Source organism: Pogoniulus pusillus, chromosome 4 (genome assembly GCF_015220805.1).
Source record: "Pogoniulus pusillus isolate bPogPus1 chromosome 4, bPogPus1.pri, whole genome shotgun sequence".
Lineage (NCBI taxonomy): Eukaryota > Metazoa > Chordata > Aves > Piciformes > Lybiidae > Pogoniulus > Pogoniulus pusillus.
This window is the reverse complement of record NC_087267.1, coordinates 47,224,828-47,325,891: the sequence shown is the minus strand read 5'-3', so window position 1 is coordinate 47,325,891 and position 101,064 is coordinate 47,224,828. Positions and strand designations below refer to the sequence as shown.

Genomic DNA, 101,064 nt, shown 5'->3' with positions numbered 1-101,064 from the left:
CCGCCGCGCCGCCTCTCCTCAGCCCGCCTCGGCGGGGGGCGCGGGGCCGCGGCGGGCCGGGCCGGGCCGCGCTGAGGAGGGAGGAGGAGGAGGAGGAGGAGGAGCGGCCCCGCTCCGCTCCCGGCGAGCTCAACAAAGGGCGTCGGGGCATGGCGGGGGCCGGGGCCGGGCCGCCCGCTTAGCGCCGGTGTGGGCCCGGGATGGCGGCTCAGGGCGGCGGGTGGCGGTGGGCGCTGGGGCTGGGGCTGGCGCTGGCTTTGGGGCTGGGCGGCCGCCGCTGTTGCTGTCCCGCCGCCGCCCTGCCGTTCCTCAACGCGTCGGCCGTTCCCGAGCGCTGCCGCCGCCCCGCCACTTGCGAACGGCTCCGGTACGGTGCCTGCCTGGGTTCGGCGCTTCCTTACGCCGCTACCTCCACGGTGTTGGCAGCCGACTCCGAGTCGCAGGAGGAGGCTCATGGAAAGCTCCTGCTCTGGTCCGGTATGGACGGGGATGAGGGGTGGGGGGGGTGCTCCGGCCCAGTGCGGGATGGAGGGGATAGGCGAGACGGGGAGGTGTGGGGGACGGGACGGGCACAGGCAGGCGGCTGGGAAAGGCCTGGAAAGGGCACTGGAGGGGGGGTGGTGGTGGGCACTGGGCCTGAGGAGCGCTATAGACGGACACAGAGTGGTAGGGTGTAGAAGGGTGCAGTATAGTAAGGGACAGGATGGGGACAGGATGGGAGAGAGTAGTTTAGTGAGGAACGGGATGGGTACGGGATGGAGGGGAGCAGTATAGTGAGGGACGGGATGAGTACGGGATGGAGAGGAGCAGTACAATGAGGGATGGGATGGGTACGGGATGGAGGGGAGCAGTACAATGAGGGATGGGATGGGTACCGGATGGAGTGGAGCAGTATGGTGAGGGACGAGATGGCTATGCAGGATGGAGTGGAGCAGTATGGTGAGGGACAGGATGGGTATGAAGGATGGAGTGGAGCAGTATAGTGAGGGACGGGATGGGTGTACAGGATGGAGTGGAGCAGTATAGTGAGGGACAGGATGGGTATGCAGGATGGAGTGGAGCAGTATGGTGAGGGACAGGATGGGTATGCAGGATGGAGGGGAGCAGTATGGTGAGGGACGAGATGGGTATGCAGGATGGAGTGGAGCAGTATGGTGAGGGACAGGATGGGTGTACAGGATGGAGTGGAGCAGTATAGTGAGGGACGGGATGGGTGTACAGGATGGAGTGGAGCAGTATAGTGAGGGACAGGATGGGTATGCAGGATGGAGGGGAGCAGTATGGTGAGGGACGAGATGGGTATGCAGGATGGAGTGGAGCAGTATGGTGAGGGACGAGATGGGTATGCAGGATGGAGGGGAGCAGTATGGTGAGGGACGGGATGGGTGTACAGGATGGAGTGGAGCAGTATGGTGAGGGACGGGATGGGTGTACAGGATGGAGTGGAGCAGTATAGTGAGGGACGGGATGGGTATGCAGGATGGAGGGGAGCAGTATAGTGAGGGATGAGATGGGTGTACAGGATGGAGTGGAGCAGTATGGTGAGGGATGGAATGGGTGTACAGGATGGAGGGGAGCAGTATAGTGAGGGATGAGATGGGTGTACAGGATGGAGAGCAGCAGTATAGCGAAGTACAGGGGACAAGCATGGCACTCCAGAGGCTTTGCAGAAGGATCCAGCTGCCTCGTGTGCCAGGCTGATGGGTGGGGCAGTGCAGGGTGAGTTCTGCCCCATCCCAACCCCATACACAGCTGCCATGGGGGCACGAGGACATAGTGCTGTGGTAGGGATAGGGCGACATGGGGTGGGGGACACAGGGTGACATGGGTTGGCAGGGAGAGGATGACACGGGCTGGGTACATGGGGTGATGTGGGGTGGTAGGGACAGTCTAACATGGAGTGGGGGACACAGGGTTGATGCCACTGTCCCCACAGGCCTGCGCAATGCCCCACGCTGCTGGGATGTCATCCAGCCCCTGCTCTGTGCTGTCTACATGCCCAAGTGTGAGGATGGCCAGGTGGAGCTGCCCAGCCAGACCCTCTGCCAGGCCACCCGTGCACCCTGCACCATTGTGGAGCGCGAGCGTGGTTGGCCTGACTTCCTCAAGTGCACACCTGACCGCTTCCCTGAGGGATGCCCGGTACGAGGGGGGACATGGGGAGGGCATCCTGCAGGACTCAGTGGGTGAAAAGCTGGAGCTGAGCCACCAGTGTTCTCTCAGCCCCAGAACCAACCTGTCTTGGGCTGATCCCCAGCAGTGTGGGCAGCAGGTGCAGGGAGGGGATTCTGCCCCTCTGCTGTGCTCTGCTGAGACCCCACCTGCAGTGCTGGGGCCAGCTCTGGAGTCCCCTGCACAGGACAGACGTGGCCCTATTGGAGCAGGGCCAGAGGATGACACAGCAATGATGGAAGGGCTGGAAGCCTTCTGTTGTGAGGCTAGGCTGAAAGAGTTGGGGATGTTCAGCCTGGAGAAGAGAAGGCTCCAGGGAGACCTTCTGGTGGCCTTTCAGTACTTAAAGAGTGTGAAAAGAAAGACGGAGAGGCACTTTTGATCAGGGCATCTTGTGGCTGGACAAGGGGTGATGGTCTGAAACTAAAAGGGGGAGAGTTAGATGGGATGTATGGAAGATGTTCTTTGTGATGAGGGTGGTGAGACCCTGTCCCAGATTACTCAGAGAGGTGGTAGAAACCCCATCCCTGCAACTATTCCAGGTCAGGTTGGTTGAGGCTCTGAGTGACTTTCTCTAGGTGTTGCTGATTACAGAGAGATTGGACTAGATGGCCCTTGAAGGTCCTTTCTAACCCAACCTGTTCTATCACTATGAAATTCCCATGTGGCAACAGAAGCAGGGAAACATCTCCAGCCCTTTGCATGGGACCCATATCCACTCCTTCACCATGGAGGTGCTTCCTCCTCCTCACAGCCTCTCTTCTCCTCGGGCAGAATGAGGTGCAGAACATCAAGTTCAACAACTCGGGGCAGTGTGAGGCACCGCTGGTGAGGACGGACAACCCCAAGAGCTGGTACGAGGACGTGGAGGGTTGTGGCATCCAGTGCCAGAACCCACTCTTCACCGAGAAGGAGCACCGCGAGATGCACGTCTACATCGCTGCCTTCAGCTCCGTCACCATCTTCTGCACCTTCTTCACCCTGGTGAGACAGGCCAGGGACACGATGAGGTGTCTGCACAAGGGGACCAGGTGCTAAGCTGTCCCTTTGCTCCCCCTCTGCCAGGCCACGTTCGTTGCTGACTGGAGGAACTCCAACCGCTACCCTGCTGTCATCCTCTTCTACGTCAACGCCTGCTTCTTCGTGGGCAGCATCGGCTGGTTGGCGCAGTTCATGGACGGTGCCCGCAACGAGATCGTCTGCCGAGCTGACGGCACCATGCGGCTGGGAGAACCCACGTACGTGTCACCTTCATCCCCATCCCACCACGGCCACGTGTCCAGAGGCAGCCCCAAGGCCTGAGAAGGCTCTTGGGGTTTCTTGGCCTCTTGGGTGCGTGGAGGATGCTCTGCTCTTGGGGCAGGAGAGACCTTCTTCATCCCTTTGTCCTCTCACGGAGGTTGGTGATGTTCCTGTCTCGCCTCCTCTTGTAGCTCCAACGAGACGCTCTCCTGCGTCATCATCTTTGTCATCGTCTACTACTCGCTGATGTCTGGTGTCATCTGGTTTGTCATGCTGACCTATGCCTGGCACACCTCCTTCAAGGCTCTGGGCACCACCTACCAGCCACTCCTGGGCAAGACCTCCTATTTCCACCTCATCACCTGGTCCATCCCCTTTGTCCTCACCGTGGCCATCCTGGCTGTGGCACAGGTAACAGGACCAGCACCTTGAGTCCTTGTGGTTCCCTCCCATGGTGATGTTGTGGATACCTTCTTCCTCCAGGCCTTCAAGGCCAGGTTGGAGGAGGCCTTGGGCAACCTGGTCTAGTGGGAGGTGTCCCTGCCCATGGCAGGGGGGTTGGAACTGGATGATCTTTAAGGTCCCTTTCAGCCCAAACCATTCTATTAATGAATGTGTGTGGTGAGGGGTAGCCGCAGCCAACTGTCCAGCACCGTGTCCCTGTCTTTGGCAGGTTGATGGTGACTCTGTCAGTGGCATCTGCTTTGTGGGCTACAAGAACTACCGCTACCGGGCTGGCTTCGTCCTGGCACCCATTGGCCTTGTCCTCATCGTTGGTGGCTATTTCCTTATCCGGGGTAGGTGTGGACTCACCTCAGCGTGGGAACAGGGTCACTGTAGGTGTCCCTGCCACCCTGACCACCTCATCCTTCCACCACAGGGGTCATGACTCTCTTCTCCATCAAGAGCAACCACCCCGGGCTGCTGAGTGAGAAGGCAGCCAGCAAGATTAATGAGACCATGCTGCGCCTGGGTGAGCATCCAGGCCCAAATCTGGGTGGGACTGGGGACATTCTGTCTCCTGGACCTGGACAACTCCATGCCACTTTCTTGGGTGTGGCTGCAGCAGGGGACAAAGCTGTAGCCATGGTGCGATGGCTTTGGCGGCACATCTGTCTCCTGGTGTCACTGAGGTCTGTCTGAACCAGGGATGTCCCACTTCTCCTCCAGGCATCTTTGGCTTCTTGGCCTTTGGCTTTGTCTTCATCACATTTGGCTGCCACTTCTACGACTTCTTCAACCAGGCGGAGTGGGAGCGCAGCTTCCGGGAATACGTCCTGTGAGTGGGACGCTGCTGGCAGCCCAGAACCTCCCAGCACATTCCAGAGTGGAGGACCCCCCATGTCCCCAGCTGGTGGGTGGTGTTGGGTGTCTCCCTCTTCACAGCCACCATCCTATGTCTGTCCCCACAGGTGTGAGGCCAACGTGACCATTGCCACACAGACCAACAAGCCCATCCCAGACTGTGAGATCAAGAACCGCCCGAGCTTGCTGGTGGAGAAGATCAACCTCTTTGCTATGTTTGGCACTGGAGTCTCCATGAGCACCTGGGTCTGGACCAAGGCTACCCTGCTCATTTGGAAGCGCACCTGGTGCAGGTGGGACCTTGAGAATGTCACTTGAGCTCCGTGTGGCCCTTCCTTGCCCCATCCAATGTCCTGAGATGTTGGATGTAGTCACTGAGCTCTTGTCCATCAGTTTAATGAGTTGTGGCCTCACAGCAGACAAGGAGGTGGCCTCTTCCACTTTGCAGGTGCCTCATGTACTGTTTGTGAGACATCTCCATCCAAGGCCCCTGGTGGGAGATGGGGATCACAGCCCCCTGCTGTGATGCCTGAGGTTGTGTGTCCCCAGTGCCTGGGCCACCACATGTCCCTGCTCTGACCCACTGTGTCCCTAGGCTGACGGGGCAGAGCGATGACCAGCCCAAGAGGATCAAGAAGAGCAAGATGATTGCGAAGGCCTTCTCCAAGCGCAAGGAGCTGCTGCGTGACCCGGGCCAGGAGCTGTCCTTCAGCATGCACACTGTGTCACATGATGGCCCTGTGGGTATGTACCTTTGGGACTTGGCTTGTCTTGGGGGTCCTCACAGTCACCACATCGTTTTGGTTGGAAGAGACCTCAAATATCAAGTCCAACCCTTAACCCAGCACTGCCAGGCTGCCACTGAAACATGTCCCTCAGCATCACATCTACACAGCTTTGAAACCCCTTCAGTGGTGGAGACTCCACCACTGCCCTGGAAAGCCTGGGCCAGGCCTTGACAACTCTCAAGGGGCAGAAATTGTTCCTCATGTCCAATTTGAGCCTCCCCCGTGGCAACTTGAAGCCATTTCTTCTTGTGCTGCCTCTTGTTTCTTTGGAAAAGAGACCAATCCCCACCTGGCTCCAACCTTCTTTCAGAGACTTGTAGAGAGCCAGAAGGTCTCTCCTCAGCCTCCTTTCCTCAAGGCTGAGCTCCACCAGGTCCCTCAGCTGCTCCTCAGAAGTTCTTCAGACCCTTCTCCTTGTTGTCCAAACCCTTTAGCAGCTTCACTGTCCTTCTCTGGACTTGCTGCAGCCCCTCAATATCTCTCCTGGAGTGAGGGGCCTAAAACTAACCCAAGGATTAGAGGTGTGACCTTACCTGTGCCAAGTCCAGGGGGACAATCGCTGTGCTGGTACCGTCCATCCAGTTCTTGAGCTGACCTGTGTCTCCTCTCCTGTCTTTGCAGCTGGTTTAGCATTTGACATCAATGAGCCATCAGCTGATGTCTCCTCAGCGTGGGCCCAGCATGTCACCAAGATGGTGGCCAGAAGAGGAGCTATTCTGCCCCAGGACATCTCTGTGACACCTGTGGCAACCCCTGGCAAGTGCTTAGGAACCATCTGGGGCACTTCTGATGGGAGAAGATGAGATGAAGGGTGTTGAGCATGCACGGGGAGGCAGAGCTGGAGCGTGTCCAGAGAAGGGCCAATGGGATGCTCAGAGGGCTGGAGCACCTCTCCTATGAGGACAGACTGAAAGAGTTGGGGCTGTTCAGTCTGGAGAAGAGGAGGCTCCCAGGTGACCTCATTATGGCCTTTCAGTATCTGAAAGAGGCCTACAAAAAAGCTGGGGAGGGACTTTTCAGGCTCTCAGGGAGTGCCAGGCCTGGGGGGAATGGAGCAAAGCTGGAGATGGGTAGGTTCAGACTGGAGGTGAGGAGGAAGTTCTTCACCATGAGAGTGGTGAGACTCTCGAGTGGGTGGCACAGGGAGGTGGTTGAGGCCCTGTCCCTGGAGGTGTTTTAGGCCAGCCTGATCTAGGGTAGGGTGCAGGGTGCTGGAACTGGCTGATCCTTGTGGTCCCTTCCAACCCTGACTGATTCTGTGATTCTATGACTGAGGCTGGTGGGAGGGACACAGGGCAGGATGTGTCCACTCTCTCACACACCCCATGTCCCACAGTGCCACCAGAGGAGAGGACCAACCTCTGGGTGGTGGAGGCTGATGTCTCTCCTGAGCTGCAGAAGCACAGCGGCCGCAAGAAGAAGCGGAGGAAGAAGAAGAAGGAGGAGGTGTGCCCAGATCCCGAGCGCTGCCTGGGGCGTTCTGCAGCAGCACCAGCCCCAAGTGCTGTCCCTCGCCTGCCCCGGTTGCCTCCCCAGCCCTGCCTGGTTGCCTTTGCCCCTGATGCCATCCCAGGACTCCCACCTGAAGCCGCCTTCTCTGGAGGACCATGGGGTGGCCACCGCAGAGCCAACGTCTTCCACCTCGTCAGCAACCCCTTCTGCCCTGAGAATGGCTCCCCTGAGGAGGAGAGCCCTGGCCCCAGCAACAGGCCCCAGCAGTGCAACGGGGGGCTGCTCTGGCCCCCCAACCATGGCCCCCTGCCCTATGGTGGTGGTGGTGGGTCCAGGACTCAGGCCCGACGAGCTGGCTTGGCCCCCATCCACTCTCGGACCAACCTGATGGACACTGAGCTGCTGGATGCCGATTCAGACTTCTAAGCCTCGATGGGACACTGTGAGGTGTTCGGGACAGGCGAGATGAGCCCCAGTGCCTCATCCAGCGTGGGCAGCACTGCGAGGGGACACCAAAGCCACCTTGTCCCACTGTGAAGGGCCCCAACATCTGATGTCTCCAAGCAGTCTCTCCTCAGAGGATGGTGTTTCTTGCCGGGCAAGAAGAGCTTTGGAGTGGCCTCCCGGCAGCGCTGTGAGAAGAGAAACAAGGTGCTGGTGGAACAAACCTCGCCCAGGTCCTGCAGGGATTTAAGGATAAGGGAGGTGGACAAGGACAGGAGCTGGTTGCCCTCACCCAGGGCTAGAAGGTCCGTAGAGCTTCCAAACACTTGTGCCAATAGTTGTATTTTTTTCCCTTATTTTCATTTTTTTGAGTCTTTTTTTTTGTGACACCTTGAGACGTAGTGGCCAGGCTGAACCCTCCCCCCCAGCACTTCATGGGGCAGCAGAAGCGTGCCTGAGGTCACCCCAGTTATGTGGTCATGGAGGTGTTGGGGAAAAGGTTGGACTTGATGATCTTAGAGGTCTTTTCCAACCTTAATGATTCTATGATTCTTCCTTTTTTACTTTGAGGGGGGGGGGGATGTGCTCCCCTATTCCTTCAGTGGTCCCAAAGTGCCTTCAGGCACTTCCAAGAACTGAACTGGACCTGAACTGGAGAGTCGGTGGCATGGTGGTCCTTGGGGAGGAGCTGAACCAGACCCACACTGGAGGGTTGGTGGGATGGCAGTCCTTGGGGAAATGCTGAAGCAGACCCAAACTGAAGGGTTGATGGGATGGCAGCTCCTAATGAGGAGCCTTACTAGACCCAAACTGGAGAGTTGGTGGGATGGCAACCCCCAGATACAGAAGATGGGTCTGGTGGAGTGATGGTAGGGTGCTCCCGAAGCCACAATGAGATACAACCCCACAATTTAAGCCCCTCTATGGGGTTGCCTTTGCTTTCTGAGTGCTCCAGCCCTTCTGAGCAATGCTGCTTGTTGCTTTTTAAGGAAAAAAAAAACCAACAAACAAACCAGTTTAGAGTACACTTTGAGGTGGGAGACCTTCAGCCCCTGCTGGTGTCCCTCTCTGTTATCCCCACACACGTCTGTGTTCCATCCTGGCAGTCTCCTGGTTGTTTTCTTTATCCCAGTGACCTCCATGGGTGGGTTTCTTGGTTTTGTTTTGGGTTTGGTTTTTTTTTCTGTATAAAGGAAAACCCCTGTATCAGTATTAAATTTGCCAAATTTTCATTGCCAGAATATGCCCTGGATTTTTTGGGGACATCCCAAGAACAAAGCTTGGTCTGAAAGGCTCCAAATATTTTCACACGTCCTTTAAACACCTTTAAAATCTTCTTTAAATTGCTTAGATTGCTTTAAATCACCTTAAAACTAGTGTTAGCCTACCCTGTCCCAGCCATTTCACCTGTGGAAGGAGCTGGTGAGGTCTCTGGGGGCTTTGGCAGCAAATTTTAGGGGGGAGTTCTTTGCCAGCAGATGGCACCATGGGATTAAAGATCCCCACACCAGCAGTTGAGGTGGTCCCAGTTCGGGGGTGTTGCTGGTTGACATAGTGGAACATGTTTGGGCACAGAGTGGCTGAGAGCAGCCAGGCAGAAAAGGACCTGGGGATGCTGGTAGAGAGTAGCTGAAAATGAGGCAGCATTGTGCCCAGGTGGACAGGAGAGCCAGTGGCATCCTGGCCTGGATCAGGAACATGTGGCCAGTAGGACGAGGGAGGTTCTTGTGCCCCTGTGCTCAGCATTGCTCAGGCCACCCCTGGAGTGCTGTGTCCAGTTCTGGGCTCCTCCACTGCAGAGAGATATTGAGGTGCTGGAAGCTGTCCACAGGAGGGCGCCAAAGCTGTGAGGGGCCTGGAGCAGAGCCCTATGAGGAGAGGCTGAGGGAGCTGGGGGTGTGCAGCCTGCAGCAGAGGAGGCTCAGGGCAGACCTCATTGCTGTCTACAGCTCCCTGGCTGTAGCCAGGTGGGGTTGGGCTCTGCTGCCATGCAAGCAGCAGCAGAAAAATGGGACACAGTCTCAAGTTGTGGCAGGGGAGGTTCAGGCTGGATGTTGTTAGGAAGTTGTTGTCATAGAGAGTGATTGGCATTGGAATGGGCTGCCCAGGGAGGTGGTGGAGTCTCTGTGGCTGGAGGTGTTGCAGCCAAATCTGGCTGGGGCACTGAGTGCCATGGGCTGGTTGACTGGACAGGGCTGGGTGCTAGGTTGGCCTGGCTGAGCTTGGAGCTCTCTTCCATCCTGCTCAGTTCTGTTCTATTCTCTAAGGTGTGCAGATGGTGGTTTTGGGTCAAACACTGCTTTTGGAGTGTCCTTCTTAATCTGAGTGCTTGGAAAGACTCAAATCCCTCTGAAATGTGGGTGGAATTTGCCAAGGAATTGCATTTTCCTGATGGATTTTGGGTGAGCAGGGTGGGTTGAGCCCACCAAAGGCTCTGCACTGGAGTGGGTGGGCAGCAGGAGACCAAAGTGAGGTGAAGGAAAATGTTTGTCTTTTTCCATCTCTATTTTTTTGGGTTTTTTTTGTCCCCTCCTCTTTCTTTCTCTAAATTTCTTTTTTGTGAGCTGCTTTTATTTAAAGAAAACAAAACAAAGAAGAAAATTGGAGATGCTACTCCTATATGAAGTGAGTTTAGAGAACAAAAAAGCTAAAATACTTAATTTTGGAAATGACAGGAGTCATCCTGACCCCACCACATACCCTCAGGCAGTAAAACTCCCTTGATCTGGCAAAAAGTGGACAAAAAAGTGAGGTTTGGGGGGGAAAAAACCCCACATTTGTCATGAAAAACACCATTTTTTTCCTCACAAGGAGCACAGGAGGTGAAACCAGCTCTGCTCTAGCAGAGAGAAATGGGAAGGAACTACCAAAATCCACCATTGAACCAGGTTGAAGATTAAAATATCCTAATTAAAAGGGATGGAAATCCCAGAATGGGCTAAATTCAGCCCAGTTTGTTACTTCTGCAGCATCCTGCCCTGGCAGTGGGCTGGGAGCTCTGGAAGTGTCTGCTGGCTCCCAGCACTGTGAGTGCTCTCAGTGTCGTATGCTGCTGGGGTAAAGTTCTGCAAGGAAAGTGTAATAATAGTTGCTTGGGAGTGATAATTAAAAACAACAATTAAGATTGGGAAGGCAGGGAGGTGCCTTTGCTTTGCTTCACCCACTGTTTTGGCTCCAGGGGATGATAAGGAGTGCAGCCACCACCCTGTGGTTTCCCTTACCAAAACCACAGCCAAGAAACCTCTTAACATGGTTGCCCGCAGCAGGCCTTGGGACTGAGGAAGAAGGAGAATATGCCACCACCTCCAGGGCAGGGACAAAGCTAGGACAGGGTCTCCTCCATCCTCAGCACCCTCATGCTGGAGTTTGGGATGCTCCTGCTCCCCACAGCTGTGTCCCCTGAACCCTTTGCCATCCAACTCCTTTGTTGGGGAAGGTTTTAAGGAGTTTGAAGGAACTGAGGGGACCTTCTGGTGGCCTTTCAGTATTTTGAGGGGTCGAGAAGAAAGCTGGGGACAGACTGGAGGTGTTTAAGGCCAGGCTGGATGAGGCTCTGGCCAGCCTGATCTAGGGTAGGGTAGGGTGTCCCTGCCCATGGCAGGGGGATTTTGAACTAGATGACCCTTGTGGTCCCTTCCAATCCTGACTGATTCTGTGATTCTGTGGTGACAGGGCAAGGGGTGATGGCTTGAAACTCTTAGTTTGAGCAGATCTAGACTAGTCTTGTCCTGCTCTGGCAGGGGAGGTTGGACTGGATGATCTCCTTGAGTCCCTTCCAACCCCTAACATCCTGTGATCCTCTGATCCTGTGAACCTCAAGAGGCTGCAGACTTGCAGGTTAAAATGTCAAAGTTAGCATGAAAATGGAGCAACTTGAGGCCATTTCTTCTTGTTTTATCACTTCTTCCTTAGGAGAGGAGACCAACCCCTACCTGGCTCCAGCCTCCTTTCAGAGAGGTGTAGAGAGCCAGGTCTCCCCTCAGCCTCCTTTTCTGCAGGACAAGCAACCTCAGGTTCCTCAGCCACTCCTCACAAGTTCTCCCTTATAGAATCACAGAATGGTTTAGCTTGGAAGGCACCTCAAGGATCATACAGTTCCAACCCCTTGCCATAGGCAGGGACACCTCTCAGGTAGCTCAAGAATGACTCTTCTCCTTCTCTAGAGCCTTCACCAGCTTTACTTGCCCTTTCTGGACCTACTCTAGCACCTCAATGTCCTTCCTGAAGTCAGGGGCCCAAAACTGAAGCCAGCCCTGAAGGTGTGGCCTCAGCAGTGCCCAATCCCTGTCCTGGTCCTGCAGGCCCCACTCTCACTGATCCAAGCCAGGCTGCTGGTGCCCTTCTTGGCCACTTGGGCACACTGCTCAATGCCCAACCTAAACATAGGCGTGATGTGAGTCTGGTCCTCCTTGCCTTGCTGAGAGCACAGCCAGTTCCTGGGCTGACAGACATCATGCTTTCTTTACCCTGACATCTCGGCTCCTCGTTTGATCAGAGGGCTGCAGCCTCTGTGAGCCTCTGCAAGGGCAGGACGAAAGAGTTTGTTCAGCCTGCAGAAAAAAAGGCTTCAGGGAGACCTTCAAGAAAAGCCTGGATGAAGCACTCGGTGCCATGGTCTGGTTGATTGGCCAGGGCTGGATGCTAGGTTGGACTGGATGAGCCTGGAGGTCTCTTCCAACCTGCTTGATTCTATGACCATGATTCTATGACCTTTTGGCAGCCTCTCAGTACAGCAAAGGGGCTGCAGAAGAGCTGGAGAGGGACTTTATAGGGGCCTGGGGTGACAGGCAATGGTTTGAAACCAGAGCAGAGTGGATTTAGGTTGGCTGTAAGGGTGGTCAGACACTGGAACAGGCTGCCCGGACAAGCTGTAGCTGCCTCACCCCACTAAGTGCTTCAGACGGGGCTGGAGGAGCCCTTGAGCAACCTGCTCTGGTAGGAGGTGTCCCTGCCCGTGGCACGGGGGTTGGAGCCAGATGACCTGGAGGGTCGCTTCCAGCCCAACCCGTCCCGTGGTTCCGTCTCTCGCAGCGCTGTCAGGGTCTGCAGAGGCGGCCTGGGCGCCATCCCGCGCCGCTCCCCGCAGAGGGGCCAAGGTCCCGCCCGCACCCCCGGACTACATTTCCCAGCAAGCCCCGCGGCACGGCGCCGGGCGGGTCGCTGCGGCTGCGGCGCGGTGCCTGCTGGGAGCTGTAGTTCTGGGCGGCGCAGCGGCGAGAGGACTGCAGGTCCCAGCGTGCCCCGCGGCGGGGCGGGGGCGGGCGGGCCCTGAAGGAGCCGGAGGCGGCGGCGGCGGCAGCGGTCGTGGCGGAGATGTCGGTGCAGGTGGCAGCCCCCGCCGTGGAGCTGAAGGAGCTAAGCGGTCCCATGGATAAAGCAGCTGGGCCGCCGTGTGAGCCGGTGACCGCTCACCCTCCCGGGCACGCCGTGGCAACCGCTCAGTGCTCGCTGCCGGCCGCCGAACGTGAGGCGGCCCCGGCGGCGGCGTCCTCCTCTGCCTGTGGTAGTGGCGGCGGCGGCGGCGAGGGGCCTGCGTTGAGTGGCTGCCCCGGGTTATCCGCCACTGGTTTGCCGCTTGGCGCTGCTAAGGTGCCGCAGGCTTCGGCCATGAAACGGAGCGACCCGCACCACCCCCAGCACCGGCACCGAGACAGCGGCGACAACGGCGGCGGCTCCGCGGCCGAGGCGCTCGTCAGCCCCGATGGCACCGTCACCGAGGCGCCGCGCACCGTCAAGAAGGTAACGGGGAGAAGGAGGAGGGGGACGGGGGGAGAGCACCTGCATGAGGGCGTGGAGGCACCGCACTCACAGCGGGGCTTCGTGACATCCGTCCCGCTGAGTGGGACCCCGCAGCCCACCGGGACGTGCCCGGGACACACATGCACACCTCCACCGGCGCATCTGTGAGGGACACAAACCTTCCCCCCCCAGCCCAGACCTCCCGGACATGCACAAAGTCCTACAAGACGTGCTTGGTGACCCTGCAACCCCACCGGGACACACCGAGACCCCAGTAGGAAGTGGGCTCCAATCCCGGTGCTTGTGGACGTGGGCAGGGACTGTGATGGTGTGGGGGTCCCTGCTGTGTGTGGGTGGAGTGTTGGTGTGGCCGTGGGGGCATCTCCTGTGGCCCTGGAGCTGCTCCTGTGGCCACGGCTGTGTTTTGAGGACACACTTCCCTGCAGTCGTGATGTCCCATCCCCTCCCTGCACCCCGAGGGCCAGGCATGAGGTGCAGACGCTGTCTGTGGACTTGCCCATGGGTGTTTGTGACCAGTGTGGTCCTGTCCTGTGCATCCTTGTCAGTTGTATATATGCCTGGAGTTGTGGCCTCATAGGATATGTACTTAGTTAAGTGCTTGTATCCACCTGCACCAAAGGGTGTAGGTCCACCCAGGGGTGTCTGCACGCCCAGCTGCCTGTGGATGATTGCAGGTACTCTGAGTGCCAGGTACGTGAGCACTTGGGCATGTGGAGGTTCACATCAGGTCCATGTCCCCAAGGTTATCTGCGCCCTTGGAGATAGGACTGCATACCAGATAAGAGCATAGGCATTGATACCAGTCCCATTTGCATGCCAGGTGTAGCCAGTATGGGTACTGGGTGGGTCTGTGTGAGGTGCTGCATCCTCAGGTGCCCCTGTCTTGCTCTGTGCCAGCTGTGCTGGATGGATGCTCACCAAAGAACATGCGTTGGGTGTGTGCTTGTGGCCGTGGTGTGTAGACACTGTCCTCTGGAGCCTTTCCTGTGCTGCCTGTGTCTGCTCCCTGGCACTGCCACACGACCTCTAGATGTGTAGACTGTTGGAGCAGATATAGCTCTGAAGTAGACATGGACATGGAGGAGAACCTGTAGGTGGTTCTGTGTTGTGTTTGCAACCTCTGCTGTACTTAGACACAAGGTCTCCATCTGCCAGAGTTGTCCATCTGGTTGTGTGTATATAGGAGCCCACAGATGTGGGTATAGACTGTCCTGGGACAAGTGTTGGCCTTTAAGGGTCCATACTGGGGCCAGTGCTGTTCAGTGTCTTTATCAGTGATGCTCACAGCAAGGTTGAGTGCACTCTCAGCAAGTTTGCTGGTGGTACCAGGCTGGGTAGTGTGATTGATAATGCTGAAGGATGGGATTCATCCAGAGGGACAAGGACAGAATAGAGAAGTAGGCTGAGGAGAACCTTATGAAATACAAGAAGCCAAAATGCAAAGTCCTGCACCTGGGTTGGCGCAATCCTTGATATCAGTCCAGGCTGGGAGATGATGAAATTGAGAGCAACCCTGTAGGAAAGGACTTGGTGGATGAGAAGCTGAACGTGAGCCGACAAGGGGGACTTGCAGCTCAGAAGGCAAATGGCAGCCTGGGCTGCATCAAAAGCAGCATGGCCAGCAGGTCAGGAGAAGTGATTCTACCACTCTGTTCTGCTATGACACTAAGTGCCTCATCCAGTCTTGTCTTGGACACCTCCAGGGATGGGGACTCCACCACCTCCCTGGGCAGCCCATTCTAATGCCAGTCACTCTCTCTGACAACAACTTCCTCCTCACATCCAGACTAGACCTCCCCTGGCACAACTTGAGACTGTGTCCCCTTCTTCTGTTGCTGCTTGCCTGGGAGAAGAACCCAGCCCCAGCTGGCTACAGCCTCCCTGCAGGCAGCTGCAGGCAGCAATGAGCTCTGCCCTGAGCCTTCTCTTCTCCAGGCTGCACACCCCCAGCTCCCTCAGCCTCTCCTCATAGGGTTTGTGTTCCAGGCCTCTCACCAGCTTTGTTGCCCTTCTCTAGACCCCTTCCAGCACCTCAACATCTCTCTTGAATTGAGGGGCCCAGAACTGGACACAGCACTCCAGGTGAGACCTCACCTGGAGTACTGCGTCCAGCTATGGGGCCTGCAACACTAGAAGGAGTGGCTCCAGGGAAGGGCCACAAAGATGATCAGAGGGCTGAAACACCTCCCCTGTAAGGACAGGCTGAGAGAGTTGAGGCTGTTCAGCCTGGAGAAGACTCCAGGGAGACCTTTTGGTGGCTTTTCAGGACTTAAAGGGGCTGTGAAGAAATCTGGGGACAGACTTTTGAGCAGGGCCTGTTGTGACAGGGCAAGGGATGATGATTTGAAACTACAAAAGGGAGAGACTGTGAGGATGGTGAGACCCTGTCACAGGCTGCCTCAAGAGGTGCCAAGTTCACCATTCATGGAACCAATCCAGGCCAGGTTGTTTGGGACTGTGAGGAACCTGCTTTAGCTGCAGATGCTCCTGCTGACTGCAGGGGGGTTGGACTAGGTGAACTTTAAGGTCTCTTCCAACCCAACCACTCTGATTCCACGATAAGGAGGTTTCTCCTCGCACTCCCCTCCCAAAGCCCAGCTCTGTCTGACAGAGGAGCTCGGTGTCAGACAACACATTTGCATCACTAAGTCTAGGAGAGAAGGGGCTAATGGATGGTGGGTGATGGGGTCATTATCTCGAACAGCTTGAAGGCATCTGAATCCTTCTCCCTGCAGGGAAAAGGAGGGAAGGATGCCAGGCTTTGGGGAGAAGCTTGCTGCCGGTGAAACCCCAGGGCTCTCCAGCTGGCTCTCTGCACTAGTTCTGATGAGATGACAATCTGGTTGCTAAAGGCAGCGAGATGCAGTGATGGAGGAGATCTGGGAGGACAGGCTGTTCTTTCTTCTTCTCTCCTTGTGCTGTTGCTTTCCAGTGACTCCAGCACATGTTCCCAGGACGTGACTGGTGTCTTTACTGGAGTTACAAACTCTAAGTCTTCTCCCTTCCGCTGTTGCTTTGGGAGTCGTGGTACTGAAGCAAAACACCAGATTTGGTGGCCATAAAATTGTTCCCACCCCTGTGACTGAAAATTTGGCACATGGAGCCAAAGCATCTGTTGAAAGGAGGCTTAGAACAAAAATAAGTCTCTAAGAAGCAGAGTTTTTTAGTCATATCCAACAGAAATTTGCTTTAGGACCTGGAATAAAGGTGAAGGTCTAGAGAAGATCATCAAGAAGGATGTGGAGATGCTGGAGAGTGTCCAGAGCAGGGCCAGGAGGATGCTCAGAGGCTGCAGCAGCTCTGCTGTGAGCACAGACTGAAAGAGTTGGAGCTGTGCAGGCTGGAGCAGAGGAGGCTCCCAGGTGACCCTCTTGTGGCCTTCCAGGATCTGAAGGGGGCTCCAAAAAAGCTGGGGAGGGACTTTTGAGGCTGTGAGGGAGTGGCAGGAGTGGGGGGAATGGAGCAGAGCTGGAGATGGGTAGGTTCAGGCTGGAGGTGAGGAGGCAGTTCTTCACCATGAGAGTGGTGAGACTCTGGAGTGGGTTGTGCAGGGAGGTGGTTGAGGTTGGTAGGAGAAGTGATGGTGCTGCTACTAACCCAGAGCTCAAAGCCAGGTGTGCTGGCCTTAATCTCCTGACATCCAGTGAAGTGGTTCCCATCAGATCTGGGTTGAAGGTCTAGAAAGGCTGGGCAAAGTACTCAAGCACAGCTCCAGGCTGAGTGGGGAATGACTCAGCAGCCCTGAGGAGAAGGACCTGGGGGTCTGGGGTGATGCAAAGGCTGCAGTGTGAGTGCAACCCAGTGCTGGGCTGCAGCCAGAGCAGTGTGGGCAGCAGGGCAAGGGAGGGGATTCTGCCCCTTGGCTCTGCTCTCCTCACACCCCACCTGCAGTCCTGGGGGCAGTTCTGCAGCCCCCAGCACAAGCAGGACATGGAAGTGTTGGAGCCAGTGCAGAGGAGGCCACCAAGATGCTGAGAGGGCTGCAGCAGCTGTGCTGTGAGGACAGGCTGAGAGAGTTGGGGCTGTGCAGCCTGGAGAAGAGAAGGCTTGGAGGAGATCTTAGAGTGGCCTCCCAGTATCTGAGGGAGGCTACAGGAAGGCTGGGGAGAGACTATGGACAAGGTCCTGTATTGACAGGAGGAGGAGGAATGGGTTTAAAAGTGGCAGAGGGGAGATTCAAAGTAGATGTTAGGAAGGGGTTCTTTGCAGTGAGGGTGGTGAGACACTGGCACAGGTTGCCCAGGGAGGCTGTGGCTGCTCCCTCCCTGGAGGTGTTCAAGGCCAGACTGGATGAGGCTTTGAGCAACCTGTTCTAGTGAGAGGTGAACCTGCCCATGGCTGATCCTTGAGGCTCCTTCCAACCTAAACCAGTCTGTGATCTTTGGGGTCTCTTCCACCCTGGCACTCTGATTCTGTGAAGGTCCCTGGGGGTCAGGCTTTTCTTCTGTTTGGATTCTCCATGTAGATCCTGAGAAGGCTGGAAGATCTTGGCTCTGAGATGACCTTGGACTTGGCTTTTGCAGTTAACTCTGACTAATGGATATGGCCTTGACCTTCATGTGTGTCTGCACAGTAGATTTAGCCCAGCCTTGGTTGTGCCAGACCTGGATGCCTCTGAGACTGGCTAGTGAGTGGGTCTTTGACCCATGTTCTGGTGGCCTGAGCTTCAGGGATGCCTCAGATCTTCTGCTGCCCCTCTCCTGACCCTCTTCTCTTCCCCTTGTGCCAGGTTCTGATGTGGCCTCAAAATGAGGCAGCTCAAAGAACTCAAACTGCCTAAAATCCCCCACCTTGGATTAGTTTTCTGTCATTCCCTTCAACATGGAGTGAAAGAGGAGCCAGGAATGGTGCAGAAATGTGAGAAGGATGTTAGTGGCAATGAGATGGATGGAAAAGCTCCTTCATCATCATCATCAGCTGCTGGATACTGGATCAGCTTGGTTGTGCTGTGAGTCTACATGTTGAGGTGCTTGCCAGCAGCTGTTAGGTGACTCAGGAGATGTGTGGTTGGTTCTGTTGTCCCTGCAGTGAGGTGAACCATGGTGCTGAGGTGTCCTGGGCTAAACTTAACCCGTGGTTGTGAGTCAAGGCTTTGAGTCATGGAGAACTGTTTATGGTTTTAGGTTCAGATGGAGATTTGGTGAGGAGATGATGGCTTGGTGGCTTTGGGGGGGTGGGTTTGTGTTAATTCTTCATGTGTTGCTAGCTCAAAGAAGCCCAAGCCTGCAGAACTTGTGGAGATGATGTGGTTAGGTTGGGAGCCAGCAATGAGCTGTAATTAAGACTCTCAGACTGATTATCTGGGTGATGCAATGATGACCATGCAGGGTCTGGTTGGAGGCCTGTAGCTTGTGTTCCCCAGAGGTCAGTACTCAGTCCAGTCTTCTTCAGTACTGTCAACAGCAGAGATGAAGGAGCAGAGTGTGCTCTGGGCCACTTTGCTGGTGGTACCAAACTGAGAGGAGTGGCTGACACTCCATCAGGCTGTGCTGCCATTCAGCCAGACCTGGGCAGGCTGGAGAGCTGGGGGAGAGGGACCTCATGATGTTCAACCAGGGTAAGTGTAGGGTCCTGCATCTGGGGAGGAACAACAGCCTGCAGCAGTACTGCTGGGAAGCAGCTCTATGGAGGAGGACCTGTTAGTGGTGGTGGTCAGCAAGCTGTCTGTGAGCCAGCAATGTGCCTTTGTGGCCAAGAAGGCCAAGGATCTCCTGGGAGGGCATCAAGAAGAACATGGCCAGCAGGTTGAGGGACGTTCTCCATCCCTTTTACTCTGCTCTAGGGATGCCACAGGTGGAGAGCTAGATCCAGTTCTGGGCTCCCCAGTTCAAGAGAGACAGAGAATTACTGGAGAGGGTCCAGGGGATGCTGGGAAGCTGCTGAGAGGTATAGAGCATATCTCTGTGAGAAGGAAAGGTTTAGAGCTCTGGGCTGTTGGGCCTGGAGAAGAGCAGCCTGAGATGGGATCTGCTCAATTCTTAGCAAGAGTTAAAGGAGCTCTGGGGGCCTAAAGGATGGGGCCAGACTCTTGTCAGTGGGGCCCAGTGACAGGGCAAGGGGCACAAACTGGAGCCTAAAAGATTCCATCAGGACCAAGTTGTTGACTCAGAGGGTGGTGGAGCCATGGAGCAGGCTGCCCAGAGAGATTGTGGAATCTCCTTGTCTGGAGAGCTTCCAACCCCACCTGGCCATTGTGATGCTGTGCAAGCTGCTGCAAGTGAAGCAGAAGGGTTGGACTGAATGATCTCCAGAGGTCACTTCCAAGCCCCATCATGGGGAGCTTTGGGGATTCTGTGCCCCTCTTTACCCCAGAGAAGAACTCACACCTGAACAGCTGCAGGTATTTGCTTAGTGATTGTTAACTAATTGGCAAAGGAGGCTTAGCAAAATGCTCCTGCACCAAGTTGAGAACTTCAAATGCCAGCAGTTGCAGGAGTCTGAAGGGGCACATGGAGCCCACACCAATTTCCCAGGCAAAGTGGTGTTTTTACTTTTGTCCCAGCCACTCAGCTCTGAAAGCTAAACTCAATCCTTAGATTCCCAGATGGGTTCTTCTGCTCCTCAGCATCATTTAAAGGCAGGTAGAAGGGGATTGGCTTGCTGGTGGTTGTGCTTTGTTTAGTTGGCTGGGCTAGAACATGTGGCCTGTAGGACAAGGGAGGTTCTTGTGCCCCTGTGCTCAGCACTGCTCAGGCCACCCCTGGAGTGCTGTGTCCACTTCTGGGCTCCTCCATTGCAGAGAGATGCTGAGGTGCTGGAAGGTGTTTGGAGCAGGGCAGCAAGGCTGGGGAGGGGCCTGGAGCAGAGCCCTGTGAGGAGAGGCTGAGGGAGCTGGGGGTGTGCAGCCTGCAGCAGAGGAGGCTCAGGGCAGACCTCATTGCTGTCTACAGCTCCCTGGCTGTAGCCAGGTGGGGTTGGGCTCTGCTGCCATGCAAGCAGCAGCAGAAAAATGGGACACAGTCTCAAGCTGTGCCAGGGCAGGTCTAGGCTGGATGTTGTTAGGAAGTTGTTGTCAGAGAGAGTGATTGGCATTGGAATGGGCTGCCCAGGGAGGTGGTGGAGTGGCTGTGGCTGGACGTGTTGCAGCCAAGGCTGGCTGGGGCACTTAGTGCCATGGTCTGGGTGCTTGGACAGGGCTGGGTGCTAGGTTGGACTGGCTGAGCTTGGAGCTCTCTTCCAACCTGCTTGATTCTATGATTCTATAAGTGGCCAGGGCTGGGTGCTGGGTTGGGCTGGATGATCTTGGAGGTCTCTTCCAACCTGGTTGGTTCTGTTGTTTCTGGCTCAGAGAAGCAGACTGTCTGTCTGATCTCTCTTTGTGTCCATGCTTTTATGCACCTCAGCAGCAGACCTATGAGTGAAGTAGACATCACCATTGTTTTCTTTTCACAGCCTATCTCTTTCTCCTCAAAGCACTACAGTCCTGCTGAGCTTGCTGTCTGCCAGCATTTCCAGGCCCTTCTCCTTGCAGCTGCTTCCCAGCAGGTCACCCCTCCTCTGTGCTGCTGCAGGAGATTGTTCCTCCCCAGGTGCAGGACGCTGTGCTTGCCCTGGCTGAACTTCATGAGGTTCCTCTCCCCCAGCTCTCCAGCCTGGCCAGGCCTGACTGGATGGCAGCACGGCCTTGCAGAGTGTCAGCCACTCCTCCCAGCTTGGTACCACCAGCAGAATGGCTGGGTGCTAGGTTGGGCTGGGTGAGCTTGGAGGTCTCTTCCAACCTGCTTGATTCTATGATCTGATTCTGTGGCCACCTCTGCAGTGCTAGTGGCCATGGAGAACTCTGGATTCTGGCCATGGAAAGAGTAGGATGGATGCAGAGATCCGTGGGGATGAGCTGTGTGTCCTTGTGTGGTGTCATTGTTGGGAGTGCAACCCCTGAAGCTCCTTGCCGTAATGTTTGCTCTCTACAGCTCCCTGAAAGGAGGTTTGAGCCAGGTGAGGGAAGGCAGGAGGCTTTCCTTTCCCTACTTCCCTCTTTCTCCAAGCCCAGCCATGGCAGAGCTGCAGAACCACAGTGATCCTGTGCTTCAGTGGATGATCAATCCGTGGAAGGTCTCCACTGACTCAGTTTCTATCTTTGGTGAGGTCACAGCTTCAATACTGAGTGGAGTTTTGGGGCACTCGCTCCAGGAAGGACACTGAGGTGCTGGAGCAGGTCCAGAGGAGGGCAACGATGCTGGTGAAGGGTCTGAAGAACTTGTGAGGAGCAACTGAGAGACCTGGGGTTGTTCTTCCTGGAGAAAGCAGGGCTGAGGGGAGTGCTGGAACATGTCCAGAGAAGGGCAACAAAGCTGGTGAGGGCCTGGAGCACAAATCCTATGAGGAGAGGCTGAGGGAGCTGGGCCTGTTTAGCCTGGAGAAGAGGAGGCTCAGGGGTGATCTTATTACTGTCTACAACTACCTGAAGGGAGATTGTAGCCAGGTGGGGGTGGCCTCTTCTCCCAGGCAAGCAGCAATAGAACAAGGGGACACAGTCTCAAGTTGTGCCAGGGTAGGTATAGGCTGGATGTTAGGAAGAAGTTCTTCACAGAGAGAGTGATTGGCATTGGAATGGGCTGCCCAGGGAGGTGGTGGAGGCACCGTCCCTGGGGGTCTTCAAGAAAAGCCTGGCTGAGGCACTCAGTGCCATGGTCTGGTTGACTGGATAGGGCTGGGTGCTAGGTTGGACTGGATGAGCTTGGAGGTCTCTTCCAACCTGGTTGATTCTATGATTCTACAGCTCCCTAAAAGGAGATTTGAGCCAGCTGAAGGTTGGTTTCTTCCCCTGAGGACATGAGGAAAAGGCCTCAAGTTGCCCCAGGGGAGCTTTAAGTTGGACATCATAAGAAACATCTTCACTGAAAGGGTTCTCAAACCCTGGAGGAGGCTGCCCGGGGAGGTGGTTGAGTTCCCATCCTTGGAGATGCTTAAAAGCTGCGGAGATGTGGTGCTGAGTGACATGGCTCCGCACCAGACTTGGTAGAGTTCCAGAGTGCTTGGAGTCGGTGATGTTAAAGGCCTTTTCCCAGGGAAAGGATGGGGTGAGTGGCTGGCGGGGGGCTGGTGCCGTCGGGCCGAATGCCTGGCGCTCAGCAGCCCGGCACATCACCTGACTGCCGAGCTGTGCTGGGAGCTTTTGTTCTGCCCTGCCTAGGAGCGGCTCTCCTGCGGCTTCTCTCCTTGCTGGCTCTGTCCTTCACCCTGAGCAGGTGCCATCAAACTGACCTTGCCCTCCCCCAGCAGATCCCACCACTTGCTTTTCAAGCCTGGCTTTTCCCTCCCCACCACTCCATAATCCCTCCCCCACTTTCCCACCTCGTTTGGTGGGGCAGAAGGATTTGGTTTGTTTGCTGCGTGTCTCTGTAGCTGTTCTCTGTGTCCTTCTCCTAACCCCTGGTGATGGCTGGTGCTGGGTAATAAATCCTTCCCCCTCAGGCTGAATTCCCAAGCACCAGCTCTGCTCTGTGAGGATCAAGGTTTGGATGCTGTGCTGGGAAATCTCATCATAGGAAGCCATCTTCTTTTATTCCTGTGTGATGCTCCTCATCTGTCTCCTTTCTGGCTTCGTTTTAGAGGGTGCCTGACGTGGAATTTTATACAGAGATCAGGATGTCAGCCTTTGGGGTGAAAGCTGGGGAGCAGAAGAGAGAGAAAAGAAGAAAGGAGGAAAATGCTGTTTGTAAAACAGGACTACTGTGGGAAGGAGGAGCTGGGATGTGGGTCAGGAGGGTTCAAACCTTCTTACTGGGAATGGCAAACTCAGGGCCTCTGGGACATCCTGGGTTGGTGAAGCACATCATGATCACAGAGTCGTTGGAAAACATCTTTAAGATCAAGTCCAGCCATTAACCCAACACTAAACCACCTCCCTCAGCACCACATCTCCACAGCTCTGAAACACCTCCAGGGATGGGGACTCCAGCACTGCCCTGGGTAGCCAGAGCCAGGCCTAGACAACCTCCAAGGAGAAGAAATTGTTCTTCATGTCCAACCTAAACCTCCGCTGGGACAGCTTGAGCCATTTCCTCTTGTCCTGTCACTTCTTCCCTGGGAGAAGAGACCAAACCCATCTGTCTCCAATCTCCTTTCAGGGAGTTGTGGAGAGCCAGAAGGCCTCTCCTCAGCCTCCTTTTTCTCCAGGCTGGGAGCAATCCCAGTCCCTTAGCCACTCCTCACTGGACCTGTTCTTTGTCCTTATTGCCCTCCACCCTTCACCATCTTTATTGCCCTCCTCTGGACATGCTCCAACATCTTAAGGACCTTCTTGGAGGGGCCCAAAACTGACCCTGGTATTAGACAAGTGCCCAGTGAAGGAGGACTGTCCTGGTCCTGTTCATCACACAGCCAAAGCAGGGTTTTGCCCTGCTTTTTCTGGAGGGACAAAACCCTAATGTTTGAATTTATGAACACTTGAAAATGAAGTTGTGACTTTGCTGCTTGAAGGGCATGGAAGATAAAGCAGTTATGACTTTTGAAAGACACCTGTGACCTTTAAGGTTTCCTCTGTAACTCTGTCTAAGGAATTGTAGGATAATGAGAGATTTGAACTCGGGGAAGGAAGAGATGGAGGTAAAACAAACTCACTTGCACACCCAGGGCTTTGGAGGCTTGACCTGGCCAGACTGGAGAGTCAGGGGAGAGGAACTCATGAAGTTCAACCAGGGCAAGTGTAGGGTCCTGCTCCTGGGGAGGAACAGCCTCCTGCAGCAGTACAGGTGAGGAGTGAGCTGCTGGGAAGCAGCTCCAAGGAGAAGTGGAAAGTGCCAGTGGACAACAAGTTGCCAGCAGTGTGCCCTTGTGGCCAAGAAGGCCAAGGGTGTCCTGGGGTGTCATCCTGTCAAAGGATGTTCTCCTCCTCCTCTACTCTGCCCTAGGGAGGCCATAGCTGGAGTCCTGAGTCCAGTTCTGGGCTCCCCAGTTCCAGAAAGACTGGGAACTAGTGGAAGGAATTCAGTGGAGGTTCCATAGATGCTGCAGGACCTGGAGCATCTCTGTGAGTAGGAAAGGCTGAGAGCCCTGAAGCTGTTGAGCCTGGAGAAGAACAGCCTGAGAGAGGATCTGCTCAATGCTCAGCAAGAGCTAAAGGAGCTGTGAGGAGCAAGAGGAAGGGGCCAGACTCTTCTCACTGATGCCCAGTGACAGGGCAAGGGGCACAAATAAGAAGCCAAAGCTTCTGCCTGCAAAAACTCCTTTGGTGTGAGAGAGATGGAGCCCTGGAGCAGGCTGCTCAGAGGTGGTGTGGATTGTCCTTGTCTGGAGAGCTTCCAAACCCAGCTGTCCATTGTGATCCTGCTGTGGGTGCCCCTGCTTTAGCAGAGGGCTTGCACTGGATGATCTCCAGAGGTCCCTTCCACTCTCTACCATGCTGGAATCCTGTGATGCAACCTTTCCCTCCACTCTCCTATTGAAGCACAGCTCCCAGTGACTTCATCTGGAGCTGTGGCTGCTCAGCTCTGGATGAGGAGCTGTGAGAAGGTGATGATCTTACAGCTCCTGGCCACATGTGGCGAGGTTCCTGCAGGGGCCTTGCCAGCTGTTGCTGAAGACAGGCCCTGACAGACATGGGCAGCCCCACGTTTGGCTCTGCACATGCTGCACTGGGCAGGTCTGAGTCACTTGACCTCTTGTTCACTTTGGGATGCATCAGCAGAGCTCCATGTATGAGCCAACACTGCTGTTGAGCAGCTTCTGGACCAGAGCTGGCTGCTCTCCATGCAGCTTCAGCTCCAGTCTGTCTGCCTCTGCCTGCACAGACTTGCCTGGAGCAACTCTGCCAGGGAAAGATGCAGAATTTAATTAGATGGGGCAGCATTTTGCAGCCTAACCCAAACCTCTTCTTGAGGTTTGAAGTCTATACACTTGGCAGCTTCCCTGTATTTGGAGGGGGCTGCAGGAGAGCTGGAGAAGGAGACAGCATGAGGGCTGATGGCTTCAAACTGGCAGCAGCTTGATTTAGATAAGACATTCATAGAATCATAGAATCAGGCAGGGTTGGAAGGGACCCCAAAGATCATCTACATCCAACCCTCCTGCCATGCCCAGGGACACCCTACCCTAGAGCAGGCTGCACGCAGCCTCAGCCAGCCTGGCCTCAAACACCTCCAGCCATGGGGCCTCAACCACCTCCCTGGGCAACCCATTCCAGCCTCTCACCACTCTCCTGCTCAGCTTCCAGCCTCACTCTCCCCACCTCCAGCTTTGCTCCATTCCCCCCAGGCCTGCCACTCCCTCACAGCCTCAAAAGTCCCTCCCCAGCTTTTTTGGAGGCTCTCTTCAGGTCCTAGAAGGCCACAAGAAGGTCACCTGGGAGCCTCCTCTGCTGCAGCCTGCACAGCCCCAACTCTTTCAGTCTGTGCTCACAGCAGAGCTGCTGCAGCCTCTGAGCATCCTCCTGGCCCTGCTCTGGACACTCTCCAGCATCTCCACAGCCCTCTTGTCCCAGGGGCTCCAGAGCTGGATGCAGGACTCCAGCTGGGGTCTCAGCAGAGCACAGCAGAGGGGGACAATCCCCTCCCTGGCCCTGCTGGCCACACTGCTGCTGCTGCAGCCCAGGCTCTGCTTGGCTTTCTGGGCTGCAAGTGCACACTGCTGGCTCCTGCTGAGCTTCTCCTCCAGCAGCACCCCCAAGTGCCTCTCCTCAGGGCTGCTCTCCAGCCTGGCACTGCCCAGCCTGCATTGGTGCTTGGCTTTGCCCTGACCCAGCTGCAGGACCTTGCCCTTGGCCTTGTTGAACCTCCTGAGCTTGGCTTGTGCCCACCTCTGCAGCCTGCCCAGGTGCCTCTGGCTGGATCCCTGCCCTCAGCCTGGCTGCTGCAGCACACAGCTTGGTGTGGGCAGCAACCTTGCTGAGGCTGCACTCAGCCTCTGTCCATGGCACCCACAGAAATGCTGAACAAGACTGGTCCCAGCACTGATCCCTGAGGGACTCTGCTTGTCCCTGGCTTCCACTTGGCCATGGAGCCATTGACAGCCACTCTTAGGTAACAACCATCAAGCCACTTCTTTATCCATCTGGTGCTCCACACCTCAAAGCCATGTAGCACCAACCTGGAGACCAGGCTGTGGTGTGGGACAGTGTCAGAGGCCTTGCTCAAAAGAGGCCTTTGATCACATTGGGTGATTCTGTGCTCTCCAACCTCCCTGGAGATGTTCAAGGCCAGGTTGGATGAGTCCTTGAGCAACCTGTTCTAGTGGGAAGTGTCCCTGCCTATGGCAGGAGGTTGGAACTGGCTGAGTTTTGAGGTCCCTTCTGACCTAAACCATTCTGTGATTCCATGAAACAGCATTTTTAGCACCTTGCTGATCATACTTTAGTCACCAGGGTGGCAGTGAGGGAACTGCAGGTGTTTCCCACTCCTGGATAGAGCCTTGAATAGGCAGCTGGTTGCATTTTTTGTTAGGAGTGTCAGAGAGAAAAGTCAGTTGAAAACTGAGTTGGTGACACAGAAATGCTGAACCACTTTGAGTTGTAGTCCAAAAAGCAAGGATTTAAAATCAGAAGCTGTCCTTGTTGCTTGCTTCTCAGAGGTAAAGTGAAGAGATCAACATTTAACCCTCGAGTTGGCTGAGAAAGCCCAGGGAATGGCCTGTTCTTGGTCAAATGACTCAAGGCCCAATTTAGGAGAACTTTCTGCTGTTCCTGCTGCTGTCTGTTCCCACCAAGCTCATCCTGCAGTTACCCAGCAGTTTGCTGACTCATATTTGGTGCTTTCTTCAGGACTTTTGTTTATGGAGGTGGAGAAATCTGCTTGGAGCCTTCTCAGTATCGACCAAAGGCAGGGTTGGAGTTGGCAGGATGACCAACCTCTGTTTGGGGTGGATTTCATGTTTGGAAATAACAACCTTAGCAGTGTGTCCCTGCCCAGGGCAGGGTGGCTTGGAGCTAGATGATCCTTGTGGTCCCTTGCAAGCCTGGCTGATTCTGTCACCCTTCTCAGGGAGGCTCAGGAGCAGTGTGGGCAGCAGGTCAGGGGAGGTTACTATTCCCTTGTGCTCAGCACTGCTCAGGCCACCCCTGGAGTGCTGTGTCCAGTTCTGGGCTCCTCCATTGCAGAGAGATGTTGAGGTGCTGGAAGGTGTGGGGAGAAGGGCAGCAAGGCTGGGGAGGGGCCTGGAGCAGAGCCCTGTGAGGAGAGGCTGAGGGAGCTGGGGGGGTGCAGCCTGCAGCAGAGGAGGCTCAGGGCAGAGTTCATTGCTGCCTGCAGGGAGGCTGTAGCCAGGTGGGGTTGGGCTCTGCTGCCAGGCAGCCAGGGGCAGAAGGGGCCAGAGGCTGAAGCTGTGCCAGGGCAGGTCTAGGCTGGATGTTGTTAGGAAGTTGTTGTCAGAGAGAGTGATTGGCATTGGAATGGGCTGCCCAGGGAGGTGGTGGAGTCTGTGTGCTTGGAGGTGTTGCAGCCAAGCCTGGCTGGGGCACTTAGTGCCATGGGCTGGGTGCTTGGGCAGGGCTGGGTGCTAGGTTGGGCTGGGTGAGCTTGGAGCTCTCTTCCAAACTGCTTGATTCTATGATTCTCCATGCAACAAGGTCACCATGAACCAGCAATGTGTCCCTGTGGTCAAGAATGCAAATGGTCTCCTGAAGTGCATAAAATGCCAATAGGTCAAGGAGGATCTACTCCCCCTCTGCTTTGCCTTAGGGAGGCCACAGCTGGAGGACTGGGTCCAGTTCTGGGCTCCCCAGTTCCAGAGAGATGGGGAACTACTGGAGGGAATCCAGAGGAGGTTCCATAGATGCTGAGGGGCCATCTCTGTGAGGAGCAAAGGCTGAGAGCCTTGAAACTCTTCAGCCTGGAGAAGAGCATCCTGAGAGGGGGATCTGCTCGATGCTCAGCAAGAGCTAAAGGAGCTTTGAGGGGCAAGAGGATGAGGCCACATTCCTGTCATTGGTGCCCAGTGAGAGGGCAAGGGGCAGAGAGCACAAACTGGAACCCAGGAGGTTCCTTGGGGAGCAGCTTGTTGACTTTGAAGGTGGTGGAGCCCTGGAGCAGGGTGCCCAGAGGGGTTGTGGGGTCTCTTTGGGGAGTTTCCAAACCCATATGGGAATTGTTGTGGTGGATAAGGTGCTGTGGGCATTCTCTTTTATCAGGGGTGTTGGACTGGATGATCTTTAGAGGTCACTTCCAACCCCCTCCATGCTGTGTGTCTCAAAACAGAGGTGTTTAGAGGTGTTTTAATCTCTGCTGTGGGGAGTTGCTGAAAATATCTGCAGCCTTAACATGGAAAATCTTATTTCAGGCTTAAAGGGCTCAAGAGGGTGGTTTGTAACCATCTCAGCTTGCCTGCTGTAATCACTGATTTCCTAACCTAAGCTTCAATTTTGGCTGGTGAAGGGGCCAAAAAAAATTCCAACTCCAGGGAGGAGAACAAACAAGCAACAAAATAAATAGAGGGGGAAAATGCTGATATCCCAAATTCCCCCTAATGTTCTGTTGGCTGACTTTGAAATGCATTTAAATAATGCAGAGATGAGCATAATTAGAACCAATTAAGCCTCAAGATGAGAAGCTTGGCGAGAGGAGCTCTATTAAACTACATCTCCTTGCCTTCAAGGAATATTCTGCCTTACTGGATGACCTCTCCCAGTGCTGCTGGTGTCCACAGCTCCCATCAAACTAGTGGTAGTAGGAAGAAGTTCTTTACAGTGAGGATGTTGAGACTCTTTGAAAGGGTTGCCCAGAGAGGTTGTGCATGCTCCTTCCCTAGAGGTGTTCAAGGCCAGGGTGGACAAGGCCTTGAGCAACATGGTGTAGTGGAAGATGGCCCTGCAGAGGGACCTGGCCAGGCTGGATGGGTGGGCAAAGGCCAAGGGGATGAGACTGAACAAGGCCAAGAGCAGGGATCTGCACTTCAGCCACAACAACCCCAAGCAGCACTGCAGGCTGGGGCTAGAGTGGCTGAGAGCTGCCAGGCAGAGAGGGCCCTGGGGGTGCTGGTGGATAGTAGGCTCAAGCTGAGGCAGCAGTGCCCAGGTGGGCAGCAGAGCCAATGGCATCCTGGGCTGGCTCAGGAGCAGTGTGGGCAGCAGGACAAGGGAGGTTCTTGTGCCCACCCCTGTGCTCAGCACTGCTCAGGCCACCCCTGGAGTGCTGTGTCCAGTTCTGGGCTCCTCCATTGCAGAGAGATGTTGAGGTGCTGGAAGGTGTTTGGAGCAGGGCAGCAAGGCTGGGGAGGGGCCTGGAGCAGAGCCCTGTGAGGAGAGGCTGAGGGAGCTGGGGGGGTGCAGCCTGCAGCAGAGGAGGCTCAGGGCAGAGCTCATTGCTGTCTGCAGCTGCCTGCAGGGAGGCTGTAGCCAGGTGGGGTTGGGCTCTGCTGCCAGGCAAGCAGCAACAGAAGCAGGGGCCAGAGGCTGAAGCTGTGCCAGGGCAGGTCTGGGCTGGATGTTGTTAGGAAGTTGTTGTCAGAGAGAGTGATTGGCACTGGAATGGGCTGCCCAGGGAGGTGGTGGAGTCTCTGTGCCTGGAGGTGCTGCAGCCAAGCCTGGCTGGGGCACTGAGTGCCATGGTCTGGGTGCTTGGGCAGGGCTGGGTGCTAGGTTGGACTGTCTGAGCTTGGAGGTCTCTTCCAACCTGCTTGATTGTATGATTCTATGATCTGCAGAGGTCCCTTTCAGCCCTTACCATGCTGGAATTCTGGGATAAGAGACAGAGACCTCCAGAAACATTTCCCTGAAGCGAGCAGGGTTTGGTGGCTTTTGAACATCTTTTTCTTCTTCCTTTTCCCCTTTTCTTGGGTGTCAGCATCCCCTGCACTAATGCAGGCTTTTCAGCCGGTGTAAATTGGGTTATTCAGCGCTAATGTTATGCAAGATTCCTGATTAGTGGTGTGGAATTGGGAGTTGTGAGACTACTCAGAGCTGGGATGGAATTAAAGTCACCCTGGCAACCATTATGATGAAAATAGGGCCTCCTCGGGAAGCTGGGGCTGTGCCTGTCCCCTCTGCACATTGCCTGCATTCATCCCTGCCCTCTGCTCCTCACCCTCTTATGTAAAACCTCAAGTGTCCCAGCACTTGGGGTGACCCTCCTGGGTTTTGAGTGCATCTTTTGTCAGCTCTCAGCCTCCCCCTCATGCTCTCCTCTGCTGCTTTTCTGCTCAGCAGCCAAAGCTGTCAGCTCCTCAGGTTCATTCCTGAGCTGTTACTTCTCAGATGAGTTTTTTAGACATTGCTTTCCCTAATGCTTTGCCCTTACTTGGAGAACGACACTGGGGAGCTGCAGGGGGTCCAGAGGAGGGTGGTAGCAAAGCTGGTGCATGGTCTGGAGAATCACAGAGTAGTTCTGGTTGGAAGAGATCTTCAAAAGGATGGAGTCCAGTCATGAACCCAGCACTGCCAAGTCACCACTCAGCCATGCCCACCACATCTACACAGCTTTGAAACCCCTCGAGGGATGGGGACTCTGCCACTGATCTGGGCAGCCTGTTTCAAGGCTTGATAACTCTTTTGGGGAAGAAAATAAAGAATCACAGAATCAACCAGGTTGGAAGAGACCTCCAAGATCATCCAGCCCAACCTAGCACTCAGCCCTATCCAGTCAACCATCCCATGGCACTAAGTGCCTCATCCAGGCTTGGCTTCAACACCTCCAGGCACAGCCACTCCACCACCTCCCTGGGCAGCCCATTCCAATGCCAATCACTCTCTGTGCCAAAAGCTTCCTCCTAACATCCAGCCTAGACCTCCCCTGGCACAACTTTAGGCTATGTCCCCTTGTTCTATTGCTGGTTGCCTGGGAGAAGGGTCTGGAGAACTTCTGAGGAGCAGCTGAGGGACCTGGGGTTATTCAGCCTGGAGAGAAGGAGGCTGTGGGGAGACCTTCTGGCTCTTTCTACTTCCCTGAAAGCAGGCTGGAGCCATGTTGAGGATTGGTCTCTTCTCCCAAGTAAGAAGTGATAGGCAAAAGGAAAGGAGCTCAAGTTGCTCCAGGGGAGGTTTAGGTTGGACATAAGGACTAATTTCTTCATAGAAAGGGTTGCTCAGGGCAGTGGTGGAGTTCTCCATGCTTGGAGGAGTCTGGAAACTGTGGAGATGTGTTTCAGTGGTGACTTGGCAGTGCTGGGTTAATGGGTGGACTGGATGATCTTCAAGGTCTCTCTCAACCAAAACCATTCTGTGATGTTTATGCTGGTTCTGGCTGTGAATTCAAGGGTGGGAACCCATCATGTGCTTCTGCTGGAAGCTCTGCTCCTGCTGGGTGTGAAGGCACCATAAGGACATAATAACAAAGCCACTGGCACCAGGAAATGCTTCTCGCACAACCTTTAGTTTGTAAACACCTTGCAGACAGCCTGCAGCCCATCCTGTGTGAGCTGAACATGCTCCAAATCCATCCACCAGTGGGAGTAAAAAGAAAAGGAGCTTCAGATCCTGGTTGAAATTGTTCTGTTGCTCAAGAAGTAGAGGAGAAGTCCAGAAAAGCCATCTGTGTGGTGAAGGCTGTTGGAAGAGACCTTGTGTGAAGAGACAAAGCAATGGGACTGGCAGGAAGGGGGAAGTTGGATGAGTTTCTGGGGAGCCTTCAGCAAGGAGAATTGTGTTGGAGAGCAAAGTAGTAATAGGAAGAGTGATGGTTTCATTGCTGTCTGCAACCACCTGCAGGGAGGCTGGAGCCAGGTGGGGTTGGGCTCTGCTGCCAGGTAAGCAGCAACAGAAGAAGGGGACACAGTCTCCAGTTGCACCAGGGGAGGTCTAGGCTGGATGTCAGGAGGAAGTTGTTGGCACAGAGAGTGATTGGCATTGGAATGGGCTGCCCAGGGAGGTGGTGGAGTTGCTGTGCCTGGAGGTGTTGAAGCCAAGCCTGGCTGAGGCACTTAGTGCCATGGTCTGGTTGACTGGCCAGGGCTGGGTGCTAGGTTGGGCTGGCTGAGCTTGGAGGTCTCTCCCAACCTGGTTGATTCTATGATTCTGTGGTGAGTAGATGAATGTTTTTGTGTGGCTATCACCCAGCTCCAGAGCAGCCTGGTGGGTGCTGGAAGAGCTTGGTGGTCTGGCAGCTGAGATTACAGCAGAGCAGGCTTTTATTTGTGGTGCTTCTTGGGTGATGTCCTGCAATCACCATCCTCCAGCTTCCATTTTCTGCCACCTGAATGACCACTGACAACCAAGCTCTGCTGTAAAACACCACCCAAAGCTGTGGTGTTTCCAAGTGGCACTGAAGATCTGCAGCAGCTCAAGAAGCCTTCAGAATTCTATTCAGTGTCTTCATTGGTGACCTGGATAAGGGGATCCAGTCTGCTGGAAGGTAGGAAGGCACTGGAGAGACCTGGCCAGGCCAGGTCCATGTGCTGAGGCCAACAGAGTGAGGTCTAAGAAGATCAAGTGCAGGCTCCTGTAATTTGGCCACAACGACCCCATGCAGTGCTACTGGCTGGGGATGAGTGGCTGGAGAGCAGTCTGGCAGAGAGGGACCTGGGAGTGCTGGGTCACAGCTGGCTGGGCATGAGCCAGCAGCGTGCCCAGCTGGCACAGAAAGCATCTTGGCCTGTATCAGGAGCAGTGTGGCCAGCAGGACTGAGGGTGTAGTTCTGCCCCTGTACTCAGCACTGGTGAGGCCTCATCTCCAGCACTGTGTGCAGCTCTGAGCTCCCCACTGCAAGAGAGTTGCTGAGGTGCTGGAGTGGGTCCAGAGGAGAGTGGTGAGACTGGGGAGGGGGCTGGAGGAGACTTGTGAGGAGAGACTGAGGGAAGTGGGGTTGATTAGCCTGGGGAGAGGAGGCTCAGGGGGGACCTTATCACACTCTACAACTACATGAAGGGAAGGTGTAGTAAGATGGGGATTAGGCTCTTCTTCCAGACAAGTTGTGCCAAGAGGAGAGGGCATGGCCTGAAGCTGTGCCAGGGCAGGCTTGGAGGCTTAGGTTGGATGTTGGGAAGCACTTCTCACAGAAAGGATTCTGGCATTCCAGTGCCAGATAAGGCATTGGAATGGGCTGCCCAGGGAGGTGGTGGAGTTGCTGTCCCTGGAGGTGTTTAAGGGAAGATTGGATGTGGCACTTAGTGCCATGCTCTAGTTGGTGTGGTGGTGTTGGGTCACAGACCTCTGAGATCAACAAGCCCAGCCTATTTCAGCCTCAATAATGACTTGAGCTGGAGAGCTGTCACACAGGAAATCAAGGAGCTGAACCTCTAATATTTAACCCCCAGTTACAAATGATGTTGTGCCCAGGAGGCCACCACCAACCTGACTTGGATTGACAGTAGCATGACCAGCAGGAGCAGGGAAGTGATTGTTCTCCTGGACTGGGCACTGGCAAGGCCACATTGTGAATCCTGGGGTCAGGTTAAGGCCCCTTTCTCCAAGAGGGACATTGAGGGGCTGGAGCAGATCCAGAGAAGGGCAGTGAAGCTGGTGAAGGGTTTGGAGAAGGAGGAGAAAGGTCTGGAGAAGTTGTGAGGAGCATCTGAGGGAATTGGTGGTGTTCATCCTGGAGCAAAGGAAGCTGAGGGGACACCATCTGGCTGTCTACACCTCCTTGAAAGGAGGCTGGAGCTGGGTGGGGGTTGATCTTTTCTCCCTAGTGATGGGACAAGAGGGAACAGCTTCAAGTTGCCCCACAGGAGGTTTAGGGTGGACATTAGAATAAACTTCCCTGAAACAGGCTGCACAGGGAGGTGGTTGAGGTTCCATCCCTGTTGGTGTTCAGAAGCTGTGGAGGTGTGGTGCTGAGGGACATGATTTAGCCCCAGACTCGAAAGAATTAGGCAATGGTTGAACTTGATGGTCTTGAAGGTCTTTTCCAGCAGAAGTGCACCTGTGATTCCATGAGGTTTTCCCTTCCAGCATCACTGCCCATGAGAGGTAAAGCCTGAGCCCTAACAAAGAGGGGAGCAGGTGAGTGGGTGCCAAAGGAGGGGTTGTGAAGAGAAGCAAAGACCCAGGCTCTGTTCTCTGCAGCTTGTGTGGCTGCTCCTCTCCTTTGCCAAACTGTTTCTGTGGTTACCAAACAAACAAACAGGAGCAGACAAAGGCAGCTCACGTAAGAGAGCCCCAAAGGCTGATTGGTGCTGAGTTTCTGCCTACACAGGCTGCAGAAAAGCTGCCTGGCTGCAGATCAGGGCTTCGAATCAGGTTGCAAAAGATCTTTCAGTTCATCGAGGCTGGCTGCAACAGTGGCTTCAGAGTAGCCTCTGAAGAAAAAGCCTTAGGGGTGTTGATTGTTGAGAAGCTCAACATGAGCCAGCAGCGTCCTGGTGCAGCCCAGAGGCCAGCTGTGACCTGGGCTGCACCAGGAGGAGTGTAGGCAGCAGGTCAAGAGAGGTGATTCTGCCTCTTTACTCTGCTCTTCTGAGACCCCATCTCAAATGCTGCATCCAGTTTTGGTGTCCCCATTATAAGAAGGACACAGAAGTGTGGGAGTGAGTCCAGAGGAGAGACACAAAGATGATCCAAGGGCTGCAGTGCCTCTGCTGTGAGGATAGGCTGAGGGAGCTGGGCTTGTTCAGCCTGGAGAGAAGGCTCTGGGGGAACCTTGGAGCTACCTTCCAGTAGCCGAAGGGATCCTACAGGAAGGGTGGAGAGGAACTTTTCATCAGGGTGTCTAATGATAGGATGAGTGGGATCAGTTTTAAGCTGAGAGAGAGTCAAGTTAGAAAGAAGCTGTTCAGTGTGAGGGTGGCAGAAGTCTGGAACAGGCTGCCCAGGTAGGTTGTGGATGCCTTCTCCCTGCAGGTGTTCAGGACCAGGTTAGATGATGCCTTGACCAACAAAGTCTAGCTGAGAAGTGTCCCTCCCCCTGGTGGAGAGCTTGGAGTAGATGATCTCTCAGGTCACTTCCAACCTAAGGTGTCAGGAGGAAGTTGTTGGCAGAGAGAGTGATTGGCATTGGAATGGGCTGCCCAGGGAGGTGGTGGAGTCACCATGCCTGGAGGTGTTCAAGACAAGACTGCATGAGGCACTCAGTGCCATGGTCTGACTGGCCAGGGCTGGGTGCTAGGTTGAGCTGGCTGAGCTTGGAGGTCTGATTCTGTGATCAAATTCACTAACCCAACACTTCTACACCCACATGGGTTTAGAGCCCTCCAGATCACCGAGAGCAGTAGTGCTGTAAAGCAGAAGGTGAGCTTTGGTTCCAGGAGGAGTGAAAAACACAACATGGAATGATCAGGAAAAGCCCTCTGAGATAGTCAAGTTGAAAGTTTAACCTAAGGGCATCATGACCTTGACTTCAGTAGGTAGCCTTGCAAAAAAACTACTGGGAGTGATGTTATTGGGGCTGGGCTCAGTTCAAGGTGTCCACAGAAGGATCTGTTGGGTGCAGAACCAAGTTCTACATGGTCAGAAGAAGAGGAGGAGGAGTAAGGGAGAAGGAGGAATTTTTCCCTTTCGGTGCTCTGAAGCTGCAGGTTAGGTCAAGCAGCCTCAGAACTTCATCATACTGATTTTTGTGGTGTCTCTGCAGACATTTGGCACCACCTTTGTGGTTTCCCTGCTGACTGCTCAGTAACTGGTGGTGAATTAAAGCAACTTTGCTCAGGATGGTGAAATCAGACACTTAGGCAAAAGCATGTTTGGGTTGTGCCAGAGTCAGAAGATATTGGAGGTGAAAGTCAGGTTTGAAATGCTGAGAATTCCTTCTCATGCAGCTTCCCTTGGCCTCAGCTTGTCTGAGAATCATAGAATCATAGAATTGTTTTAGCTGGAAAAGGCAGCTAAGATCACATGGAGTCCAAACATCAACCTGGCACCACCAAAGCCATTAAACCATGTCCCAAAGTGCCAAGCCTTCATGTCTCTTGAACACCTCCAGGGATGAGGACTCCACAATCAGAATCAGTCAGAGTGGGAAGGGACCACAAGGATCATCTACATCCAACCCCCCTGCCATGCCCAGGGACACCCTACCCTAGAGCAGGCTGCACGCAGCCTCAGCCAGCCTGGCCTCAAACACCTCCAGCCATGGGGCCTCAACCACCTCCCTGGGCAACCCATTCCAGCCTCTCACCACTCTCCTGCTCAACAACTTCCTCCTCACCTCCAGCCTCACTCTTCCTACCTCCACCTTTGCTCCATTCCCCCCACTCCTGGCACTCCCTGACAGCCTCAAAAGTCCCTCCCCAGCTTTTTTGTAGCCCCCTTCAGATCCTGGCAGGCCACAAGAAGGTCACCTGGGAGCCTCCTCTGCTGCAGCCTGCACAGCCCCAACTCTTTCAGGCTGTGCTCACAGCAGAGCTGCTGCAGCCTCTGAGTATCCTCCTGGCCCTGCTCTGGACACTCTCCAGCATCTCCACAGCCCTCTTGTCCCAGGGGCTCCAGAGCTGGATGCAGGACTCCAGGTGGGGTCTCAGCAGAGCAGAGGGACAGAATCCCCTCCCTGGCCCTGCTGGCCACACTGCTGCTGCTGCAGCCCAGGCTCTGCTTGGCTTTCTGGGCTGCAAGTGCACACTGCTGGCTCCTGCTGAGCTTCTCCTCCAGCAGCACCCCCAAGTCCCTCTCCTCAGGGCTGCTCTCCAGCCTGGCACTGCCCAGCCTCCAGGGGCTGCCCATTCCATTGCCTGAGAACACTTTCTGTGTAAAAGTGTCTTCTAATATCCTGCCTAAACCTCCCCTGGGGCAACTTGAGACCATTTCCTCTTGTGCTGTCCCTTGTTCCTTGGGTGAAGAGCCCAACTCCCACCTGGCTCCAGCCCTCTTTCAGGGACATGTAGATAGCCAGGTCTCCCCTCAGCCTCCTTTTCTCCAGGATGAGCTACCCCAGTTCCCTCAGCTGCTCCTCACAAGTTCTCCTTACCCTTCTCCTTGTTCTCCAGACCCATCACCAGCTTTTTGCCCATCTCTGGACATGCTGCAGCCCCTCCATGGGCTTCTTGAATTGAGGGCTCCAAAACTGAACCCAGTACTCAAAACGTGGCCTTACCAGAGGTGTAAATTCACTGAGGATGGAAACCTTCCTCTAATCTTTGAGGTGGGAAGAGGCTTTCAGAAAGGGGGAAGTAGGGAAGAGAAGAATCTTCACATGACTCTGAACTTTGCTGTCTGCTGGTTTTGTGATGACCTTGTGCTAACAGCTCCAGCTATCAGTTCCTTTCTCTTATTGCCAGGAGGAGACAATCTCTGTTATCTCCCAGGAGCACATCAGAGGGCAGGTCAATGCTGATCTCAAGCTCTGAGTTGGATTTGCACTGAGCTCTTTGAAGGCTGTTTGCAATTACAAGATAGACAAAGTGATAATTCACCTGAAGCTCCAAGAGAACTGCTTCTGCCTTCCCATCTACATTTCCTAGAGCTCTTCTGTGTCTCTGCTCAATTATCCAAGCTCCATGTTGCTCCCTGCCCTGTCTTTCTTCACCTGGCCACTAGGCAGTTCTCACACCCCTGCTCTTCCACCTTCTTCTAGAAAGCCTGCCCTAGTGTGCTCTCTGGGACTCATTTCTGGACATCCAAAAAGGTTCAGGGGATGAATCAACACATCCTGAGAGGATGGGAAGGAGCAGTGGGGACCTCATTGCTGTCTACAGCTACCTGAAGGGAGGCTGTAGCCAGGTGAGGTTGGGCTCTTCTCCCAGGCAGCATCAACAGAACAAGGGGACAGAGTCTCAAGCTGTGGCAGGGGAGGTCTAGGCTGGATGTGAGGAGGAAGTTGTTGTCAGAGAGAGTGATTGGCATTGGAATGGGCTGCCCAGGGAGGTGGTGGAGTGGCTGTGGCTGGAGGTGTTGCAGCCAAGTCTGGATGAGGCACTTAGTGCCATGGTCTGGTTGTTTGGGCAGAGCTGGGTGCTAGGTTTGGCTGGCTGAGCTTGGAGCTCTCTCCCAACCTGGTTGATTCTATAATTTGGGAGTGGAGACACTTTGCTCCCATCTGCACTGTGCTTATGCTTGGTTAGGCATTGGAGTAGGATGTTCAGGGGGGTGGTGGAGTCAGCATTCATGGAGGTGTCCAGGGAAAGTGTGGGCATGGCACTTTGGGACATAGACTGGATGAGGCACTTAGTGCCATGGTGTAGTTGATTGGATAGGGCTAGGTTGGACTGGCTGAGCTTGGAGGTCTCTTCCAACCTGCTTGATTCTCTGATTAAAGGAAGGTTCTGCCTTCCTTCAGGCCCTGTGCACAGGAGCCTTTTGACTTCAGAAGCTGATTAGTTGGTCACCACAGCAGAGATGCTGTTGGGCAGCTCTCACTGCCAAAAACTTTCTGTGCTTTGCTTTTTAGTTCCTTTTTTTTTTCTCTCTCTCCCCCCCTTCACTTTTTAATCTAAAGATCTGAGACATTTTCTGGTCTCCCTGCAGCAGAATGACCACTGTGAGTCATGGAGCTGCCTGAACACGTGAAGTGTTTTCAATCAACCTTCTTGATGATCCAACTTCTGTGTTTTCTGTTGTCTCATCTGACTGTTTCAGAGAACTTGGCTGCCACTACAGTGATTTTAACATGCAAAAGAAGCTGCTTCTCTGGTCAGTCACATGAAAAAGTCCAACCATGAGCCAGCAGTGCCCAGGTGGGCAAGAGAGCCAATGGCATACTGGCCTGGATCAGGAATAGTGTGGCTAGTAGGAGAGGGAGGTTATTCTGCCCCTGTGCTTAGCACTGCTCAGGCCACAGCTTGAGTGCTGTGTCCAGTTCTGGGCTCCTCAGTTAAAGAGAGATGTTGAGGTGCTGGAAGGTGCCCAGAGAAGGGCAGCAAGGCTGGTGAGGGGCCTGGAGCAGAGCCCTGTGAGGAGAGGCTGAGGGAGCTGGGGGGGTGCAGCCTGCAGCAGAGGAGGCTCAGGGCAGAGCTCATTGCTGCCTGCAGCTGCCTGCAGGGAGGCTGTAGCCAGGAGGGGTTGGGCTCTGCTGCCAGGCAGCCAGGGACAGAAGCAGGGGCCAGAGGCTGAAGCTGTGCCAGGGCAGGTCTAGGCTGGATGTGAGGAGGAAGTTGTTGTCAGAGAGAGTGATTGGCATTGGAATGGGCTGCCCAGGGAGGTGGTGGAGTGGCTGTGGCTGGAGGTGTTGCAGCCAATCCTGGCTGGGGCACTTAGTGCCATGGGCTGGGTGCTTGGGCAGGGCTGGGTGCTAGGCTGGGCTGGGTGAGCTTGGAGGTCTCTCCATACCTGCTTGATTCTATGATTGATCCAAAGGATGGATTAGGGATCTGCCTGGGGAACAGAAGCTGGGACAGCAGCATTCTGAGTTATCATTTTTGGATGCCATTTTTGGATCTTCTTCCTCAACCCAATTGATTCTATGATTCTATGACCTGCTTAAGCTTCCTGACCAAAACCGAGCCCAGACAATGGTCCTTTTATGCCTGAGGGCTTCTAAGCTGCTTTTGCTGTTGTTTGTTTTTCTTTGTTTCCTGCCCTTTGTTTTTTGTCTGAAGGGAGCAGTCTGCATTAGTTACTGCTGGTGGCCTGCATGAAAGAGATGCTTTGGTCTCATCTTTAGCCAGTGGAGGCAGCTTCGGGGTGGATTTACACAGGCAAGCAGTGCTCTGCGTGGAGAAGAACTTAGCTTCTCCCTAAACAAGTTCAGAATGTTGAAGGTTGGACAAGATAATCTTGAAGGTCTCTTCCACCCAAAGATATTCTCTGGTCTTGAAATTTGTCCCTCCTCTTCATCCAGTGGAGGAAGGTTGTTATGGATGGGACCAAGAGATGTCGTCTCTGAGCTCAGAGGGATTTTGCACTTCTAGCACAGCACAGACATGGACCTGTTGGAGCAGGGCCAGAGGAGGCCACAGCAGGGATGTGAGGCCAATGATGAGAGAGATGGGGTTGTTCAACTTGGAGAAGAGAAGGCTCCAGGGAGACCTTCTGGTGGCCTTTCAGTATTGAAAGGGACTGATCAGAAAGCTGGGCAAGGACTTTTGAGCAGGGCCTGTTGTGACAGGACAAGAGGGGGTGGCTGGAAACTAAAAGAGGGAATCATAGAATCAATGAGGTTGGGAGAGACCTCCAAGATCATCCAGGCCAATCTAGCACCCAGCCCTATCCAGTCATCATCTAGACAGCAACCCTGTGCTGGGTGCAGCAAGAGCAGTGTGGGCACAGGGCAAGGGAGGGGATTCTGCCCCTTGGCTCTGCTCTCCTCACACCCCACCTGCAGTCCTGGGGGCAGTTCTGCAGCCCCCAACACAAGCAGGACATGGAAGTGTTGGAGCCAGTGCAGAGGAGGCCACCAAGATGCTGAGAGGGCTGCAGCAGCTGTGCTGTGAGGACAGGCTGAGAGAGTTGGGGCTGTGCAGCCTGGAGAAGAGAAGGCTTGGAGGAGACCTTGCAGTGGCCTTCCAGTATCTGAAGGGGGCTCCAGGAAGGCTGGGAAGGGACTATTGACAAGGTCTTGTAATGGCAGGAGGAGGAGGAATGGGTTTAAAGTGGCAGAGGGGAGATTGGAACTGGATGTTAGGGGAGAGTCCTTTGCAGTGAGGGTGGTGAGACACTGGCACAGGTTGAGGGTGGTGAGACACTGGCACAGGTTTCCCAGGGAGGTTGGGGAGCACAGAATCACCCAACGTGATCAAAGATCACGTTGGGTGATTCTGTGCTCCCCAACCTCCCTGCAGGTGTTGAAAGCCAGGTTAGATGAGACCTTGAGTGACCTGTTCTAGTGGGAGGTGTCCCTGCCTATGGCAGAGGGGTTGGAACTGGCTGATCCTTGAGGTCCCTTCCAACCTAAACCATTCCATGGTCCTTTCAATAGATGCTCAACCACGTTTCTCAGTAAGGCTTTGCCTTGCTTCATTTAGCCCCATAACTGCCTGTAAATGTCCATCACTCTTCCCTAGCTGGAGGTACCATGGTAAGATGGATGTCTCCTAGCTACTGTGACTCAAGCCAACACATTAAGTTGACATCATCTCCACTTTACAAGAACTGAATGTGCTGCTGCAGCCTCCTGTGGGAATGGTGACCTCGGGCAGAAAGGCGAGGCAGAGATCTCTACATGACAACCTCAACCTGCTGTCAGTTAGAGCCTTCTTCCCTCTCTCACTTGGGCAAGGCTCACTGAGTCATCTCAACCACATAGCACTGCCTGGAGGAGATCTTCCTGATCCTCCTGTGGTTCCATGCCAATCCTCCTCCCTTTTGTCCCTCCTTGATTTTAGTAGGTAGCCTTGCAAAAAAAAACCCAACGGTGTTGGAGTGTTGCTGGGGGGGCTGGGCTGGGTTCAAGGTGCCCACAGAAGGATCTGTTGGGTACATAGCCAAGTTTGAGGCACTTGGTGCCATGGTCTAGTTGACTGGATAGAGCTGGGTGCTAGGTTGGACTGGGTGATATTGGAGGTCTCTTCCAACCTGGTTGATTCTGTGATTCTACATGGTCAGAAGAAGAGGAGGAGTAAGGGAGGAAGAAGAATCTTTCCCTTTCAGTGCTCCGAAGCTGCAGGTTAGGTCAAGCAGCCTCAGAACTTCATCATACTGATTTTTGTGGTGTCTCTGCAGACATTTGGCACCACCTTTGTGGTTTCCCTGCTGACTGCTCAGTAACTGGTGGTGAATTAAAGCAACTTTGCTCAGGATGGTGAAATCAGACACTTGGGCAAAAGCATGTTTGGGTTGTGTCAGAGTCAGAAAATATTGGAGGTGAAAGTCAGGTTTGAAATGCTGATGGGTGGGCAGAGGCCAAGGGGATGAGATTGAACAAGGCCAAGGGCAGGGTTCTGCACTTTGGCCACAACAACCCCAAGCAGCACTACAGGCTGGGGCTAGAGTGGCTGAGAGCAGCCAGGCAGAGAGGGCCCTGGGGGTGCTGGCAGAGAGCAGCTGCAGCTGAGGCAGCAGTGCCCAGGTGGGCAGCAGAGCCAATGGCATCCTGGGCTGGCTCAGGAGCAGTGTGGGCAGCAGGACAAGGGAGGTTCTTGTGCCCCTGTGCTCAGCACTGCTCAGGCCACCCCTGGAGTGCTGTGTCCAGGTCTGGGCTCCTCCGTTGCAGAGAGATGTTGCAGTACTGGAAGGTGTCCACAGGAGGGCGACAAAGCTGTGAGGGGCCTGGAGCAGAGCCCTGTGAGGAGAGGCTGAGGGAGCTGGGGGGGTGCAGCCTGCAGCAGAGGAGGCTCAGGGCAGAGCTCATTGCTGCCTGCAGCTGCCTGCAGGGAGGCTGTAGCCAGGTGGGGTTGGGCTCTGCTGCCAGGCAAGCAGCAACAGAACAAGGGGCCAGAGGCTGAAGCTGTGCCAGGGCAGGTCTAGGCTGGATGTTGTTAGGAAGCTGTTGGCAGAGAGAGTGATTGGCATTGGAATGGGCTGCCCAGGGAGGTGGTGGAGTGGCTGTGCCTGGAGGTGCTGAAACCAATCCTGGCTGAGGCACTTAGTGCCATGGGCTGGTTGACTTTAGAGGTGGGTGCTAGGTTGGGCTGGCTGAGCTTGGAGGTCTCTTCCAACCTGCTTGATTCTATGATTCAGGGACTTGGAGTGAGCCAGAAGATCTCCCTTCAGCCTCCTTTTCCTGCAGGCTGAACAACCCCATGTCCTTCAGCTGCTCCTCACAAGAGCTGGGCTCTATTTCCTTCCTTTCACCTGTAGATTTCTAAAGCTTATTGTTGCTTTCATTGATCACAGAACTGATTTCATCACATCACAGCACGATGTGGCTTGGAAGGGACCTTTCAGGGTCATCCAGTGCAGTCCCCCTGCAGTCAGCAGGGCCATCTGCAACTGGAGCAAGTTACTCAGAGCCCCAAACAACCTGACCTGGAGTGGTTCCAGGGATATGGCTTCTGCCACCTCTTTTGGCAACCAGGACCAGGGTCTCACCACCCTCAGTGTCAGCTATGGGTGATCACAATCCATCAGCTTGCTCAGCAGCTGTCAGAAGAACCTGCCTGCTGACAGCACCCAGAGCAGTTACCCAAGGCAGCCACTTCTTTGCTATTCCTGGGTGAAATTTCAGCCCTAAATAAATTTGCAGTTAGGAAGGGAGGCTGCCTACGTGTCACCTGGGCTTGGGTGGGTGAGAAATGCTCCTGCTTCTTGGCACTTGGCAGCCACTGGAGAAAACAAACCAGAAAAATGGCTCTGCCAGAATATTTTGCCCAGTAGAATCTTTTCAGACTTCCAGAACGTGGCTAGACAGCAGTCCTGGGGTTCTGTCATCTTTAGTATGAGGAATCCATCTTCTTATGCAGCCTTAACTGCCTCCAGGGTCATTAAAAATTGATTAAAGATGATAGGAGGAGGAAATAGAATCTTTAATTTGGACATGGGGCAGTGCCAAATCTTCAGGATGCTGTGGGTGAGGGTGAAGCTGATTGGACTCAGCCAAACTTCATCTCCTCCTTAGTTTATTGTTTGTTTGTTTTCTGCTTTGAAATGTTAAAAAGTTGGGGATGTGATTAAATGCCAAGCAAAGATGTGGAGAATAACCACATTGTGCTGTCCTGATGGAAGATTGGCCAGGCCCAAAGAGTGGTGAGGAATGGAGGTAACTCCAGTTGGTGGCCAGTCACAAGTGGTGATCCCCAGGGCTTAGTGCTGGAGTCAGTGCATAGAATCAGGCAGGTTGGAAGAGACCTCCAAGCTCAGCCAGCCCAACCTAGCACCCAGCCCTGCCCAGTCAACCAGCCCATGGCACTAAGTGCCCCAGCCAGGCTTGGCTGCAACACCTCCAGGCACAGCCACTCCACCACCTCCCTGGGCAGCCCATTCCAATGCCAATCACTCTCTCTGCCAACAACTTCCTCCTAACATCCAGCCTAGACCTCCCCTGGCACATCTTCAGGCTCTGTCCCCTTCTTCTGTCCCTGGCTGCCTGGCAGCAGAGCCCAACCCCACCTGGCTACAGCCTCCCTGCAGGCAGCTGCAGGCAGCAATGAGCTCTGCCCTGAGCCTCCTCTGCTGCAGGCTGCACCCCCCCAGCTCCCTCAGCCTCTCCTCACAGGGCTCTGCTCCAGGCACTCTGGGTGATTCTGTGCTCTCCAAGCTCCCTGGGCAACCTGTGCCAGTGTCTCACCACCCTCACTGTAAAAAGCCCTTTCCTAACATCTACTTTGAATCTCCTCATTGCCACTTTAAGCCCATTCCTCCTCCTTCTCCTGTCATTCCCAGACCTTGTCAATAGTCCCTCCCCAGCCTTCCTGGAGGCCCCTTCAGATACTAGAAGTCCACTGTAAGGTCTCCTGGAAACCCCACCTGGCTACAGCCTCTCTTCAGGTAGTTGTAGACAGCAATGAGCTCTGCCCTGAGCCTCCCCTTCTGCAGGCTGCACAGCCCCAGCTCTTGTAGCCTGTCCTCATAGCAGAGCTGCTGCAGCCCTCTCAGCATCTTGGTGGCCTTCTCTGTGCTCTAACAGTTCCATGTCCTTCTTGTGTTGGGGGCTCCAGAACTGCACCCTGGGCTCCATTCCTTCTCATCCTGTCACTACAAGCCCTTGTAAGAAGTCTCTCTCCAGCTTTCTAGTAGGTCCCCTTCATGTTGTGCTCCCAAACCACTACACAGGTACTGAAAGGCCACCAGGAGCTCTCCCTGGAACCTTCTCCAGGCTGAACAACTGCTGTTCTTGCAGCCTGTCCCCATGGGTGAGACTTCCTTGGGCATGGCTGTCAAAACTTCACTCCTTCATGTAGTGAGCAACACCAGAACTCCAAAGAGCACTTGTTAGAGCAAGAATGGTGCCAAGAGCAAGAGCCATCTCTTGGGAAGTAAAAAGAAGGCTGACAGACGTTGGGAGAGGGATGTGAGTGTGGTAGCTGGCACGCTCTGTCACTATGGCGATGAACATGCCAGGAGGTTCTCTGCACAGCCTCTTAGTTCCTCATTGAAAGCTCCATGGTTGGCAGCCCTTTGCTGCTCAGAGGAGCTGCTTGCTGATCTTCCCAGATTTCTAGGGATGGAAGGTGTGGATTTTCTGTAGAACAAGCCCTGGAGCCCTCACCACAGGAAGGACATGGACTTGATGGAGTGGATTCAGAGGAGGGTCACGACAATGGTGAGGGGGCTGGAGAACCTCTGCTGTGAGGACAGGCTGGGGGAGTTGAGGTTGTTCAGCTTGGAGAAGAGAAGGCTCTAGGGAGACCTAATAGTAGTGCCAGAAGGGGGCTTGTGTGAAGGATGGAGACTGATTCCAAAGGCCTGTGGTGACAGGACAAGGTGCAGTGATTTGGAACTAGGGAAAAGCAGATTTAGGGTAGATGTTAGGAGCAAGTTCTTCACCATGATGGTGGTGGAGCACAGGATCAGGGTTGCCCAGGGAGGTGGTTGAGGCTGCATCCCTGGAGATATTGAAGGTGAGGCTCAGCAGGGCTCTGGGCAGCTTGATCTAGTTGAGGATGCCTCTGCAGACTGCAGGGGGTTGGACCAGATCGCCTGTGGAGGGCTCTTCCAACCCAAACCATTCTGTGGTTCTATGCACATTGTCAGAGCAGGTCTTCAGGGTCTAACTGTGGGCTTCTCTGTGATGGTTTGCCTCAAACCAGCACATCCTCTCACTTGAGATTCTTAACTGTTGTCCCTTTGAGTGAAAACCTCTTTATAGCCTTGGGAGCATAAGGGCAGTTGTTTGAAGGTTTCTACAACACCTGCAGTACAGGGGCCAGCTCTAGAGACCTCAGCACTGGAGAGACATGGACCTGTTGGAGCAGGGCCAGAGGAGCCCATGGAATCACAGAATCAACCAGGCACCCACAGAGATGCTGAACAAGATCCCTGAGGGACTCTGCTTGTCACTGCCTGCACTTGGCCCTGGAGCCATTGACAGCCACTCTTTGGGTGCTGCCATCAAGCCAGTTCTTTATCGACCCCTCAAATCCATGTGTCCCCAGCTGGGAGACCAGGCTGTGGTGTGGGACAGTGTCAGAGGCCCTGCTCAGGCCCAGCTCAATGCCATCAGTTGCTCACCCCTCATCTGTTCATGTTGTGACTTGTTCATAGAAGGCCACCAGCTTTGTCAGGCAGGAGTTGCCCTTGGTCCCCAGAACTGGCCACCAGCTTTGTCAGGCAGGAGTTGCCCTTGGTCCCCAGAACTGGCCACCAGCTTTGTCAGGCAGGAGTTGCCCTTGGTCCCCAGAACTGGCCACCAGCTTTGTCAGGCAGGAGTTGCCCTTGGTCCCCAGAACAGGCCACCAGCTTTGTCAGGCAGGAGTTGCCCTTGGTCCCCAGAACTGGCCACCAGCTTTGTCAGGCAGGAGTTGCCCTTGGTCCCCAGAACTGGCCACCAGCTTTGTCAGGCAGGAGTTGCCCTTGGTCCCCAGAACTGGCCACCAGCTTTGTCAGGCAGGAGTTGCCCTTGGTCCCCAGAACTGGCCACAGTGGTGCTAGGTCCAAGTTTGGACGTGATGATCTTTGACTCTTTTCCATCCAAAGCATTCTGTGATTCTATCTCAAAGCATGCACAAGTCAAGCTCCTAAATGTCAGCTGCATTCTCTTCTCCCATGAACATCAGAGACACAAACTTGCTGAGCTCCCAAACCATTCAGCTCTTAACCTTCTTCTGCAGAGGCAGCTGATGGAGCTCTCACTTGCCTGCTTCCCACGTTCTCCATTAACTTCAACTTTTTTGCTAGGCTTTCCCTTTTTAGGGTTCCCCCCCCCCCCCCCACCACCCACACTTAATTCCTCCAGACTTTTTTTCCCCTCCCCCCCTCCCATTATCTCAGCAGGTTACATTGAAATGGGAGGACATTCTTTGGCAGAACCCACGTTGCTCAGAGTGGCTCACAAGTGCTACTCTCTTCCTGTGTTGTATTTGAAGTTTGCTTCTGCCTTGCACCTTCAATCCCATTTGCCAGGCTCTCAGGAATGCTGCTGAGCCTGGTAGCTGTGGTGGGATTAGTCACATTGCCTCTGAGGAGCTCTGCAAACTCCCCCCACACCCCCCTCAGAGACTTGAACTTGGCACTTTCTTGGCACTTGGGAAGCTATTTCCACTTTATGGGTGAAGAAACTGAAGTGTGCAGAACCAAGTGACTTGGCCACAGTCCTGGAGGAAGCTTTGTTGCCCATAAACCCAAGATTGTCAAGATGGATTTATTGATGTTGCATCATGGAAGCAGAACTCATGGCTCTGAAAGAGATTTTTCTTCTAAGGGATGTGAAAAATGGCCCAGGTTGTGTGGAAAGAAACAGGGAGAACCACAACTGCTGGGGAAATCTGCTATGGGTGTAAAAGGAGAGCTGAAATAAATACCTGCTGGAGGAACAAACCCACAGCCCACCTAAGCCTCAGAGATCTTAGAATCAAGCAGGTTGGAAGAGACCTCCAAGCTCAGCCAGTCCAACCTAGCACCCAGCCCTGGCCACTCACCCAGACCATGGCACTCAGTGCCCCAGCCAGGCTTGGCTGCAACACCTCCAGCCACAGAGACTCCACCACCTCCCTGGGCAGCCCATTCCAATGCCAATCACTCTCTCTGCCAACAACTGCCTCCTAACATCCAGCCCAGACCTGCCCTGGCACAGCTTCAGCCTCTGGCTCCTTCTTCTGTTGCTGCTTGCCTGGCAGCAGAGCCCAACCCCACCTGGCTACAGCCTCCCTGCAGGCAGCTGCAGGCAGCAATGAGCTCTGCCCTGAGCCTCCTCTGCTGCAGGCTGCACCCCCCCAGCTCCCTCAGCCTCTCCTCACAGGGCTCTGCTCCAGGCCCCTCCCCAGCCTTGCTGCCCTGCTCCAAACACCTTCCAGCACTGCAACATCTCTCTGCAATGGAGGAGCCCAGACCTGGACACAGCACTGCAGGGGTGGCCTGAGCAGTGCTGAGCACAGGGGCACAAGAACCTCCCTTGTCCTGCTGCCCACACTGCTCCTGTTATGATCTGTGGTCTAGTGGAAGTTGTCCTCCTAGTGCCAGAGGTTTGGAACTAGATGATCTTCAGGATCCCTTCCAACCCAAACCATTTCATTAGCCTATGATAAAAGCTCAGAGGTAAATCAATTTGTCCTGCTCAAGTTATTGATGGTGGAAAGTTTCTCACTGGATTCTGGGGTTTTCCTTTGACTTCTCCATCCACCCAGAGTGAATTCCCCACCTTCCAGTGCCTCTCACCTTCCTCCATCCCATTCCTAAGTGTGGGAATGAACACTGAGCCTATGTAGGAGATGAAGAAGGCTTTGCCTTCTAAATTGTCAGAGCTTTCTGCTTGGAGAGAAAGGAATCATCACTAAGCTCTCATTAGGCTAATTTGAAGTCTCTCACGTAGGTATCACCATTCTGGGTGATCTTTTCATGCAGAGAAAAGATGTTTAATTGATTTACCTGTGCTTCTCATTCCTCTTCTGCTCACTGAGCTGGCTTTAGTAATCCCATCAGAGCTGTCCCAAGCTTCCATCAAGCTGGTGTGAGTCAGAGGCTCCTATTTCTTCCTCCTGGGATCAGTGCTCTTGGTGGTGAACTTCTCAGAACTAGAATTGTTTTGGTTAGAAAAGAACTCTAAAATCATCAGACCTTGAGTCCTGGATTCAGTTTTGGACCCCTCGCTCTGTGAAGGATATTAAGGAGCTGCAGCAGGTCCAGAGAAGGGCAACAAAGCTGGAGAAGGATCTGGAGCACAAGGCTGGAGAGGATTGACTGAGGGAGCTGGAGATGTTCGTTTTGAACATCTGGGCAGTTGACACTGGCACAGGTTGCCCAGGGAGGTTGTGGCTGCTCCCTCCCTGGAGGTGTTCAAGGCCAGGTTGGATGAGGCCTTGAGTGACCTGTTCTAGTGGGTGGTGTCCACTGGTTGGAACTGGTTGAGCATTAAGGTCCCTTCCAACCTAAACTGTTCTATCATTCTATTCTATGTTGAGTCTGGAGAAAAGGAGGCTGAGGGGAGACTTCAGTGTCCTCTATGAAGAAGATTGGAGCCAGGTTGGGTTTGGTCTCTTCTTCTGAGGAACAAGCAATAGGACAAAGGAAATGGCCTTAACTTGCACCAGAGGGAGTTTTGATTGGACATGAGGAACAATTTCTTCACTGAAAGGGTTGTGAGGCATTGGAACAGGCTGCCCAGGGGGGTGATGAAATCCTCATCCCTGGAGATGTGTAAAAGAGCATAAAATCACAGAATGGTTTAGGTTGGAAGGCACCTCAAAGCTCAGCCAGTTCCAACCCCTGCCATAGGCAGGGACACCTCCCACTGGAACAGGTTGCTCAAGGCCTCATCCAACCTGGCCTTGAACACCTGCAGGGAGGTTGGCTGTGAAACCATGCCCTGAACTGCAGAAAATGGAGCTACTGAGAGGAAGCTGAGCTGAAAGGTTACATCACTGACCAGAATTAGTTCTGTTCTAACTCAAACCAGAAGAGATTCATCGAACATTTAGGGGTGGAAGTGACCTCTGAAGCTCATGCAGTGCTACCCCCTTGCAGTCAGCAGGACCATGTGTGACTACAGCAGGTTTCTCAAAGCCCTGGAATGGTTCCATGGATGGGCTACTGCACCCACCCTCATATCTGGACAGTGTGGCATCATGGCTGGGCATAGCCAGGCTCAAAACTGAGAGGAGGAGGCCAAACCAAACATCTCTGACCTTGGGAAGGCTGCAGATCCCCTGGCAGCCCTTGGAGGCAGGTGGTTGTTAGGAGAGACTGATGTTTAACAAGAGGGTGGAGCTCTGTGGTGGCTTTCTGTAGGCAGAGGCACCGTGGAGCAGAAACATTTGCCAGCAGCTATTGTTCCTCGGGGACCAACCGTGGCCAGCAGACGTCACTGGCTGATTAAACCCCATCAATTAACGGGTGTTAATTGCAGCTGGCAGGCCTGATTGAGCTGAGGCTTGATTAACCTGGAGGAAAGCACAAAGAGGTTTGGTTAATTCACTCCTTCCCTCCTCCTTGGAAAACATTTGTGCATGGAATCATAGAAGCAACCAGGTTGGATGAGACCTCCAAGATCATCCTGGCTGTCCCTGCCCGTGGCAGGGGGGTTGGAACTGGATGGTCCTTGTGGTCCCTTCCAACCCTGACTGGTTCTATGATCCAGGGTAGGGTGATACTTGTGGTCCCTTCCAACCCTGACTGGTTCTATGATCTAGAGAAGGGTGTCCCTGCCCATGGCAGGGGAGTTGGAACTGGCTGATCCTTGTCCCTTCCAACCCTGACTGGTTCTATGATCTAGGGTAGGGTGTCCCTGCCCATGGCAGGGGGGTTGGAACTGGCTGATCCTTGCCCTTCCAACCCTGACTGATTCTGTGATCTAGGTTAGGGTGTCCCTGCCCATGGCAGGGGGGTTGGAACTAGATGATCCTTGTGGTCCCTTCCAACCCTGACTGGTTCTAAGATCTAGGGTAGGGTGATCCTTGTGGTCCCTTCCAACCCTGACTGGTTCTATGATCTAGGGTAGGGTGTCCCTGCCCATGGCATTGGGGTTGGAACTGGATGATCTTTGTGGTCCCTTCCAATCCTGACTGATTCTATGATCTAGGGTAGGGTGATCCTTGTGGTCCCTTCCAACCCTGACTGATCCAGTCCAATCTGGCAGCCAGCCCTATCCATTAACCAGACCATGGCTGTCCTGGCTGTGGTTTGTTTAATAGTGTTTGTGTTTCTCCTTCCCACCAAAGAGCTTTAGGTTAATGAAGTGAGTTAATGATTCGCATCCAAGCTCTGCTCAGCTCCTTGCAGCTTCCTCCAGCTTGGTTGAACACTTGGTTAGAAGGTCATGGCAGCAGGATTGTTCTCCAGAAGGGTGAAATACAATTAGTGAGTGCTGTGGTTGACTCCCCTGATGGGCTGTTCTGTCCTCAGTGGTAAAAAGGCATTAGCAGTTTGAAGGACAAGTTCCTAAACTGGATTCCAGTTTGGTTGCAGTGCCAAAAACATTGAGACCTGTGAACTGGAGAGAGATGGATGTGATGAGTGGGCAGTTTCAGAGAATCATAGAAACAATCAGGTTGGAGGAGACCTCCAAGCTCAACCAGTCCAACCCAGCACCCAGCCCTGCCCAAGCACCCAGACCATGGCACTAAGTGCCCCAGCCAGGCTTGGCTTCAACACCTCCAGGCACAGCAACTCCACCACCTCCCTGGGCAGCCCATTCCAATGCCAATCACTCTCTCTGACAACAACTTCCTCCTAACATCCAGCCAAGACCTCACCTGGCACAGCTTCAGGCTGTGTCCCCTTCTTCTGTTGCTGCTTGCCTGGCAGCAGAGCCCAACCCCAGCTGGCTACAGCCTCCCTGCAGGCAGCTGCAGGCAGCAATGAGCTCTGCCCTGAGCCTCCTCTGCTGCAGGCTGCACCCCCCCAGCTCCCTCAGCCTCTCCTCACAGGGCTCACAGGTTTGAATGTCCATTAAACACTTCAAATGGTGGTGGGGTGTGGGCTTCTGGAGGCTAAATGGTTCATAGAATGATTTTGGCTGAAAGGGAGCTTTAAGATCATTAAGTCCTATCATTAATCCAGCACTGCCAAGTCCACCACTAAGCCACGTCCCTCAGCATCACATCTCTGTGGCTTTGACATCCCTCCAGGGATGGGGATTCCAGCAGACTCCTGGGCAGCCAGTCCCAGGCCTTGACAACCTTTTTGTGGAAGAAACTGTTCCTCATGTCCAACCTAAACCTCCCCTGGGGCAACTTGAGGCCTGCTCCTTGGCTGAGATTGTTCAAATTCCATCTGTGTGCTTTGGTCATGGGAAAGTGGAGACCTCACACCCATAGGCTGAGGATTGAGCTCTTGGCTGGCCACCATAATCTCCATGTGACTTTTAACTACTTGTTAATAAGGGTTAGAAAAGACTCCTAATCTGGGGTGAGCTTGAGGTTGAGATGTTCAGTGCAGTAAGATTCAAGAGCATCTCACCTGGAATGAGTGCCCATGGCTCTGCTCTGAGAAAGCACCAAGCTTCAGAGACAGAATGAGGACACAGAGTCACTGGCATCCTGGGCTGGCTCAGGAGCAGTGTGGGCAGCAGGACAAGGGAGGTTCTTGTGCCCCTGTGCTCAGCACTGCTCAGGCCACCCCTGGAGTGCTGTGTCCAGTTCTGGGCTCCTCCACTGCAGAGAGATGTTGCAGTACTGGAAGGTGTCCACAGGAGGGCGACAAAGCTGTGAGGGGCCTGGAGCAGAGCCCTGTGAGGAGAGGCTGAGGGAGCTGGGGGGGTGCAGCCTGCAGCAGAGGAGGCTCAGGGCAGAGCTCATTGCTGCCTGCAGCTGCCTGCAGGGAGGCTGTAGCCAGGTGGGGTTGGGCTCTGCTGCCAGGCAAGCAGCAACAGAAGCAGGGGCCAGAGGCTGAAGCTGTGGCAGGGCAGGTCTAGGCTGGATGTTGTTAGGAAGTTGTTGTCAGAGAGAGTGATTGGCACTGGAATGGGCTGCCCAGGGAGGTGGTGGAGTCTCTGTGCCTGGAGGTGTTGCAGCCAAGCCTGGCTGGGGCACTGAGTGCCATGGGCTGGGTGCTTGGGCAGGGCTGGGTGCTAGGTTGGGCTGGGTGAGCTTGGAGCTCTCTTCCAACCTGCTTGATTCTATGATTCTATGGTCTCAAATAATCCTAGAATGGCTTTGGGTTGGAAGGGACCTTAAAGATCATCCAGTTCTAACCCTCCTGCCACGGGCTGGATACCTTCCATCAGACCAAGTTGCTCAAGGCTTCATCCAACTTAGCCTTGAACACTTCCAGGGATGAGGCATCCACAACCTCTCTGGGCAGCCTGCTCTAGTGTCTCCCCACCCTCACTGATGGTTTTATTTGCCAAACACTCGATTTCAACTGCTCCTCCTTCAATGAGGCTGCCTCTGGGTGGATTCCTTTGCAGAAGAACAACCATGGTTCTTCTTACTCCATGTGCTGCTAGTGATGCTCTTCTTGGATCTCCTATGGACCAGTTATTTCCTGCCCTGGGAGGAGGTGCTGGACACAAACTGGTGCTTGGAGAAAAGCTCTGTGTATGTGCAGGAGACTCATAGAGACACAGAATGGTTTTGGTTGGAGAAGACCTCCAAGGTCATCAGGTCCAACTGTTCTCTGACTACCAAGGCTGGGGCTAAGACATGTTCCTCATCACCACATCTCTGCAGCTTTGAAGCACCTCCAGGGAGGGCCTTTACTCTTGTTCTGTTGCTTGTTCTGTGGCAGGAGAGACCAAGCCCCATCTGGCTCCAGCTTCCTTTCAGAGTTGCAGAGAGCCAGAAGGTCTCCCCCCAGCCTCCTTCTCTCCAGGCTCAACGACCCCAGGTCCCTCAGCTGCTCCTCACAAACCTGTTCCCCAAACCCTTCCCCAGCTTGGTTGCCCATCTCTGCACCAGCTCCAGCCCCTCAGTGTCCTACTTGCAGTAAGGGGCCCAAAGCTGAACCCAGGAGTCGAGCTGTACCCTCACCAGTGCCCAGTACAGGGAGACAGTTCCTACCCTGCTCCTGCTGGCCACCCTCCTGCTGATCCAAGCCAAGATGCTGGTTGCCTTCTTGGCCACCTGGGCACACTCTGGCTCATCTTTGGCTGCACCTCTGAAAAGGAAAGAAACAGAAGAGGCAGGAAAGGTGGGGAAATGGGGGGAGTCCTTCTCTCCTGGGCAGCTTTGACTTCTCCTTTAAGGTTTTTTCATCTAAGATGCCACAAGTTTCTTCCCATGGGAAAGCAGGAGGCTGGGGAGGGCTGTCCTGTCCTGACCTCTCGAAGGGGCTCTGCTTCTAATTACACCAAGCTCTGCTGATTAAAGCTTTGCTCATTAACTTCATTTTCCTCATTGGCTGACAGCTGAGTAGTGTTTCCAGCCCTCCCCCCTCCCCCCTCCCCCTTCCCCTCCTTGGCAGCTCCCAGTTGGTCGTGGGAGGTGGCATCTCGGGGCAGAGTGGGGGGTGGGTTGGTTCCTGGAAGCTGAGATGAGTCTGCAGGCAGAGAACCTCCTCAGGCTGCTGCTGTTAGCTCCCTGCTCTCAGGGGTGGGTTCCACTGGGTGACATTTCTCTCTGTGTCACATTGACCTGCTCTGATGGCAGTGGATGAGATGTGTTAACCCAGGAGCTCCTGGTCTACAAGCAGGGAAGCTTTTGCATCTCAGAAGATCAGGTTTTGGGTTCAGTGTTGGCTCAGATCTCTCAGCCTTTCCTGCTCACAGAGATGCTCCAGGCCTCTCAGCATCCTCCACTGGACACTCTCCAGTAGTTCTCTGGTTCACTGAAACTGAGGAGTCCAGAACTGGACTCAGGCCTCCAGAGCTGGCCTTGCCAGGGCAGAGCAGAGAGGGCTAAAAGGTAGTTCTCAACAGATTCCATCATCTCCTTACCCCACACACATGCTCCTTTCATTGTCCAGTGGTTGACAGTGGTGACTGTGGGGTTATCATCTGAGAAGATTGTCCCTTCAAGTCCTGAAGGGCCACCAGAAGGTCTTCCTGGAGCCTTCTCCAGGCTGAACAACCCCAGCTCCCTCAGCCTGGTCTCACAGCAGAGGCCTCTCAGCCCTCCCATCATTGCTGTGGCATCCTCTGGCCCCGCTCCAATAGGGCCATGTCTGTGCTGTGCTGGGGACTCCAGAGCTGGACCCAGCACTGCAGGTGGGGTCTCAGCAGAGGGGCAGAATCCCCTCCCTCCCTCTGCTGCCCACCCACACTGCTGGGAATCAGCCCAGGACAGGTTGGCTTCTGACCTTTCTTTTTGCTAGTGATCACAATCCATCATCTGACTATTTGAGGAGTGATTTGATCTGTGGTTTATTCCAAAGTTCAGGAGCTGTCTCTGCCACGATGATCCATCCTTCTTCTGTGGATGTCCTCTCCCTGGAGGTGTTTGAGGTCAGGTTGGACGAGGCCTTGAGCAGCCAGAGGTGTCATTGCCTATGTCACAGGATCTTGAAGGTCCCTTCCAACCCAAACCATTCTGTGAGTGCTCTCTATGCCACCTCTCCCAGGTGAGCAGCCACTGTTTGTCCTCACACAGTGTGAAGGGCATGGACCTCCTAGAGGGCAAGGATCCATCCAGAGGGACCTGGACAAGCTGCAGAGCTGTGCCCAGGCCAACCTCAGGACATTCAGCAAGGCCAAGTGTAAGGTCCTGCAGCTGGGTGGGTGCAATCCCAAGCACAGCTCCAGGCTGGGTGGGGAATGGCTGAGAGCAGCCCTGAGGAACAGGCCTTGGGGGTCTGGGCTGATGCAAAGCTCAACAGGAGCCTGCAGTGTGAGTGCAGCCCAGACACAACCCTGTGCTGGGTGCAGCAAGAGCAGTGTGGGCACAGGGCAAGGGAGGGGATTCTGCCCCTTGGCTCTGCTCTCCTCACACCCCACCTGCAGTTCTGGAGCCCCCAGCACAAGCAGGACATGGAAGTGTTTGAGCCAGTCCAGAGGAGGCCACCAAGATGCTGAGAGGGCTGCAGCAGCTCTGCTGTGAGCACAGGCTGAGAGAGTTGGGGCTGTGCAGCCTGGAGAAGAGAAGGCTTTGAGGAGACCTTGGAGTGGCCTTGCAGTGTCTGAAGGGGGCTACAGGAAGGCTGGGGAGGGACTAGTGACAAGGTCTTGTAATGACAGGAGGAGGAGGAATGGGTTTGAAGTGGCAGAGGGGAGACTGAAACTGGATGCTAGGGGAGGGTTCTTTGCAGTGAGGGTGGTGAGAGACTGGCACAGGTTGAGGGTGGTGAGATGCTGGCACAGGTTGCCCAGGGAGGTTGTGGAGCACAGAATCACCCAATGTGATCTTTGATCACATTGGGTGATTCTGTGCTCCCCAACCTCCCTGCAGGTGTTCAAGGCCAGGTTGGATGAGTCCTTGAGCAACCTGTCTAGTGGGAGGTGTCCCTGCCTATGGTGTGGGGTTGGAACTGGCTGAGTTTTGAGGTCCCTTCCAACCTAAACCATTCTCTGTGATTCTCCAGAGCAGGATGGGGTGGGATGCACCTACTGCTGAAGCTTTCCACACACAGAGACTCGGATTGCTTGGTGTCCTGGTGATGCCATGGCCTTCAGAAATGGCATTTCTCTTTCAAGCTCCTCATTAATCTTTGTTCTGCTGGTGCTAGAGCCACAACAAGGCCCTTTGTCATCCACAAACTGGGGGAAAGCTGCCTGTCAAAGCCCTCACTGGCCCAAGTGTCCTTTCACACAGTCATAGAATGCCAGTTTGGCAGGGACCCCAAAGATCATCTGATCCAACCTTGGTAGGTGATAGTCTCCTCTTGGTTCTTGTTCTTTGTGGCTTTGTGCTGTTGGCTGCTCTCCAGGCACAGAGCTCCTGTGCTGAGGATGATTCCCATCCTCCTGGTATGCAGCAGATGTTTACTCAGCGACAGAAGGCTCCAGATCCTTCAGCAAGCAACAGGTATTGCTGGGAATCTGTTGGCAGAGGAGAACCTTCCAACCTTCTCCTGCAGATGAGGTGTTTTGTACACACCTCCTGCAGATGGGCACTATGAAGGGTGCAGTTAAGGGCTTGGGAGTGGTGGAGCTGTGCTCAGCTTCTCAATGCTGCAACCCATCCTGTCTGCTCGGGGGCAAATGTGCTGCAGGAGCACAGAAGGAAAGGGACATCCAGAGAAAGAGACTCCACAGCCTCTCTGGGCAGCCTGCTTCAGAGCTCCACCACTCACAAAGGTGGCAAAGGTTGCCACCCTCCCACCTTCTTGCCACCCTTCCACCTTCTTGCCATCCTTCCACCTTCTTTCCACCCCCTACTCTTATCCCAGAGTCTGCCTTACGTGCAAGGTGAGCTGGGAGGATGGGCGAGGGGGTTAGAAGCAGAATGGTTAGTTTGAGTTACACAGATCCAAGCAGAGCAGCAGAAGCCCAGGGAGAAAAACACAGACACACTCAGATGGAGCTGGGTGATAAAGCTGTGAGGGGCCTGGAGCACAGCCCTGTGAGGAGAGGCTGAGGGAGCTGGGGGTGTGCAGCCTGCAGCAGAGGAGGCTCAGGGCAGAGCTCATTGCTGCCTGCAGCTGCCTGCAGGGAGGCTGTAGGCAGGTGGGGTTGGGCTCTGCTGCCAGGCAAGCAGCAACAGAACAAGGGGACACAGCCTGAAGCTGTGGCAGGGCAGGTCTAGGCTGGATGTTAGGAGGAAGTTGTTGTCAGAGAGAGTGATTGGCATTGGAATGAGCTGCCCAGGGAGGTGGCGGAGTCTGTGTGCCTGGAGGTGTTGCAGCCAAGCCTGGCTGGGGCACTTAGTGCCATGGTCTGGGTGCTTGGGCAGGGCTGGGTGCTGGGTTGGGCTGGATGATCTTGGAGGTCTCTTCCAACCTGGTTGGTTCTGTTGTTTCTGGCTCAGAGAAGCAGACTGTCTGTCTGATCTCTCTTTGTGTCCATGCTTTTATGCACCTCAGCAGCAGACCTATGAGTGAAGTAGACATCACCATTGTTTTCTTTTCACAGCCTATCTCTTTCTCCTCAAAGCAGTACAGTCCTGCTGAGCTTGCTGTCTGCCAGCATTTCCAGGCCCTTCTCCTTGCAGCTGCTTCCCAGCAGGTCACCCCTCCTCTGTGCTGCTGCAGGAGGTTGTTCCTCCCCAGGTGCAGGACGCTGTGCTTGCCCTGGCTGAACTTCATGAGGTTCCTCTCCCCCAGCTCTCCAGCCTGGCCAGGCCTGACTGGATGGCAGCACGGCCTTGCAGAGTGTCAGCCACTCCTCCCAGCTTGGTACCACCAGCAGAATGGCTGAGTGGCCACTCAGGCCTGGCAACAGCTGCCCACACCTCTGGGTAAGCCTCAAACCCACTCAGTTTTCGTCCATTTTTCTGCTGAAGTGTTAAGCTCAGAGATTTTTCCACAGCCTCTCGCTCCCCCTCGTGTCTGTTCAGGGCTTGTGCAGCTTCTCCTCTTGCCTTCATTTCCTCTCTACCTTCTTCTTCATAGAATCGTAGAATCAGCCAGGTTGGAAGAGAGCTCCAAGCTCATCCAGTCCACCCTAGCACCCAGCCCTGGCCAAACACATACCCAATCCCAGCCAGGCTTTGCTTCAGCACCTCCAGCCACAGCGACTCCACCACCTCCCTGGGCAGCCCATTCCAATGCCAATCACTCTCCAGGCCCCTCCCCAGCCTTGCTGCCCTTCTCTGGACACTTTCCAGCACCTCAAAGATCACATTGGGTGATTCTGTGCTCCATAACCTCCCTGCAGGTGTTCAAGGCCAGGTTAGATGAGGCCTTGAGCAACCTGTTCCAGTGAGAGGTGTCCCTGCCTATGGTGTGGGGTTGGAACTGGCTGATCCTTGAGGTCCCTTCCAACCTAAACCATTCTGTGATTCTTCCAGTCTGGAAGGGGAAGCTTCCCAACAGCATGCAAATGCCACCCAAATGTAACCAACTTCTTCCACTTCCTGCTAATTGGCTGAGGTGGTGAGGAGGGCAAGACCTCCTCAAGCTGGAGCAAAGCTGGAGGTGGGGAGAGTCAGAGTGGAGGTGAGGAGGAAGTTGTTGAGCAGGAGAGTGGTGAGAGGCTGGAATGGGTTGCCCAGGGAGGTGGTTGAGGCCCCATGGCTGGAGGTGTTTGAGGCCAGGCTGGCTGAGGCTGTGTGCAGCCTGCTCTAGGGTAGGGTGTCCCTGGGCATGGCAGGGGAGTTGGAACTGGCTGCTCCTTGTGCTCCCTTCCAACCCTGACTGATTCTAGGATTCTCCTGCCCCTCTACTCTGCCCTGCTGAGACCTCATCTTGAGCACTGCCTTCAGTTTTGGGCTCCCCAGTTGCAGAAGGACAGAGATCTGCTGGAGAGGGTCCAGCAGAGGGCTGTGAGGATGATGAGGGGACTGGAGGGCACTGCCTGATGAGGAGAGGCTGAGGGACCTGGGGCTGTTTGGCCTGGAGAAGGGAAGACTGAGAGGGGATTTAATCAATGTTTCTAAACATCTGGGGGCTGCGGGTTAGGAGGGGGGGACAGGCTCTGCTCACTGCTCCCTGGGATAGGACAAGCAGCAATGGGTGTAAGCTGCAGCACAGGAGGTTCCAGCTCAACACAAGGGGGAACTTCTTGACTGGAAGGGTCCCAGAGCCCTGGCACAGGCTGCCCAGAGAGGTTGTGGAGTCTCCTTCCCTGGAGCCTTCCAAGGCCTGCCTGGATGTGTTCCTGTGTGATCTGTGCTAGATTGTGTGGCCCTGCTCTGGCAGGGGGGATTGGACTGGATGATCTCCTTGGGTCCCTTCCAACCCCTAACATCCTTTGAGCCTACAAACTCAAGTCTTCAGCGCCGCCAAGTGGCAAAACGCAGTCTGCATCCCAGCCCAGGCTGTGGTGGAGCTGCCAGCTGTGCAACCCTGTGCTTGCCAGGAGCAGGAGATCCCTTTGCCATCCTTCTGCCTCCAGAAAGCTTCATTTCTGCAGAGCGAGGGCTGAGATGCTCAGCAGAGGGAGCTGCAGTCCCACCAGCCTGCTCCATCCCAGCTTCTCCCTGAGCTTGAGCTGAAAGCTCAGATCCTTTCACAATTTTTTCTCTCTTCTGTGTGTGGCTATGGGATGCTGAAGTTGATTCCTGACTTGATTGAGTTTGAAGCCCTCCAGAGCTGAGGAGTTTTGTGTGAAGCTGCTTGGCCTCTTGCTGGTGAGCTTGTGGTAGTCCTCGCTGCAGAAGACCTATGGCTCTGGCGATGGGAGCATCTCTTTGACCCCGCTGTGGTATCCATCAGGATATCAGTAATTTGGTGATAAGGTGCTAGAGGCATAGAGAGGTGAGAGATGGACATCTCCACACCGTAGTGAGGTTGCTTCCAGCCCTGCTTGGTGTGAAATCACAGCTGCAAAGATGGGCTGGATCGGAGAGCTTCAGCCGGTGCGGGATTCGGAGGAGCAATGAGGAACCGAGCTGCCTGCCCTGTGCCTGAACATTTGGTGAGCCAGGCTGGTTCCTAACAAAGAGCTCAGCTGGGAGAAGATCTGCCCTCTCAAGAGCTTGCTCTCCTGGCTTGGTGCATCTTGCTGCATCCTTCTGCCAAACAAATGTGAGCGTGGAGGGTTTCACCCATGGAGAAGTGGGACAACAGTGCCAACGCCTCTGCTTTCCACATGCCTGAGTGGATGGTGAGTTGCTTGGCTTGGCTTCTAAATAAGGTTTAGGGTGGATGTGAGGAGCAAGTTCTTCCCCTTGAGGGTTGTCAAGCCCTGGAAGAAACTGCCTGGGGCAGTGGTGGAGTCCCCATCCCTGAAGGGCTTTCAAGGCTGTTGTAGATGTGGTGCTGAGGGACATGGTTTAGTGGTGACCTGGCAATGCTGGGTTCATGGTTGGACAGGATGATCTTCAAGGTCTCTTCCAAACAAAATGGTTCTCTGATTGCCTTTTAATTAGCCTTTGGCCAGCTGATTGCTGCTTAATTTTTGGAGGGAGATCAGATCTTGCTGCTGCACATGAGCAGGAGATGGCATTTAGTTGGGTTGTTAAAGTCCGGTACCAATGGGGACAGGCAGACACCTCCCCCTGCCAGCCCAGCACTGTTCCCAGCCTGAGCTGCCTGACTGATGGTGGTCAAGGGGCAAAGGGAATGGTCCTCCTTGGGCCACTTCACCTTCCAGGTGTGTTATGTTAAGAATTAACTTGGGAGCAGCAAAGAGGAGGAGTGGGAGAAACTTGGCTGTGTTCCCAAGGACTTTGAATGGATTCCCTCAAAACCAGCCCAGCAGATACTGACTTTTGGGCTACTTTCATTCTTATCATCCTTTTAACTTCCATGGTTGGAATAAAGCCTCTTAAAACTCCAGACATGTTGTGCTGCTCCACTTCAGTTTGGTGGTTAAAGAGCTTAGAATAGAGACCAAATGTCCCAAAGCAGCTAAAAATACCCTGACCTCGTTCCAAAAACCAAGCAATGCCTGCAGGACAGAAGGTTATTTCTCTAGGGGTTGGCTCTGGGTGTCCCCTAAGGGTCTGTTTGGTGTCTTATGGTCCAAAAATGGTCATGATACTTCAGAAAGACTGACATTCCGTGTCAAGATTTGTTCTACCTTCTTGGCTTTTAGCTCATATCATCCACTTCTATTTTGGAACATGTCCCTCTTGGTAATTCTACTAAAAATACTTGGTTGGCTATAAGAAGAAATTGACATTCTTGTGCTCCTCTAAAGGTAGTCTTCATCTTGGTCTACAAATACAGGCCCTGTGTGGTGAGTTGAGTCCAGCTTTGTTGTTCTCTGTTAATATCCAACTTCATCCACCCCTCACTGTTGAATTCTTAAACTTTGGGGATTTGATTTCTGGGAAATTAGGGTTTAGCATTCTGCTCCTCAGCCATTCTTGATGTTCTTCTAGCTTTTCTTCAGTGATGTTCCATTTCTGTCAAAGGTGAGGAGCAGCTCTGCAGGCTGGGGACAGAGTGGCTGAGAGCAGGCAGGCAGAGAGGGCCCTGGGGGTGCTGGCAGAGAGGAGCTGAAGCTGAGGCAGCAGTGCCCAGGTGGGCAGCAGAGCCAATGGCATCCTGGGCTGGCTGAGGAGCAGTGTGGGCAGCAGGACAAGGGAGGTTCTTGTGCCCCTGTGCTCAGCACTGCTCAGGCCACCCCTGGAGTGCTGTGTCCAGGTCTGGGCTCCTCCATTGCAGAGATGTTGCAGTACTGGAAGGTGTCCACAGGAGGGCGACAAAGCTGTGAGGGGCCTGGAGCAGAGCCCTGTGAGGAGAGGCTGAGGGAGCTGGGGGGGTGCAGCCTGCAGCAGAGGAGGCTCAGGGCAGAGCTCATTGCTGCCTGCAGCTGCCTGCAGGGAGGCTGTAGCCAGGTGGGGTTGGGCTCTGCTGCCAGGCAGCCAGCAACAGAAGAAGGGGACAGAGTCTGAAGCTGTGCCAGGGCAGGTCTAGGCTGGATGTTGTTAGGAAGTTGTTGTCAGAGAGAGTGATTGGCATTGGAATGGGCTGCCCAGGGAGGTGGTGGAGTGGCTGTGGCTGGAGGTGTTGCAGCCAAGCCTGGCTGGGGCACTTCGTGCCATGGTCTGGGTGCTTGGGCAGGGCTGGGTGCTAGGTTGGACTGGCTGAGCTTGGAGCTCTCTTCCAACCTGCTTGACTCTATGATTTAGGGCTGTGGTCTGATGTTTGCACTCAGCAGTCCCTCAGCCCAGTGCTGAACATGAGTTAGAAACACACTGGGCTTAGCAACCCTTAGAAATGCTGTGTCCAGCTCTGGTGTGAGGCCTTCAAGACTCAGTGGCTTGAAATTGTAACCAGATGAGTGACTCTTCACTCTCACCCCTTCTGTACCACATCCTGTTGATAAAATCAGCCTTACCCTGCAGGTTCTCAAGGTGCTTTTTCAGGAGGAGGACACTGAAGGGTTACACTTGGGTTAATCCCAGAGTCCATCTCCTGGTGACCCTTTGGCTGGAGGACTGGAATCTTAAATACTTGGAGCTCCAGCTGAAGTTCTGGCTCAGTGAGCAGCATTGTCAGGATTACTCATTAATGGAAGGCAGGTTGGAAGGGACCTTGAAATCATCTAGTTCCAACCTGCCCACCACGAGGAGAATGGAGCTGGATGATCTTCAGGATCCCTTCCCAACCCAAACTGTTCTTTGTGAAACAGTCAAGGGCTTGTGACAGTCCCTTTCTTGCAGTGCTGTCACCTGAGCTCAGGAGGTGGGTTAGGACAGGAGAAGCTCTCTGGGCTGATGAAGCTGAGGGTTGTAGATCACAGAATCACTGAATTGTTTTGGTTGGAAAAGACCTCTAAGGTCATCAAGTCCAACCATTGGCATAAGACCACCATGGCCATCAAACCATGGCCCCAAGTGCCATGTCCACACATTTCTTGAGCACCTCCAGGGACAGTGATTCCAGCACCAGCTCTGCAAGCACGGAGGGTGAGGGCATCACTGACACCCCAGAAAGGGAGCAGCTCTCTGTTGGGTTTCAGATGGTGTCTCCATACACATCTCCAGTTTCACAGGTGGAAAGCAGAGCAGGAGATGAAGTGTCTGGATTGGCAGGTTGGAGAAAGCTTTTCCTTCATGAATAAAGATGAGAGGGCAGGAGGAGAAGGTTTATCTGGGAGCTGCCAGCCTGGGGGAACAGCAGAACAGTCTTTTGGGTACTCTCTGGTTTAGTCATAGAGAATGGTTTAGGTTGGAAGGGACCTCAAAGCTCAGCCAGTTCCAACCTCCTGCCATGGGCAGGGACACCTCCCACTGGAACAGGTTGCTCAAGGCCTCATCCAGCCTGGCCTTCAACACCTCCAGGGAGGTTGAGGACCACAGAATCACCCAATGTGATCTTTGATCCCCAGGAGGGGCTCCCAACTGCCCTTCCACCTTCTCCCACCCCTCTCAACCTTACCCCAGTCAGTCCCAAGGAAGAATGGAGGCTCGGCCAGGGGGGTTAGGAAGCAAAGTGGATCAGTCAGAGAAACAGCAGAGAGGCCAGAGAGAGAAATGCAGCTTGGAGATGCCCCAGCAGAAGTGACCTTATCTGTGTTTGGATTCTTGTTCTTCTATCTCTCAGCAAGCCTATGAGTGAGGTAGACATCAGCATTGGTTTCTCTTTCACAGCCTGTACTCTAATTCTTGTCACCAAAACATTCTAGCTAGCTTCAAAAGAGCACAGCTAACACAGGAAGGAAGTTGGGTTCCAACCATGAGGAAAAAGCAGGGCTTCATAGTTTGGGTTGGAATGGTTTGGTTTGGAAGGGACCTCTCAAAATCATCTAGTCCAAATCCCCTGCAGTCAGCAGGGACATCTGCAACTAGAGCAGGTGGCTCAGAGCCCCAAACAGCCTGGCCTGGAATGGTTGCAGGGATGGGGTTTCTACCACCTCTCTGGGCAACCTGGGCCAGGCTCTCACCACCTTCATCATGAAGAATATCTTAGAATCATAGAACCAAGCAGGTTGGGAGAGCCCTCCAAGCTCAGCCAGCCCAACCTAGCACCCAGCCCTGCCCAAGCACCCAGACCATGGCACTAAGTGCCCCAGCCAGGCTTGGCTGCAACACCTCCCAGGCACAGAGACTCCACCACCTCCCTGGGCAGCCCATTCCAATGCCAATCACTCTCTCTGACAACAACTTCCTCCTCACAGCCAGCCTAGACCTGCCCTGGCACAGCTTCAGGCTGTGTTCCCTTGTTCTGTTGCTGCTTGCCTGGCAGCAGAGCCCAACCCCAGCTGGCTACAGCCTCCCTGCAGGCAGCTGCAGGCAGCAATGAGCTCTGCCCTGAGCCTCCTCTGCTGCAGGCTGCACCCCCCCAGCTCCCTCAGCCTCTCCTCACAGGGCTCTGCTCCAGGCCCCTCACAGCTTTGGCGCCCTCCTGTGGACACCTTCCAGTACTGCAACATCTCTGCAATGGAGGAGCCCAGAACTGGACACAGCACTCCAGGGGTGGCCTGAGCAGTGCTGAGCACAGGGGCACAAGAACCTCCCTTGTCCTGCTGCCCACACTGCTCCTGAGCCAGCCCAGGATGCCATTGGCTCTGCTGCCCACCTGGGCACTGCTGCCTCAGCTTCAGCTCCTCTCTCCCAGCACCCCCAGGGCCCTCTCTGCTTGGCTGCTCTCAGCCACTCTGGCCCCAGCCTCAACCTCCCTCTTGTAGTTTCAAGCCACCACCCTTTGTTCTGTCACAACAGTCCTTACTCAGAATCTGTCCCCAGCTTTCTTCTCAGCCCCTGCAAGGGCACCAGAAGGGCTCCCTGGGCCTTTCTTTTCTCCAGTCTGAACAACCCCAGCTCTCTCAGCCTGGCCTCACAGCAGAGGCCTCCCAGCATTGCTGTGGCCTCCTCTAGTCCCATTCCAACAGCTCCCTGTCAGTGCTGTGCTGTGCTGTGCTGTGCTGAGGACTCCAGAGCTGGCCCCAGCACTGCAGGTGGGGTCTCAGCAGAGCACAGCAGAAGGGCAGAGTCCCCTCCCTCCCCCTGCTGCCCACGCTGCTGGGAATCAGCCCAGGACAGGTTTGCTCTTGGCTGTGAGCTCACAGTGCCAGCCCTTGTCCAGCTTTTCACCCCCTAGGTCCTTCCCCACCCTCCACCCTCTCCCACCCTTCATCCCCAGCTTGTAATGATAGCAGGGGTTGCCTTAGCCCATGGGCAGGACCTTGCTGCTGGCCTCATGAGATTCACATGAGCCCATATGAGGGCCAGCAAGGCCAAGCAGAAGGCACTTTAATCAGACATGGGTTAGTATCTGACAGTGAGAATTGGATTTTGCTAAGACTGCTCATTGTTCTGCAGGGCTTTGTGTGAAGGCTGGGCCAGAGGACACAGAACTTGCAGGGGACACCTGAGCTGTGGAGTGGAGGGAGAGGAAAGAACTTTATGTTGAGCATCCTTAGATCATGGAAGTTCTTACTTTGGTGTCTCAGACTGGGGGAAAAAATGAGGCTTGGTTTTGTTTTCTTGATTTAAACATGCTGGTAGGATAACCTCTTGGAAAAGAGCTTTGTGCTTGCTGGGGGAGTTGGTCTACAGTCAGCTGCAGATGAGCCAGAGTGTGCCCAGGTGGCCAAGAAGGCCACCAGCAGCCTGGCTTGGATCAGCAAGAGTGTGGCCAGCAGATGCAGAGCAGGGATTGTCCCCCTGGACTGGGCACTGAGGAGGCCACACCTTGAGTACTGGGTTCAGTTGGGTGCCCTTCACTTCAGGAATGGCATTGAGGTGCTAGCGTGTGGCCAGAGAAGGGCAAGGAAGCTGGTGAAGGGTCTGGAGGAGTGAGGAGCAGCTGAGTGACCTCTGGTTGTTCATCCTGGAGCAGAGGAGGCTGAGGGGAGAGCTTCTGGCTCTCTACAGCTCTCTGACAGGAGGCTGGAGCCAGGTGAGGCTTGGTCTCTTCTCCCAAGGAACAAGTGACAGCACAAGAGGAAATGGCCTCAAGCTTCACCTGGGGAGCTTCAGGTTGGACACGAGGAACAATTTCTTGCCCTTGAGGGTTGTCAAAGCCTGACCCAGGATATTCAGGGAGGTAATGGAGTCCCCAGCCCTGGAGGGCTTTCAAAGCCATGTAGATGTGGTTCTCAGGCCTGTGGTTTGGTGGTGACCTGGCAGTACTGGTTAATGGTTGGGATAGGGCTGGGTGCTAGGTTGGACTGGATGAGCTCGGAGGTCTCTTCCAGCCTGGCTGATGCTAGGATTCTATGATGCTATGAGTTGATGATCTTCAAGGTCTCCAGCACCCAAACCCATTCTTTGGTTCCATGAGGAAGGAATGATCTGGTGGGGAAGAGGAGGATGAGTGTTGGACGCTGGGACCTTTCCAAGGGCAGACTTTTGCACTTGTTGCCCTGGGGGCTGGACCCACCTCATTAAAAACCACTTCAGCATCCAACAAATCACTTGGTTGGTTTAGTTGCTCATTAGTTAATTTCCTTCTAATGAGGCTCCGTGGAGGCAATCATCTGCCATTGGGGAAAGGGAAAGCGGTGACTGGGGGAGGGGAGGGGGGTTGAAAAGAGCCTAATTAGCAAGTTAATTATAGCGAGCAGGGAAACGTTCTGCTTGTATAAATAAGCCATTGTTCTGTGCACGTTAAAAACCATCCTGGGGTCAAGCAAAAACCCTGTCGAGCTGGCAGAGAACAGAAACAGGACTTGTTTGGTGCTGGATGCCTCATTAACTCCCGGGCTCCTTCTTTGCCAACAGCAGGCATAGGAAAAACAACAACAGCCCAGCCCGAGGAATCTGCAAATCCCAACGTTTCCCCTTCCCCTCCCTCCTCCTTTCCCTTCTCCCTCCCTCCTTCCCTCCACCCCGAGGCTGAAACCAGAGCAGCTAAGCTGGGAGGTATAAATGAGGGGGCAGCCCTTGTCCTGGTGGGAGAAGGTGCCAAGAAGGTGCCGGTGATGCTCACCAAGAAGAAGTACAATGTCAACGGCGAGTCGGGGATTAAAGCCCAGGTGAGGGTGGCCTTTGGTAGCCTAACTCCTGTTCTCCTTTCCACCCCACCTTTCTTTTCCCACTCCTTTCCTCACTGTTCCCCTCTTCCCCCAGTCACTTACTTATGGAGCTGGCCATGTCCACCTGCTCGGAGACGATCTCCATCTCCAGAGAGCTTGGTCGGACTCAATGATCTTAAAGATCTTCTCCTACCCAAACCATTCTATGAACTTCATCTTCTCTCAGGAGCAGGAGACTTGAAAGGATGAAGTCTTGAGCCAGGTATTGCTGCTCTGGGGTTGTTCTTCAGAACATCCTGATGGAGGAGATGATGGCTTTGAGAGCAGGGAGGTTTCCCAGGGAAAAGAAAACTTGGATGATGAGACTTTAATTCTATGAACCTCTCTTCATCTTCACTCAGGAGCAGGAGGTTTGAAAGGATGAAGTCTTGAGCCAGGCGTTGTTTCTCTGAGGTTGTTCTTCAGAACATCAAGCTGGAGGAGATGATGGCTTTGAGAGCAGGGAGCTTGCTCAGGGAAGTCCTGGGGTGATGAGATCTTTATTTTTGCTCCCTGAGGTAGCACAGAGCAGCTCTTCGCAATGGAAGCCTCAGGTTGAAGTGAGGCTTGGCTCGTTTGAAATGTGATGAGCCTTGCACCTGCATTTAGAAGGCATTAACCCTTTGTACCTCTGGAGGTGAGGTTTTACACCTTGAATTGTTAGAATAGAATGGAATGGAATAGAATAGTATAGACTAGAAACAACCAGGTTGGAAGAGAGCTCCAAGCTCAGCCAGTCCAACCTAGCACCCAGCCCTGCCCAAGCACCCAGACCATGGCACTAAGTGCCCCAGCCAGGCTTGGCTTCAACACCTCCAGCCACAGAGACTCCACCATCTCCCTGGGCAGCCCATTCCAATGCCAATCACTCTCTCTGCCAACTTCCTCCTAACAGCCAGCCTAGACCTGTCCTGGCACAGCTTGAGACTGTGTCCCCTTCTTCTGTTGCTGCTTGCCTGGCAGCAGAGCCCAACCCCACCTGGCTACAGCCTCCCTGCAGGTAGTTGTAGACAGCAATACTCTCCTGCTGGAAGCTGAGAGCAGTGGCACTTGTGTAGCTGCAGAGCAGGTCTGACTCCTAAATCCATGGAGCTGCTGATCCTAAAGGCTTCACAGCTTCAGCCTTAGCAGGGTTCTTTACGATGTAGCTGGACAAGATCCTTTTAAGATGGAATTTTGCTGGACCATCTTGTCTAGACCAGGCTTTTCCCAAGGAAGTCTGGATCAGATGATCCTTGAGGTCCCTTCCAACCTGACTCAGAGCAGGCTGTTACCTTCAGAGGTTTTATGGTGTGAGCTGAATGAGTCCAACGTGGAACTCGATTGTTGTCCTGGTACCCATCTTGAATGTCCTCATCTTTGCAGCCAGGTTGGCAGGTGACATGTTGTGCTGTTGGTCACCTTGTGCTGTTTAGTGGGGATTTGAAGTGGAGTTTTGGGTTGGGTGAGCAAGGCCTGGGTTTTTCTCCCTAGCTGGATCAAGTGCTGAGATATCAACTCGAAAGTAAAGCTCTGTTGTGGGTCCTGGCTTGAAGGTATCTTCCTGGTGGACCCTTCACATGTCCATGTGATACAAAACCTATCCCTGAATGAAAGTGGGTACAGCAAATGACTTCAATCAAATCCCAGCATCTTTGCATGCCTGCTTGAAGGCTAAAGCCAAAAGATGTTGGTGAAGCATCAAAGAGCAGACCTGAGCCTTGCCCTGGCCCCTTCCTGACGTTCTCTGCTCCTGGTGCTTTGTGCAGCTAAAGCTAAACCCATCATATGGCTGCATTAAAGGGGCTGAGGGCAGGGTTGATTTTCAGCTCCACTTTAGTTCTACCTCATTTGGTTCATAATTTGGCTTCTTGGTGTGTCCTTGGCCATCTTGGGTGTGGACTTGGAGAGCTTTGGAGGCAGTTATCACTGTTACTGCTCATAGTGCTTGTGTTGAGTGTCCTGAATGAGATGAAGTCATCCTGTTGAGTGTCCTGGGTGAGATGATGTGGGGAAGGGGAAATGCTGACAGGATCACAGGATGTTAGGGGTTGGATGTGACCTCTGGAGATCTTTGAGTCCAGCCCCCATGTCAGAGCAGGACCATATCACAGGCAAGGGTCCAGATGAGTCTGGACAGTCTCCTGATGGGTCTGGGGAGCCTATTCCAGTGCATTCTGACCTTTACAGTGAAGAAATTCTTCCTCATGTTGAGGTGGAACTTCCTGTGCTGTACTTTACATCCACTGCCCCTTGTCCTGTGCCAGGGCACAAGTGAGCAGAGACTGATCCTGTCCCTTCCTTCCCACCCCCAGCCCTCAGATGTTTCTATGCATTGAATACATCTCCTCTCAGCCCCCTCCTCTCCAGACTAAAAAGCCTCAAGTCTCTCAGTCTTTCCTCATAAGCAGTGCTCCAGTCCCTTAGTCATCCTTGTAGCCCTCTGGTGGACTCTCTCCAGTAGATCCCTGTCTCTCTTGAACCAGGGAACCGAGAACTTGATGCAGTATTCCAGGTGGGGCCTCACCAGGGCAGAGCAGAGGGGGAGGAGAACCTCCCTGGATCTGCTCAACACACACTTAATGCACCCCTAGATCCCATTGACCTTCTTGGCCATGATGAGAGAAGTCATTCACCCTTTGTTGGGCTTCCAGCCTGCTCCAGGCCTGGAGGTGTTAAGCCACCACACACCCTCCACTGCAGTATGAGCTGGATCTAGCTTGGGTTTTTTTTTCCCCTCCCCTAGGTCTTCCCTGCTCCATTTCCTGTTCTGTTGTTTGCTTTAAGATTAGCAGAGCTCCCAGGTGCTGCAGCAAAGCCTCTCCTGAGTCCTTTCCCTCCTCCTGCTGTGGATGTCCTTGTGCCAGCTCAGCCTTGGGTTGACTCTAAACGAACCACTCAGGACCTCCATTGCTTTTTTCACCTCTTACTGTTCCCCAAAAGAAGGTACCAGCTCTGCATCATCATGCACCAGTAGAGGCTGGGAGCTGATCTGCTGGGAAGCAGTCTTGTGGAGAGGGACCTGGGGGTGCTGGTGGCTAACAAGTTACCCATGGCACAGCAATGTGCCCTGCTGGCCAAAAAGGCCAATGGCATCCTGGGGTGGATTAGGAGGAGTGTGGCCAGCAGATCAAGGGAGGTTCTCCTCCCCCTCTACTCTGCCCTGCTGAGACCTCATCTTGAATACTGCCTTCAGTTTTGGGCTCCCCAGTTGCAGAAGGACAGAGATCTGCTGGAGAGGGTCCAGCAGAGGGCTAAGAGGATAATGAGGGGACAGGAGGGCACTGCCTGATGAGGAGAGGCTGAGGGACCTGGGGCTGTTTAGTCTGGAGAAGAGAAGACTGAGAGGGGATTTAATCAATGTTTATCAATATCTGAGGGCTGCCAGGAGGTGGGGACAGGCTCTGCTCACTGCTGCCTGGGACAGGACAAGCAGCAATGGATGGAAGCTGCAGCACAGGAGGTTGCAGCTCAACACAAGGGGGAACTTCTTGACTGGAAGGGTCCCAGAGCCCTGGCACAGGCTGCCCAGGGAGGTTGTGGAGTCTCCTTCTCTGGAGCCTTTCCAGGCCTGCCTGGATGTGTTCCTGTGTGACCTGTGCTAGATTGTGTGGCCCTGCTCTGGCAGGGGGGTTGGACTGGATGATGTCCTTGGGTCCCTTCCAACTCCTAACATGTTCTGAGCCTGTGATCAGGGGGACACAGTCTCAAGCTGTGCCAGGGCAGGTCTAGGCTGGATGTTGTTAGGAAGTTGTTGTCAGAGAGAGTGATTGGCATTGGAATGGGCTGCCCAGGGAGGTGGTGGAGTTGCTGTGCCTGGCTGGGGCACTTAGTGCCATGGTCTGGTTGATTGGGTAGGGCTGGGTGCTAGGTTGGGCTGGCTGAGCTTGGAGCTCTCTTCCATCCTGCTTGATTCTACGAGTCTATGATCAACTCCTTCAAAGTACAAAGTACAATGTCAACTTAAGCTTCAATTTGAGTTCCCAGGTGGGGATCAAATTCTTCCAGGTTAGATAACTTCTTCAAATGGCCCAAACTTGTCCAAATCCCTCGAGGGGTTTGTTAATGGACACAGTAAATGGTGTTCAGCAGTTGGGAGATGGAAATATTTAACCCTGTTGTATACCAGCTTGAGTTGGTTTGTGGTCATAAGAAAGCCCAAGGGCTTGTAAGGACAGGAGGAGGAGGAATGGGTTTAAACTGGCAGAGAGGAGATTGGAACTGGATGTTAAGAAGTTGTTCTTGACAGTGAGGGTGGTGAGACACTGGCACAGGTTGAGGGTGGGGAGACACTGGCACAGGTTGAGGGTGGGGAGACACTGGCACAGGTTGAGGGTGGTGAGACACTGGCACAGGTTGCCCAGGGAGGTTGGGGAGCACAGAATCACCCAATGTGATCAAAGATCACATTGGGTGATTCTGTGCTCCCCAACCTCCCTGAAGGTGTTCAAAGCCAGGTTAGATGAGACCTTGAGCGACCTGCTCTAGTGAGAGGTGTCCCTGCCTATGGCGCGAGTGGAGTTTGAACAAGATGACCTTTGAGATCCCTTCCAACCTAACCCATTCTATGATTCTATCAGGCTGTTGGGCTTTGACTCTTCATGGAATGATTCTTTTCTCTCAACAGATCCAATTTGCTGACCAAAAGCAAGAGTTCAACAAGCGCCCCACAAAGATTGGCCGCCGCTCGCTGTCCCGCTCCATCTCGCAGTCCTCCACAGACAGCTACAGCTCAGGTGAGGGACATCAACTGCTGCCACCACAGCGTTCATCACACTCAAAGATCTTGTGCTCCCCAAGGATCAGTGCTGGGCACAGTCCTCTTCACTATCTTTGTTGATGATCTGGAGCAGGGGATTGAGTCCAGCAGCTGTAAGTTTGTAGATGGCACCAAGCTAGGAGCGGTGTGGAGCTGTTGGAGGGTAGCAGAGTCCTGCAGAGGGACCTGGCCAGGCTGCATGGGTGGGCAGAGGCCAAGGGGATGAGACTGAACAAGGTCAAGTGCAGGGTTCTACACTTTGGCCACAACAACCCCAAGCAGCACTGCAGGCTGGGGCCAGAGTGGCTGAGAGCAGCCAGGCAGAGAGGGAGCTGGGGGTGCTGGCAGAGAGGAGCTGAAGCTGAGGCAGCAGTGCCCAGGTGGGCAGCAGAGCCAATGGCATCCTGGGCTGGCTCAGGAGCAGTGTGGCAAACAATTCTTCACAGTGAGAGTGGGGAGGTTGCCCAAGGAGGTTGTAGATGCTCTGTCCTTGGGGGTGTTCAAGGCCAGGTGGGATGAAGCCTTGAGCAACCTGGTCTAGTGGAAAGTGTCCCTGCCCTTGGCAGAGGGCTTGGAACTGGATGATCTTTGAAGTCTCTTCCAACCCAAACCATTCCATGAATCTTTGTGTAGAAGTAAAGAATGGAATAATAATGGGTTGGAAGAGACTTCTAAGATCATAGAATCATTGAATCATTTTAGTTGGAGAAGGCCTCTGAGATCATAGAATCATTGAATCATTCTGGTTGGAGAAGGCCTCTGAGATCATAGAAGCATTGAATCATTCTGGTTGGAGAAGGCCTCTGAGATCATAGAAGCATTGAATCATTCTGGTTGGAGAAGGCCTCTGAGATCATAGAATCATTGAATCATTCTGGTTGGAGAAGGCCTCTGAGATCATAGAAGCATTGAATCATTCTGGTTGGAGAAGGCCTCTGAGATCATAGAAGCATTGAATCATTTTAGTTGGAGAAGGCCTCTGAGATCATAGAAGCATTGAATCATTTTGGTTGGAGAAGACCTCTAAGGTCATAGAATAATTGAATCATTTTGGTTGGAGAAGGCTTCTAAGATCATAGAATCACAGAATCATTTTGGTTGGAGAAGGCTTCTAAGATCATAGAATCACAGAATCATTTTGGTTGGAGAAGGCTTCTAAGATCATAGAATCACAGAATCATTTTGGTTGGAGAAGGCTTCTAAGATCATAGAATCACAGAATCATTTTGGTTGGAGAAGGCTTCTAAGATCATAGAATCACAGAATCCATGTAGTTGGAGAAGACCTCTGAGATCATCATCTCCAACCATCAAGCCAACACCCCCATGGCCACTCAACCTCCTCCATATGAAGCTCTGCCTACCCTCTAGGTGTCATTTGCTGTTGAAGACAAAACTCTTTTCAGCTCCCAGCCCCCAGAGCTGTGGTTTTATGCCACCCCTCTGCAGATTAGTTGTCTTCATGGCAATAATCCTGCTGCACCCAATTAATCCTTCCTTCTGCAGTCCTTCTCAGGAACTCGCTCTTATGTAAGGTGTTCTTTTGTTCTCCTGCTCCTTCAGGGGCTGCTGTGGGCTTGTGGACGCAGCAGCAGGAGTAGATTGCCCTTTGCAGGGTCAGACTTGCCTTTCCCACCCTGCTGGGGTGGAAGCTGTGCAGAGAAATTCCAGCAATGCCTAATTCTCCTCTCTAAGAGGATTAAGACCCAAGCGGGTCTTGGGGAGCCTGGCACATGGACAACACTAAGCTTTTGCTCCATGGGATCATTCAAGTCCTTCATGCAAGCCAGAAGGGAAAGTAATCAGCTTGCTGGGTGCTGCAGGGATGAGAAATCCATGGTCATGCTTGGGGGGTAGGGTTGGCCTCCTTGATTTAGGTTTTCTGCTATAAAAATGCTGACAGAGCTGTTGGAATGATGGAAAAGTGGTGTTGGGCTTTCAGAGAACCATAGAATCAGTCAGGCTTGGAAGGACCACAAGGATCAGCTAGTTCCAGCCCCCCTGTCCTGGGCAGGGACACCCTACCCTAGAGCAAGCTGGCCAAAGCCTCAAGACCAGGTTGGAAGAGAGCTCCAAGCTCAGCCAGCCCAGCCTAGCACGCAGCCCTGCCCAGTCACCCAGCCCATGGCACTAAGTGCCCCAGCCAGGCTTGGCTGCAACACCTCCAGGCACAGAGACTCCACCACCTCCCTGGGCAGCCCATTCCAATGCCAATCACTCTCTCTGACAACAACTTCCTCCTCACATCCAGCCTAGACCTGCCCTGGCACAGCTTCAGCCTCTGGCCCCTTCTTCTGTTGCTGCTTGCCTGGCAGCAGAGCCCAACCCCACCTGGCTACAGCCTCCCTGCAGGCAGCTGCAGGCAGCAATGAGCTCTGCCCTGAGCCTCCTCTGCTGCAGGCTGCACCCCCCCAGCTCCCTCAGCCTCTCCTCACAGGGCTCTGCTCCAGGCCCCTCCCCAGCCTTGCTGCCCTGCTCCAAACACCTTCCAGCACCTCAACATCTCTCTGCAATGGAGGAGCCCAGAGCTGGACACAGCACTGCAGGGGTGGCCTGAGCAGTGCTGAGCACAGGGGCACAAGAACCTCCCTTGTCCTGCTGCCCACACTGCTCCTGAGCCAGCCCAGGATGCCATTGGCTGTGCTGCCCACCTGGGCACTGCTGCCTCAGCTTCAGCTTACCAGAGAGGTCACTGCAGGTAGAAGCTGCCTGTGGGGAATGGTCACTGTAAGGAGATCCCGGCCGAGGAAGGCAGAGGTTGATGTGCACATGGAGAGGGACATCTGTAGGCACTTTCATCAGACCAGCTGCAGGTGCTTTGGCTTTAGGGAATATTTTGGTGCATCTCTGACCTGCTTTTCTTTCTCCAGCTGCCTCCTACACAGACAGCTCTGATGATGAGACCTCCCCCCGCGACAAGCAGCAGAAGAACTCCAAAGGCAGCAGCGATTTCTGCGTCAAGAACATCAAACAGGCAGAGTTTGGGCGCCGGGAGATCGAAATCGCTGAGCAAGGTAAAGGGGACACATTCCTCAACCTCCACCTTGGCCTGGGCTGTCTTCTGGGCTTCTTCCTTCCACCAAATCCTCTTCTTGTGACCTTCGCTATGGTGGTGGCCTTGAAACCAGCGTTGGAGAACTTGGGAGTGCTGGAAAGGGGTTAGAAGGTTACGGTGCTAGCTCCAAGCAAGCAGCTGCTGAAGGAGCACTCTGCAGCCAAATGGATTTGGTTAAAATCAGTAGAAAAGGTGAAATCCCTCAAATAAATCAGTCAGCACTGGCCTAGCATGGTGGGCTCCAGAAGCCCACAGCAGAGGTGACTGCTGAGGTAGTTGGAGGGAGACTGGAGAAGTCCCAAGTCCTCCTCAGTCTGAGGCAGGTTCTCCTCCGGTCTCACCTGGGAGTTCACAGGAAGGAACATGAAAACCCAAAGGTGTTACATCCTAAATGCTAAGGAGAAGACCTCAGGAGGTTGTTGGGTCCTTCACATCTGTCCCATGACTGACTTGATCTGTGCTCTCAGCTCTATTCTGAAGCTGCTGCAGATATCCTAATTCAGCAAGGTACCAGAGAGCTGGGATCAAAGTGGTGCTGGTGGCTTCTCCTCTTCCCATCAACCCTGTGCTGGGTGCAGCAAGAGCAGTGTGGGCACAGGGCAAGGGAGGGGATTGTGCCCCTTGGCTCTGCTCTCCTCAGACCCCACCTGAGGTCTCGTGTGCAGTTGTGGAGCCCCCAACACAAGGAGGACATGGAACTGTTGGAGCCAGTGCAGAGGAGGCCATGAAGGCCTGCAGCAGCTCTGCTGTGAGGACAGGCTACAAGAGCTGAGGCTTTGCAGCCTGCAGAAGAGAAGGCTTTGAGGAGACCTTGGAGTGGCCTTCCAGTATCTGAAGGGGGCTACAGGAAGGCTGGGGAGGGACTACTGACAAGGTCTTGTGATGGCAGGAGGACGAGGAATGGGTTTAAAGTGGCAGAGGAGAGAGTCAAACTGGATGTTAGGAAAGGGTTCTTTGCAGTGAAGGTGGTGAGACACTGGCACAGGTTGCCCAGGGAAGCTGGAGAGCACAGAATCACCCAATGTGATCAAAGATCACCTCCCTGGAGGTGTTCAAGACCAGGTTGGATGAGTCCTTGAGCAACCTGTTCTAGTAGGAGGTGTCCCTGCCTATGGTGTGGGGTTGGAACTGGCTGAGCTTTGAAGTTCCTTCCAACCTAAACCATTCCATGATTCTAAGTGGATGGACTTTTCCATTTTGCCTTTCAGAAATGCCTGCACTGATGGCTTTGAGGAAGAGAGCTCAGGGAGAGAAGCCTCTGGCTGGAGCCAAGATCGTGGGCTGCACACACATCACAGCTCAGACAGCGGTGAGACACCACCCACAAACCCCAGACTGGCATTTGCCACTCTTTCAGCCTCGTGGAGCCACACAACTGACTTTGTGTGCTTGGAAGAGACCTTCCAGATCATCCAGTCCCAACCCTTAACCCAGCACTGCCAGGTCACCACTAAACCATGCCCCTCAGCACCACATCTCCGTGGCTTTGAAACCCCTCCAGGGATGGCACTTCAAGGGCTTGTAATGACAGGAGGAGGAATGGGTTTGAAGTGGCAGAGGGGAGATTCAAAGTGGATGTTAGGGAAAGGTTTTTTGCAGTGAGGGTGGTGAGACACTGGTGGCACAGGTTGAGGGTGGTGAGACACTGGCACAGGTTGCCCAGGGAGGTTGGGGAGCACAGAATCACCCAATGTGATCTTTGATCACATTGGGTGATTCTGTGCTCCCCAACCTCCCTGGAGGTGTTCAAGACCAGGTTGGATGAGGCCTTGAGTGACCTGTTCTAGTGGGAGGTGTCCCTGCCTGTGGCAGAGGGGTTGGAACTGACTAAGCTTTGAGATCCCTTCCAACCTAAACCATTTTATGATCAGCAGAGATTCCTTCCAACCCTCACCCTGCTGGGATTCTGGGATGGAGCATTTGCTCAAGCAGTGACAGCTAAGGACATACAATGTCCTGTGTCCTGTGAACAGGAAGAAGAGGTGATCAGAAGATAAGTTACACAGAGTGGTTTGGATGGGAAGAGACCTTTCAAAGTCATCAGGTCCAACCTTCCTGCAGTCAACAGGGACATCTGCAACTAGATTGCTCTAAGCTCCAAACACTCTGGCCTGGAATAGTTCCAGGAATGGAGCTCTGCCACCAGTCTGGGCAACCTGTTGTGGTGTCTCACCACATCTCCCATACCTCTAATCTAAATCTCCCTCTTCTAGTTTAAAGCCTGTCCTATCACTACCTGCCCTTGTGAAAAGCCAAGAGCTGTGGTTTCTCCTTCAAACATGGCTCAGGAGGGCTTTCTCCTGGCTGGCTTTGGGACTTTGCTGAATGACATCTTCATGGAGGTGTTTTTATCCACACTTACCCATGCTGCATTGTCACAGGATCACAGAATGGCAGGGAGGGACCTGCAGACACCATCAGCTCCAACCCTTCTGCTAGGACAGGTCACACAGGAACAGAGGATCACAGAATGGCAGGGAGGGACCTGCAGACACCATCAGCTCCAACCCTCCTGCTAGGACAGGTCACACAGGATCACAGAATGGCAGGAAGGGACCTGCAGACACCATCAGCTCCAACCTTCCTGCTAGGACAGGTCACACAGGAGCACAGAATGGCAGGAAGGGACCTGCAGACACCATCAGCTCCAACCCTCCTGCTAGGACAGGTCACACAGGAGCACAGAATGGCAGGAAGGGACCTGCAGACACCATCAGCTCCAACCCTCCTGCTAGGACAGGTCACACAGGAGCACAGAATGGCAGGAAGGGACCTGCAGACACCATCAGCTCCAACCCTCCTGCTAGGACAGGTCACACAGGAGCCCAGAATGGCAGGGAGGGACCTGCAGACACCATCAGCTCCAACCCTCCTGCTAGGACAGGTCACACAGGATCACAGAATGTCAGGAAGGGACCTGCAGACACCATCAGCTCCAACCTTCCTGCTAGGACAGGTCACACAGGAGCACAGAATGGCAGGAAGGGACCTGCAGACACCATCAGCTCCAACCTTCCTGCTAGGACAGGTCACACAGGAGCACAGAATGGCAGGGAGGGACCTGCAGACACCATCAGCTCCAACCTTCCTGCTAGGACAGGTCACACAGGAGCACAGAATGGCAGGGAGGGACCTGCAGACACCATCAGCTCCAACCCTCCTGCTAGGACAGGTCACACAGGAACGCATCCAGGTTAGCTTTGAAAGTGTCCAGAGAAGGAGGCTCCACAGGCTCTCTGGGCAGCCTGTTCCAGTGCTCTGTCACCCTCACAGTAATGACAGGTGGAACCTGCTGTGCTCTACCTTATATCCATGATTCCTTGTCCTATTCCTGGGTGCCACCCATTCATCATCCACTGAACACCATCAAAACCGGGCACCTCTCTCACAGCCCTGAGTGCTGCTTTAAAAAGCTTCAGGTAGTTCAACCTCCCCAGAAGCCACAAACCCAAATCCCAGTTGTGTTTTGCTCTTTCCATGGCTCTTTTTGACGTTGGTTTGGTTTCTTTTGGATCTTGGTTGCAGGTCCTGATGGAGACTTTGGGCGCGTTGGGCGCGCAGTGCCGATGGGCTGCCTGCAACATCTACTCCACCCTTAATGAAGTGGCTGCTGCCCTTGCTGAGAGTGGTAGGAGACTTCACCCTCTGTCTCCTTTCTGCCTGTAGAAGGGTTTCTTGTTGCTCCATCACCTTTAGCTCATTTGTCAGCTCTTTTTAGGGCTTTTGCCTACATTTTTATCTCTTTAGGATGAAGCCCAAGATCAGTCCCATTCCTTGGTCTGAAAAAGCTTGGAATATTTTTATCTCTGGGATAGAAAAGGTCCATAACAGAGCTGATGGTGATGGAGATCATCAGGCATCAAGGCTCTGCCAACCTCAAAGTCCTTTTGCTAAGAGAAACTGAGCTAAATTTGATTTCAGTTCTATAAATGAATCATAACTTTGGCTTGAAAGGGGACAAAGAGAAAATCTGAGGGGACATCACTCACAGAACAGAAGATGTCCATCTTGCTGCCTTCATCCCAACCCTGCTGGGAAGTTCCTTAGTCCAAACTCCCTTTGGAGGTGTCTTAATCCATCCCTCCTTGGAACATTCCTTAATCCAGACTCCCTTTGGAGATGCCTTAATCCAAACCCCCTGGGAACACTCCTTAATCCAAACCCACTAGGGAGATTCCTTATCCCAAACCCTTTTGACAGAGGCATTAATCCAAAGCCTGTTGGGACATTCCTTGCTTCAAACCTTGTTGGGGTATTCCTTAACCCAAACCCTCTTGAGGTGCTCCTTGAGAGACCCACAAGAAGAAGCCAAAGCCTCCACCTTGCCTCTTGCTTGGTCTTGCTCACTGAAGCTCGAGGAGTAGTTGGTCATGGACATGTATCCCCAAATACTTTGGTGGTTGATGTGCCTCAGAGGAAGGTAGCATAACCAACTGGCAGTGAAACCTTGGTGCACTGAGAGGCTGTTGCCTTCTCATCTGCTGGCTTGGAGGAGAGGAAGCAATTAGGCAGGTGAAAACTGACCCCTACCTGTGTGTGTCCTCACTCTGTATCTCTGCAGCTTCTTCTAGAAGGTAGATGTTAAAAGAGCAAGACCTCAGGGCTGTGGGGAGCCTGGTTGCATCACACCTGGCTGGAGGGAGGGCTGACCCCCCTGGGCTTGGCTGCAGCTGTGTCAGACCTCATCTCCCTCTCTCTGCCAGGGTTCCCTGTCTTCGCCTGGAAGGGAGAGTCGGAGGATGACTTCTGGTGGTGCATCGATCGCTGCGTCAACGTCGAAGGATGGCAGCCCAACATGGTGAGATGGAGCTGACTGTTCAGAGCCTGCCTGTGCTTGGGTAGCTCTCACCTAAAGAGAAGGAGGGCAGAGGCCAAGGGGATGAGACTGAACAAGGCCAAGGGCAGGGTTCTGCACTTTGGCCACAACAACCCCAAGCAGCACTACAGGCTGGGGCCAGAGTGGCTGAGAGCAGGCAGGCAGAGAGGGCCCTGGGGGTGCTGGCAGAGAGGAGCTGCAGCTGAGGCAGCAGTGCCCAGGTGGGCAGCAGAGCCAATGGCATCCTGGGCTGGCTCAGGAGCAGTGTGGGCAGCAGGAGCAGGGAGGTTCTTGTGCCCCTGTGCTCAGCACTGCTCAGGACACCCCTGGAGTGCTGTGTCCAGTTCTGGGCTCCTTCATTGCAGAGAGATGTTGAGGTGCTGGAAGGTGTTTGGAGCAGGGCAGCAAGGCTGGGGAGGGGCCTGGAGCAGAGCCCTGTGAGGAGAGGCTGAGGGAGCTGGGGGTGTGCAGCCTGCAGCAGAGGAGGCTCAGGGCAGAGCTCATTGCTGCCTGCAGCTGCCTGCAGGGAGGCTGTAGCCAGGTGGGGTTGGGCTCTGCTGCCAGGCAAGCAGCAACAGAAGAAGGGGACAGAGCCTGAAGCTGTGCCAGGGCAGGTCTGGGATGGATGTGAGGAGGAAGTTTTTGGCAGAGAGTGATTGGCATTGGAATGGGCTGCCCAGGGAGGTGGTGGAGTTGCTGGGGCTGGAGGTGTTGAAGCCAAGCCTGGCTGGGGCACTTAGTGCCATGGGCTGGGTGACTGGACAGGGCTGGCTGAGCTTGGAGGTCTCTGCCAATCTGGCTGATTCTCTGATTCTCTGAAAGGTCAATGGGTGATGTGATTCTTCCCTATCTAGGGGGCATTAAGGAGAATGTGGTCAGCAGGTCGACAGGTTCTTCTCCCCCCTTTACTCTGCCCTAGTCAGGCAGCTAGAGTCCTGCGTCCTGGGTCCAGTTCTGGGGCCTCAGTTTGAGACAAGGAACTGCTGGAGAGAGTCCAGTGGAGGCTCCAGAGATGCTGAGGGGCCTGAATCATCTCTGTGAAGAGGAAGAGCTGAGAGCCCTGGGGCTATTGAGCCTGGAGAAGAGCAGCCTGAGAGGAGATCTCAGTGCTGAGCAAGAACTGAAAGGACTCTGGGGGCAAAGATGACAGGGCCAGACTCTTGTCAGCATTGCCCAGTGACAGGACAAGGGGCAATGGGCACAAACTGGAACCCAGGAGATTCCATCAAGAGCAACTTGTTGGCTTTGAGGGTGGTGGAGCCCTGGAGCAGGCTGCCCAGAGAGGTTATGGAGTCATCTCCTCTGCAGAGATTCCAACCTCACCTGTATGAGGTGGTGCTGGGCAAGCTGCTGTGGGTGCCTCTGCTTTAGCATAGGGGCTGGACTAATTGATGCCCAGAGCTCCCTTCCAGCCCCCAGCCATGCTGGGGCTCTGTGCTGTCTCACCTAGCTCCCTCACCTACCTGTTTTCCAGAACAATCCCCAGGTTCTTAGGTGGCTTTTGCACTTTCAGCCTTCTCTTGCTGTGGGAGGAGAGGTCCTCAGGTAGCCCAGCTCCAGTTTCTTTCTTTGCTGGTTTCTTCTGCCCTTGTTTCTAGGGCAAAACAAGAAGAAGCCTGAAGCAGGGGAGCAGAATAATTGCTAGGTGTCAGATGTGCTTTTTTTCCTCCTGCTTCTTGACAGCTTTTGTGCCCTGGAGCTTCTGATCTGAAGGAGATGATCAAAGGCAGAGGATTGTTTGTTTGCCATTAGCAACTTCTTTGAGGTGGGCTTATTTTTCTTGTGGTCCCTGCCATTCTCTACCTGTCACCTCTGAAAGGAGACACAGGTGTCAGAAAAGCCACCCCCATGCTAGGGAAGTGTTGAGTCTTGAGTCTGGGGACTCAGCAGCAGCTTCCTTCTTCTCTTGGAGGAATCATTTGTCAGCAGAACTGGCACTCAGTGAGGCAGTCAACGTACCAGAAGATGCTGATGGTGCTTTCCCAGGTGCCTTGGTCCCACCACCTGTCTCCAGCCATCATACCTCAGCCATCTGAGCTATTCTCAGACCTCTTTCTGGAGCACTGAAGCCATTTGCTGAGGAGCACCAGATCTAGAAGTTCATAGATTCATGGAGTGGTTTGAGTTGGGAGGAATCTTTAACGTCACCTAGTTCCAAGCCCCCTGCCGTGGGCAGGGACACTCTCCACTGGACACAGGCCTGGCACCACCACATCTACCCAGCTTTGAAAGCCCTCCAGGGATGGGGACTCCACCACTGTCCTGGGCAGCCAGTTTAAACCCATTCCTCCTCCTCCTCTCATTACAAGACCTTGTCAATAGTCCCTCTCCAGGCCTCGACAGCCCTCAAGGGGGCAAAATTGTTCCTCATGTCCAACCTAAACCTGCCATGGACTATCTGAAGTTGTTTCTTCTCATCTCATCTTCTGGGAGAAGAGACCAACCCCCACCCAGCTCCAGCCTCCTTTTTGGACTTGTGGAGAGCCAGAAGGTCTCACTTCATCCTCCTTTTCACCAGGCTGAGCAATGCCAGGCCTCTCAGTTGCTCCTCAAAAGCTCTCTAAATCCTTCTTCTTCTCCAGACCCTTCACCAGCTTCATTGCCCTTCTTTGGACCCCTTCCAGTTCCTCAATGTCCTTCTTGGAGTGAGTGGCCCAAAATCAACCCCAGGTTTTGAGGTGTTGCCTCACCAGTTCAGGGGCACAATCCCTACCCTAGACAACCAGTAGGTAGTGTTTGCAAGCAGCTCTTTGCCCATGGATGTCAGCATGGCATGGCAAGGTTCAGGAACATCATCTTTGTGCCCTCTGTGAGGCTTCTGCTAGAGGAGCATGGTGGCACAGTTGATTTGCCCTGAGTGGCTGCAGGTGCTGGTAGGAATGCTGCAGGCACATGTGGCACAAGGGCTCTGCTCAACTCCACTTCAAGCCAACAGGCAGAGGTGCTTCTGTGCAGGGCTGACATCTGGGGGGCTTAGCAGTCACAAGTCATGAATGTTGGTGTGGGGAATGTGCAAAGAAGGTGATCCTCATCCTCTATCCTCCTTGTTCTCCACCTTCCTTCTTCTCTATCCTTCTCCTTTTCCATCTCACTCTTCCTCCATCCTCCTTCTCAATCCTTCATTCTCCATCCACCTCCTCCTCCATCCCTTCTCCCTCACCATCCTCCATCCCACTCCATCCCCTTCTCTCCTTCCTCCTCCATCCCTCTCTATCCTCCTCCACCCCCCTCCCTCTCCATACTCCTCCACCACCTCCCTCCTCCATCTTCCTCCTCCATCCTTCTCCATCTTCATCCTTCTTCACCTGCCTCACTCCAGCCTCCTTCTCCATCCTCCTTTCTCCACCTCACTTTTTCCATCCTCCTTCTCCATCTTTCTTCAGCCTCCTTCCTCTCATCTTCTGTCACCCTCCTGTTTTCATCTTCCTTCTCCAGCCTACTTCCTCTCCTTCTGTCACCCTTCTCTCTTCATCCTCCTTCTCCAGCCTACTTCCTCTCCATCTTCTGTCACCCTCCTCTGTACATCTTCCTTCTCCAACCTACTTCCTCTCCTTCTTCTGTCACCTTCCTCTATACATATTCCTTCTCCAGCCTACTTCCTCTCCTTCTTCTGTCACCCTCCTGTCTTCATCTTCCTTCTCCATCCTCCTCTTCCTTCATCCTTCTCCATCCTCCTCCTGTCCTTTGTACCATTTTGCAGTCAGCAGCCCGTGCTGGATCTCCAGAGCAGTGACTCTGTGGTTGGTTCTGTTGCAGATCCTGGATGATGGAGGAGATCTCACTCACTGGATCTACAAGAAGTACCCCAACATGTTTAAGAAGATCAAGGGGATCGTAGAGGAGAGTGTGACTGGTGTCCACAGGTAACAGGAGAGGCTGGACCAGAGAGGCATCTTCTGCCTCGAGGCACCAGTAGCAGAAGATCCCCAAGCTGTTAAGATGCCACAGAGGGAACACTGAAGCTCCTGGAGCATGGTTCTCCTTCAGCTTGGGCTTGGCTCTTCCACAAGAGCTGGTTTAGTGAAGGCAACCTGGAACTCCTACTTGAAGCAGATCAGGTTGGAAAAGACCTCTAAGATCCTCCACCATGGCATGGGTGGAAGTAGTGCACAAACACCTCGAGGCATGAGGGCAGTGCTTGTCTCACCTCGTCTTGCAGGTGAAAAGAGGAAAGGTTGAGGGCACTGCAGGAGGGAGAAAGTCACAATTGTAGTTCTGAGCTAGATCTAGGAGAAGAAGTGAGATTTGGGAAGAAGAAATGAGTCTTGTCTTGAGGTGGGACTCCAGAAAGGTGGAACCACAGAGCCCCAGCCCAGTGGCTGAGGAATGTCCACTGGTCTGCAACAGGGGCAGAGGTGTGATAGGACAGGTGGCTCCTAGGGTTACCAGAGGTACTTCTCCAGTGGGGCTAACCCTGTCACAGGTGACAGAAGACCAAGGAGAAGAGCAGCAGACCTTGCTTTTGGCTTTGTTTTTGCAGGGAGAGAGGCTTGGCTGCAGCTCTTGGAGCTGCCTGAGAGCTTTTGAAAGAGGGAAGCAAGATACATCAGATGAGGAAGGATCTGGCTGAGGTCTGCAGCCAAGTGGGGTCAAGAAAAGGACCTGACCTTAGTTGTAGCATGGGAAGTTCAATCAGGGCAAGTGTAGGGTCCTGCCCTTGGGGAGGAACAATCCCCTGCAGCAGTACAGGTGAGGAGTGAGCTGCTGGGAAACAGCTCCACAGAGAAGGACCTGGCAGTGCTGGTAGACAAGGTCATCAGGAGCCCAAAGTGTGGTCCCATGGCCAAGAAGGCAAATGATGTCCTGAGGGTACATCAAGAAGAATGCAGCCAGCAGATCATGGGAGAGTGTCCTCCCCCCACTGCTGTGCCCTAGGGAGGCCATAGCTGGAATTTGGGCTCCAGTTCTGGGCTCCTCAGTTCAAGAGAGAAAGAGAACTCCTGGAGAGACTCCAGTGGAGGCTGGGAAACTGCTAGGGGGCCTGGAGCACTTCTGAGGAGCAAAGGCTGAGAGCCCTGAGGCTGTTGAGCCAAGAGGAGAGCAGTCTAAGAGGGGATCTGCTCAATGCTCAGCAAGAGCTAAAGGGGCAAGAGGATGGAGCCAGACTCTTCCCAGTGGTGCCCAACGACAGGACAAGGACCTCCCTGGGCAGCCCATTCCAGTGCCAATCACTCTCTCTGCCAACAACTTCCTCCTAACATCCAGCCTAGACCTGCCCTGGCACAGCTTCAGACTCTGTCCCCTTCTTCTGTCCCTGGCTGCCTGGCAGCAGAGCCCAACCCCACCTGGCTACAGCCTCCCTGCAGGCAGCTGCAGGCAGCAATGAGCTCTGCCCTGAGCCTCCTCTGCTGCAGGCTGCACCCCCCCAGCTGCCTCAGCCTCTCCTCACAGGGTTTGTGTTCCAGGCACATCAGTTATGGAGCTTAGAGAACCTTCTGAACTGATCAGATGTTTTCAGGAGCTGCCTCTGACTTCAGTGGGGATGGGAACAGGAAGAGTGTGATTCCTCCTCCTGTCGTGAAGAGCTGCTCCTTAGAGGTTTATCTCTGACCCTCTAGATGTCTGCTCCTCCCTTCAGCAAAACAAGGACCTGAAGAGCACCCAACAGTGGGGGGAGCACTGAAACATTTCCCCACTGAGGTTCTTTCTGTCCTTGTGTTCCCACTCCAGGCTCTACCAGCTGTCCAAAGCAGGGAAGCTCTGTGTCCCAGCCATGAATGTCAACGACTCAGTCACAAAGCAGAAGTTTGACAACCTCTACTGCTGCAGAGAGTCCATCCTGGATGGGTATGTACATGGTCACCACAGCCTGGCACACAGTCACTCAGGACCCCAGCCTGGTGGCCTTGGAGGGGACCTCTGGAGGTAGAATCATAGAATGGCTTAGGTTGAAAGGGACCTCAAAGCTCAGCCAATTCCAACCTCCTGCCATAGGCAGAGACAGCTCCCACTGGAACAGGTTGCTCAAGGCCTTATTCAACCTGGCCTTGAACAACTCCAGGGAGGTTGTGGAGCACAGAATCACCCAATGTGATCTTTGATCTTTGATCACATTGGGTGATTCTGTGCTCCACAACCTCCCTGGGCAACCTGTGCCAGTGTCTCACCACCCTCACCCTGTGCCAGTCTCTCACCACCCTCACTGCAAACAACCCTTCCCTAACATCCAGTTTCAGTCTCCCCTCTGCCACTTTAAACCCATTCCTCCTCCTCCTGCTGCTATTACAAGACCTTGTCAATAGTCCCTCCCCAGTCTTCCTGGAGCCTCCTTCAGATAGTGCAAGGCCACTCTAAGGTCTCCTCCAAGCCTTCTCCAGGCTGCACAGCCCCAACTCTTGTAGCCTGTCCTCAGAGCAGAGCTGCTGCAGCCCTCTCAGCATCTTGGTGGCCTCCTCTGCACTGGCTCCAACACTTCCATGTCCTGCTTGTTTTGGGGGCTCCAGAACTGCCCCCAGGACTGCAGGTGGGGTGTGAGGAGAGCAGAGCCAAGGGGCAGAATCCCCTCCCTTGCCCTGTGCCCACACTGCTCTTGCTGCACCCAGCACAGGGCTGTGTCTGGGCTGCACTCACACTGCAGGCTCCTGTAGAGCTTTGCATCAGCCCAGATCATCTGTGCCAGGTAGCTGTAGTGTGGAGGAGGAACCCTCCATGGAGAAGAACCTGCTTTAGGAGGAAAGACTTTTCCTATTGGTATGGTTTAAAGTTTAATCAAGTCTTGACAGCTGCAGTTCTTGATCCCTTGCCAACATGGGAATGTCTCCTTCTGGTGAGCCAAAGTCCATCTGGCAGGGCTGGCAGTCTTCAGCTGCCTTCAGTCTGCTAGCACCAGAGGTTCTCAAAGACCCAGCCTAGGCTTTCCCTGGTGACAGCAGACTCTGCTTTAATGTCTTTCTCCTCCATCCTATTTCAAGGTCCTGTCATGACAGGATGAGGGGGAATGGGTTTGAACTGGCAGAGGGGAGATTCAAAGTGGATGTTAGGGAAGGGTTTTTTGCAGTGAGGATGGTGAGACACTGGCACAGGTTGAGGGTGGTGAGACACTGGCACAGGTTGCCCAGGGAGGTTGTGGAGCACAGAATCACCCAATGTGATCAAAGATCACATTGGGTGATTCTGTGCTCCACAACCTCCCTGGAGGTGTTCAGGACCAGGTTGGATGAGGCCTTGAGTGACCTGTTCTAGTGAGAGGTGTCCCTGCCTATGGCAGGGGTTTGGAACTAGGTGAGCTCTGAGGTCCCTTCCAATCTAAACCATTCTATGATCCTCATGGCTCATTCCTCACCCCAGCATTCAAGTGGTCTTGCTGCTAGTGGTCATCTTGACCAGCAGAAGTGAACAAGGCTCCTGTTCGTGTGTCCACACCTCCCTGGCCCTGCTGGCCACACTGCTGCTGCTGCAGCCCAGGCTCTGCTTGGCTTTCTGGGCTGCAAGTGCACACTGCTGGCTCCTGCTGAGCTTCTCCTCCAGCAGCACCCCCAAGTGCCTCTCCTCAGGGCTGCTCTCCAGCCTGGCACTGCCCAGCCTGGATTGGTGCTTGGCATTGCCTCCACCCAGCTGCAGAACCTTGCCCTTGGTCTTGTTGCACCTCCTGAGCTTGGCTTGTGCCCACCTCTGCAGCTTGCCCAGGTGCCTCTGGCTGGATCCCTGCCCTCCAGCCTGGCTGCTGCAGCACACAGCAGTGTCTGCTGCTACACACCCTGTGCAGCAAGATGCAGCTCAGGAACATTCAGACCTCTGAAATCTTCTTTATCTGTGTTGGAGGATGGACCTCGTGGGTAGGTAGATTTGTGAGTTAAGTGTGGCCCAAGGCATCTGAAAATGGGTCAAGGGAGGAGCTGAGCAGAGGTTCTGAGCAAAGTTCTTTGGGCAATGTGAGGGAATTTCACCTTCCCAGCACTGCTGACCTATTTACTGCTGCTAAAAATAGACTCAAATGTAGGACACTCCTAGGGAGGAACCAGAAGGAAACCAACTGCAAGAGGGAGAGCTTGAGTTGTAGGAAGCTCTGGGATTCTGGCCATAGATTGACCTTAACATCCTCCCACCCCTCCAGGTGAAGAAATAAAGAGGTTTGGAAAAGATCTTTCACCATTCCTGGAGAACCAAAGCAAAAGGAGCCAATTAAAAAAGGGATCCAGGCCCCCAAAACATAGAATCACAGAATCAGTCAGGGTTGGAAGGGACCACAAGGATGGTCTAGTTCAAACCCCCTCCCTTAGGGGGTCCTTCCTCTTTCTCGTCTTTCACTGGTAGAACCCAAGGAAAAAGTCAAGCTTTAGGTGCCCTCTGAGTCCTCTGCACCCAGAGTTGCTGCATGTCCTCAGGGATGCAGCTGTGGAGCAGCCCATGAAGGATGCAGCCAGGGATGCAACCAGCAGCAAAGCATGAAGGGCTCTTATCCTTCAGCACATCTTTTTGAAGTGCCCTTTGGGTCCTCTCTGCACCCAGAATTGCTGCCATGTCCTCAGAGATGCAGCCAGGGTGCTGGGCAGGAGCAAAGCACAAAGGCCTCACTGTTCTTCACCACATCATTTTTAGGTGCTCTTTAGGTCCTCAGGGGTGCAGCCAGGGTGCTGGGCAGGAGCAAAGCACAAAGGCCTCACTGTCCTTCACCACATCATTTTCAGTTGCTCTTTGGATCCTCCCTGCCCCCACAATCCTCAGAGATGCAATCATGGAGGAAACTTTGAAGGATGTAACCAGGGCTGCAACTCAGGCATGCAACCAGGACCCATTGTCCCTCACCACATCATTTTTAGGTGCTCTTTAGGTCCTCAGGGATGCAGCCATGGTGCTGAGCAGGAGCAAACCATGAAGGGATCATTGTCCCTCACCACATCCTGAGTGGAACTGGTTCTACTGCTGGTCTTTACCTGTTCCTTTTTCTTCTTCCTCAGCCTGAAGAGGACCACAGACATGATGTTTGGAGGAAAGCAAGTGGTGGTTTGTGGCTATGGAGAGGTAAGGGCTTCACATTGCTCCTGTGGCTGCTGCATGGAACACAAACATGTCTTCTGCATGGCTTTGCCTGCTGGGGCTCTTCTGGCCTCTGGGGCTTTGCTCTGCAGCTGCTGGCACCTTCAGAGCTGCTGGCACCTTCAGAGCTGCTGGCTTTGCCAGCAGTGAGTATGTTCTTGATTTCCACTTTGTTCAACAGAGAACAAGCCTCAGTCTTGAAGGAGATGAGTAGCAAGACAAGTTGCCCATGAGCCAGCAATGTGGCCTCCTGGCCAAGAAGGCAAATGTTCTCCTGGGGGGCATGAAGAAGAGTCTGGCCAGCAGTTCAAGGGAGGTTCCCCTCCTCCTCTGCCCTAGGGAGACCACAGAGCTGGGTCCAGTTCTGGGCTCTGACTCTAACAGAGGCAGGGAACTGCTGGGGAGAGTGCAACAGAGGCTCCAGAGATGCTGAGGGGCCTGCAGCATCTCTGTGAGGAGGAAAGGCTGAGAGCCCTGAGGCTGTTGAGCCTGGAGAAGAGCAGACTGAAAGGAGATCTTAGTGCTCAGCAAGAGCTGAAGGGACCATGGGGGGCAAGAGGATGGGGCCAGATTCCTGTCAGTGTTGCCCAGTGACAGGACAAGGGGCAATGGGCACAAACTGGAACCTGGGAGAAACTCATTACCTGGGAGTCCCCATCCCTGGAGGGACTGCACAGCTCTGGAGGTGTGGTGCTGAGGGCCATGGGTTAGTGGTGACCTGGCAGTGCTGGCTTCATGGTTGAACCTGATGATCTTGAAGGTCTCTTCCAACCCAAGACAACTCTGTGATACCAAGAGGCATCCTCCATGCCTCCCGTGGCCGTAGGGATGCTCAACTGTCTCCTGAGCTCTCAGCATCTCACCCCCCTGTGATGGTTTGGGTGTTACCTGCTCCCCCCACTCTGATGAAGTCAGCCAGACTAGACTGAGGCAGCTGGCAGCTCTGTTTACAGCTGAGCACAGCATACAAGCAGGTATTGACACTACAGGTACAGCTGTAGACAGAAATGTACAAGGTAAAGGCAACAGAGGGACGCAGCAGCCCTCTCAGAAACCAGAGCCCCCAGCAGGGCTCCCAACCACCCTGCCTCCTTCTTTCCACCCCAGGCTTTGTCTTACTTGCAAGGTGAGTTTGGAGGATCAGCCAGGGGGGTTAGGAAGCAGAAGGATTGGTTACACAGACAGCAGGTTAGGGAGGAAAGTGCAGGCAGCAGCTGCGACAGAGAGCCGCTGCAGCTGTGGTACTGGGGGTTGTGTTCTTGGTTCTACCCATCTCAGCAAGCCTGGGAGTGAATTAGCCATCAGCACTGTTTCCTTTCCACAGCCTGTCACCTAATTCCTCTCACTAAAATGTTCCAGCTAGCCTCAAACTAGCAGAGCCCCACCCTGTGCTCTTCTCCCCCCCAGGTTGGCAAGGGCTGCTGCGCTGCTCTGAAGGCCATGGGCTCCATAGTGTACGTGACAGAGATCGACCCAATCTGTGCCCTGCAGGCCTGGTAAGCAGTCCCACCGAGCCCAGCTTCTTCTCTAGCCTCTTGCTTGCCCAGGAAACAGACACAACCAGGGCACTCCACGGTGCTCCCTCCTGGCAGCAGCTTTGGAGGCACCCACAGCTTCCTCCTCCAGCCAAAACCCAGCTCTTCTGCTCAGTTTACCTGGATCCCACGGGCCAGCTTGCACCATCACCACCTCAGTGACCAAGGGTTTGATGTTGTGGCTCAGAAGAGGTCAAGGATGCAACTTGAAAGGATGTTGGGAGTGAAATGTGACCTTTGGAGAGCAACCTTGGGCTTTCCTGTAGTGCACAGGCTCCTCACCGAGGGGCACGCTGGGGTTCGCCGCCACATGCGCTTCACGACCTCTTTTGCCAGCAGCAGGGGCATGAGAGCACAGTGGCTGTCCCCTTGCATGGACACCTTGCAGCCACACCCCACCTTGGCTGCTCCAGCTCCAGCTTGGCTTTTGGAGCAGAGATGGGACGTGACCATGAAAGCAGAGTCCCCAAACCACCCTGAGCCACCTCAAACCCACAGCCTCCTCCTGCCGCCAGGCTTGCTGAGGGCTCTCAGGCTGCTTAACTAGCAGAGCTGAGCTGCTTCTGGTCAGCTCTGTGACCTCCATGGGTGGCACATCCAACACCCACCTCCTCCACTGGCAGCTTGGGCCATTGCAGCAATCCCTTCCCTGACTCCACAGCAGATGTGTCCAGCTCAGAAGACGTCTGCAAGGAGGAAAAGGACAGAAGAAATGGGACAAGCAGCAGGATAGATCCCAGGGGTTTTGGCAGCATCCATGGGTTTGCAGGTGGGAGAGTCACAGAGGCAGAGTTCTCAGGAGGAATCTCAGTGAATCCACAAAGCACATCCTGGCTTCTGCCTGCTGTGAGGAGTACACACCTGGGTGGGGGAGGTCAGGAAGGACCTGCTGAGAGCTCAGCACTGCTGAAAGTCTCCGAGGGGCCTGACTATGGGTTGTGAAGAGTTTGGATGCTTTGGGGAGGTTTTAAGATGTTACAGCTCTGGAGATTCTCTGAATCTCTGTTTCTATGATCCTGTGTGTCTGTGGCTCTCTGATTCTGTGTGTCTGTGGCTCTCTGATTCTGTGTGGCTGTGGCTCTCTGATTCTGTGTGGCTGTGGCTCTCTGATTCTGTGTGGCTGTGGCTCTCTGATTCTGTGTGGCTGTGGCTCTCTGATTCTGTGTGGCTGTGGCTCTCTGATTCTGTGTGGCTGTGGCTCTCTGATTCTGTGTGGCTGTGGCTCTCTTTTTCTGTGTGGCTGTGGCTCTCTGATTCTGTGTGTCTGTGGCTCTCTGATTCTGTGTGTCTGTGGCTCTCTGATTCTGTGTGTCTGTGGCTCTCTGTTTCTGTGTGGCTGTGGCTCTCTGATTCTGTGTTTCTGTGGCTCTCTGATTCTGTGTGTCTGTGGCTCTCTGATTCTGTGTGTCTGTGGCTCTCTGATTCTGTGTGGCTGTGGCTCTCTGATTCTGTGTGGCTGTGGCTCTCTGATTCTGTGTGTCTGTGGCTCTCTGATTCTGTGTGTCTGTGGCTCTCTGATTCTGTGTGGCTGTGGCTCTCTGATTCTGTGTGTCTGTGGCTCTCTGATTCTGTGTGTCTGTGGCTCTCTGATTCTGTGTGGCTGTGGCTCTCTGATTCTGTGTGGCTGTGGCTCTCTGATTCTGTGTGGCTGTGGCTCTCTGATTCTGTGTGGCTGTGGCTCTCTGATTCTGTGTGGCTGTGGCTCTCTGATTCTGTGTGGCTGTGGCTCTCTGATTCTGTGTGGCTGTGGCTCTCTGATTCTGTGTGGCTGTGGCTCTCTGATTCTGTGTGGCTGTGGCTCTCTGATTCTGTGTGGCTGTGGCTCTCTGATTCTGTGTGGCTGTGGCTCTCTGATTCTGTGTGGCTGTGGCTCTCTGATTCTGTGTGGCTGTGGCTCTCTGATTCTGTGTGGCTGTGGCTCTCTGATTCTATCCTCCTCTGCTTTCACTGCTTCTCAAAGTCCTTTTTGCCTTCCTCTGCTCCTAGCATGGATGGGTTCCGGCTGGTGAAGCTGAACGAGGTCATTAGGCAAGTGGACATCGTCATCACCTGCACAGGTTAGTGGTGCCCAAGGCAGGAGGACATCCTGGGTGCACAGCCCTTAGACTGTGCCCTGGCCATGTCCATCCTCTTGCCAAGGAACAGGCCAGCAGGTGGGCAGAGTGAGCAGGGCAGTGACCGGGGGGGTCTTGGTGTCTGGCAGGCAACAAGAACGTAGTGACCAGGGAACATCTGGATCGGATGAAGAACAGCTGCATTGTCTGCAACATGGGGCACTCCAACACTGAGATTGATGTGGTGAGCACAGGGGCAGCTGTGGGCCACGGGGGTGTGATGGTGGCTTTGGGGCCGTTTGGGAGCTGTGCCTGACCCTCGGTCCCTCGCTGAGCACCCAGGAGGAGATAAAAGGCCTGGACACACTGCACAAGTATCTGTGCAAGCCTCATGAGGCTCAGCAGGGCCAACTGCAAGGTCCAGCAGCTGGGTCAGAGCAGCCTCTGGTATCTGACTATGCTAGGAGTGGGGAAGGGCTGGAGAGCAGCCCTGTGGAGAAGGACTTGGGAGTGCTGGAGGGTGAAAAGCTGGGCAGGAGATGGCAGCAAGCACTCACAGGCCAGAGCCAACCTGTCCTGGGCTGATCTCCAGCAGCATGGGAGGCAAGTGCAGTATCCTGCAGCTGGGTTGGGGCAATGCCAAGCACCAATCCAGGCTGGGCAGTGCCAGGCTGGAGAGCAGCCCTGAGGAGAGGCACTTGGGGGTGCTGCTGGAGGAGAAGCTGAGCAGGAGCCAGCAGTGTGCACTTGCAGCCCAGAAAGCCAAGCAGAGCCTGGGCTGCAGCAGCAGCAGTGTGGCCAGCAGGGCCAGGGAGGGGATTCTGCCCCTCTGCTGTGCTCTGCTGAGACCCCAGCTGGAGTGCTGAGACCAGCCCTGGAGTCCTCAGCACAGCAGAGTCATGGACTTGTTGGAGTGGGGCCAGAGGAGGCCACAGCAATGGTGGGAGGGCTGGAAGGCCTCTGCTGTGAGGCCAGGCTGAGAGTTGGGGTTGTTCCGCTCCAGGGAGACCTTCTGGTGGCCTGTCAGGATTCAAAGGACTGAGAGAAATCTGGGGCCAGACTTGTGAGCAGAGCCTGCTGTGACAGGACAAGAGGTGATGGTTTGAAACTGAATGAGATCCAGACTGGGGAGAAGGAAGATGTTCTTCCTGCTGGGGGTGGTGAGAGCCTGCCCCAGGTTGCCCAGGGAGGTGGTAGATGTCCCATCTCTGGAACCATTCCAGGTCAGGTTGTTTGGAGCAATCTGCTCTAGTTGCCAGGGCAGGTTCAGGCTGGATGTTAGGAAGAAGTTCTTCATGGAAAGAGTGATTGGCACTGGAATGGGCTGCCCAGGGAGGTGGTGGAGTCGCCGTGCCCGGAGGTGTTTCCAAGGAGGCTGGATGAGGCACTTAGTGCCAGGGGCTGGTTAATGAGAAGGGGTAGGTGACAGGTTGGACTGGGTGATCCTAGAGGTCTTTTGCAGCCTGGTTGGTCCTGTGACTCTGTGACTGTTAGGTCCTCCTCAGCCAGAAGAGCTTTGCACAAGAGTTGTGCTGGAGCTTGGCTCTGTGGTCAGCACAAAAGCAGCTCCGGGTTGTTACTCGTGGTGGTTTCACTGCTCTGGGGCCATGGCTGGACCCACAGGAGACTACAGAGCCAGGACAACGTCAGCAGCTGCTTCCTCTTCTCAGTCCTGTGGTGTAGCTGCTGGGGCTTGGATCCTGTGGCAGGGCTCTAAGTGGGTTTATCCTCACCCTGTGTTGCAGGCAAGCCTGCGTACGCCTGAGCTGACCTGGGAGAGGGTGAGGTCCCAGGTGGACCATGTCATCTGGCCTGATGGGAAGAGAATAGTCCTTCTGGCAGAGGTGAGTTGTAGGCAAAGGAGCAGGAGTTGTGGAGGAAGAAAGCAAGGGCTGGAGGAGGTGGTGCAGCTGAAGGTGTTCAAGGCCAGGCTGGATGAGGCCTTGAGCAAACTTGCTCTGGTGGAAGGTGTCCCTGCCTGCGGTGGAGGGGTTGGAACTGGCTGATCATTAAGGTCCCTTCTAGCCCAAACCATTCTGTGAGCCAGAATGTCCAGAAATCACCTTCTGTGTCTCAGCAGCTCTGGTCACAGCTTGGTGTGGCCCTGGTTTGGTCCATGAGCTACTGGGTCCCGGGGAAGCTCCTGGCTTTTCCTTTATCCCACTCCAAGGCATCTCCCACAGGAGGCCTTTTGCTGAGCTAGTTGAGCAACCAACATTTGGGATTCGAGGTGTGCCAAGGTGATAAATGATGTCTTGTGCCAGAAGGGGCATGCTCCACCAGTGGTCCTTGTCCCTTCTGTAAGGTCCCACCCTGGCCTGGGTGCCCTGCTGAGGCCACAACTGCTTTTCCACTCCCCAGGGCCGTCTGCTCAACCTGAGCTGCTCCACCGTCCCCACCTTCGTCCTGTCCATCACTGCCACCACGCAGGCAAGTAGAGCTTGGCCTGAGCCAAAGCAGCCTCTGGTCTCCTCCTGAAGTGTCTTCTTACCTCAGTTGTCTTCTCCACCCAGGCTCTGGCTTTGATAGAGCTGTACAACGCCCCCGAAGGCCGCTACAAGCAAGATGTCTACCTGCTGCCCAAGAAGATGGGTAAAGCTCAACCTGTTGCCTTCTCCTTTGCTTCTGAGATGGAGCAGATGGGAGGTTGTGCTAGGCCAGGTTGTGAGGACAGCAGGACATCCCAGCCTTCTGGCTTCTCTTTACCAAGCTCAGGGGCTTCCAGAAGGTTCTAGCCACCGGGTTTGGGCTCTTGACTGAACTGTTTCTCCATCCCTCCTGGGAACATGAGGCTGACGCACTCGGCTGGCACAAGGAGCCCTCCCCTGCTGATGCCAAGGGTTCTCTGCTGCCAGCAGAGCTGCTGCCCTTGGCTGTGGGCACTCCTAATCCCTGGCCAACAGCTGTGCCAGCAGAAGCTCCTCCTGGGACACCAGCTCTGCTCAGCACACTGCTGCTGCAGAAGGGGATTTTCCTCTGCTCAGTCTCAGTTTTGGGACAAGGTGCAGCTCATCCCTGTCATGGCTGTTGGGTGTGACATGCCAGGCATGTCCACTGGCTCCTGTAGAGCATGCAAGCCTGCCCAGGGTATGGTGCAAGCCAGAAGCAGGTGCAGGAGTTCTGCTAGAAGAGTGTTTGGGTGAAAGGTTTCCCTCAGGAGAGATGAGAGGATTTAGGGATCTGGGGCATGGCAGGAAGGGACCCACTGTAAGTTTGCAGGTGGTACCAGGTTGGGTGGAAGTAGTGACCTGCAGCAGGGGTCAGCAGATGGGTCTGGCCAGGCTGGACCAATGGGATGAGGACAGTGGGATGAGGCTCAACAAGGCCAAGTGCTGGGTCCTGCACTTGGGTCACAACAACCCCAGGAATGTTCCAGGCTGGGGCCACAGTGGATGGAAACCAGTGGTGGAAAAGGACCTGGAGGTGCTGGTCAGCAGTGGCTGAAGATGAGCCAGAGTGTGCCCAGGTGGCCAAGAAGGCCTCCAGCATCCTAGCTTGGATCAGCAAGAGTGTGGCCAGCAGGAGTGGGGCAGGGATCGTGCCCCTGGGCTGTGCATTGGTCACACCTTGAGTACTGGGTTCAGTTTTGGGCCCCTCACTGCAAGAAGGACATTGAGGTGCTGGAGTGTGTCCAGAGAAGGGCAGAGCAGCTGCTGAAGGGTCTGGAGAACAGGTCTGGTGAGGAGCAGCTGAGGCATCTGGAGGAAAGGAGGTTGAGGAAACACCTTCTGGCTCTCTGCAGCTCCCTGAAAGGAGGTTGGAGATGTGGTGCTGAGGGACATGGTTTGGTGGTGACCTGGGTTAATAGTTGGGCTTGATGGTCTTGAAGGTCTTTTCCAGCCAGAAGGGTTCTGTGATTCCCTGATGCCATTCCCTGGCAGCTTCTCCCCACCACTAACAAGGTCTGGTCCCCTTTCAGACGAGTACGTGGCCAGCCTCCACCTCCCGACCTTTGATGCCCACCTGACAGAGCTAACAGATGAACAAGCAAAGTACCTGGGACTGAACAAGAATGGACCTTTCAAGCCAAACTACTACAGGTGCTGCTCCTCAGCCTCCCTCTTTCTTCCTCCTCCTTGGTGGGGTGCAGGTGTGGGGAGGGCAGAGAGGACAGGGTTAAATCCCACTGCTCCCTCGAGGGCAGCTCAGAAGCTTTCTGATCATTGCCATCTCCGTGCAGATAGAGGGGTGGGGACAGCGTGGCTGGGGCTGTGAGGCTTGGCAGGACACCAGCCCTTTGTATCTGGCAGCAGCTGTCACCCAGCCCTGGCACACGGCAGGGGGGTGCCACCAGCTGATGCCAGCTCAGCTTTATTTTTAGCCGCTGGGGAAGGGTGAGGTGGTGGCCAGCCCTGGAGATGAAAAGGTGCCACACAAACACAGATGACCTGAGGAGGTCTCCACCTCCTGTTCTTCCCCAGAGCCTCTTTCCTGCAGGAGAAAGACTTTTCCTTGGTGTTGAGGTCTTCAGGCTCTCATGTGCCACACCAAACTGCTCCAGTGCCTGGGGGGGGTTAGTAGGTCCCAGTAAATCCAGACAGGTCGAGCCAAGCTTTGGGGTTTAAGGGCCAAGTCGTGTTCAGCATCTTCATCCATGACATGACTGAAGGCACAGAGTGGACCCTCAGCCACTTTGCTGATGGAGGAGTGGCTGACACCCAGTCAGGCTGTGCTGCCATCCAGTGAGACCTGGCCAGGCTGAGAACCTCATGAAGTTCAAGCAGGGCAAGTGTAGGGTCTCCTGCACCCACGGAGGAACAACCTCCTGCAGCAGTGCTGGAGTCTGAGGAGTGACCTGCTGGGAAGCAGCTCCACAGAGAAGCACCTGGGAGTGCTGAGGGGCAACAAACTGTGAGCCAAGAAGGCCAAGGGGCTCCTGGAGGGCATCAAGAAGATTGTGGCCAGCAGGTGGAGGGAGGTTCTCCTGCCCCTCCACTCTGCCCTAGAGAGGCCACAGCTGCAGTCCTGCATCCAGTTCTGTGCACTCCAGTTCAAGAGAGAGTGAGAACTACCAGTGAGAGTCCAGAGGAGGCTGGGAAGGGGCCTGTGAGGGAGGAAGGCTGAGAGCCCTTGGGCTGTTGAGCCTGCAGAAGAGCAGCCTGAGAGGGGAGCTCATCCATGCTGGGCAAGAGGATGGGGCCAGACTGGTCAGTGGTGCCCAGTGACAGGACAAGGGGCAAGGGGCACAAACTGGAAGCCAGGAGGTTCCCCTCAGCAGGAACTAGTGGACTTGGAGGGTGCTGGAGTCCTGGAGCTGCCCAGAGAGGCTGTCCAGAGAGGTTGTGGCATCTCCTTGTCTGGAGGTAATCCACACCCACCTGGACACTCTGATCCTGTGCCAGCTGCTGTGGGTGCCCCTGCTGGAGCCGTGGGGTTGGACTGCATCATCTCCAGAGGTCCCTTCCAGCCCTCACCGTGCTGGGATTCTGGGCTTTGCTTTTGCACTTCCATGCACCCTCCTGCTTTCTGCACTGATGTTGCCCTCGTGCCTTGAAGCAGTTGGGTGCTGTTGGCTCTTCCCTTCCCACACTCCCGAGTGAGGTTTGATGTTCACACCACAGGGGGCAGGGAGCCCAATATAACCTGGGATTTATGGGGGAGGAGGTGAGGACCAAATCCATTTCTTCTCCTCAACTTCACAAAAAACTTCCTCCCAGGGAGGGTGCTGGAGGCCTGCAGCAGGCTGCCCAGAGAGGCTGTGGAGTCTCCTTCTGTAGAGACTTCCAAGATCCATTTGGGTGCCTTCCTGTGTGACCTGACCCTACTTTGGCAGGAGGGTTGGACCTGATCATCTTCAGAGTTCCCTTCTGCCCCCTGCCATTCTCTGGGTGTCTCCCCACGCCCAAACCCACCCCTCTGACACAGGGAGGAGCCTCTTTCCTCTGCCTCTTTTCACCAACCCTTTTTTTTTCTTCACCCTCTCAGATACTAAATGAAGTTCCTTCAGCTGCAGTCCTGGAAGCTCCTGAGCAACAAGACCCCAAACTCTCTTCTCGGCTCGTGTACAGGACGAAACCCTGCAAGCTTCCTAAGCTGCAGCCTCGCAGGCTTGCTCTCGTAGTCGACAGTGTGGTTAGGTTATTTATTTATTAAACTAGAGTTACCCAACACGCAGCCTCTGCCCCCGGCGGCCCCTGCTGCCCCCGGCGGCCCCTGCTGCCCCCGGCGGCCCCTGCTGCCCCCGGCGGCCCCAGCGCCGCCACCTGGGGCGTGCCTGAGTCCTGTCCCATTTCCTTTCGGTTTTGCTCTCTGGCTTTGGGGTTTGCTCTTTTTTGGGTTTGGTTTGCTTTTGGGGTTGGTTTGGTTTGGGGTTTTGTTTTTTTTTTGGGGGGGGAGGGGGTGGAGACTTGAGAGGATGAGAGAAAGTGTGGAGAAGGCACTGGTGGAGCTCTGCGTGGTCACCGCCGAGGCCATGTGTGCGGTGGGAGCTCCTTCACAGCCCCGGGGGGTGTGCGTGGGGGGTGGATCTCAACGGCTTGAGTGTGGCTGAGTTTTGTCTTTCTCTCACCATCTCAAAAAGCTCCAAAGCTGCTTTGCTCCAGGTGCTCCCAACCAGTGAGGAGAGTCCTCTGGGAATTCTGCTTGGGACACCCACGGGCTGGTTCCACCAGCAAGTTGCTGACCTTGGCCTTAGCGCCGCTGAAAGCTGTAATGAAGGGTCCAGGGCTTTAGTGGGAGCTTGCAGGACAAGAGAGTGTCCACCCAGAGGGTGGTGATGGTGGGGTCGGACCCACCACTGCTCCCTTCATCACAGCTTGGTGGCCTTCTCCTGCTGCTTACATTACGAGTGCCAACCTCCTCTGGTTCAACCAAAGTCATGGTGGGGCTCTGGGGCAGCCCTGGGGGAAGGAGCCTTGAAAACCTCACCAAAAACTGCTGCTGCTGCTGCTGCTGCTGCTGCTGCTGCTGTGTTGGGGACCCCTTCCCAACCCAAGTGGAGCTCACTGGCCAGCCTGGAGGTCTTTCTCCAGCCTCGCTGAGAATCTTTGGAGCTTTATTTTCTGGGTGATGAAGTTGGAAGTGCCCTCAGAGTGGGCGAGGTGGACACTGGAGTCATCCCCACCCCGATCCCACACGTGGGGAGGAGTTCGGCGGCACTAAACCACTTCTGCCACCTCAAATCTTGGCGTGCCAGAGCTGATGGAGAACAAATTGGCCACGGGTCCTCTGTTTTCTTAACCCAGAATGTGCCACCCAAATGCTGCAGAAGGCTCCAAGGTGATTTCTGAGCCTCCAAGTCTCTGCATCCCATCACTTAGGTGATCCTTCTAAACCAAAACTGTCCGACCCCTGTGGCACAAACACCTCTGTCCTGTGGCTGCTGCTTTGGTACTTGAGTCCCTCATCAGCTACAGGTTCTTCTTTGGTCCTCAGGGACTCGTTTGCCATCGTGGAAAAACGCACAAGAAACCATGGAATTATGGTCTGGTGGTCAAGTCCTTCTCATGGCTCTTGAAGCTGAAGTCAGCTTGACCACTTTGGAGCAGATCTGCTCATAGGTTTGCTTATTCTAAGGCTCGCTTTGAAATGTCTCCAAGCCTCGAAGTAAGATCTTGAGAAGACCTCTGAGGAGACCTTAGGGCTCTGAGGAGACTTTGAGCAGACCTGAGGGCTTTGAGGAGACTTTGAGCAGACCTTGGGGCTTTGAGAGGGCTTTGAGGAGACTATAAGGTTTGATAAGTCCCTGAGGAGACTTTGCAAAGGCTTTGAGAGGGCTTTCAGGAGACCTTAGGGTTTTGAGAAGACCTTCAGGAGACTTTTGAGAAGGCATACAGAAGACTCTGAGACATCACTGGGGCTTTGAGAAGCTTTGAAGAGACTTTGAAGCTTTGAAAAGTCTCTCTGAGGCCACAGGACTTTGAGAAGGCTTTGAGGAGGCCTTGGGAGGAGCTCAAGGCTTTGAGAAGGCTTCACCATAGACTGCTCACTAACCATGCACTTGACATAATCTCTCCTCCTCACGAATTTATCCAGATCCTGAAGATTTTTGAGGTGCAGTCCCCCCGAGCTATTAGAAGTGTCCCTTTGGGGTCTTCCCCCACGCTGGATCCCCTGGGTCCACATCAGGCCACGGACCCTGGAGCTCAAACTCTTCTCCACAGAGGCACAGCCCCAAATCCTGCTCGAGGAGAAGCCTGCTTGTGGGGTCACCCTAAGATCCCTCTCCACTGCGTGAGCCTTCAGTAGAGCTCACACAGCTGCTTCCTTGCTCTGTGTCCATTGCTGGTGCTCTTCTCACCGCTGGAATTCCTTCTCCTCACTCCTGGAGTTCCTTCATCTCCGTGTTGAAACTCTTTTTATCAAGAAGGTAAGAGAAAAAAGATAACACTGATGGCAAAACCCCACCTGCCTTGTCCCACCTTCACCTTCACAGCCCTTCTCCATGACAGAGGAAAGGAGAACATGGATGGTGAAAGCCTTGTCCCACCTCTACCTTCAAAGCCCTTCTCTATAGCAGAGTGAAGAAAGGGGAGAACATAGAGGATGGAACTCCACCTGCCTTGTCTCACCTCCACCTTCAAAGCCCTCTCCGTGGCAGATGAAAGGAGAACATGGATGGTGGAAGCCACCTGCCTTGTCCCACCTCTACCTTCAAAGCCCTTCTCTATAGTAGGCTGAAGAAAGGGGAGAACATAGAGGATGGAACTCCACCTGCCTTGTCTCACCTCCACCTTCAAAGCCCTTCTCCGTGGCAGATAAAAGGAGAACATGGATGGTGGAAGCCACCTGCCTTGCCCCACCTCTACCTTCAAAGCCCTTCTCTATAGTAGGCTGAAGAAAGGGGAGAACATAGAGGATGGAACTCCACCTGCCTTGTCCCACCTCCAACCTTCAACGCCCTCTCCATAGCAGACTGAAGAAAGAACACAGGTGATGGAACTCCACCTGCCTTGTCCCACCTCTACCTTCAAACCCTTCTCCATCTCCTCCCACTCCTCCTTCAAGCTTCTGGCTCGCTTGGCTTCATTCCTTAATCAGTCCAGAATCATCTCCTGCAATCATCTCACGTAGCTGGGGAGGGGTTGGTTTGGTTGGGTTTGGGGGTTGGTTTGGTTGGGTTTGGGGGTTGGTTTGGTTGGGTTTGGGTTTGCTTTGGTCGATTCCTTTTCTCTTACTTTTTTTTGTAATGTTAATTAACTTTTAACCAATTCTGGGCAAAACCCAAGAGGGAAACCAGGTGATTTTTGTAGGTGCCACCAGCAAAAAA

At 54.2% G+C, this 101,064-nt stretch overlaps 2 protein-coding genes across 2 annotated transcripts; both read left to right on the top strand.

The window, feature by feature from the left end:
* Nucleotides 1-200: 200 nt before the first annotated feature.
* SMO (smoothened, frizzled class receptor) lies at nt 201-8,644 on the top strand. The gene is made up of 12 exons (XM_064141557.1): nt 201-496; nt 1,914-2,142; nt 2,947-3,156; nt 3,238-3,410; nt 3,606-3,825; nt 4,088-4,211; nt 4,295-4,387; nt 4,585-4,693; nt 4,827-5,012; nt 5,315-5,463; nt 6,129-6,263; nt 6,844-8,644. The coding sequence occupies exons 1-12, from the start codon at nt 201-203 to the stop codon at nt 7,383-7,385; spliced, it is 2,466 nt and encodes an 821-aa protein (XP_063997627.1). The 3' UTR covers nt 7,386-8,644.
* A 4,021-nt stretch (nt 8,645-12,665) lies between these two features.
* Nucleotides 12,666-97,964, top strand: AHCYL2 (adenosylhomocysteinase like 2). Its single transcript, XM_064142782.1, has 17 exons — nt 12,666-13,142; nt 71,290-71,398; nt 74,291-74,434; nt 75,684-75,784; nt 78,001-78,103; nt 79,179-79,273; nt 83,048-83,154; nt 84,962-85,078; nt 88,189-88,252; nt 89,675-89,763; nt 91,789-91,859; nt 92,006-92,100; nt 93,602-93,700; nt 94,218-94,286; nt 94,370-94,448; nt 95,776-95,896; nt 97,782-97,964. The coding sequence occupies exons 1-17, from the start codon at nt 12,717-12,719 to the stop codon at nt 97,786-97,788; spliced, it is 1,896 nt and encodes a 631-aa protein (XP_063998852.1). The 5' UTR covers nt 12,666-12,716; the 3' UTR covers nt 97,789-97,964.
* The last annotated feature ends 3,100 nt before the right edge of the window (nt 97,965-101,064 follow it).

Bases quoted from the DNA above. Each gene is read 5' to 3' on its own strand.
- AHCYL2 (XM_064142782.1), top strand. From the start codon at position 12,717: ATGTCGGTGCAGGTGGCAGCCCCCGCCGTGGAGCTGAAGGAGCTAAGC. The intron at 75,785-78,000 runs GTGAGACACCAC...TCTTGGTTGCAG, and splicing joins ACATCACAGCTCAGACAGCG to GTCCTGATGGAGACTTTGGG. The intron at 83,155-84,961 runs GTAACAGGAGAG...TTCCCACTCCAG, and splicing joins AGTGTGACTGGTGTCCACAG to GCTCTACCAGCTGTCCAAAG.
- SMO (XM_064141557.1), top strand. From the start codon at position 201: ATGGCGGCTCAGGGCGGCGGGTGGCGGTGGGCGCTGGGGCTGGGGCTG. The intron at 3,826-4,087 runs GTAACAGGACCA...TGTCTTTGGCAG, and splicing joins CCATCCTGGCTGTGGCACAG to GTTGATGGTGACTCTGTCAG. The intron at 4,694-4,826 runs GTGAGTGGGACG...CTGTCCCCACAG, and splicing joins AGCTTCCGGGAATACGTCCT to GTGTGAGGCCAACGTGACCA.